General features: G+C 45.2%; 6 protein-coding genes and 1 long non-coding RNA gene across 8 annotated transcripts; 5 read left to right on the top strand and 2 right to left on the bottom strand.

Moving 5' to 3' along the window:
- The first annotated feature begins 5,218 nt into the window (after positions 1 to 5,218).
- On the top strand, positions 5,219 to 15,818 carry LOC113445891 (transcriptional regulator protein Pur-beta). Its single transcript, XM_087938833.1, is given in 3 exon segments — positions 5,219 to 5,463; positions 5,466 to 6,199; positions 6,201 to 15,818. Coding segments are annotated over 3 exon segments (1,101 nt in total). The 5' UTR covers positions 5,219 to 5,411; the 3' UTR covers positions 6,516 to 15,818.
- Positions 15,819 to 22,161: 6,343 nt separating this feature from the next.
- On the top strand, positions 22,162 to 27,983 carry LOC148125011 (uncharacterized). Its single transcript, XR_015744622.1, has 3 exons — positions 22,162 to 22,366; positions 26,821 to 26,895; positions 27,880 to 27,983. It is a non-coding gene; the product is annotated as an uncharacterized LOC148125011 (long non-coding RNA).
- A 15,088-nt stretch (positions 27,984 to 43,071) lies between these two features.
- Positions 43,072 to 56,422, top strand: LOC113445765 (histone H2A.V). The gene is made up of 5 exons (XM_026715102.2): positions 43,072 to 43,488; positions 50,562 to 50,639; positions 52,942 to 53,055; positions 54,301 to 54,430; positions 55,127 to 56,422. Exons 1-5 carry the CDS (start codon positions 43,486 to 43,488, stop codon positions 55,186 to 55,188), a joined length of 387 nt encoding a protein of 128 aa, XP_026570887.1. The 5' UTR covers positions 43,072 to 43,485; the 3' UTR covers positions 55,189 to 56,422.
- On the bottom strand, positions 55,201 to 58,934 carry LOC113445764 (heparan sulfate glucosamine 3-O-sulfotransferase 1-like). The gene has a single exon (XM_087938836.1). The coding sequence runs from the start codon at positions 58,932 to 58,934 to the stop codon at positions 57,996 to 57,998; it is 939 nt and encodes a 312-aa protein (XP_087794962.1). The 3' UTR covers positions 55,201 to 57,995.
- POLM (DNA polymerase mu) lies at positions 55,201 to 84,065 on the bottom strand. Of its 2 annotated transcripts, XM_026715099.2 has the most exons (13): positions 83,986 to 84,059; positions 82,477 to 82,711; positions 81,257 to 81,443; positions 80,163 to 80,261; positions 79,246 to 79,416; positions 78,174 to 78,245; positions 77,590 to 77,710; positions 75,924 to 76,056; positions 75,440 to 75,542; positions 74,697 to 74,984; positions 72,768 to 72,851; positions 70,313 to 70,415; positions 55,201 to 59,199 (listed from the first exon to the last, which is right to left on the bottom strand). In XM_026715099.2, the coding sequence occupies exons 2-12, from the start codon at positions 82,665 to 82,667 to the stop codon at positions 70,329 to 70,331; spliced, it is 1,536 nt and encodes a 511-aa protein (XP_026570884.2). In that variant the 5' UTR covers positions 82,668 to 82,711; positions 83,986 to 84,059; the 3' UTR covers positions 55,201 to 59,199; positions 70,313 to 70,328. The 2 variants fall into 2 exon arrangements, with proteins under 2 accessions (XP_026570884.2, XP_026570883.2); XM_026715098.2 differs by lacking the exon at positions 55,201 to 59,199 and having other exon boundaries at positions 70,296 to 70,415; positions 82,477 to 82,714; positions 83,986 to 84,065.
- A 369-nt stretch (positions 84,066 to 84,434) lies between these two features.
- LOC113445820 (N-acetylglucosamine-6-sulfatase) lies at positions 84,435 to 104,815 on the top strand. Its single transcript, XM_026715173.2, has 13 exons — positions 84,435 to 84,987; positions 89,432 to 89,491; positions 90,984 to 91,187; positions 91,283 to 91,348; positions 92,486 to 92,584; positions 92,906 to 93,070; positions 94,233 to 94,315; positions 95,793 to 95,911; positions 96,342 to 96,445; positions 97,704 to 97,805; positions 98,706 to 98,816; positions 102,404 to 102,511; positions 103,877 to 104,815. The coding sequence occupies exons 1-13, from the start codon at positions 84,814 to 84,816 to the stop codon at positions 104,018 to 104,020; spliced, it is 1,539 nt and encodes a 512-aa protein (XP_026570958.2). The 5' UTR covers positions 84,435 to 84,813; the 3' UTR covers positions 104,021 to 104,815.
- A 1,381-nt stretch (positions 104,816 to 106,196) lies between these two features.
- Positions 106,197 to 132,164, top strand: LOC148125010 (SH2 domain-containing protein 6-like). The gene is made up of 17 exons (XM_087938835.1): positions 106,197 to 106,265; positions 108,533 to 108,558; positions 109,427 to 109,461; positions 110,928 to 110,944; positions 111,693 to 111,819; positions 112,836 to 112,897; positions 116,159 to 116,228; positions 117,511 to 117,630; positions 118,927 to 118,955; positions 119,426 to 119,474; positions 121,005 to 121,074; positions 124,737 to 124,767; positions 125,232 to 125,265; positions 125,924 to 125,955; positions 127,139 to 127,222; positions 129,367 to 129,522; positions 131,774 to 132,164. Exons 1-17 carry the CDS (start codon positions 106,263 to 106,265, stop codon positions 131,888 to 131,890), a joined length of 1,062 nt encoding a protein of 353 aa, XP_087794961.1. The 5' UTR covers positions 106,197 to 106,262; the 3' UTR covers positions 131,891 to 132,164.
- Positions 132,165 to 141,143: the final 8,979 nt, after the last annotated feature.

Below are 141,143 nucleotides of genomic sequence, written 5' to 3'. Positions count from 1 at the left end.
TTGAAGTTAAAACAGCAAAGGGCCAGACAGTTCTCAATGTATTAAAAGCCCCTCCGTCCAACACTTCATCTTGTAAAATGATGATTAAAATTGTGTTAACAAAGGGACAGAATAAAAGATCACGTGAAGTTGTAGGGCTGCTTTACAAAGCCTTAGTAAGACCACGTGCTTGGAATATGGCATCCAGTTCTGGTCACAATATTAAAAAAAAAAAAGATATCGAGACCAGAAGTGGTAATTCAGCCGGTTCTGGAGAACCGCTAGCAGAAATGTTGAGTGGTTCGGAGAACCGGCCAATCCCACCTCTGACTGGCCCCGCCAACCCCATCTATTCCCTGCCTCCCATCAACTCCCAGCTGATCGGCTGGGTCTCCTTTGGTTGCCCTGCACAGGAGAACGGAGCTGGAAAGCAGGTTAGCGCGGTGGGGAGGGAATGAGGATTTTGCAGTATCCTTCCTCTGCCACGCCCACCAAGCCACGCCCGCAGAACCGGTAGTAAAAAAAGTTTTGAATCCCACCACTGATTGAGACTCTGTAAAGAGCGCAGAGAAGGGCAAAAAATATGATTATTAGAGGCCTGGAGGCTAAAACATACGAGGAACACGGTTGCAGGAATTGAGTATGTCTACTTTAGTTTAATTTCCTTTATTGTCATTGCACCTTGAACAATTAAACACCATCTTCAGTGTACATAATGGCTATGAAAATAAACACAAACACATGTCCTTCACATTCTATACAATTGGATTGAAAACCCTCAATATTGCATTCATATTGCACTATTATACAGTAGAATTCAACAGAGTTCCTGCCCTGGGATAGAAGCTATTTTTTTTTTCAGACTATTTGTCCTTGTTTTTATTATCCTGTACCGTCTGCCCGATGATAATAGTTTAAAAAAAAAAGGGTGCCTAGGATGAGATGGATCTTTAAGGATGTTTTGAATTTTCTTAAGGCAGCGGGTAATGAAAAGAAGGACTAAGGGAGATTTGAAGGCGGTGCTTCAATATTTAAGGGGCTCCTACCAAGATGAGGGAAAGGATCAAACTATTTTTCCAAAGCACCAGAAGGCAAGACAAGAAACAATGGTTGGAAACTAACCAACATAAGGAGGAATGTTCTAACAGTGAGAGCAAATAGCCAATGGAATAGCTTGTCTTCAGAAGTTGTGCGTCTTCCATCACCGGAGGCAACCATTTGTTTCCAATGGTATAGCGTCTTCTACTTGAGAAGATGACTTTGAGGTCCCTTCCAACTGTGTTATTCTATGTCCTAATGTCATGTAGATTATTAATACAGGAGGTGAGATGAAACCAGTTGAATGTAGTTGAACATTGCATCTCTCATCCAGTTCTGAACAAGTCAACCTCCAAGATCACCACGATCCCAGTCTATATCGTTGCCAGAAGTCTGATAGACATGAATCTACATCAGCCATACAGGTAGTCCTTGACTTAGGACCACAGTTGAATCTAAAATTTCCATCGCTTAGACAAGACAGTTGCTAAGTGAATTTTGCCCTGTTTTACAACCTTCCTTGCCAGAGTTGTTAAGTGAATCACTGCAGATATTAGTACGGTGCGTCCCTTACTATTCCCTGCTGAGCTACTCAGCCAGGCCCTGTCTTGGTTATCTTCCAAGCTCAAACCAAGTAGGCTAGATGTTGCTGCCATGAACTTAAATCTTCTTTTGGCATGGATTCTTCAAAGTTGCACAGGAAACAGCCTTTAAAAAAAAAAAAAAATCTGTTTTGGTGCCCACAATTTTCTTCACTTCGTATCTGTAGCTTCCAAATATCCTTTAACGTTCTGTTTTGGTATTTTTTTTTGCTCCCAGTATCTTATGGTCACCTTTATTCCTAGCTCTTTTACCCCACTTTTTAATTTAATAGGTCTGGTTCCTTAGCCAATCAACCTTCTAATTCACCCAACAACAGTAGGCATAAGCGCATCATTGTGCCTACCGCCCCTGTCCTATTGTCCTCAATTATCAGTAACAATTTCATGTATTTATGTTTATTCTTATTTCTATTATATTGTAAATGTTTGACAAATAAAATAAATAAAATAAGTGCTGAGAAATTCTCTGATCCTCTTTTTCTTCCGTTTTCAATCTTCTTCCCTATTATTGGTTTCCTTCTTTGGGTATTTCATTTTCTTTGGCTCAGCACTGTTCTTATTGTCCTTCTCTATTTTATCCCCTACGCTGTTGTTCTTTCCGGCTGATCATTAACCTGAGCTGTCAGTCCCAGCCACAAATCTTGCTTTCTTTCCATTTCTCTGGAAGCACAACCTGCATTGCATTCATTTTCTGGCCAGTTAAAATAGCTGCTGGATGATCCGTGCTAGGAACTTAAGATTAAAACCGGAAGAGGCGCCTCCTTAGTCTACTTCTGCTACGGGCCCAAGGCCAGATTCTTAGTTCTACCTGGAAAGTGAACTCAAAAGAAAACAAAATACAATCTCTACAATTCTCTAGCAGCTTTCCAGGGAAAGAACATTCCCCGCCACTGTCCCAAAGGTGTTTTTCCAGGAAGCAACTGGACTTTTTGTTTTTTTCTTTTGAAGATGTTTTGCTTCTCATCCAATAAGCTTCTTCAGCTCTGACTGGAAATGGAAGGCTTGATATTCAAGGAGTCATTTGCATCCTTTTAGAGGGTCATTGAGGCCACTTGGAAGTTTATCGGTTGAGGACACCTGAGTGATGCTCCTGGTTCTATAGCCTACAATTTTTTTTTCCTCTGGAAATTCCCACTCCGACACCATTCCAAGGGTATTGATCCCAAACTGTACGGCTAAAAGTTTGTACAGATTCTCCATCCTCCAAGCCTTGGTTGTTCCAAAGGTGCATTTTTTTTTCAGGAGACAGCTGGAGTTTCTGTTTTTTTTTTCTTTTCTTTTCTTTTGAAGATGTTTCGCCTCTCATCCAAGAAGCTTCTTCAGCTCTGACTGGAGGGTGAGGAATGAAAGGATTGATATTCTTTGCTAATGACCTCTAATTATATTTGTCCCCCAATGACCAGAGCTGTCTGCAAGGAGTATAAATCCTTCCCTTCCTCACCATCCAGTCAGAGCCGAAGAAGCTTCTTGGATGAGAAGCGAAATGTCTTCAAAAACAAAAAGAAAGAAGAAGCAAGTCCGGTTACCTCCTGAAAAAAGGCACCTTGGGGACAATCGTGACCTGGATGACTGAGAATCTCCACAGACTTTTAGCTATACAATTTGGGATGAGCACCCTTGGAATGGTATGGGAGGAGGAATGGATTTCCAGAGGGAAATTTGCAGACTACAGCAACATTTGCACTACTCAGGTGACCTTGAGGACACAGGTGCTTCAATGACCCTTTCAAAGGATGCAAATGACCAGAGCTGTCTGCAAGGAATATCAATCCTTCCATTCCTCTCCATCCAGTCAGAGCTGAAGAAGCTTCTTGGATGAGAAGCAAAACATCTTCAAAGAACAACCAGAAAGTCCAGTTGCCTCCTGAAAAAGCACCTTTGGGACAACCACGACCTGGAGGACTGACTTTTAGCTATACAATTTGGGATGAACGCCCTTGGAACAGTGTGGGAGAAGGAATGGATTCCCAGAGGAAAAAATTGCAGACTACAGGAACCATTTGCACTACTCAGGTGACCCCGAGGGCACAGAGAAACCTCCAAGCGGCCTCAACAACCCTCTAAAAGGATGCAAATGACCAGCTGTCTGCGAGGAATATAAACCTTTCCATTCCCCCACCGTCCAGTCAGAGCTGAAGAAGCTTCTTGGAGGAGAAGCGAAACGTCTTCAAAAGAAAAAAATAAGAAATGTCCAGTTGCCACCTGAAAAAAAAAGAAAGAAAAAGGAAAGCAACCATGGGGACAACCAGGACCTGGAGGACTGGAGAACCGCTACAGGCTTTTTAGCCATTCCCCACCGTCTCTTTGGGGCCCGTCTCTCTGCCCTTTTGCAAAAAGGGAAGGTCGGGGGCAGCAGCCCTTGGAGCAAGGCAAAGGCTGCAGACACAAGCACCGGTTCCTCGCTATGCCTTTTCAGGCTGGGGGAGGGCAGGGGGGCGCTTGAACTCGGCTCCAGAGGAGGCTGCACAGTTCGTGCCTCGGAGCAGGAACCACGTCCCGCCACGGCTGGAAGATTTCAAGGCGGGGAATTAAAGATCCGCGCACGCTCCTCTCCCTTTTGCAGCCCGGACCTCGCAACCGTTCCCACCCCGCGACCCACCCCGGCGGCCCTTTGGCTTCCAAGCGGCGCCCCCCACCCCACCCCACTCCGCTGCACCGCTTCCCCATCCCTACAGCCCGAGGAGGGGGGTGTGGGAAGCCTCTGCACCACGTCGGGAAGGCGTGCACACGTGTCCCGCTCCCAGGGGCGCGGGAAGAAGCCCGTGCAAGCAACGCTTCTCCCCGCTTTTTTGCAGAGGCAGACGCTCCCGGCTCCCAGTTTGCAAGGGCGGGGATGGGGTGGGGGTGGGGGGCAGGTTCGTCCCTTTATAGGAAAGGAGCGGTGTATGGGGGGGTGGAAACACGTCTCCCTTCGCCCCTCCAACCACCCTCCCAGCGGGGGTTGGGAACCATGGGAGATGTCGTCCTCCCAGACCCAGCGGAGGAAAGGAAGCGGCGCTCCAACGCCTCGGAAAGGGGACTGTGATGCGGGGGGGGAGAGACGCTGCGCGCGCACCGCGAGGGCCAGGCGGCGCGCGAGGATGCGCGCGCATGCGAGGGCGAGACGGCGCGCGCGCGACAGAAAAGAGAGAGAGAGAGAGAGAGAGTTAAAGTTGGGGTGGGGGAGAAGCGTCAGCGCGGCCTCGCCCTTGTCGCAGCGAAGCGGAAGAAGGGAGCGGGCGGAAGACGTCACCGCTACGGCGGGCGGCCTGTCTCTCTCTCTCTCTCTCTCTCTCTCTTTTCCTCTCTCCCCCGTCCTGCAAGGGAAGGGAAGAGAAGAGGGCGGAGCTTTTTAAGTTCTGTTGAGGGGTGGGTGGGACCTAGGCTTCCGGCGGCGGGTGGTCCTTAAGCGCGCGAGCGCGCGGCGAGGCCCGCGCGCAAGCCAGGTGACTGCCGGAAATCGGGCGGCCGCGGCTTGAGGCGGGGCAGAGCGCCAGGGCCAGGCCGGGGCGGCGCGCGCTCTCCCCTCCTTTCCCCCCCCTCCCGCTCCCTCTCCTCTCCCTCGGGGCGCGCGTGCGTGCCTTGGCGTGGACGCGTGCGCCTGAGCGACTGAGGGGGAGAGAGAGAGAGAGAGAGAGAGGGCAAGCGAGCGAGCGCGAGAGAGAGAGAGAGGCTGAGGAGGGAAGCGAGGCGGACGGGCGGACGGACGGGCGGAGGAGGAGGAGGAAGAGGAGGAGGAAGGCAGACCGGGCTGGGCCTGACGGCGGCAGAAGGAGCCGGAGGAGGACTCGAAGGAGGACTCGGGCGGAGAAGATGGCGGACGGGGACAGCGGAAGCGAGCGAGGCGGCAGCGGCAGCGGCAGCGGGGAGGCGGCGGCGGTGGCGGAGGAGGAGGCGGTGGCGGTGGCGGCGGCGGCTTCCAGGGCCACCGTGGAGGCGGCGGCGGCGGCGGCGGGCCCGGCCCCGGCCCGGAGCAGGAGACGCAGGAGCTGGCCTCGAAGCGCCTGGACATCCAGAACAAGCGCTTCTACCTGGACGTCAAGCAGAACGCCAAGGGCCGCTTCCTGAAGATCGCCGAGGTGGGCGCGGGGGGCTCCAAGAGCCGCCTCACCCTCTCCATGGCCGTGGCCGCCGAGTTCCGAGACTACCTGGGCGACTTCATCGAGCACTACGCGCAGCTGGGACCCAGCAGCCCCGAGCAGCTGGCCCAGGCCTCCCCGGGAGGCGAGGACGGCGGCGGCGGCGGGGTCGGCGGGCCCCGGCGGGCCCTCAAGAGCGAGTTCCTGGTGCGCGAGAACCGCAAATACTACCTGGACCTCAAGGAGAACCAGCGGGGCCGCTTCCTCCGCATCCGCCAGACCATCAACCGCGGGCCCGGCGGAGGAGGAGGCGGCGGCGGCGGCGGCGGGGCCGGCTTCCCCGGCGGGCCTCCGGGCCTCCAGAGCGGCCAGACCATCGCCCTGCCGGCCCAGGGCCTCATCGAGTTCCGCGACGCGCTGGCCAAGCTGATCGACGACTACGGCGCCGACGAGGACGAGCTGGGCGGCGGCGGCGGCGGCGGCGGAGGGCCCGGCGGAGGTCCCGGAGGCGGCGGCGGGGAGGCTTGTACGGGAGCTGCCCGAAGGCACCTCCATCACGGTGGACTCCAAGCGCTTCTTCTTCGACGTGGGCTGCAACAAGTACGGCGTCTTCCTGCGCGTCAGCGAGGTGAAGCCTTCCTACCGCAACGCCATCACGGTGCCCTACAAAGCCTGGGCCAAGTTCGGCGGCGCCTTCTGCCGCTACGCCGACGAGATGCGCGACATCCAGGAGCGGCAGCGGGACAAGCTCTACGACCGGCGCGCGGGGCCGGCCGGGCCGGGCAGCGGCAGCGGCGCAGGGGACGACTCCGACGGGGATGATGTGGACGACGACTGAGCCTCTCCTCCTTCCTCTCTTCCTCTTCCTCCTCCTCCTCCTCCTCTCTAAACGATAACAACACCCACCCACTCACCCACCCAATTTCCCTCCCCAGCAGCCGCCGAGGGGTGGGGGTGGTTTCCCATGGGGAGAAGGAGCGGATGGAAATGGGGCGCAACCCGATCCTACTCTTTCCTTCTCCCCGAGGGGGAGAGAGAGGGGGAAAGCCCTGCCTGCCCGGCCTCCACCCACCCACCCACCCACCGCTTTCTGGAGCAGCCCCCCTCCCGAATTGGCCTCCTTTTCCCAGGGCTCCCCCTCCCTCCAGGATGCAGCATCTGTCCCTGAGTTGCCCCGGCTTTAATCTCTCCCCCCCTCCCAACCCAGAGAGAGAGAGAGAGAGAGAGGGGTGGGGGGGAATCCCCACGACCTCAGTTAACCTCCCTCCTGGCCTGCAGAGTGGCGAAAAGGAGGTTCCTTTCCACCCCTGAAAACTGGGATCCGCTCCACCAAGGGATCTGCTCTGGCTTCCCAAGGCTTCTCATCTGCCCCAACAGCTGAAATGTGTGGCGTCGTCTTCTTTTTCCCCCCCACTTCCCTCCCCCTCACCCACCCATCCTTCCCCCTCCTTCCCTCCCTCCCTTCCTTTCATTTCTTTCTTTCTTAATTTATTGGAGGGGGTTGAAATGGGGAGAGAATTTCATCTGATCTCCTTCTCCCTTTCTCCTCGGGTGCCCTCCCCTCTCCTGCATTTTGAGATCTCGTGTTCCTCTTCCTCCTCCTCCTCCTCTTCCTCCTCCGCTCTCGAAACCAGCATTCTGGAGACTGCATGGCCACCGAGCACAGTTTGGAAAAAGGAAGACGATGAAGCTGGCACAGCTATCCAAATCCAGCAGCCTAACCGGGCAAGTTGTTTTTTTTAAAAACAAAACACAAAAAAAACCAAGGATGGTGATCGTAGCCCAAATGTGAAAGGGGAAAGTTGAAATGGGCCTGGGGGGAGGGGGAGAGGCAGGAAAGATGGGAGAAGCAACCCTGAGAATGATGGGTTGGAGAGAGGACGGAGCCTATATCTGGACCGACGTCCACTGTTCTTCTCCTTCTCCTACATTTTTATCCGTAAAGCTACAGGTGCCTGAACTGGAACGGATACGAAATTATTCTAAAGTTGGCAGGTTCTAAAGATCGTAATGAGGTTTTTTCCCCCCACCTACCCATCCTCAGGGGGTGGGTTTGGGGATATGCAAACAGGCAGGTTCAAAAGAGAAAGAAAGAAAGAAAAAAAAAAGGCATAAAGCACAAGGAATGCAGAGTGGACTAGTTGCTGGTCACTAAAGTTCTTCCCCTTCTCTCTAAATAAGGTGAAAGAGCAAAATGGCTTTAGGCTTTAGTAGGAAGTAAAAATTGGAGCTGCCTTTCTCTGGGCTTTAAAAGAAAAAAAAAAACAAGATGATCTAAGGTGGAGTCTGTTCGGCAACTCGCGGGGTTTGAAACACACACACACACACAAAAAAAGCATTAAAATCGTAATCTGGTAAAAGGAAAAAAAAAAACGTGAGGCTTCAAGTCTAAAACAAAAAAAAAAGAATAAATGAGAGGGACACTGAAAGCTGCTTTCGCCATGCAAATAAGCGGACATGCTCTTTGAAAATAGACACCAAGAACCTCAGGTCCAGAAGTCCAGCATCTGTTGTTGTTTTAACAAGATTTTTTTTAACAACCAGAAGAGAACACAATCCATTTCCTCAGTACCTCACGTTATGTTAACACCAATGGATTGTTCAGAGCACCATCTGCCCTATGGGAGGTTCTTCATCATCATCCATCACACACACACACACACACACACACACACACACACACAAAAGGAGCAGAATCAAGCCAAGTTCTGTGACTATGAACACGAGCAGCATTTTACCACCTTCAAATTTTACTATATAGACTGGCTACTGCCTATTTGTCCAGTTGTCTTTCCCAAGCAGAGTTGTGTCTCCCCACCCAAAGAATTGCTCATCTATATTTTAAATGGATTCTTACCTAAAATGATATTTTTTTAAACAAATGAAGTCAGTCCTATTCCCTCTAAAAAGTGTTTTTAGCTGCAACGTTATATACTAGCAACTTTGAATTGAATGGAAATTGCATACTGTTCATTACAAAGTTTCGGGTATTGTTTGTGTGACATCTTAAAAGAGTGCATGCCTGTCGTTTATTTGAGCTGCCTTTTTAATTTATTGCATACCCTTATTTACCTTATTTTGGTATTGCTCTTCTCTATACTGTCTTTGTTTTGTATTTATTAGAAAGCAAAGAGGCATATAAAAGTCATTTTCCTCACTCAGTTGTTGCTGTGGTAGGGAAATTGGCTGGAATTTTTCTAAAAAACAAAAAATTGGGTTTTGCTACAGTTATAAAGCTCAGCAAATGTCAGATTAGTTCATCATAAACATGATTGTTTATTTTAAAAGCTGTTTCTTTATTCCATGTGTTCATGGTAGATCTTATATCCTTGGGGGAAAAAGAAACACCCTTTCCATTTTTCTCCGTTGCAAAGAACTTGTTTCCTGAATTGTAATGGGAGCAATAGTATTTCTTGATGTTTTAATTACATCCATATACTTGTACTGTATTTTGTACTCTCCGAGGCAGCTGTTTTCAATAATGTCCTGCTGTATTTACCTATGTATTTTTGTTTTGTTTTGTTCTATTGTATTCAGTTCTTTGCTGCGGAGAACAATATTCACCCCCACCCTAAAATTGTCAGCGTACAAGGATCGCAGCCTGGCCAGGACTGCAGAGAACTCTGCTTTTAACTAATGAGACTTTAAAAGGCAGCAATGAAAATGGAGGCCGCGGATGCTTAATATCTATTGCTGTAACTCTTCATTCAATTTAAAACAGTGTATAATACTTGTATAGACCAACATTTTTGTTGCGTTAGTGGTAATCCGTTTCCCACCCTTCTTTTTTGGTTTGGTTTTGTTTCGTTGCTCAGCTGCCATGAGCCAGTTTTTGCAAAGATGCAGTACCTCTTCTTTTCAAGGAGAACCTTTGGGGGACATGGGGTGGGTGGGGGTGGGAGGGGGTTGGGCTGAATTGTTGTAGTAACTAGCCTTACCTTTCTACTACATGGTAGTGTAGTGGCAGGATTTTGACTGGTCCCTGGCCAGTGGCTATGGAAGCTATAATTAGCTGCCCAAAAAGTATGTGGAAGCAGACAGAAGCATATCAGTTGTTTCGCAAGGAGCATTGCCATTTATGGTGTTGCCTTTGGCAACCAGGGAGAGGCTTCTGTGGTCACTGCAGACCAGCTAAACCGATACTGAGTCTCTACCAAGGGATCCGTGACCCTTCAAGGTGTGGAGTTAGGGGTGACAGTGCAAGATGTCAGTAGGGACACTGAGGTGTTGGGCCTGCTTGTGCTCGTGTATAACTTACAGGCGTTTTTCACTATCCCCACAGATACTGAGGCTATCGTGCTATGTTAGGTTAATGCCCAAGATTCATTCTAGGGAGAAAATCAATTCTGGTGCCACAAGCCTTGCTTAGATGCAGCGTAGGGGAAGCCATTCCTTCTGCTTGTTGGAGAACAGGGAAAGAGTTGCCTGAAATCTATATATCTATATGTATATATATATATCTTACCTTTCCCCTTGTAGAGCTTAAAATGTCTGGGCTTAAACCCCAGTGGATGCTGCAGATACTTCTCAGATGAATTTGGGAGCATGACTTGTTCGTGCTGGAGAGGGCGCCTCCATTGCTTACAGCTAAGCGTTAATGAAATCTCTGCCTTCCCAGCCGCAACAGATCATATCTGAACGTATGCATCCCTGCTCTCTACGTCTGGTAGTTCGCCTCAGCGACCGGTTTCTTGCAGATTGCAGGCGGGCAGCTTGGCGTCCCGTTACGGATAAGCTTTACGGTTCACGCGAGGCTGTGTTCGACCACGTTGGGGGGGTGGGGAAACCCCCCATTACCCTGGAGAGTCAGTCCCAACGCGCGTGAACTTTTAGTATCCCTGTTATACTCCTGTGCTTCAATGTCCATTTGAGTAACGAAAAAGCTTCTCTTATTCTCGGTGCTGCTGCAGTTTTAACTCATAGCCTTGGTCTCTTTTCTGCAGCGATGTTTGTGGACTGTGTGATGGTGCATTTGACAAGCTTGCCACATCCCGCACAACCTCACGGTGGAAAAAACAAGCTCGGTCCCAGCGAACTTTGGGAAACGTGAGGTGTGTTGATATGAGGCGACTTGTGGGACTGCACTGTCATCTTTTTACGTGTAGATTTTGTAGAGGGGGTGGTGGAATTGGGTAGCCTCTGTATCTGGCATTTCTTAGGCGTTGCCCTTAGAGTGGTGCATCTGCTGTACAAACAAAATGTAAATCTTGTATAGCACCCCAAAAAAAAAAATTGTAAATAGGCGAGACATACAGGTATAAATGCCCGTAGCTTTAGCTCACATCTAGTTATGGGCCACGTCCTATTTCCCTAGCTATCTGCTTCAGAGTGATTACAGGCCCTAACGGAGGAGGCTGAGTCTTCTGTTCTCGTTCTGTTGTTTTTTTCCCTCAAAGAGAAAAGCAATTCCCGTTATTTACCCTGGAATCCTCTTTGCACAAAAATCACAGATTTATTTTTTTTAAGTAAAGATTTTAGCTTCTGCTTTAATGTCTCTAAAACTACGACGTTTAAACGATCCTGTCCTTGTACTTTTCAGGATAATGGGCGCAAGAGGCAGGTTTCAATAAACCCCTCATATTGAGTGGTCCCTTTGTTTGACGGCACACTTCAGGTATTGGAATAGCTGAAGGTGGTTTTTGATTTACTCCCGTCATTTAAAAAAATAAAATAAAAATAAAAGTGTAATATATTTGACTATACAAGACAACTGAAAAGTGACTTAACTCAGGCTACTTTTCTTGTGTAAGGGTGGCAGTTTTGTGATTTTGGTAGAAAATGGTTCATTGCATCAACGTGCTTGGACATCTCAAAAGTTTTAATAGAAAGATGATGGTACTTGATCTGATGCACAATTTAATCTCTCAGCAGATATTCGCTTTTTTTTTGTTTCTTTTTAAAACACAAAAACAAAATGTGGCCTTGATTCTTGAAAGGAGGAAAGAGAAACTTGCTTTCCATATATGTAAGTGGCACTTTTTTTAGGCTTCAAATTCTGCAAATTCTTTGTAGACATGATATTGATAGGCTTCTTCCTTTTATAAGCAAGTGAAATGGTCAATGTATGGAAATGGGTTTGCTATGAATTTACTTCTATAAAGGAACAGGAACGCCTGAGGCTAAATATCTAAAACCTAAAGGATCAATATGCTCTCTTTAAATAGCAGTAATCACAATTATTTCTGAAGAAAGGCAGTGTAGAATATTTTAGTTTCACCGAGCACAATCCTGCTGGCGTAGCAGCTACAATACAGACTCAATGGGTTTATGTCAGATGCCTTGTAATTTTTGTAGCATATCTGGAGATGATTTTGATAGGAATGCTTCCAGCTATCTCGTGCCCTTCTCAAAAATTAAAAAAAAACAACAACCAAAATGGTAGAAGGCAGAGCAATCAGGTTTGCTGTGCAGTGATAACCCTGCGCATGGATGTTCCCAAGTCAGTACAAAATGCCAAGCAGTGACAGGTATATTTCTGGATTCTTTGTTCACTCCAATGAACAACCCATGGTGTAAAAGCATCGTTTTCGTGCTCGCTTGTTCCCTTGGCCTGAAATATAATCTCTGGGAGTCTGACTCCAGGTGTGCGAGAGGTTTTCTGAAGTCTTGTCCTCCTTGTTCGGTATTGGTGCTTTTGTGATAGTTTAGTGTCAGCAAAAATTGCGGTAGTTAGATGTTGTGCTTGAGCATTCACTGAATCGTTTTTGATTGAGGAAATTTTTCTTCTTCAATTTGCATAGATTTAATAGATTATGACTATAAGGCGACAGAAAAGTCTGGTTGAAGTGAAATAATTCGCATTCCCCCCCCCCCTTTTGCAGATTCCAAGAAACCTCACAGCTTTTGCACTTTGTAGCTTTTATAGCCATTAGTGATTAAACACATACAAACACACACACACACACACACACACACACACACACACCAAGATTATGCTTTGTTTTGTTTTGGAGATAATATGACGTTCAGGAGAGGGACGTAGCAAAATCCAATAGCTGTCTCCTGCAGGATTAAAAGAAATCTTAATATCTGAAGCAAACATTCAAACATCAGGATGTAACCATGGATGGATTACTACCTCTTGTACCTGTGAAATCATGGTTCTCTGCAATGGTGCTAGACTAATTTCACCTTAAATATACTTACATTGCTTCTCTGTTGTAATGTGCAGCACGGTTATTGTTCTCGTTGTGAAACTCCCTGTTCTGGTCTAGACATTAAAACAACTATCATGTATGGTTGTGAAAAAGAGAACAGTAACCGAATGGAGATGCTTTTGATTAGCTTGAGCTGAACTGGGTTTTTCAGAGAGCAGCCTGTCCTCCCTATTTTCCTGACAAGCCACTTCTCAAAGGAGCAGGTTTTCAAAATCAAGTTTGTAGCACAGTTCTAGGTTGTCAAGAGAAAGAGCCTAAAATTATGCTCAGCATCTACAATTCCACTGAAACCAGTGAAAGATTTCTAGCCTCTGATTTTCAGCATAAATTCTATGATTGTGCAATTTAAACCCATCTCTGTTTATTCATTGGTGTCTAATTTGACACTAATGCAAATGAAATGATAGACACTCCATAGGAGTAGAATTCTGGCCAATGGGGTTGCTCCCAATGGCTTATCTTTCACACACAAAAATTATTGGAGGTTTTCTATTGAGAAGCATTAGTCTGCCAACATGTTTACTTAAATAAGGAATATTGACGAATTTACACAGGAGTGAAAGTATTCTTTTGCTACTCTCTTTTGCTGCAAACAAATTTAAAATTTGACCAGGAGATACAGTGCTCACAGTTCCAATATCTACTAACAAATGCCAACAAAATTTTATCTCTGAATTTTGGCGTAAGGAAGGTTTAGTGTGCTTTGTCAAAGCCATTTGTAATATGCTGCTATGTAGCCTTAATATTGTAATGTATTGTGTGTGTATATATATGTACATATACACTTAAATACAAAGTAAGTAACCTACAGCGTAGAAGCAGAAGGTTGTGGTTTGTTGAAGCTGGCCCCTGCTTTGCGTAGCCAAGATAGATTGTTTTTAAAACTTGCAGAAAGAAAATAATTTAAAACAGCAGTCACCGCTCATCGTTTTAACTTAGGCAAATGTCCAAGCCCCAAAATTTAATTTCTTGCCCTGGTTTTTTGTTGTTGTTGTTTTTGTGCTGAAAGGCCTTCTTCTGCTGAGAAAATTCTCACATTTGAATTTAAGTGGGATTTATAAGCAGTTAAGGTTTTTCATGATTTCATCCCCCCTCATGAAAATTATCGCCCATGATGTTTCAATTGAGGATGCTATGGTAGGTGTGTTCCTGAGTGAGCTGGCTTGTGCAGAATCCCTGGATAGTTGAACCTGGCCACTTTTTGTAGGAGAAGGGGTGGCAGAACTTCGGAAGACACCCACCTATTAATTAACTTTTTCCCCCTTCGGCACGTTGGCCTTGCGTATATATATCGAATAGCCCCTCTTCTTCTGGTACCTGGGTGGTGTGTTGTTGCTGAAAGTAGAGGCTCATTGCGGCTAGTTTCTGGAAAGGTTAGCAGAAGGATGATCTTTTAACGCTTCTGCAAAAAAAAAAGTCCCCACCCCCCCACCTGATCATCTATAGATCCAGGGCTTCTCGGAGTTGTAACAAGGGTGCCAGACAAAGCTAAGAGCTCATCACCTCTCCGTGACAAGGCTTTTGCGGTGCCACTGGTTCTCCCACTGATGCCCAAGCTAGGAGAAACCTACTTGGAATATAAGTTCTCCAAAGTTGGGACATGAACAGAACTCCAATGAGCTTTGAGCAAGCGGCTGTTCTTGTGGTAAGGAATTTATTCTTGCTAATGTTACGTTGCCAGGCCTTGAAGTGGCTGGCAGTCTTCCATGTTCTCCCAAAACCACTGGAACAAACGCTTTCGTTCCGATTTTGGAAACCCTGCTTCTTCTTTTTTTGCAACTAAGTTGAACAAACATTTGCACAATGGGAAGATTTGCACAAACATGTTCTGCGTTGGAACGATGCAAAGTCCCCCCGGAGGAAGAGACTAATAATCAACTCGGTCCCCCCGTAGTAGTTAAATCAATTGCTAAGTGTTCTGCCAGTGGGTTTCTCAAAAGCTAAAGGTCAGGATGATGAAGGAAAATAAAATAAAATAAAACAAATGGTCAAGTTATAGGGAACCAGTATAGACAGGCAGTGGAAATTTGCCGGGCTGAATGTATAATGTCAGAAAGTAAGCAAATAATTTGAGTTTGATGTGGCATTCACCCCAACTTGTGCAAGTGATAATTGATCATATAACAGATGTAATCAGCCAACCCATTTGTAAATATACACATGTTTGTACATTGTATACATAGAAACAGATGTCCGTGTACATGTGTATGTATTTATAAAATCGTTTCTCTGCTAGATGCAAAAGTAGCTCTAATTTTATATTATTATAATATATATATATATATATATATATACATATACACAAAAAGGCTCCCCTCTATAAATATATAAATGCTAGAAATTTGTAGTAACATAGGACTGATTTTCAGGAATATCTGCTGAGAGACCAAAAAGTTCACTTTTAAGTACCTTAATTAAAAAAAAAAAAGTTTATTCCTCTTGTTTATTTTTTTATTAAAATTAAAAATGCACTTTAACTGGCAACCTACATACGCAGATCTAGCTGCACGGTGCAGCTTCAGACTTTAGAAATGTGGTATAAAAAGTGCAGCACCCATTGAAAAGACCGAGGACGATTCCTTTCTCACCTGCCAAGCAGAGCGCTGGAAATGAGTTCAAATCCTCCCGCAGGATCAAGAGCTGCCTGTTGTCTTGCTGCCCATTGGCTGAAGCTTAGGTTCTGATTTCCGGGGCGGGGGGGTTGGGGGGGGCGCGGGGCGGGGGGGGCTAGCAGGACTGCTTTTTAAAGAGGCTGTTGTCTAAATAGGCAGGTCCTGGATGTACCACTAGCTAACGAGCAAAAGAAGAAGAAGAAGAAGAAGAAGCAAAAAGAAGAATTGTCCACGTGACCTGAATAAATTCCTCATGCTAGTTTGAGCACTCCTTAAAATAGCAGGTTTTTGCAAATGGAGTTTTACAGTCTATATTTAAAAATTGTATGTTTGTAACAAATAAAAAGTATGCGGAAAAGTGAATGAACCATCCTTCATTGTCTGCTTGCCTGGTTTTTGTTTTGTAACGCAGTGGGGTGAAGATTTATTTTATTTTTTTCAGGCTGGAGAGGTTGCGCACTTTATAACAGGGGTCTCCAATTTTGGCAACTTTAAGCCTGGGTCCACCAAGCTTAAAAGTTGCCAAGGTTGGAGACCCCTGCTTTATAACGTACAAGGGAATTTCTGTGTGTGTGTGTGTGAGAGAGAGAGAGAGAGAGAGGAGGGGTGGGCTCTGTTGGGACTTGTGCAAGTGGAATTATTGCAAGGTGAAACACGACAGGTTTTTTCGGGGGAGGGAATAGCCCATGTAGGTGAGAAAATCAAAAAGGGTGGTGCAAGGTGACGAAAAGAAGGAGCATGTGGCGTTACTGCCAGTCACTCCTGAGTTACAACTTTTATGGGTGTGAGGGTGAGTTCTATTAAAGTTTCATTTGAGGAACAGAGACGCTTGTGCTTCTGGGTGGCCGTGCCGCCATTTTCTTGTAAATAGTTCAAGAATTGCCACCCCAGCAGGCCAGCTACAACTGTTCTTACTCATTTTTGACCAGTGAAGTAATAGTTGCACAACCGATTGGCTTTGCATGTGCTTAAGCGATGATTTGTTGACTCCAGCCAAATTCTAGTTGCACAAAATGGTTCACCGTAAGCCAGACCTACGAGCCTTAGTGATTGGGCGTATACGATATCCTAAGCCCCAATCCAGTCTCATTAGGGCCTTAAGACAATAAGAGTCATGTACCTCAACCTTGGCAGTTTGAAGATGTGTGGACTTCAGCTCCCAGAATTCCGTGCTGGCTGGGGAATTCTGGGAGTTGGAAGTCCACACATCTTCAAGCTGCCACGGTTGAGAAACACTGCAACAGAACGTCTGGACTCCAGTCTTAGGAATAAGCACTAATTGTAGCATAGAAGGAAACTGAGGCTGAGAAAGAAGCTAGTTTGTGGTCCCTCCAAGGACTGTTTGAAAGCAAATTTAGAAATAATTGGTCTGCCGGAGCACATCACGTCTTGCTTTAAATCTCATCCTCCAGATTTAACTCTGTTCCTGTTCAACACAGAGATACGGTTTGCCACTGTCCTCTTCCAAATAGTTTATTGTGGCTTCCAGGTTTTTGGACTTCAAAGCACCAAAGCCAAACTAGGGCTGGCTTTATCCATGGAGCTGCACGTGCTGGTACCAGGAGAGCAATCTCCCGGATCGCTGTTCCTGGTCATTTCCATCCCAAATTTTGCAACTGCCAATATTGCAGGCCAGAGTAATGGCTTAGGGTTCGGTTTGGGTTTTTTGTACAAAAAACACCCAACTGTTCACATTATAGGAGGTCCGTTGGATATGTTCGCTGCCTTGAGTTATTTGTATAAATAATAAAGGCAAGATGCAAGTAAATATTAAAATAAAAAAAATGGAGCAGGTAGAACGTTCCAAATTTTACAGAATTGAGCTTGGCGATTTGGAGAATGATTAACCCATGGAATTATCCGTAATTTGAAAACATGCTGAATAAAAGAAACATGCCCAAGAAATAGGTGCAACGCAAGGGTACAAAAATAAATATACTCTGCAATATTGGACACAGAATTCACCTGGTGATTGTTGTTGTTTTAAAAAGCAAAGACAAATTTTTAGTCCACATGATGGCTAATATTTATTTATGAAATAACCAATCTTTTATTCAAAGTTAGCAGAGCCTACCGAGTATTCCTTTTGTCTGAGCCTCAAAATAAGAGTGAGCTTAACAGGGAGTGCCTTGAAATCGGATGCTTGTTCTTCAAGGTAGGTTAAAAGTTAAAAAAAAAAATTCTACTTACAGAAGGCAGGCCTGTTTTCAGAAGTCACGGGGCCCTACTTTACAATTTTTGCAAATGAGAGAAGAAATCTGAGCGACTTTCACCCAGCCTCCCTCTCTCTCTCTCTCAACCCAACCTGTTTTTACGGAGGTACAACTGAGAGACACTCCTGTGTAAGCTGCCTTGAGCTCATGGAAGAAATGCGTGAACTATATAAAAGTAAGAGATAACACTGCAGGACAAAGGGCATAGAATGCTATGTGCAAAAAATGCACTCTTAAATCTGCATATCATGGGATTCTCCCTATAGATACTTTGGCCTTACCATGGGATAGTTCAACCCCGTTTTCGTTCCTCTGGGCAGCACTGCACCAATCCTTGTCGATCCAACGTTGCATGTGGAATATTGGGGCCAAAGATACACTCTGCAAAAGGTTTCCGCGTACTACCGTTGCAGCTTATTCAGCTCAGGTTACAGCACTTGATACCTGTTGATTTACCTGCTAGACACCTAGCTGGCAGACTGCTGGTTAAGTGTAAAGGCAAAACTTCTACGAGTAGGGGAATTTGGGGTACATACTACAAGGGAAACGAATTGGATTGAATCCTTTGTCAGTCCAAAAGAGGCTACAAAGCACTAGTAAAGCCCAAGTAGCACACTGAGGCTCTAATGATAAAGAGTGATTTAAGACAGTTTTTTTTTAATCTCGGGGGGTAATTTTTATTTTATTTTTTTGCTGCTGCTTTGCGTTCCACCTTCTAAGTATTCTGCTTTCTGATGCCGTTCTCAGCCCAAAGAGACCACACTACAAACCAGAGTAAGCAATTTTATTTCGAAAGGAAATGGGGAAATTTACAGGAACTGATGGAATTAAAAAATAATAATAATCTTTTCTTGGCTATCGTTTTTGCATTTTCTCCTTTCTGCATCAGGCTCTGACCATATATATTCCACTCAATTCTCCATTCGGGACCAAAACATCCTTGCTCCTAGGGAAATGTCCGAAGTTATTTTAAAAAAGGCGAATTACATTAAGCACGGAATGAAAAAGGAAGCTATCAGGAGAACACAACTTGGAGCACTGTGTTCAATTCTGGCCACCACCACACCTTGAAAAGGATATTTTAGAAATCTGACCGAAGGAAGAAGCTGCGAAATCAAGCAAGGAAAATCATAAAATCGGGCAAAAATAACCTATTTAACAACTGTCCTGCTTAGCAAGAGAAATTTAGGGCTCGATTTGTGATCATAAATCAAGAATGACCTGTATTTAACTCACAGGGTTGCTGTGGGGAAAATAGGAGGAAGGATTATTAGATATGTTCCCTGCCTTGAGTTATTTGTAAACACAATTAAGGCGGGATATAAATAAATAACAGCGAGTTATTTAAAGTTGCTGCTGCCTTTTTTTTCTTGTATTTGCTCTCAGATATTCTCTTCATTATAAACCTGAAAATATAGAAATGAAGGCTTAGCAGGTTAATTACCTATAAAACCATTCCTAAGCTACATATAATATAGTCTGCTACGTATTTTTAAAACGACAGGACCTAAAGAGCCATATGAAATCCCAGAAGCCAAAAATTTCTGGAAGAAAAAATTGGGGTGGGGTGGCCTCAGATTATGAGGCCCCAAACTGTATAAATAGCTTCTTTGGCTTATACCTAAATCAGACAATTCACTGGCCTAAAAATCCCTTTCAAAAGAATAAACGCTAGTAGGAGAAAATGTACCATTATATTCATTTTTAGTAATAATTCTAATTTGTTCCATCAAGAATCTCGTGTGAAGCCGGCAAAGGGGCAGAGCACAACTTATTGTAAGAAATCAGTTTAATATCAACATTGCCGGTGAAATTTCCCCTCCCAGCGTTCACTGCTGTGTGAACCCAGGCAATTAGCCTACGGTTAAATTAAACATGGATCGCGCAAACCCAAGTCTGCATTAGATAGACAGACAGACAGGAAATCGCGGCTTGGAGTTGCTTGGGCGGGGGGGGTTGGACTAGATGACCTACAAGGTCCCTTCCAACTCTGATTATCTGTTTATCTGTGAACAAGCTATGATTTAGTAAAAAAAACAAGAAAATAAAATAAAACGCGAACGAGCTTCCTGCGGCTGTTTACAGGCTCATCCCCAAACGGTATTTAACAAACCACAATAGCGGGCGATCAACAGAACGTAAAGCAAGTGCCCATTATGGTTTCTGCATCCGGGCCTGCAAGACACCCAAAACAAAAAAAAAAAACAGTTTTTAAGATGCAGTTTTAAGGCCAGGGTTCTGGTTTCGAGCCATTGGTGGCTTTAAGTTCAGTTACGGTTGCGGGTTTTACAGAGGGACGCAAACAAACACAACCCTGCAGCACCAACAACCCCCCTCCGGGTGGGGGGGGGGTCTCTGCCTGGAAGCCAAACCAGCTCCAGAGGGACAGCCCCTCCTCGGCCCCACCCAGCAAGGCGGAAAAGGCGAGGAGGGGGGTCCCTACTAAAACACGGAGGAGTTGTGGGGGCTGAAAAGCCATAGCTGGCTGGATTCCCAGGATACATTCGTCCAACGGGGTGGGGTGGGCGCTGCATCGCAGAGCGATGGGCAGGTGGGAGCCTGTGTTTTTTGGGGGGATGGAGGAAGAAGGGGGCTGCAAGCCCAGCAGGCTGGAATTATGGGGTGGGGGGGGAGGACAACGGAGGAAGAAGGGGGCTGCAATCCTGGCAGGCTGGAAATATGGGTGGGGGCAATGGAGGACATGGGAGGGGGCAATGGAGGAAGGGGGCTGCAAGCCCAGCAGGCTGTGAATTATTGGGGTGGGGGTGAGGACAAGGGGGGCAATGGAGGAAGAGGGGGCTGCAATCCTGGCAGGCTGGAAATATGGGTGGGGGGCAATGGAGGACATGGGAGGGGGGCAATGGAGGAAGGGGGGGCTGCAAGCCTGGCAGGCTGGAAATATGGGCGGGGGGTTACGTGAGGACAAGGGAAGGGGCAATGGAGGAAGAGGGGGGCTGCAATCCTGGCAGGCTGGAAATCTGGGGTGGGGGTCGGCAGGGGCGACGGTTCCCGGGAGGACGGGGACGGAGGGGACGGAGGGGAGAGGCGACGGGGCTGCACCTTCCCTCTTCCCAGCCGCCCTCGGGGCCGCGCATCGGCCGCGGCGCGGGAACCTCTTCTACGCACTGCGGCCGGCGCTTCCCTCCCTGCCCAGCCCGGCCCGGCCCCGCGCAGGGAGGGCGGCGCTGCTCGGGCCGCGGGAACGCGGTGGGCTGGCCCCCTCCCGCCTTACCTCGGATGAACCCTCGGCGGGTGCTCGTGCTCGGCCCCGGAGCGGTCCGCCGGGCATGCGCGCTGTACGTGTGTGTGTGTTTGTGCGCAGCGTTGGGCAAGGCGCGCGGCCGCCCCCGCCGCCCCGTTCCCACGACCCGTTTGCTCCCTTCTCGGTTTCCCGCGTCCAATGCGGCGTGTCGGGCTTTGGCGGGTTTTGCCAGCGAGGAAAAGCTGAGCCAAACCCGGCTAAGGCTAAGATGGGGAAGGTGAAATCGTGGCTTAGAGGCCGGGCTGGCCCGGGCTAAATCCTGCGCTGACCCGGGAGAAGAGGAGGCGGCCTTGGGTCCGAGCAACGGGCGGCGCCAACCTGGGCTGCTTCCCCCTGCGCCCCAATCGGGGCTAGCCTGATGTGACCGCCTTCCCACGACGCGTTGGCCCGATTCGCAGAGTTCAAGACCCGCATCCCCGCAGCCAAGGGGGCTCCCCGCATGCCTGGTTAGAGGCGGGGGAGCGACGTCCACGGGCTGCTTAAGGAGGGGAGCAAAGTGGCCGGGAGTTTCGGGGTCTTCCGAGGATCAGGGCTGGGGGACGAGGAGGGGGGAGGGCGAGAGAAAGAGCTTGGAATTATGGGGGGGCGGGGGGGCTCCCTCCCTCCATTCCTTCTCTCCCTCTTCCTCCCTCTTTCTCTCCCTTTCTCCCTCCCCTTTTCTCCCTTCCTCCTCTCTCTCCCTACCACTCCTCTCTCTGTCACTCCTTCTCCCTCTCCCTCCATCCTCTCTTTCTCTCCCTCCCTCCTCTCTCTCTACCAGACCTTCTCTCTACCACACCTTCTTTCTCCCTCTCTCCTACCCCTCCTTCTCTCCCTCCCTTTCCCCTCTCTCCCTACCCCTCCTTCTCTCCCTCCCTTTCTCCCTCTCTCCCTATCACACCCCTCTCTATCACTCCTTCTCCCTCTCCCTCCCTCTTTCTCTACCTTCCTCCTCTTCCTACCTTCTCCCTCTATCACTCCTTCTCCCTCTCCCTCCCTTCCCCCTTTCTCTCCCTCCCTCTTTCTCTCCCTCCCTCTCTCCCTACCACACCTTCTCTCTATCTCCTTCTCCCTCCCCTCCTCTTTCTCTCCCTTCCTCCTCTCTCCCTACCACTCCTCCCTCTATCACTCCTTCTCCTCTCTCTCCTCCCTCCTCTCTTTCTCTCCCTCTTTCTCTCCCTCCCTCTTCCCTTACCACACCTTCTCTCTATCTCCTTCTCCCTCCCTCCTCTTTCTCTCCCCCTCCCTTTCTCCCTCCCCTTTTCTCCCTTCCTCCTCTCTCTCTCTCTCTATCACTCCTCCCTCTCTCCCCTCCTCCCCTGCCCCCCCGTTGCCAGCCGGCAGTTGCGGACGTGCAGGATCGCGGCGCGGTGACAAAAGAGCGGGCCGGTCCCTGCCGCCGCCGAGGAGCCGAGCGCACGATGCAGCCGCCGCCGCCGCCGCCGCCCGGGACACTCGGCGCGCACGTAAGACCCGGGCTGCGAGCTGCCGGGCTGCGAGCTGCCTGCCCGCAAAGCCGGGAGGGGCCGCTGTCCTCGCCGCCGCCGCCCCGACGGCCCTGCCTTGCAAAAGAGGGGTAGAGGGGCTGCAGCAGCGACGCCCCCCTCCAAGCCGCCGGTCTCCTCCGGGACTCCCCTTCTGGCAAAGGTGGAGGGAAAAACAAGGGAGCGCCTCGGCTTGCGAAATGGAGCTTCCACCCCCTCGGGGCAGTCTATCTGGGAAGCTGGGAGAAGCCAGAGATATGCGGGGGGGGGAGAATGGTGGGGAAACACCTTAGTGCTAGTCTAGGCTTGCTCGAATGAGGGTTTCCTTCATGGGGCCTCAAGCAAATTGCAGCTGGAGGCTGACTTTCCCTGCCTCCAAGACAGGCCTTTGGAAAAGGAGACCACAAGGAACCTCTGGTCTGTAGGCTGGGCTGGGGAATGGGGAAAACGCCCCCCCCTCCCCAGAAGGTGAAGGCTGCTTCTGAACGGCTGCACGGACAGCGACATGGACATTCCCCCGTGAAATCGCCAGGCGTTGAGGCTTCTCTGCCTAATGATAGACACCCCAAAATTTTTGGTTCTTCCGAGGACCATCAATCATCAGTTGGACGTGTCAGTTAGATCCCCAAAGGGCCTTTTTTTTTTTTTTAAAGAGGCAAGTGGACTTTCTGGGTTGGTTTGTGTTTTTTTTTTTTCTTTGAAGACATTTCGCTTCTCATCCCAGAAGCTTCTTCAGTTCTGACTGGAGGGTGGAGAAGGGAAGGATTGATACTTCTTGCAGGCCGCTGAATAAAAATCCTTCCCTTCCCCACCCTCCAGTCAGAGCTGAAGAAGCTTCTGGGGTGAGAAGTGAAAGGTCTTCAAAGAAAAACCAGAAAGTCCATTTGCCTCTGGAAAAAAACACCTTTTTCTTTTGAACACTTTTCACTTCTCATCCCAGAAGCTTCTTGGAGAATCAGCCGTTAACAAACACACAGCCTTGTCAAACCCCAACACTCTCCAAATATGGTGGCCTTGGTCTCCTAAGTTCCCCAACCCCTCTAGGGTAAGCTTATGAACATTTACGCAAAGCCTACCTTACAGGGTTGTGGTGAAGGCACATAGGACGAGAGAGAATGTGTTCTTCACCCAAACTTCCGGAAAACAAGGCAGAAGAATAATCCGACCAAGGTGATTTTTTTTCTTCAAGAGGCAGCTGGACTTTCTGGTTTTTTTTTTCTTTTGAAGACATTTCGCTTCTCATCCAAGAAGCTTCTTCTGTTCTTCAGTCCAGTCAGAACTGAGGAAGCTTCTTGGATGAGAAGGAAACGTCTTCAAGAAACCAGAAAGTCAGCTAGAAAAAAAAAAACACCTTTGGGACAACCTGGATGACTAAGAATCTCCCGAGACATATCAGTTAGATGTGTAGTCAGGTGCAGGATAAGGACCCAGCAGATTGGGAGCAGCCTAGCCTACCTCACAGGATTGTTAGAGGAAGGAGGGGTGTTCTGCACCCTTGCCCTGAGTGGTGTAAAGAAAGAAAGGATAGAAATCTGAATACATCAATAGTGCAAATAGTGCGCCTCGACCTAACCGCAATAATTCTAGAATCGAATCGAATCGAATAACAGAATTGGAAGGGACCTTGGAGGTCTTCTAGTCCAACCCCCTGCCCAGGCAGGAAGCCTTACGCCACAAGTGAGCCCAACATTTCTGGGGTTAAAGTGAAACGTTTGTCAAGCGAGTTTGCCCCATTTTACGATTTTTTCCCCCCTGCCGCGGTTCTTAAACGAATCACTGCAGTTAGTAATGCCGTTCTTAAGTGAATCGGGCTTCCTGGCTGATCTTGCTGGTTGGCAAAACGTGATCGCGGTTGACTTGGGGACACAGTAACGGTCATAAGTAACAGATAACAGATAATCAGAGTAGGAAGGGACCTTGTACGTCATCTAGTCCAACCCCCCCACCCCCCTGCCCAAGCGGGGGACCCTACATCAGAGGTGGCTAACCTTTTTGGGCTCCTGTGCCAAAAATTGCGCGTGCGCTTGTGTGCCAGCACCCAGAAGGCAATGCGCGCACGCCCCCAGCCCCTACACATGCACGCGCAATCCCCACCACACACCCCGCCGCCCCCTTACCTGCACTGCGCCTCACAGCTGATTTTCAGTCTTTCAAAGGCTTAAGGAAGGCTTCTGCAGGCTTCTGCAAGCTTTGCAGGCCGAAAACTAGGCCTGTTTTGTCACTTCCTGTTTTTCCAAAAATATCGGAAGTGATGAAACGAGGGCTAGTTTTCGGCCTGCAAAGCCTGCAGAAGCCTTCCTCAAGCCTTTGGGAGGCCGAAAAGGGCCTCAAACCAGCCGAAAATCAGCTGTGAGGTGCACGCATGCGCAGTGAGGTAAGTTTGCAGTTCACGTTCCGGCACGAATGGCTCTGTGTGCCACCTGTCGCACGCCTGCCATAGGTTCGCCATCACAGCCCTAGACCATTTCAGACAAATGGCAGTCCAATTAAGTGTAAGTATGAACCGGTTACCAAGCATTCAAATTTTGATCGCGCGAGCGAGGGGCTGCTACAACCGTCCTAAAACGGTCATCAGTCACTTTTTTTTTCAGTGCCGTTGTAACTTTAAACAGTAAACGAACTGTTGCAAGTCGAGGACGTACCTGTAATTGGAATGACACATTATGTTTCCGGGGTACGGGTGAGGGAAATATGGTGGTCTGGTTAATGGCCGAGGGCGCCAGGCTGGCAAACCAGCCACAGGAAACCAACCACCCCCCCGATGAAGGAAAACTGGCCACCATCTCAACCTGGCACGTCTTTAATCAAATCTTTATCCAAACTCAAGACAAGCACCATCTGGATTTCTGGAAATGGGAACGCAAAACCACACTTCAGAGTCAATTAGTGTAATAGTAACTAACCACACAACCGGGTCTGCTTGTGTAAGAAGGTAGCTGGGACCAAGCATAAGCCTTGAGATTTGATTACATGCCATCAAGCTGGTGTTGACTCCCAGTGGCCCCATAAATACATTTTTCCCCCATAACAGACTGCCTTAACCTGGTCCTTCAGCTCTTCCTAGGGTGCATTCATTGCCACTGTAAGTAGAATGGAATAGAGTCCTTTCTTTCTTTCTTTCTTTCTTTCTTTCTTTCTTTCTTTCTTTCTTTCTTTCTCTCTCTCTCTCTCTCTCTCTCTCTCTCTCTCTCTCTCTCTCTCTCTCTCTCTCTCCCTCCCTCCCTCCCTCCCTCCCTTCCTTCCTTCCTTCCTTTTTCTTCCTTTCTTCCTCCCTTCCCTGCCTCCCCTCTCTTCTTCCCTCCTTCAAGAAATGCAGGCCTGGCTGCCTTAATTGAAAATCTGAGTCGTTCCCCCGACCCACCCGACTCAATTTGTCTGGGAATCTGGGGATACGAATAAAAGGGGACATTAAGACAGGGACGGTAGCAGAGGTAGGTATTCAGCAGGTTCTGACCAGTTCTGGAGAACTGGGCGTGGAAATTTTGAGTAGTCCAGAGAACCAGCAAATCCCACCTCTGACTGGAGATTTTACAGTATCCTTCCCCTGCCATGCACATCAGTCCACGCCCACAGAACTGGTAGTAAAAAAATTTGAACCTCACCACTGGATGGTAGGCACGTTGGTGCTCTTATGCACCTCCCTTATGGACCTCTTGGGAATGGGGTGAGGTCAACAGTAGACAGTCTAAGGCTGTGATGGTGAACCTATAGAAGCGTGCCACAGGTGGCGCGCAAAGCCCTTTGTGCGGGCAAACGAGCCCCAGGCAAAGTGACCTGCACTGCACATGTGCGCACACCTCCCAGCTGATTTTCGGCTCGTTTGAGGCCGTTTTCGCCCTCCCTGAGGCTTAAGAGAAGCCTCTGCAGCCTCAGGGGGCTGAAAAACTGGAAATACCAGAAGTGCCCAAACGGGCCTGTTTTTCGGCCTCCCAAGGCTGCAGAGGCTTCCCTCGAGCCTCCGGGAGGGCAAACGAGCCGAAAATCGGCTGGGAAGCACACTATGCATGCACAGTGCAGGTGAGGGGTGGAGTGGGGGTGTTGCATGTGCATGCGCAGTGAGGAATGCAGGATGAGTTGCGTTGTGGGTGCCAGCATGCACACCCTTTTGGTACAACCACAACAAAAAGGTTCGCCATCACTGGTCTAAGGTTAAAGTTTGGGGGGGGGGTTGGCGAAGAGCCCCACAGAGTCAGGCTGTGCATTCTAGGCAGTGCATTTTTGAGAACTGAAGTCCTAACGTCTTCAAAGTTGCTAAGTTGGAAGAAGCCCTGGCGCAGCACGTCCTACAGATCCAGAGTGTGATCATCAAGTCCACGGTTCTTGGTCATGTAGATTCCGAAAATCAAGTTTGCAGAGCAAACCATGTTTATTGCAACAGTTGAATCGGTATGTTGTGTCAATATAGCCCATTATATGATGTGTTTTGCTTCCCACAGCTCCGAAACGTCCTTGAAAGCAACAGAGATCAAATCACCTAGCAAGCTTTTTAAAGCAGAAATAGAAGACAAACGGTACACAGAAAGTTGGAGCTGGAAAAATGTACCCTGGGCCCCCCCGGTTTCCCCTTCAACTCCCATTTATTGCAGTTACTCATTTCTCAACCTAATCGTGCAATGGAATCTAATCCGTGGCATCATGTGATTTTAATACATTCATTAATCTTTAAAGGGCCACTTTCCTGCAGGAGTCCTGTGAAGATAAAATAAGAGTAAGGACAGTTCCTGTAGAGGAGGGAACATGCAACCTGCTAGCAATATTATTTTAAGCCAGGATGGGAATTAGGTTGGAGAAAAGAATTCTAAACATTGGCTTGCTTCCGTTTAGGTAGCCACTCTATTACTATTATTATTATTATTATTGGTTAATCATTAGTGAGATTCACGGCCTTTGGGGATGGTTGGTAGCTCAACAGCTTGAGTCCTAACCAAGAACCTAGGAACTGTTCAGGTAGCGTCGGAGGATATAAGCTGTTCCAAGTACGGTGGGTTTTTTGTAGAATCAGGGTATTCAAGTCTGATAAATTCAGGATTTCCAAATAGCGAGGCAGCCCTTTAGGTATTGCTCCAAGGGCTCCAATCACAATTGGGATAACACAAGATTTCTTTTTCCAAAGTAGCTCAACTTCCATTTGTAAGTCCCGATACTTTGTGATTTTTTCTTTCTTTCTTGCTGTGTGTCTTCAATTCATGCATCACCGGGTATTGCCATGTCAATGAACCAAATCTTTTTCTTTTTGAACTATTATTATGCCAGGTGTGTTGTGGGCCTATCCGTTTGAATTTTGAAGTCCCACAAGATCTTGGCTTTTTCATTCTCCAGAACCTTCTCAACTTGATGTTCCCAGTAGTTGCTACTATACTCAAATCCAGACTTTTGGCACAGTTTCCAGTGAATGATTTTTAGCAACTCGGTTATGTCGTTCTAGGTAGTCAGTTCGTGAAATTTTGCTGCACCCACTGATTAAATGTTGAACCGTTTCACCTTTCTCATTACAGAGGCGGCATTTGCTGTTGGTGGTGACATGCTAAATCTTTGCCTTCATGCAATTTGTGGCTAAGGCTTGTTCTTGAGCAGCCAAAATAAAGCCTTCAGTTTCTTTTTTCAGTATTCCTGATTTTAACCAATTCCAAGTAAGCTTTTGGTCAGCTTTGCCTTCAATACTTTTCAGGTATTGGCCATGCATAGCTTTGCTTTTCCAATTTTCAATTCACTTCTCAATAACTTCTTTTTTGTATTCAGCTTTTGACTTGGTTCTTCTTCTTCTTCTTCTTCTTCTTCTTCTTCTTCTTCTTTCTTCTTCTTCTTCTTCTTCTTCTTCTTCTTCTTCTTCTTCTTCTTCTTCTTCTTCTTCTTCTTCTTCTTCTTCTTCTTCTTCTTCTCTTCTTCTCTTCTCTTCTCTTCTTCTTCTTCTTCTTCTTCCTCCTCCTCCTCCTCCTCCTCCTCCTCCTCTTCTTCTTCTTCTTCTTCTTCTTCTTCTTCTTCTTCTTCTTATTCTTATTATTATTATTATTATTATTATTATTTTCTCCACTGCTTTCCCCTTCTCTCCCTCTCTCTCTCTCTTTCTCTTTTAATTTTTTTTTTACATTTTAAGACCATTATTGACAATGGCGCCTTGCCTTATCTTCTCTGGAAATCGTTCAAGGAGGAATGCGTCACTGCACGCTTCCCTTCTGCAAAACCTCTTGTTCAACCGTCAAGGAGGACCCCCCACCATAAAAAAAGGCCCATCCTAACCTGCCAGGGGTCAAGAGGACCAATTAGATGCATCCATGCTTTTCAAAACAAGGGGGGAAAAAATATAAATAAATCTCTTTTGTCCCTCCCTGCTTTGCAGAGTAAACACGAAGCGGCTTCATTGGAGAAAGGCAGAGGGACACCCAGCTGTCACCCAGCCACCCCAAATAAAATCTCCACTGTGACCCCCATCTAAGGGTGTGGGAAGGGCAGGGGAAGGGCATGGCTTTGTGCATTGTTCAAGGCAATGTTGGCTGGGTTGTGGGCACATCCCTCTCCTTCTCCTCCTCCTCCAAACAAGCTGTTCCCCAGCTCTGCTGCGCTTATTGGCGCAATCTGTTTTGCTAGCTGGGGGAATAGAACTGCTCCTGTGCATCGCCTTGTCCTTCAGCTGCAGCCAGGGAGCATGCTCAGTAGAGGCTGTGTGTGTGTCTGTGTGTGTGTCTGTGTGTGTGTGGAGGGGGGGAGAGCTCTGCTTCTCAGAGAGAGAGCCCAAGCAGCTGCCCCTCCCAGCCGCTGTCCTCAGATGCCCTCTGATGCGCTTCTATCTGTTCTCGGCTTTTCCCATGAATGAGCGCGCCAAAAAGATAAAGATTAATGGACACACAATCGATGCAGGGCCTGAACGCTGGCTGGGTCACCGCATTGTAAGAGAGACCCCTGCAGGCAGCCAGGAATAAAAATAAAAAATAAAAATAGTAAGAGCCTCAGCGTTGGCACCACATCGACAAAGAAGCCCTGTTTTATGTGCCTCTCGTCGGACGCGACGTTGCCCCCGTTTGAAATTTGGAACACTTCCTTCCAGAATCCGTTACGAGTCACCCTCGACTTAACAGCCGTTCATAAAGTGAGCGTTGGATGTGGCCCTGAAAGACAAAAAAGCAACTTGCAAACAGTCCTCGCCTTTGCAACCGTTTGCAACATCCCTACATCGGTGCTCTGGCCACCTTCTCCCCACAGCCCCCAAAGGGTGGTCTTTCCAGGGCAGCTGAGAAAGTCAGTAAATTCTCTCCCTCTCACAATTTTGCAGGCAAATATTGTTCAGGCCGCATGGCATGCTAGAGTGCAATCCAATCCAATAATTATAATACAAGGTAGCAAATATATATATATATATATATATACACGGCAGCAAAACACAAACCGAAACCCAATCAGAGAAACAGAACAAGCACTTAGAAAGTTGCTCAGCGGAGCAAGCCTTCAGAACCACAAAGTACACGGTGGTGAAACGTGCAAGGAATCTCTGGACATCTGAAGAGGAAGCTGAACATCGTCTCTTGTGGCAAAATGGAAATGGATAGCAACCATCGGCCTCTCTGTAGATTCGGCAGGTGATTTAATTTGCTGGGAACTGCTCGGGGCCGAAATGGCGTATAATTTGTGTCATTTGCACTGAAACCGTCGTGTGTGTGTGTGAGATCACGGTGGTTTGCCCTGGGATCTTTTTAAGAGCACTCGTGAGACTTTGCAGAAGAGTAGGTTAAATATTCCTTAGATTGAGATCAGGGGTATCCAACGTTGGCAACTTACGACTTGTGGACTTCCACAGCGTTCCTCAGCCAGCATTTGAAGACTTGTGGACTTCAACTCCCAGAATGCATTCAAATGAAATGTCATTGCATATAGCTCTCAAAGGATCTCCAATACATCTGTATATACTGTATAAAACCGAAATACCCCTCACGCATCATCACAAAATCTCCAGAACCGTCAAGCCTACAAACTTGAAATTGGAACCGTATGTTCCTCTTGGCTTCTAGGGGCTCACTAAGAAAGGATTTTTCAAAATGACCATCAGAGCATTTAGAGTATTTCTATTATTATTATTATTATTATTATTATTATTATTATTATTATTATTATTAACACGCTCTGATGCTAAGGAGTTCGACTCCCCCTCCCCACCTGGAAAGAAATCTGTCCCAAATGCAAAACACAACCAGAGGAGAGGAGTTTCAGTTTCACAGCAGCACCAAACAGCTTTAGTACAGAACAGTTGAGCTAAGCCACGCCCAGGCTCCTTGCTGTCTCCTTGCTCACACAGCAAATACTGTTTCAGTTTCCAAACAGCCCTCAGCTATCTCACACACTGAGAGGACACTAGCAAGACGAATACCGATGGATGCTGGTAGGCAGAGGCAGCGTTTCCCTTCTCCTTTATTTTCTTCCCCCAAAACTAAGCCCAATCACATAGTTTTGTAGTGAAGCACGGGTATCCTGCTAGTACTAAATGTGACTAAATAAGTAAATAAATACCCATGTGGCATATGCAGCTATCATTCCTCCATTTTACCCTCATGGGAACAACCTGTAAACTTTACATTTTCTAAAGTTAGTTGGCCAAAAGACAGCAATTGCCCCAAAGCCCTTCACAGCGCACTGCAGCAGAATGTTAAAAATGAGTGTTATTAGCCTTAAAACTAATCAAACAGGTTGCGTTGGCTCAAGAGAGGAAGCCATCAGAAGAGCTGTCCTTGTGCAACTCGATAGAGGTTGGGTGGCTGTAATTAAGGGCGGGAAAAGGTGTGTGCAGAGGCCGCAACTGTCACACCTTCCAGCTCAAAAAACTAGCAGGACTGGAAAAAGAGCAGTCTCTCTTTTTTTTTTTCTCATCTCCAAGGAGCTTTTTCAGAGCTCTACCCGAGTTGCAACTTGAAAGGGTAAAATCTTAGGAGAAATGTTACTGATGAATTCTTAGGTCTGTAGTAAGTGGCTTTTCCACCCTCCTGACCCATTTATGAATTCTGGTGTGCGTATTTTTTATTTATTGGGCCGTGTATTAAAAATGCAGGAGTGGTGTGGTGGCCTACAGGTGAAGCTCTTGCCTCAACAATCAGGAGGCTGTGAATTCAATCCTAGGGAGAGGCTGATATTTCTCTCTCTCTGGGCACGATGAGAATCTATCTGCTGAATATTAACTCCGCACTGGTGACAGGGAGGGAATCCGGCCAGTAAACCCCGGAAGGGATGATGGGGTCATTAAAAGATGATGATGTATTAAAAATGCTACTGTTTTTCAGCAAGTAATCAGACAGGCGTTCCCAAATGGTATTCCATTTGCCTTTACGCTCTCAAACCTTAAACCTCCTGATATGGAAATTGGTGTATTCCTGATAATTTAATGTCTTCTATTTGGGCAGGTACTGCAGATATTAAATTTCTTAGGAGATTCCTTGGGTTTTGCAGATGCTTGTATTCTTCTGAGTTATATATATGGTACTTATGGCTGGGAAATGAAGACAATGGAAATGGATTACGCACACATTTCTGACTGCCCAAAAGTTACAAAATTGGACATAATATTCTCTGTCAGTTATTCCACCATCTTAAATATTGGCCTCTCTTTCTCTTATTTTACTGCTCCAAGTCCTGCAGCAATGGCAGAACTCTTTGGCATGCATCTTTATATATTAGTTTCTATATTTCGATTCTGCTTTCCTTATTGCAATGTAATTTATTTACACTTACTTAATTGTTGTAATGTAACAAGTAGCTTTGATTAGCATTTTAGTTCCATCTTTTGGTGTCCAGACCACCACAAATTCTGTCAACTCCTATCTACTGCCAACGCTCTTTGAGGGTTAGTAGTTCGGATCCTGCCTGCCTGCCTGCCTGCTTATCTATCTATCTATCTATCTATCTATCTATCTATCTATCTATCTATCATCTATCTATCTATTATCTATCTCTATCTCTATCTCTATCTCTATCTCTATCTATCTATCTATCTATCTATCTATCTATCTATCTATCTATCTATCTATCTATCTATCTATCTATCCATCTATCTATCTATCTCTCATCTATCATCTGTCTGTCTGTCTGTCTGTCTGTCTGTCTATCTATCTATCTATCTATCTATCTATCTATCTATCTATCTATCTATCTATCATCATCTATCATCTATCTATTATTCTATCTCTATCTCTACCTCTATCTATCTATCTATCTATCTATCTATCTATCTATCTATCATCTATCATCTATCTATTATTCTATCTCTATCACTACCTCTATCTATCTATCTATCATCTATCTATCTATCTATCTATCTATCTATCTATCTATCTATCTATCTATCTATCTATCTATCTATCTATCCATTTGAACTGCCTGGACTTTGGATTCCCTGTGCTTGACATCATACCTAGTTCCCTTAATCCCTCGTTCCCCTAAGCATTCATTGCATGGTTTGCTTCCACACTTTTTAATATCTTTGTTGCTTTGCGCTTTTTCTAAGCTCGCTCTTGTCCATTCAGCCCTATGAAATCTCTGGTATCACAGAGCCAGATTTCTCCATATCCCACCTCCTCTGGGCTCTAAGGTAAACTGTATCCAGGGAAATTTCTGCCCTTTTGGTTTGAAATATTTCCTGGAAACTTATCCAAACTGGCTTCTCTGGAGTGCTGGTCCTTGTTTGTTTGTGGACGAAGTCTGCCATCTGGTGCTGAATCCAAGGGGCTGTTGCAGAGTGCGTTTTAAGCCGGGGGGGGGGGTCCCCCAAACTTGGCAACTTTTAAGACTTGTGGACTTCAACTTCCAGAATTCCCCAGCCAGCATTCCCACGTATCAACATCTGGGGACACATCCTGCTTCTTTTGGGTGGAATAACCACTGTACATCTATTCATGCTCGTCTTTCCAGAGGATTATTTTAAAAAGAACAACTCAACATTTTAAAAGTTGTAAAGCTGCCGTGGACTGCTGCCTTGTTGTGTATCAGAGGAAGTAGTTAAGAATTATGAGCACTGGCCAACTGGCACCTTCTCCTCTGGGTTTCTTCCCCTTCCTGTTTCAAAGGATAGAACCAGCCCTTAGCACAACATCCGTAAAGCAAATAAAAAGAGCATTTATACTTAACACGACTTGCTTTGAAATGTATGTCTGTTGCCCCTCTAGTGCAACACTAAAGGGCATATCTTGGCTGCTTGAATGCTACAGGCTTAACCAGGTTAGCTAAAGAGCTACTGAGTGGATTTGCATGGCATGCTCATCTTAGAGAGTTTAGCCTCCCTGGTGTGTGTTTGTGTGTCAGAGAGAGAGAGAGACAGAGAGGGAGATTTAGCATGTCTGAACCTTTGAAATGAATTCGTTAAAAAAGCCTGTTGTGCAAACATAATCACTTTAATTTTATTTCCACTTTAAGCCAATAAAAATTATCACCGAAGAAGGAAGAGAATCAAAGGTGGTGGGATGAATAACATTATCCCCAGAGGTCTTTTTCTTATTATTATTTCTGTTTCTTAATCGTAATAAATCTCATTTTCTGCTCCTTGGAATCCAGGCACATCCATGGGATGGGCACAAATGATGCCAAGTCTCTCGTAAATGAAAATGGAACTTATTTGTGCTGGTGGGGCGGTCATGTGATGTATATCTTTTTGCGCTGTAGACACGATGGTGGAATTTTTTTTTCAGTTTCTTCCTATTAGTAACATGCGAGGGATTTGATCTCTTTGTAAACAGCACCCTGGAGCAAATGAGCGAGTATTTCCATTCCCTCCTTCTTTGACTTTGCCCTAAATTTCCCATTATGTTAGAACAAAACTTTCTTAATAACCCCCAGATCGTGCCATGCATGCCAGCTGCGCCAACAACACGTGGGAGGGAACGGAAGGGCTTAAAGTGATCGAAATATCTCTCCTGCCAGGTAAGTGGCAAACTGGCTTTAATATTTGATGGTTGCATTCTTGCGCCCGGAGCCAGTTCCCTTTCTTCTCTATCCAATTTGAGAACAGAAGACAGACTTCCAGAACTTATTTCCAAGGAGGAGGGGGAAAATAGCACTTTTCGAACAGGTGGGGAATTGTGGTGTTGTTTTTTAATCACAAGGCGACTGAGAAACACATGCGAATATTCTTTATCAGCCATCTTTGCGGCTTCTCACACTTCCTTCAAACTGGAGGGAAGACTCCTCTTGGGAGAGAAAATGTTCTACATCGGTAGCGCGACTGTCATTCCTAGCGCTGAGTTTTCCCTTATGAGCCAGTATCCGAGATTCTGCCCATTCCTTGTAAATCAGGGGTGAAAGGGGCTGTTGGAAGAAATGTTGTTCTGGGTTCAGTTCCAAGTTGGGGCGGAAAAAGACATTGGATTCATGGAAGGCGCTTGGAAAGGCGGCTTAATGGTGGACAGGATCACATGCCATGGAGATCTTGGGCAAAGAAAAGGGCAGGGGTGCTTTAAGAGTCCCCGGGTTGTATGTCCTCTCTAGGCTTTGAACTTCCTGGGAGGCACAGGAAGAGTATCCTGATTGGTTGCTGTCAGAGGTCATGGCTAGCTCTGTAGGTTGCCTGCCTGCTAAGTTTGGTTGAAACTTGGTGGGTGGTGCAATGGAGGGCAATCGAACGGCTCTGCCTGGAGGAGGTAGATCTTTGTTATGTAGAATAGACTGGCCCAGGCCTTAATGGCCCATGGACAAAGGGGTGGTGGGGAGTTTTTGCCTCTCTGAGTTTCTACTTCTCTTTTAGGGGATATATTCTGCCTTTTTAGTATATCCTAAAACATTTCATTTTTTTTCTGGGATTTTAACGTCCAGCTGGGCTTTCTTTCTTTTTTTTCATGTTGACATAATCACATTTTGAAAAGCTACTTGTATCCACGTCCAGGACTTGATTGAGGCCCACAGCAGGAATCGAATTCTGAGGCATTGTGCAGAGGTTTTGGATCTGGGACAAAAAGAAGCTGACTCGGGCGTCTCACCCAGGGCAGCTGTCTTCCCACTTGTCTTCTCCACAATGTGGGGTTTCTCCCGACTCGCTGCTTTGGTTATACCTTTACTCTCTCCCCCCCACCCCCCCCCGCCCGTCCTTTACAGCCTTCAGATGCCAAAACAGAGAATAATGTGCAACAGGTGCCAGGATGCCTGCTGGGTAATGGGTGCTACTCCTGCCAGGGATGAGCCCCGCCTTTGCCGTGACCTCTGATGATGGTGATGATGGTGACGGATGCTGGCTCTTCTCCCAGAAGGGCAGGTGGACGATGATCCCACCAAACACAGCCTATTGTGTGAGTCTCTGGGGGGAGGTCTGGCAGGTGGGGGACACACACACACACACACGGAACAAATACCAGCTTATGTGGGCGAGTTTCAACCCCGTTGGAAGAAATATCCTGGGTTCAGTTCCAAGTGGGGAGAAAAAACACTGGTAAAGAGGAAGGATCTTTGGAAAGGCGGCTTAATGGTGGACAGGATCACATGCCATGGAGATCTTGGGCAAAGAAAAGGGCAGGGGTGCTTTAAGAGTCCCCGGGTTGTATGTCCTCTCTGGGCTTTGAACTTCCTGGGGGCACAGGAAGAGTATCCTGATTGGTTGATGTCCGAGGTCATGGCTAGCTCTGTAGGTTGCCTGCCTGCTAAGTTTGGTTGAAACTTGGTGGGTGGTGCAATGGAGGGCAATGGAATGGCTCTGCCTGGAGGAGGTAGATCTTTGTTATGTAGAATAGACTGACCTTAATGGCCCATGTACAAAGGTGGGGGAGGGCTGAGTTTCCGCCTCTCTGAGTGTCTACTTCTCTTTTAGGGGAAATATTCTGCCTTTTTAGTATATCCTAAAATTTAGTTTAGTTTACTTTATTCTCGTTGCACCTCGTACAACGAAATCAAACACCATCTTCAGTGCAGATCATGGCTATGACCATGAAAATAAACCCACACATCCTTCGCCCTCCACACATTGAACCCAAAAACCCCAATACCACATCAGTACTGCACTATACAGCAGAATTCAATAGAGCTACTGCCCTGGAATAGAAGCTGTTTTTCAGCCTGTTTGTCCTTGTTTTTATTATTCTGTACCGTCTGCCAGATTATAATAGTTCAAAAAAAGGTTTTATTTTTCTAGGAGACGGGTGGGTTTTAACATTCAACAACCCAGTGGGCCCATGCCAGCTGCAAGGAAACAGTTTTGAGACAGACTGGAATAGACTGGGAAAGTTCAGCTTCACCCACACGTTCCCCGCCTTACTAAGTCAGCTGTTCTGGCACTGAAGCAATATATGCAATCAAGCTAATGATATTGTGATTTCTGGAGCATCGGGGCAATATTTTCTTTTGTTCTACACAAACTCAGGCCTGAGACTCCTGGAAAAGGAATCTCAGGCAAGGGAAATCAGTTTGTATCCAAGCTATAAAACGGATGAGGCTTGGATTACTTGGGCTGCAGATATTTGGATCACCACTGGAGGGCAGTAAATGGGCATCAAAGGTTCTTTGGTTCCATCTGCTGGCCATTCAAATAACTGCGGCCAGTTATGGTAGCTGTCCTGAGAGTCAACTTACTGTAGTCAATAGACATATTGTGCTACATCCCAGACTTCTTAACTAGCAAGCTCAAAGAGGGAAAAAAATTGAGATCTCTTCTGTTCCAGCACACCTGGGTATATGTAGAGAAGTAGAGAGTCCTTGACTTACAACCATTCATTTAGCGACTGTCCGAAGTTACAAAGTGACCCCATGTTCACATGATCAACAGGGGCTTGTCAACTGGCCTGTGATCGTTGTGATGTCATGGGATCACCATTTGCAACCTTCCCAGCCAGCTTCTGCCAAGGAAAGTTAATGGAAAAAGCCAGATTTGTTTAACAACCACAATTCATTTGGTTAACAGTGGCAAAAAGGTCATAAAACGGGGTGGGAGTCATTTTAACAAGTCCCTTGCTTAATGACAGAAATGTTGAGTTCAATTGTGGTCATAAGTTGAAGACTTTATTGTAAGTCAAAGACTTAACAATAGTTCACTTAGCGGCCATTCAAAGTTACAGTGGCACTGAGAAATGTGACTTATGACTGTTTTTCAGTTACGACCTTTGCAGCATCCCCATGGTCACATGATCAAAATTCAGTCGCTTGGCAACTGATTCATATTTATGACCGTCGCTGTTTTCCAAGGTCATGCAATCCCCTTTTACAACCTTAACAAATGGGTTACTAACTTATTGACTGCAGCAACTCACTTTTAACAACTGTGGCAAGACCAAGGTTGTAAAATGGGGCACAATGGGGCTGCACTCAGACTGCTACACCCAAATATATTTAATTGGAAATGTCCCAGTTCTCCATCCATCCATATCCAGAGTCTACCTAAAGACAAGTAGTACAAGTTCATTTAGTGACCAAAGTTACAACGGCATTGAAAAAGTGACTTATGATCATGTTTTTCACCTACAACCGTCGCATCTTTTCAGATGGTATCTAGTTCATTCATTCATTCATTCACTCACACACACTTTGCTTCATTGAACATCTCAGGGGCTTACAAACCTGTTAAACTTAACTAATACAATATTACCAGTAGCCACATTCAATATTTGCAGTGGTCTGGTGTGCCCTCTGATGGCCAGTGAATTTTATTGCATCTGATGGAAATTATAGAACAAATCTGTAGATGATGCAGAGAATAAAATTCAATCACCATAACAAAATACACTAAATGGTATTATGAAAATTGAATTCAGCTAAAAATATATATATAAAGTTTTACATTTAGACTCAATGAATAAACTTACAAAGGACTGTTTATTCTGAATTGAATTTAAGGACTCCTTGGCCCGTCAAAAATATAAAAGGCAACAAAACTGTGGTTGACCACAAGCTGAATACAAGACTTCAGGGTAAGGTAGTTTCAAAAAAATGTAGATGTGGCTGTATTACTGGAATTATAGTTCATGTGATGACCCGTAGTCTCTCAAAATAACCCCAAACCCAAAACATACATTAAAGTCCGGTAATGCCTTCAACTTAGACTTCACTATTTTATTAGGCAGTTTAAAGTCACAAAAGCAAATAATGAGGCAAACAGAAAACCAAAACCAACCGCATTGATGAGAGTTTTGAAGCAAGCCGAGATAACTAATTATAAACTCCAGGAAAATAACTGAGAAAAGTCCATGGGAAGAATGCCAACAAAGATAAGCCTCTTTCAAGGTGAACACTAATTGACTTCAGCAATTCTAACTGCGTAGTTGCAAACCATAGCTCCCACCTACAAGCCACGAGGAGGATCATGGTAATCTCCTCCTGAGTAGACCTCGCTTTTCCCTGAACCTCTCCTCCCTGCGTGACCTAGGACGGATAGGGGATGGGCCTGGGTCCTCCTCTGACTGCCCAGCCGGCCTCTGCCCTTCCCCAGCCTCCTCCACCACCTCTGGAGCCCCACTCCCACTCCCTGCAGGCTGTTCCTCCTCTTCCTCAGAGTCCGACTCCACCAGGGGCATGACAGTTCATAAGAAGTAATCATTTTACTGAAATAACTACGGTATCCATTTTGGAGTGCTGCACTTGTAGATATAAGCAAATTGAAAATGATTTAAAAGTTAGCACCAATATATTCGGGGTATTTAGTTTTTTTTCTAGTTTTGGACACCTTTTTTCTGTTGTTAGTGTTGGGTGTTTTTAGTCTATTTTATTTCTTTCTCTTTGTTTTGTATTTTATTATTGGTGGTAAAAGAATAAATTTTAAACAAAATTAGCATCAAAAGAACAGAAAACAAAAGACTTTATATCCCAACAAGAAAAATGGAGTTTTATTTTTTGCTGCAACAAGGACTAAATTTACAGTAAAGGGCTTTAGTGACACATTTTTTTTACTTTAATGTTAAATATGATTTGATTATATATAGAATTTCTTACACAATCAAAATAGCTTTTCTTCCCCAATATTTTTGTGTGTGGTCTGATGGCTTTCAATGTTTGACTATATTAACTGCTTAAGGTTCACATATCACACTATGTCATGGTTAAATTTAACTAGGCTTTAATGAATATACTGCATTGATTGAATTCTAAGCCAAAACCTGTGGCTTAGCATTGTGAATCAAACATTGTGGTGTATTCAATAAATCATAGTTAACAAAACAATAGCTTAATATAGTGAGTCATAACATTGTAACTTCCAGATATGTGGAGGTTTCTTTAAAATAGGCACATAAAATTAGACATGTAGGATTCACACACTGATGCAAAACTTTGCATACTTCCTTAAAGTATGAAGACCAAAAGGCTGGGTTCCTATCGCATACTAACATAAGAACATTGTTTAAGAACATTTCATTCAACCCATATGCCAAATTAAATGAAATGCACGAGTATGTGCAGTCCATTTTTTTTCAATTACTGTATACAGTTTAAACACAATAACCTCTTCCTCCTCCCCTAAATAGGCTAAAATATGTGGGATTTTGACACTTTATCTTTGGTATTTTGGAGCAAGCATTAAAATAGTGCTTGATCAGTAGCACGGGCATACTTTATAGCCCAGTGCATAAGACTTTTTCTATCCAAAGCCCTATTTGGCTCCAGTCCTTTTAAGCTGACTTCTTTCAGGACTGAAACCTCTCATTCATTGTTGAAATAAAACTAATATACTCAGTATTTAAACTATGTTCCCCATCTGCTCCATTAACCGAGCAGGCTGGGATTTTAGGCCTCCCTTAGATGACTTGGGACCAAACCCTCTTGCTCAGCCGAACCCATCTCATAGGATTGTCTGGGGAAAAAAGAGGATTAATTGACCAAACACAGGTAGTCCTTTGACTTAAAACAGTTTGTTAGCATTGTAGGATTTGAAAGTGGTATGCAATGAAATTACATTTTAATGTATGCCGATTGATGTAATATTATTCTATATTCTACAGGTGAAACTCAAAAAATTAGAATATCGTGCAAAAGTTCACTTATTTCAGTAATGCAACTTAAAAGGTGAACCTAATATATGAGATAGACTCATTACATGCAAAGCAAGATAGTTCAAGCTGTGATGTGGCATAATTGAGATGATTATGGCTTGCAGCTCATGAGAACTCCAGATCCACAACCCCAGAAAATCAGAACATTGTGAACAGGTTCAATATTCTAGGCTCAAAGTCTCCCACTCTAATCAGCTAATGAAGCCATAACACCTGCAAAGGGTTCCTGAGCCTTTAAATGGTCTCTCAGTCTGGTTCAGTAGGAATCACAATCATGGGAAAGACTGCTGACCTGACAGTTGTGCAGAAAACCACCAATGACACCCTCCATAAGGAAGGAAAGCCTCAAAAGGTAATTGCAAAAGAAGTTGGATGTTCCCAAAGTGCTGTATGAAAGCACATGAATAAAAAGTTATGTGGAAGGGAAAAGTGTGGAAGAAAAAGGTGCACAATCAGCAAGGATGACCACAGCCTGGAGAGGATTGTCAGGAAAAGGCCATTCAAAAGTGTTGGGGACTTTCACAAGGGGTGGACTGAGGCTGGAGTCAGCGCATCAAGAGCCACCACACACAGACAGATCCTGGACATGGGCTTCAAATGTCGTATTCCTCTTGTCAAGCCGCTCCTGAACAACAAACAATGTCAGAAGCGTCTTACCTGGGCGAAAGAAAAACAGAACTGGTCTGTTGCTCAGTGGTCCAAAGTCCTCTTTTCTGATGAGAGCAACTTTTGCATCTCATTTGGAAACCAAGGACCCAGAGTCTGGAGGAAGAATGGAGAGGCACACACTGCTAGATGCTTGAAGTCCAGCGTGAAGTTTCCACAGTCTGTGTTGATTTGGGGAGCCATGTCATCTGCTGGTGTTGGTCCACTGTGCTTCATTAAGTCCAGGGTCAACGCAGCTGTCTACCAGATGATTTTGGAGCACTTCATGCTTCCTTCCACAGACGAGCTGTATGGGGATGCTGACTTCATTTTGCAGCAGGACTTGGTACCTGCCCACACTGCCAAAAGCACCAAATTCTGGTTCAATGACTGTGGTTGATTGGCCAGCAAAGTCGCTTGACCTGAACCCCATAGAGAATCTATGGGGCATTGCCAAGAGAAAGATGAGAGACATGAGACTGAACAATGCAGAAGAGCTGAAGGCTGCTATTGAAGCATCCTGGTCTTCCATAACACCTCAGCAGTGCCAGAGGCTGATAGCTTCCATGCCACGCCACATTGAGGCAGTCATCGCTGCAAACGGGGCCCAAACCAAGTACTGAGTACATATGCATGCTTATACTTTTCAGAGGTCCGATATTGTTCTATGTACAATCCTTGTTTTATTGATTGCATGTAATATTCTAATCTTCTGAGACTGTGCACTTGGGGTTTTCATGAGCTGTAAACCATAATCATCACAATTATGATAAATCACGGCTTGAACTATCTTGCTTTCATGTAATGAGTCTATCTCATATATTAGTTTTACCTTTTAAGTTGCATTACTGAAATAAATGAACTTTTGCACGATATTCTAATTTTTCGAGTTTCACCCTATTCTCTATTATGTTCTGCTGTTCTGTTCTATTTTTATCCTATTTCTCTATTCTATTCTATATTTTGTAGTCTATTCTATATTCTCTATTCTGTTCTATTTTTATCCTATTTCTCTATTCTATTCTATATTTTGTAGTCTATTCTATATTCTCTATTCTGTTCTATTTTTATCCTATTTCTTTATTCTATTCTATTCTTCATTCCATTATTCTATTCTATCCCATCCCATCCCATCAGTCACGTGATCAAAATTCAGATGCTTGGCAACCAACTCACATTTATCATGGTTATATCAGTCAATGTTAACAACGGTGTTCCTAAATAAACACATGCAACGTTTCACTTAACAATCATGGCAAGAAAGATGGCAACAACGAGGCAAAACTCTCTTTAACAAACGTTTCCCTTAGCAACAGAAATTTTGGGCTCCATTGTGGTCGTAATTCGAGGACTACCTGTACAACTAAAACCAAAAGTCGTCCCATCCCTTACTATCACAGAACACAGAATCGCAGGGCTGGAAAGGGATCTCGGAAGGTCGTCTAGTCGGACCCCACCTCAAAGAAGAGACCCGAGGCCATTCCGGACCCCCGACCGACACCGCTGGTCGTGCGAGGTCCCGGGACACCTCGACGTCGCGCCTCGCCTCTTTCTCTCCTTCGAGGGAGCGAGTGAGGATATGCCACCCAGGCACTTCCAAGGCATCGGGGGTCGGGAAGGCGCTGGGGATGATGGGAATTGAAGTTCAACCCCCCCACCGGAGGGTATCGGGAACCCCCGTGACCCCCTTTCAATTTTTAGGCGCGTCTTCCCTCCGAAGACCTCCTTCTCTTCCCCCGGTGGACTCGGTGGGGCTCCCTTCCGCGAAAAGGCGGCGAGAGGAGGGATCCCGCGGGGCCTCCCCCCTCACAACGTCAGATGTTTTCGCCTCAGGTTGATATGGAGGAGGCCGTTTTTGGCGGGGAAAAAGAAATGGAAGCTCTGCCTCCCGAAGAGATTCCTGTCAGCGACGGGACTGCTATCCCCACACGTAGGGATCAGGTTATGGAGCACCCCGGCTGGAGCGCACCGTCCTCCCTGTGTGAAGAATATAACTGTCAACGGGCTCCAGGATCCATTTTTAACCCTCTCCGCGCAAACAAACAAGGGGGGAGAGTTAGGGAAAGTCACAATATGGGCGGGAAACTCGGCTTGCTGCCGATTGGTTCTTGGCGCTGCCCTTCAATCGGTGCCGCCCTCGAAAAAACGGCTTCTCCTCACGTTTACTGGAGCTCAAACCTGTCACTCGGACCTTTCCCTTCGGCGGCGGGGCAACCTCTGGTTCCGCCTCTCCCTTTCGCTCTCGCTCTGACGTGCCGTGTGCAAAGAGGGGGGGGGAAAGGTTGGTGTTTGGTGGAAAAAAAACAGCCGTTAAACGGGCCGCGGGGCGGGGCCTCCGCGAGGAAGTAAGAAGCCTTAATTGGATTGGTCAAGGCGGGAGGTTCAAACTAGCACGGGCAGCCGTGATTGGCTCGAGGTGGCCGCGGCAGGCCAGGCTCCCTCCTCGCGCCCAGGCGGGTTATTGTCTCTCGACTTTCGCAGGCGGGTCGCGCGCGGAATCGGGACCGGACTTCGCCCAGGAGCGACGCAAACATGGTAAGGAAGGCCGAAAAAGCCGCGCGACGAGCGGGCCACAGCGAAGTGTGTGAGGGTGAGGGGGGGAAAAAAGCCTCGTTCCCGTTCGGCGGGAAGCTCGTGAGGGGATTCCCTCACACGCCGGCCGTGTGAGGGACGGCTCCCGGGTGGGGTTGCGTGGGGGAGCTTCGAGCCGGCGCCGCTCCGTTTGGAGTCGTTCCGGTTAAGCGAACGTCGGGCCGAGCCGTCTTTTCCCGCGGGCGCGCTGCTCTTTGGGGCGGCCGGAAAGCGAAGCGGCGCCGCTGGCGGCGGTTCCTCCTTCCGTTTGGCGAGCGCCGCCTCTCGGTTAACCGCGCCGCGCGGGGGGGTTTCTGCCTGCCTTTCCCTTTGGCCCCGGGAGCGCCTCATCTCGGCCGGCCCGCCGGGGCGGAGAACGAGAAAGATTCCGCGGTTCTCCTCAAGACTGCCGAACCCACCCCCTTCGCCCTCCCCTCTCCCGGCCTGGAGTGTCAGTCAGCGCCCCGCCAAAAGAGCCTTGCAACCACCGCCACCACCACCCCCCTCACGGTCCGAGCCACACGCCGCTAACCGGCGCTCCTCGGTTTCCCGCGCGCGGCGCCTCCGCCCTCAAAACGCGGCGCCGGCCGGGACGTCCAAAGCGGCCGGGCGGGTGTTCGCCTTTTTTTTCCCCGCGCGGGGCTGAGAGCCCGGCTGACGGGGTCCTGCCGAAGGCGGCGGTGACAGCCTGGCACGCTGCAGCCCCTATCTGCCGCGGAGGGAAGTGGCGCGGCGGCGGCGGCGGCGGCGGCGGCGGCTCCTACCTTCCTTCTCCCTCTCGCCCCCCGCGCCCCTTATTTTTGACTCAAGGGAGGACGGCGGCCGGGAGGGGGGGGTTCTTCCTCTGCCCCCCCCACCCCCATCATCCCGGGTACTTCATATTCGTCCGCTTTGGCTGAGCTGCGAAGCCCTCGGTTCCCCGATGACATCATGGGGTTGCTTGGGAAAGTTTGTTTTTGGGGTGTATGTGGGGGTGTGGGGGTGCCCTGCTTTCTCTTCCCAATAGGCTCATAAATACCGCAGCTGCAGGTTTTTTTTTTACTTTTTTTCCAGCTTGAGGTTTCTGTTTGTTTGTTTATTGATTTATTTATTGGAATAAAAGAATAAAAATACAATGACAGGGACCCATACGCAACTTTAGTGCACTTATGCACGCCCCCTCTACGGACCCCCCCCCCCCTTACGCAAGAAGTAAGGTCCCTTTGTAGCTGAGGCAACTGGATCAGGTAGGGCATTCCAGACTTTGACAACTCTTATTGCAGAAATCCTTTTTTTTTTTTACAGTCAAGTTTAGAACTCAATTTACATTGAGTTTAAAGCGGTTTGTTCGTGCGCCTATTGCAATTAAAACAGAAAAAAATCATTTACACATTAGGTATAATTTTGTATGCAATATGATTTCTGTAAAGTGCATTTTTGCTGTTCAGAGAGAGGTTGCTTTTGGCTAGAAGGCTCAAGATGGTCGCTTTTTTTCTTTCTTTCTCTGGTTAATAACTTGCAGCAAGTAGAACATCTGGCATCAAGGGTGTCCAGCTTTGACAACTTTAAGACTTGTGGACCATCTCCCAGAATTCCCCAGCTTGGGAGCTGAAGTGCGCAAGTTGCCAAAGTTGGACAGCCCTGGTGTAGATAATATGTACAATAATGGTATTCTGTGTTACTTGCAAAGTGCAGAAGGGGAGTGAGAAATAGATTGTTTTGATGATAGATGAATAATGTGAGAAAAGAAAATTTATATGGTCATGAACTACATTCTCATAACTTTCTCTAGTCTAAGCCATCCTTGCTTCTACCACCATTTCATACATGCTCTTTGTTTCTTTAGCTTGTCTCACATCTTCCTCATGTGGGTTTCATCAACTCCATCCAACCAACCAACAACTTTTTCAATTGTATCCATTCAGTCACTCTTATACGTTTGCTTTGGGATTTGATCTTCATACATTTGGTCTGTGACCATGCCACCTTAATGTTTATATTGGCAGATCATCATTCTAATTCATTCAGCATCAGTACATTCTCTTCACATTTTACTTTATACCCTGCTTTAGACTTTGGGGGGGGGGGGGTCAGTGTTCCTACAGACTCAGTTCTCATCTTGATAGTAATATGACCACAGGCTGGTTTTGGTTTTTGATACATATTCATTACAACAAGTCATATATTACTATCCATTTATTTCTGCCAATATGTGCACATCTTCAAACTCTCTGAATTCAAGTTTACATTTTTGTCTTTGATATGTAATTTTGAGATAACATTACTTGTTACATCACGCAGTCTTTCTGTCAATTGTTGAGAATACTTTCTATTCTCAGCTAATAGCATGCCATCATCCGCAGAGAAAAGTGCGTGCATGTTTGTGTATGTAGTTAAAGCATCTCTGCTAGTACCATAAGTGTATCATACATTTATGCATAAATATGTTCACCACAGAAATATCACATGTTTTCATCTTATACTTAATCTTCTGTAAAACATTCCATCTGTTTTCACACACGCTTCACTTCTGTAATGTATTGTTTTAGATACAGTCTTCACATGTTAAAAAAAGTTGCATGGCCATTCCATAAATAAACCACTGCCACATTTTAAGATTTTCCCAATTATGCCATCAACAGCTGCAGTCTTATCATTTTTCAACATCCAGTGTTTGGGAATTTCTTCTCAACGATTTTTTTCTTTGACAGTAACAGTTACAGCTTTTGGTTCAACTTCACACTTCGACATAACAATAACACTCCCATATACACCATTCCTTTTACTTTTCTCATTGCCACTTTAAATGTATATACTTTTAAGTTTTTTATTACTGTGTATTTTGGCCTTCGATATGAGAAAATAATTCCTTTCTCTAACTATATTATTTGCAGCAATATGTTTTGTCATTATATGCTTTACACAATATCTTTCATCTTCATTTTTCACAACAATTCTTTTTTTTTTTTTTTTGCACTTTTTCTTGCCTATAGCAAACATTTTTCACATTTCTCATTTGTATAACTTCAGGTGCTTATGTAGCAATTTATAATATTTCTACTCTTGTTACAAGTTGCTTCCACATCCTCTTTCCTTAAATTTACTTTCTATACATTCATTGGGGAAATTAATCTGTTTTCTTACATACAGAACCCATGCTTTCTTTTCATATGGCCATTCTACTTTCTTTCAGGTCCTCTTTTTCTTTCATATCCATTTTTTCAAAAATCCAGTCTTAACACAATGTCTCCTATTCAAAAGTTCTCGTCAACATTGTAGCTTTCATTGCTTTTTTAGTCTTTCATTATGAATAATCAAAAATACTTCTAGGTTTATATTCATTCCTTCTGTGTGTACTTATGAATGCAGTTCTTAAACTGTGTATTTAAAACAAACATCTTTTTTTAATCAAATACCAAAACAGTAATTTCATTCATAGATTTCCAGATAGTCCAATCTCTACTGTCTTGAACTCGTTTCCAACTCTCCATTTTATGTCATCAAAATCATGGGTTTTTTCTTTCACCATGAGTGCATTTATTCAGAATGTTGTGTACTTTTTCCAAAATTCATATTTGGTTCTTTCGTTATCACTGGTCATTAGAATGCTGCATGCAACTGTGTTTTCCCCAATAAGAATTCCTGTTTCATATGCATCCACAGTTTAGATGCCACTTACTCATACTTATTGATATATTTTTAGCACTTTCATTCATAACAAAACCTATATTTCTTTTAGTTTCACAAGTACACAAGGTATCTATTTTGCTTTCATTCTTTTCATTTGCTAATTCATGCTGTTTACCATTTAGTTCATTTACTTTCCAAGTCTCAGTTTTCCATGTTATGCAGATACTATATAGGCCCATAGTTTAGTGTACATGGTCCTATATAGTAACCACCAGAACATATGAAAAATTGAGACTTGGTGTTGGTTAATCAAGATTTTTTCTTTATATTTTTAGGAATTTAAAGAATTAGATTAAGTTACCCACCTACATTATATCTGCACTGCATGGAGCATTCTCTGTATATGATAAGGATAGTATTGCTGACTTGTTGGGTATTTTAGCCAGTATGATGGATGAAATAAATTCCTGTTTTATTCCAAGAACATTTACACTATTATTTTTGGAAGCTAGGACCTTGAATCTAGAGCCTATCTTGCAAAAACAATATACTATTGCCTGCATCCCACCACATGTGCTTGGGTAGTAGCTAATTTATCCAATAATTTTAGAATAGGATGCACCTAATAGTAGAATGGCCATTAGAAAACTGTTTTCATTGTATTTTTACAAAAAAACTTTCAATCATAACTATCACTGTGAGATAGTACTAAAATGGGACCTTTATACAGCCCCCCTTAATTTGATATATATTCAGTATTGTTTGAAAATAAATATATTTAAATCTTGTTTTACAAGTCAGTTTATGCCTTGTCATCTGTCTTGTATCTATGCTTAAAATTATAAAATTAGAGTAGGTTCAATAATAGTGTTACAAAAATAAACAATTTGGCAATTGCCTGTTTATATTTAGAATTAACATTGCATATTAGAGTAAATTGGGTTTAGGAGTGTATTTAGGGAGTCTGGTCTGGGATTGTATTTTAGAGGATAGAATGCAGCACCAATCTATTTGACTATTTCACTATTCCAGATTAATAAACTAATTGTAATAATTGCTGTATTGATACTAATGGCTGGCAGCAATTAAGGATATTGTAGCCCAAAATCTAACTTGGGACACATTTTTATCTGCACATGAATTAAATATCTTTTACCATTAAAGCTTATCTTGAAGAATGGATGCAAGGAAGGCTAATTAGGGGAAAGTAAAACTGACCATCTGCTTGAGTTTTGAACAGGAGTTTTGACATTCCTTATTTGATGTAAAGAAAGATCTAGTCTGGGGCTTAAAGAACTGATGTCTTGATAATTCACTGTCACTTGTATTTATTAATAAACTCCCCTCATATGATGAAAAAATTGCATAACCAGAAAAAGGATTTCTTATAGCATTTTGCGCAAGTGAGTAATATTTGCACATGTAACAACTGTGGGAAGTGTAAAGAGGCAAGATATGAAAAAGTTGGGTGATACAAGAATAATTTTAGAGAAAGTTATACAAGGTTGCAGTTCCAAGTGTACAAAGTAGGAAATGAGCTCCCCCACTTTGTATGTGCATTTTGGTGTTTCATGAATAAAAAGTGGAATTTATACATGAATGTGTCATTTTGACAATATTGCTGAAGCCTCTGGTGCTGAATACTCTTCAGGCGATTCTAGTAGCCTGGGAAAAGTTGATGTCTGATATAGGACCTCCTTTTTAGACATAGCTGCTGTTAACTGATAAGCTTCTGCATAGCTAGACTTCTGGAAACGGTTGATAGGGTTAGAATCAGCCAGGTAGAAATTGTAATTAAAAAAGAAAAATCTCCTAAACTAAATTCTGATGTACTTGGTTCTAAACAAATCTCCTGGGTGAAAGGACTCTTTGGAAAGTAAGTAGTCATAGTTCTTAAAAATTCCCTTTTTGTGACCACCTGCCTAATATTCTGGTTGGGACTAATTCCAGTGTATTCTTACACACACATGCGCGCGCATGCGCGCGCAACAAATGTTAAGTGTAAGAAGATTGGTAAATGTGTTTTAATTTTCCCCAAATTCAAGGCAAAGAGACTATTAAATGTTCTATTGTGATGCAACAATAAGAGGATTTGGGGTTGTAAGAGTCACTTGTTGAATTGAGTGGCTACAGAAATCAAGTAAATGAATAATGCAGTACTATACATGTAAATAAAAAGTCAATATGGGCCATTTCACATATATTGGAATAAATAGGTTAATGTGTTCATAACTGTTCCCATTAATTTATCTCTCTGTACAGCCAACAGCTATTGAGAACAGCTGCAAGTTGTATCTATGCTTGTAAGTCACACTAAATAAGCAACACTAAGTAACCAACAGCTTTGGAGAATGAATTGCTTTTAAATGAATTGTTTTTTTGAAAGTCATAATATCTTCTTTGGGCACAAAGGATGAAAATGGAAAAAAAGGTTCACTGTGTGTTGGCTTCAAGTCTTGTCCTACATGCATTTCATAACAACCATATACAGTTAGAAAAAAAAGTTTAGTAAAAGAATCCACTTAGATTAATTTGGGGGGCAGGAGTAAAAATAATAAAATTAAAACATAGTTTTAGGGCTTGGATATTGGATACTATGATATTTTGACATGTATAAGATTTTGTTTAAAAATAGCTGGTTTTGTCCTGCAACTTCCTGAGATTTTGGCCCATCTCAGAAAGTGATACGGAGTCAGACCTGGCTAATGCTTAGATTATAAGACCATGAAGGAATTCCTGGGCTGTAGGTTAGACCAGGATGAAAAACCCTCTCCACTCAAATAATAGAACAATATAATGGTTTTGAATTTGGTAAGAGCTCAAGTCCATTTTTACTCCACAACAATAATTGTGTCATGTTGTGGTTTATGTGATTTGAAGAGAAACCAGAGCTAATATTATAGGCTTTCTTTTCTTACATATATAAGTTATGTATACAGTATATGTATAAATGGTTAGTTTTGCATGTACAAATGATGTGATATATTTTCAAGTTCTGTGACTTGATCTTGGACAAAACCAAACCAACCTGCAAAGTTGGTTGTCTGAGAGAATCAGCCATTGTTTGTAAGTGTAAACATAAGCTAATGTTGCTGTCCTAAAACTCTTTCTTGAATTAATGTCCCCAAATATACATGCTTACATATGTTTACAGTATTAAATTGGATATATGCCTAGATTAACTTGTGGCCAATGTTTGATCCTGTTTTTTTTCTCTTCAAAATACTTTTGTTTGCATGTTTGCATTGTGACAGGAAAAGTCTGAAGAATGTACTTCCTTTTGAAAAATTCCATCAAGATTTAAATATGAGTTGGAGAAAGGTCATTACTAAATTTGAACATGTGACATGCATTTCAAAAGTAGTAACACAATGGGCATTATGGAAGTCTCGCTAGGATTGACTGATCTCCTGTTACGCTTTTTGTAGGCTGGAGGCAAGGCTGGCAAAGACAGTGGAAAGGCCAAGGCAAAGGCAGTATCTCGCTCACAAAGAGCTGGACTTCAGGTAAGTTTTCAGGCAGCCTTTCACAGACACGTTTATTTGTATTTTCTCACGGTCCTAATTAAATTTGGGGAGCGTGGCATTCTCTGTTTGGGGCATAGAAGCATTCATTATATATTATTTAATTCAGGGGTGCCCAACCATGGTAATTTCAAGACCTTTGAACTTCAGCTCCCAGAATTCCTCAGCCAACCATGCTGATTTAACTTCTTTAATTTTGTAATATATTGTTTTAATTGCTTTTTCAGTCAGAGAGAATTCTTAAGCATCTCTAAAAGTCTGTTTACCTGGGTGAAGGAAGGCTAGAACTGCCTCCTTCTCTTTTCCAAGGTTGATTGACATATAAAATTAAGCCCCATTGTGGTTTGGCTTATATTGTCCTAGCCACTTAAAAAAACACTCTGGTTGGTTTTATGTCTGTAGTAAACCAAGTCTTAGTAGATATTTTTTCCAGGCGATTGGAGTGCAACTTGGCTTTCTTTTTAACTAGTTCTTGCAGTTTCTTTTTAATCGGTTTTCCTTATGCTATATTCTGTCAACAGAAAGTTGCCTTTTGTTAGCTATCAAATCTGGGCTGCAAAAGTTCAGTTGGCACTAGATGGCAGCATCTGGTGGTTGCCCAGAATTTTGAGAGCCTGAAACTAGTCTGTGTGGCTTTTCAGTTGGTCATTAATTAGAGGGAAGATGTGCAAAGATGTTTTCATACTGGTGGTAATGGTGGACAACTTTAGGCCATAGGGTTTAGGTCTAACCTGTGGAAGCTCCCCCCAAACAGGTTATATTTTTTAATGCAACAGAAATGAAAAAAATTATGCATGACTGGATTCTTCCTCGTGCCATTCAAAGGCTCAGTCTGATTTTCAGCTGTGTAAAGATGATCTGCCTTTAGACACTTGAGAGATGCTGAATAAAGTGAGCAGTGCTTTTTCTCTCCACCAAATGAACTTAAGCTGTTTTATATATCGGAACGCTTGTACCTAAAACAGTGACCCAGTCATCCGAGGCAAGTGATTTTCTTTAGAGAGGGGATTCCACATTTCTTTATCCATGCACTAGGATAAAGGACCCAGGAGAATGAAAAATATTCTCCAAAGTCTCCTCTAGAAGACACTCCAGGTCAGATGTCAGAGGAGCAAGCCCACATCAGAATGCTTGCAACAAGAACTTAAAAGCAGTCAGGACCGTACTTTGTGCCTAAAAGCACCTGAGGAAGAAATACGCTTCACTGAACTGGGTATTTAGAAGAATTTCTCAGGAAGATATTTGTTCTCCAGCAGTTGCAGCCATGCATAAGAAGCAGCTCATCCTCCTTGCTGATTCCTTGGCCTTCCATCAGAGTTTTGCTTCTGCAGATCTTTGAAGTTCAGGAGGCTGTTTTGGACCTGTCTACAATGTAACTGTTTCACTGGCTTCCACCTACATCTTTTAAGAAAGAGAAAAGACTTCTCCTTAGTCTTTACTAAAACAGTCCTCATTCCGGAGCTCTGGGTTCCTAAATTAAGTTTACCTATCCAAAATGTTACATTAGTTTCTAGGAGGAAGCTCCTTAATGCCATATTTTAGTCTTATTTCAGAAGCTAAGGCCCAAAGAATGTTTCCCTTCTCTTGCACCAGCTGTTTGCTGTTTATAGTTAAAGCCCCAAATATATGGACTTTGTACAGGTTTTTGTTCTTTTATTGACTCATAACAAAGTAGCATTAAGGAGGAACCTCTTCTTGCCATAAACACGGACTGGCATCTTAATTCTTGATGGGAATTTGGAAATTGGAATATGTTAGTAAAAAAAATTGTTTGCCAAATCATGTTCTTTCCTACAGTAAAAGCATTCTGGTGGTATTATAGTGTTTATACCTCATATTACTTTGATGTGGGATTTAATCCTGTGATCTTGCAAGATCTGTTGCATAGCCTTAGGTTTGCAGAACACTAATATTTTTAAAGTTAAAAAAACTATATCCATTTATGAATGAATTAACCTTATACAATAAGTCAATGCTAGTTAGCCAACATTATCAATAAATCTTATACCAGACAACTCCAGTTTTTTATGTCTACACCTTGAACCCTGCCAAATAAATTGTGTCATTTTCTTAGTTGCAATTCCAGTAACAGTGTACTTGTGTACTTTGGCATTTGGTTGTCTGGTGTAAAAACAAACAGCCACTTACATCCTGACTATACATTACTATAGGGTATGCCTGGATCAAGTGCCTTCTACCTCTCTGGAAACAGGTCACAGATACGGACAGTCAGTCAAAGCCTCTTGAAAGGGCATCTATGCTAAACAAGTCCTTTTGCTTCTAGTTCCCAGTGGGCCGTATCCACAGACACTTGAAGACTCGCACCACAAGCCATGGAAGAGTTGGCGCTACAGCTGCAGTGTACAGTGCTGCAATTCTTGAATACCTCACTGCTGAGGTAGGTTGCTGGAATATTGGTATTCCTCTAATGTTTGGGTATTGAATGCTTCAGTTCTTTATACCTACCAGTTCTTCATTTTCCCAAATATTTATTTCATTTGATCTAATAGTTGTTTGCAAGCTTACCAATTTTTTTTGCAAAAGCTATTTTATTGTACACCGTTCTGTTTATATTTATAAACATCATAAACACACCAGAAAATATTGAAATAGCAAACCCTGATGTATACTTGTTCTAATTAGAAGAGGTTGCGTAAGTTCCCATTAGTTCTCCCTTATGTTTTTAAAACATTTAAACTTGTAAATTGTTACAAATATTTCTGAGGAAAAGAACGTATGTAATAATGAAGTTATTGCTCATCAGTGTATGCATTGTTCTGAACTGAACTTCAGGAGGCATGTTTTTCATCAAAGAAAATATTTTCACTAGTAAAAAGGGATGAGCTGGATAGATATATTTTATCTATCTATCTATCTATCTATCTATCTATCTATCTATCTATCTATCTATCTTCATTTTGCTACAATTATTCAAAAGTATCAATTACATACTTATATCCAACTATGTATTTGCTTTCAAATTCCATAAACAGCTACCAACAGTTTTAATCTCCAGTTTAATTCTTGTAGCCTTTATTCTTTTTTGTTACATGATAAACTTTAGAAAAATCACTCTTATCACTCTCTTAGCTTTTCTGTAATGATCTTAGCTGCAGTTAACTATTTCTCCCCTTAAATCCGTTGTTCCGTTTGCCAATTTTGTGCAACACTTTAGTACTATTGTGGATCTTATTGATAAGTATAACTGTAATATTCATATCAACATTCTAGATCAGAATTATAAGAAAGGGTTTATCAAGTTTGCAACAGTCATATATGTAACACAAACTGATGTTCTTGTAAGAAATATTAACCCTTTGTATCATTACTCTGAAAGTGTCAAGCACGAAAGGCCAGCTCCACATGTGAAAGTGCAATTAAACCGATTCATTGCTAAAAATCTATGCACAGGGCTCTTCTCAGCTAATGGTCAGCACCTGCTTAGAGTTAGATAAGGCTCAGCTGAATCCCAAGGCTACATGGGGATTCTAGGCTGATCCCTCTTAACTCTGCCACTCCTCCTCCTCCTCCAGAATTATAAAATGTTTACCACTATTTGCAAAAATGAAAATACCGTAAGTTAAGCTTGTTTTTTTTAAAAAACCTAGGAAACTAAAATATGCCGCTATATTTATTCCAACAGGTGTTGGAGTTGGCAGGCAACGCTTCGAAGGATCTCAAGGTAAAACGTATCACTCCACGTCATTTGCAGCTTGCCATTCGTGGTGATGAGGAGTTGGATTCCCTTATTAAAGCAACCATTGCTGGTGGAGGTGTGTATCATCATAGCTTCTGAATTCTGTATTATTATAAAAGGTTCCAGCTCATATTTTTGTACAGGGTATTACTTTATATATACATCAGTTCTATACTTTCATCCTTATGATTTGTCTTTAATTAAATTAAGACTATTTATTTAGCAGTGCTGTGTTCCCAGTGTTAATTTTAATAGAAGCGCAGAACAAACTTTGTGTAGTCTTTCCTGAAGAACACTCCGTCTTCTATTCCTCTTCCGTATCCTGATCAATTTTTAAACTGCCAGAACGAAGCCACATTCTTGACTTTGTCGTTGGCCAAAAATAAGTCATTCTTGGTACATGTTTCTGGTAGTAGCTGACATTCCAGCAGATGGTCCTGGCTCTGTGTCTCTCTACATTCACACAGTGTGTTGTTATCCGCAAACAGCCTCCACTTGAGCGTATTCGTTTCACATTTAGGCATTCCGACTCTTAACCTGTTCAGGGTCCTCCAAGCAGTAGAAGGACATTTTCCTCTTCCATGAAAACCCTTTTAGATTGAAATATTGGTTGAAGTGTGCAATTAAAAGAATAACAGTTGCTTGAAAACGTGAAGTTGGGATAGGGGAGGGAAGAAGAGGAGACGTTGACGGGGCTGTATAAGTATCGACCGGTGTCTTAAATCTTGATGTGACCGTGGCTCTGTCTCCTCATCCTTTGCTCTCTTTGCAGGCGTAATTCCTCACATCCACAAGTCTTTGATTGGAAAGAAGGGACAGCAGAAGACTGCGTAAAGAGGCGCTTCCGGCAGCCCGCTTCCTCCCTGTCATTGTACTGTAATTGGGACAGAAGAAATATGGGGATATGTGGAATTTTTTTAAAAGAATAGTTAAATGGAAGAGCATAGACAATTGACTGTAGACTTAAAACATTTGTATGTTCTAGATTTAAAGTTTGACAACAACAAAAAAGTACCCTGTTATGTGGCAGCAATTTGTGTGTTGATTGGCTAGGTTTCTCCCATGTGTTTTATACAAAAATGGAACTGATAAAACCATTTTTTACAAAACCTATTCTTGTGTGTCATTCTGGTATACAAGGGATAAATCCAGTAAAATTAAATTGAAATGTTTAGAACAGTCACACATTCTAAAATTGGATATAGCCACAATCATGATTAACTTTGTTTACTCTTGCTTATTAACATAGAAATCAAAGTCCAGATTTTGATGTCACTTAAAATAACTTTTATGAATTTTAACAATACTTTAAAAAAAAAAAATCTTTTTGCCTAAAATCTTTTCTCTAAATTCCTATGTTGCACAAACATGGAAAGTGTTGCCCTGTCACCTTAGCAAAGATGTCCATCCTGAATTTTGCTGCTCACGGCTGATAATCTCACTGAAGGTGGTGGCTTGGCAGGGAATACTGCTGTCTTATTGCACCAGCCCAGTTGCTTTTGTTTCATTATTATTTTGTTTTGTTCTGAAAAACTCTTCCTCTGTAACAAAATGCTAAAGGAGCAATGCTGCCTTGATTACAACTGGAAAGGTTACCATTTTGGTACCCCTCTAAACAAGAACCAGTGTTTCTTTCCACTATTAATTTTCAGAACTGCTTTACGCAATAGAATTGTAGCCGTGTTGCTGATTAAACATCATGGCAGAATGATCTCAAATCTCCAAATTCTTGGCTTAACTATAGTTGTTCTCAAATTAATTTGAATAAAATGTTATCTCAGTTATAATTCCAGGTTTGCTCTGATTAGTGATTAGTAATTTTAGATAAGTTTAGTTACAGTTTTAGATATCTAAAACTATAAGGATTTACAGTCTTTAAAAGAGATTATTGTTAAGAAATTTGGATTGAAGGAGGTCAAATAGGATTTCGGTGGTTTCTCCATTCCTATCAGTGTGGATGGCTATTTGTATTTTTTAAGTACTATTCACTATATTCCTGTGCATTGTAAGTAATTATAAACATTGTCCTTATTAAAATAGTTTTCAAAAAATGCTACATATGGTAAAAGTGAGTGAGGTGAAATTATTTAGGGAAGTTAGATGCAATGGCCAGTTTGGATGCGGATTTGGGGACTTTGCGTTACATTTGCCGATTCCATGGTAACTGGTAATCTAATAAAATGCTGTCCTAACAAAGGCGATAATTTATATAACAAAGTTAGATCTTTGAATTTGGCATAGGATTTCCCCCCCAGAGGCCCCTTCAGTAACAGTGTGGTAGCCGATGAGCACTGCTGTAGTAGGAGGAGGGTGTTTCTTTTCTTAGGAACGTTAATCAATACCTCTCCGGTGTAACTGATAACCTGGACTGACAGCTACAGAACAGACGAGGCTTCTGTTACTGAAGGCTCACCAGAGGTTTTTAAAAAGGGACTGGACAGCCACTTGTCCGAAATACTTGAACAGGGGGCTGGACTAGAAGACCTCCAAGGTCCCTTCTGGCTCGATTCTGATTCTGGAACTTCCATACTTAAAATGCTTATTTTTTGCTGATGGATTAACAATGTCAACAATGCTTTGCTAATGAAAGAGGCTGTTTTCTAACATAAATAAAAGAGAAAGGATTGATTGGAGTGAAAGGTTATTTTTGTCAGGAGTTGAAAACAACTAATTTGCAGGCTGTTTAATGCATTAATCACAGTGCAGAAATTAATACACTTGTTGCTAAGATCTACAGGTTATTGTTGGCCACATTTTTAGGCAGATAGCTGAAATGGATGTGAGTGCAATGGAATACCTGTAGGTTCCAGGATTAATTTAAGTTACTCATTATTTCTTAGGTGTTGATTGAAAGAAGTACTAAAGGCCCACAATCAAAGTGCCACTGTCTCTTGGACAGAAAGGCCACTGAGGAAAAAAGCCTGATTTTAAACTCTAAATTATTTCTCATGCCAAAAAGTCTTACCTGACACTCTGGGGGTCCCTGCCAGTAAGAACTGCATGAGCTAAATGGGCATGCAAATAAGTTAGTTTACAGCAGGGGTCCCCAAACTTGGCCACTTTAAGACTTGTGACCCTCAACTCCCAGAATCCCAAACTTGGCCACTTTTAAGACTTGTGGACTTCAACTCCCAGAATTCTCCAGCCAGCATAACTGTCTTTAAAGTGGCCAAGTTTGGAGACCTTTGGATTACAGAGTTGAATCAATCCAGTATTGGCTAGAAAAGAGACGCTGGATTCCATTCTTGCAAGCTGTTTGTGGGAATATGGGGGCATAGGTCAGCAACAGAGCTTCCCCGTGGCTCATTCAATACAAGATTTTCAGGGGGAACAGTGGATCTACATCCTATAGCTTTAGCTAAAGGGGGGGGGTTGCGGGGGGGGGAGGAACATAACCATAAAGAGCATAACTTCACCTGCTGGGATTGCTAGAAAAGTTAAAACCACTTTTATCAAAAAAATGATAGTGTCTCAAGTGGTTCCCCAAGGATCTTCAAACCTCCAGCTTCAGGCTTGGCTGTTTGACTCTACAAACCGGTTTACCATACAGCGGTAGAGTTGAGTTTCCATTTTGAAAGAAAAATGGGAAAGTTTTTGGTGGAAATATCCACGGAACGCCCAGCTTGGCCTCCACGCCAGACTCAGCACCAGTTGAAAGTCCGCCCCACCATGGCAAAAAAGTCTTCATTGTGCTGACTGAAGTAGGTGCAGAGCCTCTCCAGCAGTAATTCATCCACGGTGGGGTGAGGCCGGCCTTTGGACGGGTCAAGGCAGTGCCGTTCTCCTGCGGCCTGGAGGCAAAAGAAGCCTTTGGTTTCGTTGAAATAGAAGTTGTTGGGCCCCAGGTAAGGCTCCAGCCCCAGAAACTCTTCCACGTGACGCATCTCTGAGAGCGGCTGCCGAATGAGGCCGCCTCCGTCCACCACGTGGATCTGTGTGGTCGGGAAGAACTCCAGCCACCGAGCCAAGTGCAGGGCGTAGAGGCTGCGTTGCATGGCCTTGTAGCTGGTGTTCAGCTCTTGACCCCTTTCCAGGATTTCTTCCAGGGACTGGTACGGTTTCCGCCGGGCTTTGCGATTGTAGAGGATCTGGGTGTAATCGGACACCAGCCTTTCCACGGGATCCCGCACGATCAAGAGGAGCTTCACGGATCTGTCCATGGTGTAAATCCGTTCGGGCGCCTCTAGGGAAGCGAAGTAGCCGGGCGTTTTCTCCACGGTGATCTGACTGCTGTAGGAATTGGGCATCTGTTGGCAGTACCAATCCAATCCCTTCCGGTAATTCTCTTCCAGGTTGAAGAAGTGGATCTCGGAGTGAGCAGCGGCCACCTGGGGGTGCAGGCTCAGCATCTCCAGCAAGGCCCTGGTGCCCCCTTTCCTCACTCCAATGATGATGCCTTTGGGGAGCCGCTGCTTCCAATCCTCATCCAGGGCCTCGGAGTCGTTCCTTTTCCACTGCTCCAGCAGGTCGCTCATGACATCGGAGTCGTTCCTTTGCCAGCTGGCCTCCCAGCGTCCTTCTTGTGAATAAATCCCACACATCTGGAGACATAGCAGCAGCAGCAGGCAAACGCTGCCCATCTCTGAGCCTCCTCCAAGATGAGAAGCGGCCGGGATAACCGATGCAGTAGAGGACAAACTCTGCGATTCTCAATCCTCTGAGCTTGCTGACAGTTTGATCCCCCCACCACCGCCGTCCAGCTAGGAAGCGATCCTTCTATAGAAAACTATGTTCCACGTTCACAAGGTCCACTGCTGGTAGTTCACATTCCAGTGCCCAGACTCACAGCAATTGCAAATGGAACCCTTCAGCAGAAAGACGTTTGCTTGAAGAACTTCTTGCCACCTGAAAAAAGATAGAAATGTGATCACAAAAGCTCAAGGACCTTCCAACTCTTTATTATTCTGTTCCCGAAAGGCCAATGATGCGCAGCAAATCTAAACACGCAGATGTAGGTTTGGGTTTCACCGCTTAGTCTAAACCAGCCAACCTTTTGGACCTCAGGGACCACCAAACTCATAATTTTAAATCCTGCGGACCAGAGACACCCTGGGAAAATCCCCTCCAAAACGGCTGCAAGAAAATTCCCCGCCCCGTTTTCCTACTGATCGACCGTTCTTTATTTGGGATTACAGGATACCGTCTCCAGCTCCGTTCTCGGGCGGGAGGGGGAGGAGAGACTTTTGACTTCATGCAAGGAAAGCAGCAAAAGTCTTTCTCTCCCCCAAACTCCGCCAGAATGGCGCAGCCTCTTGGAGCAGGGATGCCTTGCAGGGTCCCAAAGACTCATTTTTGGCAGAGTTTGGGGGAGAGAAAGAAAGACTTCCGCTGCTTTCCTTGCGTGCAGCCAAAAGCAGAAGAAGAAAGAAGTGGAAAGAAGCAGGCCGGTGACCGGGCGACGCGCGTGGGGAGAATGGGGCAAGTTTACCCCCTCCGCCCTTTCCCTCCTCCCCTCACTACCTCGTGTTGTTCGCAATGCAAGCGACGCAAGCCTTGTGTTTCCGCGGGCCATGTGGGTGGCACAGCCTTGTGTTCCTGCGAAGCCTGGATTAATTGCTTTGGGGGTGACATTTCTCTGCGGACCACCAAAATTTTCTCGCGAACCACCAGGGGTTCCCAGCCATCACATACTTGGCTTAGCATGTTGTGTTAGTGAGTAGTGCGGTGGCCTAGAGGTGGAGCTCTTGCCTCACAATCGGGAGGCTGCGAATTCAATCCTAGAGGCACAATGAGAATATATATCTGCTGAACCAAACTCTGCACTGGCAACAGGAAGGGCATCCGGCCAGTAAACACTCTGCTAGCTCCATTCAGACTCCACCCCGCAAGGGATTATGGGGTCGTTAAAAGGAGATGATATTGTGTTAGCCCAGTTTGGTAGTTTGCAAACCATAATTTGCTGTGTGTTTTTTATAGTTTATCTTTGCAAAACGCCCAGAGTTGCTTTATGGGTGACGTGGGCAGCATATAAATTTAATAAATAAATATAAAAACATAATAAAATATGGATGCTAGTAAGCTTTAGTTAAACTTAATGAGCCAGGGGAACCTCGGGAAGGATCGCTCTATCAAGATTTTTAAGACTCAGGTTAAGCGTTTTGCAAATTTGTCAACACTGAGATGTGAGGACTTCAAACTGCCAGAATTTTGTAAGCTGGCTGGGAAATTCTGGAAATGGAAGTCCACACATTTTAACTCTCCCAAAAACCGATCTAGATTGTTGCAAGTTAATGTTTTTCTGTCTTTTAAAAAGATTTGGGGTTATCTAGAGTTTTGCAGTTTCCCCCCCACCCACCCCAATTGGCCTACTTTGTAAAAATATGGATTAAGTTGGTTGGAGTAAAAGCCGGATGCACACATCTCCCAAAACTTTTGCTCCTCTTGCAGTTTGCTATCAATATAATATACTTGGACTTCAGTAAGGCATTTGACAAAGTAGACCGCAGGCTGCTTCTTGGTAAGATAGAAGAATGTGTGATAGGCAGCACCACCACCAGATGGAGTCACAGTTGCCGGACCAACCACTTTCAGGGAATAGTCTACGTGGAGGTGGATTCACAGATTCACACCAAGCTGAGGAGAATAGCCAACACTTTAAAACAGGCCGTGGTAGACTTCAACTCCCAGAATTCCTCCTCCTCCGGTCATGTTAGCTCAGGAATTCTGGGAGTTGAAGCCCACAAATCTTAAACTTGCCAAGTTTGAAGACCTCTATCATCTATCTATCTATCTATCTATCTATCTATCTATCTATCTATCTATCTATCTATCATCTATCTATCTATCTATCTATCCATCTCTCCATCCATCCATCCATCCATCCTATCTATCCTACCTATTCTATCTCTTTCTCTCTATTTTACCTATCTATTCTATCTTATCTATTCTATCTTTCTCTCCCCCCCCCCTCTATCTATCTATTCTATCTCTTTTTCTATCTATTCTACCCCTCTTTCTCTACCTCTTCCAGGGGTCTTAAAACTTGTCAAGTTTAAGACTTGTGGACTTCAACTCCCAGAATTCCTCCTCCTCCAGTCATGTTAGCTCAGGAATTCTGGGAGTGGAAGTCCACAAAGTCTTCAAGGTGCCAAGTTTGAAGACCCCTGGAATAGGTAGCATAGCTGGTTGGAGAATTATGCAAGTTGAAGTCAACAAGTCTTAGAAGTTGCCACGTTTCGGGACCCCTGGTTAAGAGAATTCTGAAGGTAAGAGCAGCGCTACCTGTACTTTTCTTCCTCAGGTGGCACTTTGCTCCCGGCTGCCTGGTAAACCATCCTACCCCCTCCCTCTCTCTCTCTCTCTCTCCCTCCCTCCCTCCCCCCCCACCCCTTGTGGCTTTCAAGCTGTAATGTTTTCTCTTCTACGCTCCAAAGCCTCGTTAGCTTAGTTGGCTGTACTTTTTGTCCTTCACACAAATACAAAGCAGCCGCCACTTGGGAGGCTGCTAACAGCTTGCCAGATTCAGCGCCCAGGCGAATCCTTCGGTCCGCGTGAATGGAGCAGAATTGCACAACTTCTCAAGGCCTCGCGTGACTTAAGCAAAACATCAGGAAAAAGCTGAATTTTAAGTGGACCCTAGAAGAGACTCGCCTCCCAGCTCTCAAGTTTCTCTCCATACAGAGAGTCCTCAACTTAACGGCCACAAACGTGAGCCCCAAATTTACGCGGCGTTTTGTGAAGTGAACTTCTATGACCTTTCTTGCCAACGCTGTTAAGTGAACCGCTGCAGTTAAGCTAGTAACGTGGTTGTTAATGAATCCGGCTTCCCCCTTGAAAAGTGTGCGTGGAGGGGTTGTCACGTCATCCCTGGGACACTGTGACCACCATAAATATAAACTAGTTGCCAAGGGTCCAAACTTTGATCCCATGACCCTCGGGGATGCTGCAAATGTCCTAAATCACTTATCAGTGCCATTGTAACTTTGAACGGCCACTAAATAAACTGTGGTAAGTTGAGGGCTGTACAATAAAAAAGTAATAATTCTCTGCGATCCTCAAGTGTTTCCCCTCCATTAATTAAACCCAGGTTTATTTTCACTGCATCCTTGTAAATCAGCCGGAAGCTCAGTTTTGTTTTTGGGTCAGCATTTATTTAAGTTATACTGGGAATTATATTCTGTTCTTATTTATTATTATTGGTTATTATTGTTTATGTAAACATACTGGGAATTATATTCTGATTGTTCTTATTTATTATTATTGTTTATGCAAACTTATGCTGGGAATTATATCCTTGGCTTATTTATTATTGTTTATGCAAACTTATACTGGGAATTATATCCTTGTTCTTATTTATTATTATTAGTTATGCAAATTTATACTGGGAATTATATTCTGATTGTTCTTGTTTATTATTATTGGTTATTATTGTTTATGCAAACTTATACTGGGAATTATATTCTTGTTCTTATTATTGCTTATTATTGGTTATGCAAATTTATACTGGGAATTATATTCTTGTTCTTATTTATTATTATTGTTTATGCAAACTTATACTGGGAATTATATCCTTGTTCTAATTATTGGTTATTATTGGTTATGCAAATTTATACTGGGAATTATATTCTGATTGTTCTTATTTATTATTATTGGTTATTATTGTTTATGCAAACTAATACTGGGAATTATATTCTTATTGTTCTTATTTATACATTATTATTATTGGTTATTATTGTATTATTGGTTATTATTACTATATCATTATTATTGTTTATGCAAACTTATCCCGGGGCACGGTGACTCAGTGGTTAAGATGCTGAGCTTGTCTATCAGAAAGGTTGGCAGTTTGGCGGTTCGAATCCCTAGCACCGTGTCACGGAGTGAGCTCCCGTTCCTTGTCCCAGCTTCTGCCAACTGAGCAGTTCGAAAGCATGTAAAAAAAATGCAAGTAAGAAAACAGGGACCCCTTTGACGGGAAGGGAACGGCGTTCCGTGAGCCTTCGAAGGCGTTTAGTTCTGCCTTTCTCTTCTCTTCTCCGCCCCCCCTCCAAGATTCATGGAAGCCTCACCTCCTTTTCCTGTTAAATGACCCCCCCCAGGTGGGGGGGCAGCCAAGCCTCCTCACTTGCGTAGATCTGCCTGCTGCAATTCCTCCCCAGAGCTCAGCCTGGCGTCACTCAGGGCCTTTGGATGCTTTGAACGGCCTGATGAACTTGGCTGGGAGACCCGCGAGGCCCGTCCAGTGTCACAAAAGTTGCAGCTGCTGAATTCTAAACAATTTCACAGCTGCTAGAAAGCTGATGGAAGGGGGGGGGGCTTGGGTTAAGTCCAGTATAAGGTCTCCTGCTTGATCAGGGGGCTGGACTAGAAGACCTCCAAGGTCCCTTCCCTTCATTTCTATTTCTATTCCTCTTTGTTGCTCTTGTCTGCACTCTTGTCCAGAATCCCAACATCTCTTTTTATATTGTGATGGATCAGAACTGGGTGTAAAATTCCAAATATGCTCTCACCAGTGCAGTATAAAACAGTATGAACCAGAGGGGGGGATTCAGCTGGGGTCTGACCGGTTCTGGAGATCCAGTTGCAGAAATTTTGAATAGTTCAGAGATCCGGCCAATCCCACCTCTGACTGGCCCCGCCAACCCCATCTCTTCTCTGCCTCCCATCGAGTCCCACCTGATCGGCTGGGTCTCCTTTGGTTGCTCTGTACAGGAGAGCGGAGCTGGAAAGCAGGTTAGTGGTGTGGAGGAGGGAAGGGGGATTTTGCAGTATCCTTCCCCCGCCATGCCCACCAAGTCACACCCACCAAGCCTGCCTTCCTTCCTTCCTTCCTTCCTTCCTTCCTTCCTTCCTTCCTTCCTTCCCTCCTTCCTCCTTCCTTCCCTCCCTCCCTCCCTCCTTCCTTCCTTCCTTCCTTTCCTTCCTTCCCTCCCTCCCTCCCTCCTCCTCCTTCCTTCCTTCCTCCTTCCTTCCTTCCTTCCTTCCTTCCTTCCTTCCTTCCTTCCTTCCTTCCTCTTTCTCTCTTCTCTCCCACTACAATCCTTTCCTGCCTCCTTCTCTCCTCTTCAGAGGTGGTATTCAGCCGGTTCGGATCAGTTCTGGAAAAACAGTAGTGGAAATTTTGAGTCATTCTAAGAACCGGCCAATCCCACCTCTGACTGGCCCCGCCAACCCCATCGATTCTCTGCCTCCCATTGAGTCCCAGCTGATCGGCTGCCTCTTCTTTGGTTGCCCTGCACAGGAGAAAGGAACTGGAAAGCAGGTTAGTGGGGTGGGGAGGAAAGGGATTTTGCAGTATCCTCCCTGCCACGCCCACCAAGCCACACCCTGAGAGCACCACACCCACCAAGCCACGCCCACTGCTGATCGGCTGGTTCTTCTTTGGTTGCCCTGGACAGGAGAACGGAGCTGGAAAGCAGGTTAGTGGGGTGGGGAGGGAAGGGGATTTGCGTATCCTCCCCTGCCACACCCACCAAGCCACACCCACAGAACCAGCAGTAAAACATTTTGAATCCCGCCACTAGATCATGAATACTTGACTTTTCCAGGGTTTTTGCTATTATTGCTGTAGGGATAGGATAGCGACGAGAGAGGAACAGATTTTAGAGGGGGAAACCGTGACTTGGCTTCCTAAATTACAGAAATTGTTATTGCAGAAGGCGATTAAATAGGAAGGACGCCGGCCTGCCCTAGAATTGACTGTCCACCCATCTGGCTTTTCCAGCCCTGTCTTAAGGATGCAAGGATGGAATCGGGGCCTGGCTGCATGTTGGCACCCAGGACGAAACCCTGAACTGCCCAAAGGATGGAAAGCGACAGCAAGGGACAGAGGTTGGGTTGCAGAGGCCACCTCAGAAGTTGTTTTCACGCTCGCTTTGCATCTTAATGAGAAAGATCCCCCCGCGGGAGAAGTTTTCCACTTCCTAACGCTGGCTAATGACAGGGTATGACATGTTGGGGGTCCCAAGGGCAGAGCGTGGAGGTGTATAGATTGTCACCGGGGCAACCGGAGCAGAGATATTGCAAACGCAGCACGAGAGATGTTTCCTGCGTTTTCTAGGAGGGCAGGAGAAGCCTTGGAGCACTTCGAAAATGGCTTAAGTGGGGCTCTCAAATTTGGGCTGCGGGAAATCAGACGACCAATAAAATGGAGGATGGGCACGGGGGGCGGAGGGGGACACGACTACGGCCCCTTTTACGACCTGTGGACTTCAACTCCCAGAATCCCTGAGCCAGCATGTTAATTTACAATTAGCTGTCCCAAAGGTGCTTTTTTTTTTCCAAGAGCAACAACTGGAGTTTCTTAATTTTTTTTTTCTTTGAAGACGTTTCACTTCTCATCCCAGAAGCTTCTTCAGCTCTGATTGGATGGTGGGGAAGGGAAGGATTGATACTTTATGGAAGGGGAGGATTTATAGGATTTAATCCTTCCATTTCCCCACCATCCAGTCAGAAGCTGAAGAAGCTTTTTGGATAAGAAGCAAAACGTCTTCAAAGAAAATCTAGAAAGTCCAACAGAGATGGAAAACTATATCTATCTATCTATCTATCTATCCATCCATCCATTCATCCATCCATCCACTTATCATCTATCATCTATCACTCTCTCATCTATCTATCTATCATCTATCATTCTCTCTCATCTACCTAGCTACCTACCTACCCTCCCTCTATCTATCTATCTATCTATCTATCTATCTATCTATCTATCTATCTATCTATCTATCTATCTATCTATCATCTATCCATACATACATACATACATACCTTTATTTATCATCTATCATCTATCATTCTCTCTCTCATCTATCTATCATCTATCATTCGTCAACCGGGAGTCTGAAAGGTTTTTCAAAGGTGTTTTTTTTCCCCCAAAGAATAACAAAATAAAATAAGGAAAAGAATAAAAGAAAAGAATAAGAGAAAATAAAAGAATAAAAAATAATGAATAAATTAAAAGAAAAGAATAAAAAGAAAAGAAAAAAGAAAAGAATAAAAATAGAAGAATAAAAGAATAAAAGAAAATAATATAAAATAAAATAAATCAAATACAGGCTAGTACACGATTTGTAACAGTTCGTTTAATGACAGATTGAAATTATAACGGCACTGAAAAAAATTTTTTTTTCACACTTACGACTGTTGGCTGACTGTTAGCTGAAGGCATAAATGGGTCCAGTATCTGGTTTTTTTTTAAAATACCGGTGGTCCTGGACTTATGACAATTCATTTAGTGACTGTTCAAAGTTGCAGCAGCACTGAAAAAAGTGACTTACGGCTGTTTTTCACACTTGCAACCCCAGGCTCACTTCACAACGGTGACAATATGGGTTGAAAAATGGGCTCAAATTCACTTAACGTATGTTTCGCTTAGCGAGGGAAATTTTGGGCCCAACTGCGGCCGTAAATTGAGGACTACCTGTCTAAACGATGCTGCGCTTTCAATGGCTAGATAACCTAGATGTTGATCTTTGAACCCAGATCTTTTTAACGCTTGTATTTTAGTGGGTCCTGCTAACCCAGTTGAAATGTTACTATATCATGGCTAGTCCATGTATGAGACGCCAAGCGCTAAATAAATAATCACACTCCCCGTAACAGACGGTACATTTTTGCAATAAATCAATTCGAAGCAATTCCAAATAAAAATCTGTTCCCAATTTCCCCCCCCGCCCCCCCGAGAGGACATTGCGCTCAAGCTGTCATGACCCTCATGGCATGAGGGGCGATGGGAATTGTAGTCCCAACGGCATCTCTAAGGTCCCAAACACTCCTTTTCCCTAATTCATGGGGAGACAAGTTCTTCGTATAATATTATCCTCAATCCGCCACATTCATTCAGAACGCAAACCAAGTGAAAAACTCAAGATTAGTAGCCTCACTTTTTAAATAAAGAAGTGAAAATTGCCTTTCTCTACAAACTCTTAATTCTTTTTTGAGGGCTATCTACCCTGTTCTACTATCCAGCCTGGCTTGGAACTGGCAGGTTTGGGTTTTTTTTGCAAAGCAGTTCAAAAAGAGAGAGAAGCAAACAGTTTGCATGAACGGTACTGAATATTTTTAGTATTTTTATAGGGCGTTAAAGGACAGGGAGTTAATCTGCCCTTAATCTGCTAGCAACGAGCAAAGCAATTGAAAACTCCCAGCGACCCCCTTCCTTCCATAGGACTTCCAAAGACTTCCCAATTCCCTGTCTTACACCCTGGTTTATCCCAAAGTCTTACCTGTTGCAACTGAACCACAGCTACAGGGGCTCACTTTGCTTCTGTCCAGGTGCGCGGTGCCTTTGTACTAATTCTAAAGCCCGCCCACAACGCCAGGCAATCTCCTGGCACTAATCCCATCCTGCTCTCCCCTTCCTTGGGGGGAAGAGAGAAATGACGGCAGTCTTCAGGGGACGAGGCAATTGAGAACAACAAACCAAAGCTTGGTTTGAAACAGCCAAGCAACAGCCAAGCAAGGCAGGAGCAGAGCTACTGAGATTCGGAGAAAGAAAGAAAGAAAGAAAGAAAGAAAGAAAGAAAGAAAGAAAGAAAGAAAGAAAGAAAGAAAGAAAGAAAGAAAGAAAGAAAGAAAGAAAGAAAGAAAGAAAGAAAGAAAGAAAGAAAGAAAGAAAGAAAGAAAGAAAGAAAGAAAGAAAGAAAGAAAGAAGTTGTGGAAGCTTCATCACTGGAGGCTTTCAAGAAGAGACTGAACTGCCATCTGTCAGAAATGGTGTAGGATCTCCTGCTTGGGCAGGGGGTTGGACTAGATGACCTACAAAGGTCCCTTCCAACTCTGATTATCTGTTAGATTAACGGGTCTGGAGACAAAAATGAACGGTTGAGAGAACTACGTCTAGCCTGTTGAAAAGAAGGACCAGGGGAGACAGGAGAGCATCTTCCAGTATTTGAGGGGCTGCCCCAGAGAGGAGGAGGAGGGTCAAGCTATTATCCAAAGCACCTTTGAAGGCCAGACAAGGAATAATGGGTGGAAATTGATCAAGGAGAGATTCAAGCTGGAAATAAAGAGGAATTTCCTGACAGGGAGAGCAATCAACCCATTTCAGAGGGTTTTTTGTGTTTCAGGGGGCTGGGTCAGAACCCACCTGCGTTTGTAAATGCTGCTCTGACTTGCTCCCCAGGGCAAAACTTTCACAGCCGAACGAAGAAGCGATGTATTTTTGGGCTGAGGTTTACCTAAGTGTATCTCCTGCCTCACTGAACGAAGCGTCAGGAAGTGAATTCATGCCAAGAGTGGATTGCAGATGAAGTTTACCATCCTGGGTTAGGTTGCAAAATGTCCTTCAGTGGCCCAAACCAAATAAGGTTGCTTAGTAAGTTCAGGAATGTATCCCTGGACATGCTGGCTGTCAATTATAATAATAATAATAATTCTTCTTCTTCTTCTTCTTCTTCTTCTTCTTCTTCTTCTTCTTCTTCTTCTTCTTCTTCTTCTTCTTCTTCTTCTTATTATTATTATTATTATTATTATTATTATTATTATTTGGCGGGGTGGGAGGAAAATGTTGAACTTCCTTAAATTGAGCTTAAATTGAGCTTGGTTCAGGGCAGCAAAATGGAAGTGACTTATTTGTTTTCTTGCAGGAGGCTTCTATTGATTGATATCTCAATGCTTTCTAGCCCCCTCTAAGCGGTTTAGAGAGTCACCATCTTGCCCCCAACAATCTGGGTCCTCATTTGACCCACCTTGGAAGCTTGATCAGCCTTTCACCTTCCCAAGATCAGTAAAACGAGGACCCAGATTGTTGGGGGCAAGAGGCTGACTCTCTAAACCACTTAGAGAGGGCTGGAAAAGCACTGTGAAGTGGTATATAAGCCTAAGTGCTATTGCTGTTGCTACCTTCCCTTTTTTTTTAACCTTTCCTTCCTCCCTCCCTCCCTCCCTTACATCCATCCTTCCCCTCCCTCCCTCCCTGTGGTTAGAATGCAGTATTGCAGGCTAATTCCGCCCACTACCAGAAGTTCGATTCTCAAGGTTGACTCAGCCTTCTGTCCTTCAGAGGTCGATAAAATGAGGACCCAGATTGTTGGGAGCAATTTGCTAATTCTGTAAAAACTGCTTAGAAAGGGCTGTAAAAGCACTGTGAAGAAGGACATGAGTGCTACATGCTAGTGCTATTCCTTCCTTCCCTTCGTTCCTTCGTTCCTTCCTTCCTTTCCTTCGTTCGTTCGTTCGTTCGTTCGTTCCTTTCCTTCCTTCGTTCCTTCCTTCCCTTCCTTCCTTTCCTCCTTCCTTCCTTCCTTCCTTCCTTCCTTCCTTCCTCCTTCCTTCCTTCCTTCCTTCCTTTCCTTCCTTCCTTCCTTCCTTCCTTCCTTCCTTTCCTTCCTTCCTTCCTTCCTTTCCTTTCCTTTCCTTTCCTTTCCTTTCCTTTCCTTTCCTTTCCTTTCCTTTCCTTCCTTCCTTCCTTTCCTTCTTTCCTTCCTTTTCCTTCCTTCATTCCTTCCTTCCCTTCCTTCCTTCTAAAGGTTGACTCAGCCTTCCGTCCTTCTGAGGTGGGTAAAACGAGGACCCAGATTGTTTGGGGGCAAGAGGCTGACTCTGTAAACCGCTTAGAGGGGCCTGTGAAGCGCTGTGAAGCCCTGTGAAGCGGTAGATAAGTCTATTGCTGCTTGTGACTTTCCAAGCTAGCTTCTAACAATCAAAGTCAACGGGGCAAGCTGGATTCGCTTAAGAATTGCAGCGATTCCTTAACAAACATAGCGAAAAGGCCACAAAAGTGGTTGCAATTCACTTAGCAACCACGTGGCGTGGCAACAGAAATTCTGGTTCCAATTCTGATTGTAAGTCAAGGACCACTTTTGCCATCTTAAGTGGGGGGAAGGGAATCAAAACCGAAACCAACAGAGTATGAAAAAAAGTGATATATTTCCTAAAGTCCCATTGACACAACCCAGAAATGCATTATGTATTAGATCACACACACACACACACACACACATACGAGTGAAAGGTATATGAAATGTAACCTGGCTGATTCTCATTCATTTGTGAATTCCGTAGGGTGAAAAACACGCACTTTGCACAACAACGGCTCAAGCATTTCTCTCTTCAGGCAAGATATACTCCAGTCCTAAATGCTGGAAAATCTCTTCCTCGGAGGCAGCGGGCAGTAAAGTTTTCTGAAGGATGGGCAAAATAAATAAATAAATAAATAAATACATATACCTTAATCGATCAGTGAAAACCGTTTTTCCCCCCTTCTGGCATCCTGTCCAATGCTTGGCAAATTCCCCCATAGCTAAATCGCCAAGATCACCGCCCATACATGTATGCTTGTGCACAATCAAGGACTTCATTCATAGCTTGTGCTAAACCAGGTTTTAATTGTATTGTTTGGAGAACTCATGATTGGCAAACTGAAATGGCTGGATTTCAGAGTAAGGCCAGTCCTAACTAACTAACTAACTAACTAACTAACTAACTGACTGACTGACTAACTTCCTTCCTTCCTTCCTTCCTTATGTACTTATTTACTTATTTGCTTGCTTGCTTGCTTGCTTGCTTGCTTGCTTGCTTACTTACTTACTTACTTACTTACTTACTTACTTATGCAGCATGGGGGCCTAGCAGTGAACCTAATCGCTTCCCACTCAGAAGGTTGAGAGTTCAATCCTAGCTAACGGCAGATATTTCTCTCCCCGGGAACAAAGAAAAAAAAAAGTCTGCTGTGAATTCTGCATAGGCATCAGGAAGGGCATCTGGCAAGCAAACGCTCAGCTCCATCCAATTGCTCCTGACTCTACCCCGAATTAAGGGATTATAAGGTTGTAAAAGGGAGTTTTATTTATTTATAAAATTTATTGGTGCCTATCTTATCTCTGGGCGGTTTATAATCTATATCATCTCTATGTCATGCCCCTGTTGGAGTCTGACTCTGAGGGAGAGATGGAACAGCTGACAGGGAGTGGGAGTGTGGCTGCAGAGGTTGTGGAGGAAACTGGGGAAGGGCACAGGCCAGATGGGCATTCAGAGGAAGACCCCATCCCATCCCCTCTTCATCCTAGGGCACGCAGGGAGGAGCGGATAAGGGAGAAATGTGAATGGCGTGATCTACGGGGGAGGAAGGGGCCCTGATCCCCTTCATGGGCTGCAGCTGGGTGGACTGGTTAAAAGGACAAACTGTATATGGCAAAGATGCTGGAAGCAAAGCGTGCATTCCTGTCGGAGCTTATCTGTGTTTTGGCTTCCTCCCCACTGTGGTTGCTGCGTTATCTGGTAAAAGTCTGCAATTAATCATCCCTGCCTGTTGTAGTAATTCCTTCAGTGAGCTGTGTTGGGTTTTTTTTATTTCAAATTGATTTTATTTTGGGTGCGGATTGCATTTACTCCCTCTGTAAACTGTTTTAAGAGTTTGATATCCAGTCAAGGATAATTGGACATTGGGGCCAAGTTGGAGACATTGAAGGGACTTTCTTCTATTTTTGTGACTTGGTTAATTTTGTGTCACGCCCTTGGTCATCACACTCTATCTCTGTCTCTATCATTAACTCTGTCTCTATAATCTTTCTGTGTGTGTGAATTCACACAACCTATCTATTCATCTACCTACCTACCTATCGTCGTCTGTCTGTCTATTTCTACACACAAACACACACACACACACATTAATATCAACTGCTAAAATTTACTATAATCCAATTACAAATGGGGATGGTGGGGGCAGGACAGGGGGAATTGTGGGATTGGTTGTTACTCGATCAACTCCCTCCATTGTGATGCTCCCCAATTTGGGGGTCCCAAGCCAGAACTGGCCAAGCCAGGTCTTTAGACCCCTGGAAAAGGTCAGGGAAGGTTAGGGGAGGTGGAAGAGAAGTAAGATGTTCCAGATGGACTCCCTTTCTGGGTGATTTAGTAGCATCACAGGGCCCAGAGCTCATCTTGATTCCTTTCGAGTACACAAACATGCCACAACCGCACATCCTCACTTAACAGAGAGGAATTGGAAGTTCAGAGTTTAACAAAGGAGAATCAAACAGTCCCGTGGTGGAAGACCGGAGGGCTTATGGAGGCCGATCAGGAGAAGAACCAGGACATCTCAGTGCAAGATGTCTATGCATCTATAGAGATTCTCAGTCCTCCAGGTTGTCCCAAAGGTGCTTTTTCAGGAGGCAACTGGACTTTCTGGTTTTTTTTTCTTTGAAGACATTTCGCTTCTCATCCAAGAAGCTTCTTCAGCTCTGAAGAGTTTCTTCAAGAACTGAAGAAGCTTCTTGGATGAGAAGCAACATCTTCAAAGAAAAAACCAGAAAAGTCCAAGTCCTCTTGAAAAAAAATAAAAAAAACACCTTTGGGACATTTAAGGGCAAGATTTCCTTGGTATTCTTACACCAGAATTTGTATCCAGGTCTCACTACCTCTTCTAATGACACCACCTGCCCTGAACCTTTGCAGAAAAAAAAAAAAAGTTTTCTCCAAAGGTGCCAAATCCAAAATCATTCCTTCTTGAGATTCGTGCTCCCGCGACCCCTTACCTGCTCCAGGTGATAGAGGCCATGGCTGTTGAGAGTCATCTTTTTCTCCTTCTTAGAGAAACGCCGGAGGTCTCGTTCAAAATTCTGGGCAGGGAAAAGGAAGGAAATGAAAGGACTTAATCCCAAGTGAAGTGCCAAGGGGGGGTCCATTTATTAATTTACCATTTTTAGGAATGCCATACTACTGAACATCCCAAATTAGATACCCATTTTGATTGCTGGGGAGCAGGAATAAAGCCGCAAACAGGTACTTCAAATAGCCAGGTAAGACAGCTTTGAAAGCTCATAATATGATAACCAGATAACCCAAGAATTAGAAGAACTCTTTTGCTTCCCTCTGATTGCAATCTATTATTCCATGCACTCTGGAACAAATAAGAATAGGCCTTCGGTTTTGTTTTGTTTCTTACAGAAATCTGAATTAAATTTCTTTTTTTCCCCCTCACCTTAGCTCTTTAACATATCTGTTCTGAATTTGATTTCAGTCTTCTGCAGGATTACAGAAGGAAAATGCCTAAGATTTCTTCTTCCATGGGAGATTGGGTTGAATTTGAGAAAAGACAGAAAACATCTCGAAACGCAAACAAGCCAAGGATGGGAGATTCTATGAGAGGCTTATGAAATAGAAATGAGTCTTAATCCTTTGTACAAACGTTCCAGGAAGAAGAAAGTCGAGAGTTTCAAAGAGATCCTGGCCAAGAATTCAATAACAACGGAGGCCCAGACGGTTCCTATTTCAGCCCCAACAGTTTGTACTCTAAGCTCGGATCCTCGGCACTGAAACTCTGCGTAAATCTCTCTTCCACTCTGCAGTGAAGGGACTTGACCTTCTCTCACGAGGCTTGCAGGAGGATTGGAGGGTAAAGGTTAAAATGAACCCTTTGTGTGCAGGAGTACCTACCATCTCCAGGTAAACTAAAAAAAACCAACAACACCTGTTGGAAATTCTGGATGGAACGCAAGAAAAGGAAGAGAAAGAAAAAGAGAAGAGAGACAGAGACAGAGAGCGAGAGACAGAGCCTGCCTCAAAATATGGAGTCCGAGTTAATTTGACATCCCAAATACCTACATGGTTTAACTACATGATTGGATGGAGGGAGAGAGATAGAAAGAGATAGATAGATAGATAGATAGATAGATAGATAGATAGATAGATAGATAGATAGATAGATAGATAGATAGACAGACAGATAGATAGAATAGTTGATTAGAGATATAGACATACAAATATAAATAGATGATAGAGAGAGGATAGTTGATTAGAGATATACACACAGATATAAATAGACACACAGAGATTAGATAGATGATAGATAGATAGATAGATAGATAGATAGATAGATAGATAGATAGATAGATAGAATAGTTGATTAGAGATATAGACACAGATATAAATAGACACACAGATAGAGATAGAGAGAGAGAGATAGAGAGAGAGAGAGAGAGAATAGTTGATTAGAGATATAGATACACAGATATAAATAGACACACAGATAGAGATAGAGAGAGAGAGAGAGAGGGAGAGAGAGAGAGAGAATAGTTGATTAGAGATATAGATACACAGATAGAAATAGATTATAGGGATAGAATAGTTAATTAGATATACAAACACAGAGATAGAGATAGATGATAGATGATAGAGATAGAGAGGTAATAGTTGATTAGAAATATAGACACACAGATATAAATAGATGAGAGAGAGAGAGAATAGTTGATTAGAGATATAGACAGACAGACAGACAGATATAAACAGATAAACAGGCCCTGCTCCCCAGTTCAGACTCCTCCTTAACTTGACATCCCCAATACCTGCATGGAAAGCTCCGTAGGAACCCTCGGACACCAACCCTTCCCCTAAGACCACGCCCAAATGAATACAAAACCACCCCAAGTCCACACACCGGAGCCAAGAACCTCCCTGGGACTCACCCGCGAGCCGGTCCAGCCAAGCAAAGCAAATGGAAACTGGTTGTACGGAGTCACAACCAAGTCCACCCGCACAGCTTTCCGGGGACAGGAGGTGCCAGGCCCCACCGAGGTGCCGAGCGTCCGAACCCCAGCGCCCCCTGGAAGGCTCCCAGAAGGGTCGCCGAGGCGGAAGATGGAAAGGCAGCGTTCGAAGTGGTCCATGGTGCTCGAACCGCCGCTAACCCACAGCTCTTCGTCTTCCAGGGAGAGCAAGCTACTTCGGTGGAAACTGTGATACAGCAAGAAGCCCTGAGGGGAGAGAATCCCAATCACGCCTACAGATTTCAGGTAGTCCTTGACTTACAACCGTTCGTTTAGTGACCATTTGAAGTTATAACGGCAATGAAAAAAAAGCGACTCGTGGCCAGTTTTCACACACTCACAACTGCTGTAAAATCCCCGGGGTGGGATTCTAACGGTTCAAACCGGTTCACACGAACCGGATGTTAAAGTTACAGCTGGTTCCGTGAACCGGTATTTCAACACTGGCCCTGCCCCTCCCAGGAGCCTCCACGCGGCCTATTTTCAATGGACTAGATGACCTACAAGGTCCCTTCCAATTCTGTTAATCTGTATCTGTTTGGCAAGTCCTACCCTGCAGATCTGGGACCTCGGGGCAACTTTTAAAACCGACGCACGTTTACACTGCTTCCACTCGCGTTAAGATTACTCTTCTACCACTTTGCATTCAAATCTTCGCCTACCTGCCTATCCAGGTTACTGATGATTTTGGGCAGGAGTCCCATTTCTTCACCTTCGGAAGGATGGGTGATGAGCAGGTCCACATCATGGCCACACGGCTTCCCTCTGTTGGGGACAGACAGACTGTCGCAACAAATTTCTGGCCAAGTTTGTTTTTATTGGCATTTAACATGATTAACAGTGCTAACTGTTGCTGCGTCGACCCCCATCGGCTGGATTCAGACAGAAGTATTAAATTATTACTTATTATTGTGAGTACTAAGCCAATGAGGAAAAGGAGGGAGGTAAATTTGCAATGGCAATAGGGAATATATTAAAAAACAACAACCCCATATTCATGATTTAAGGTGTGTCCACTGTAGCGTGGTTTGCAACTACTCTTTGCAAAGCAGTAAATAAAATTACCACCATTTTCTCTTGGGAGTTTTGGCGGGTGGTGATCATTTATTTCAAAACTGGACAATGAATCCCACAAAATCTACTCACCTCCTAAATCCTCCGGTCAGAGTGACTGTCGCCCCAGGCAAAATCTGCTCAATCACCTGGAGCACCACCTGGCTGATGGCCTTGGCTTCCAAGAGCTCCACGGGGGTATTGAGGTCTTCATAATAAAGAAGTCCTGCAGAGAAGGGAAGAGACAGAGGAGTGGAGAGGAGGAGAAGAACAGAAGGAGAAGAGAAGAGGAGGAGGAAGAGGAGAAAAAGAGAAGAGGAAGAGGAGAGGAAGAGAAGAGGAGGAAGAAGAAGAAGAGAGGGAGGGAGGAGAAAGAGACGAAGGAGGAGGAGGAAGAGGAGGAGGAAGAGGAGAAAAAGAGGAGAGGAAGAGGAGAGGAAGAGAAGAGGAGGAAGAAGAAGAAGAGAGGGAGGGAGGAGAAAGAGACGAAGGAGGAGGAGGAAGAGGAGGAGGAAGAGGAGAAAAGAGGAGAGGAAGAGGAGAGGAAGAGAAGAGGAGGAAGAAGAAGAAGAGAGTGAGGGAGGAGAAAGAGACGAAGGAGGAGGAGGAAGAGGAGGAGGAAGAGGAGAAAAGAGAGGAAGAGAGAGAGAGGAAGAAAGAGGAGGAAAGGAAGAAGAGAGGGAGGAAGGAGAAAGAGACGAAGGAGTAGGGAAGGGAGGAGGAGGAGAGGAGGAGGAAGAGGAGAAAAGAGAAGAGGAAGAGGAGAGGAAGAGAAGAGGAGGAAGAAGAGAGGGAGGGAGGAGAAAGAGACGAAGGAGTAGGGAAGAGGAGGAGGAGGAGGAGGAGGAGGAGGAGGAGATGGACAGAAATGTAATTTAAGGACCGGGTTCGTATTTTGACATTTCCAAAAAGCCTTATAGAATATTGTATAATCTCCATATATATGTAAGTTAATAGATCTCATAATTCCCAACTGGCAAGTTGTTATATCGATATTAATATCGGTAATATTATTAGTACTAATATTGATATTAATATTGGTAATAATACTGAATTTCCTTTCCTTCAAGGAACCAAAAAAAATCAAATAGGGTCCATTCTTTTCTCTGGACAATAAATTATATGAAAATTTTATGTGAAGCCTTTCAGAGTTATTTATTACAAAAACCTACCAGCCCTAATCAAGCAAGATTTTAGAAGTGGACATTTGACTGGCAGGTCTGTGTGTGTAAGACAGAGATAGAGAGGTATCCTAATGAACGTTATAGATTACTAAGACATTAAATTTATTAGAGCTATATAAAATACTACTTTGATCAGCTAGTTTGATGCTTATACTTTTCAGGAAAAAAAAAGAGAGGTTGTTCTGTATATCATGATGTTTAAACATAACATCGTTAAACTCGGTTAACCTTCCTGCCCTCTCCTATTATAAAACCCAAGACTCAATCCCCATATATTTATGGAAAATCAAAATGGAAAAAAAGCAATTTTATACCAAGTAATAAAAACCATAGAATGACTTCTAAAGGCAGTTGCGCCAGAGCAGCAAAAAGTCTCGTAGCTTAATGAAATACTGAATAGTTTACCGCTCACCCCAAAAAACCCTTTGCAGTCAAGATATTGTCTATCCCAAGTTGAAGCAGAATCATAATCACCACTCCAGCTTCTATTCTACTATGCCGTTGCTGTAATGGGTGCCGCCAATATTCAAATAAACTAAATTAAAGTTACTTCTCTTTTCCAATGAATCTCTCACCTGCCTGTTGTTCTTTGTTCAGTTTTATTTGGTGCAGCTGTAAGTCAGCCAGGGTCCTCAGCCCTTCCTGGTACCACTGGCTGGCTATCTTTACCCCAACTCCAAAGATCTTCGTGAAAAGCTATGGAAAAAAAGAGCATTTGCACCAAAGATACCAATTCCTTGTGTGTCCAATCACACTTGGCCAATAAAGTGTTCTGTTCTGTTCTGTGCTGTGCTGTGCTGTGCTGTGCTGTGCTATTCTATTCTATTCTATTCTATTCTATTCTATTCTATTCTATTCTATTCTATGTAGAAGCAGGTCTCTGGAACTATCAATCTAAATATAAAATATTCAGTGGGAATCATTTTTTAAAACTTGGGGATTGAAATTTCAGCACATACTTTGACCCTAGAGTACACTGGGGCCTCGAAACTTGCATTAGCACTCCAAAACTTAAGGAGGTTAAACTTCTCCCGAAATCGGAAAGGCACCCAGGATTCAGGCAGTGAATCTCTGGCAATAGGGACACAATGAAAAGCCACATTCCAAATTCCTGGCCATGTTCTTCTCCCCCAGTTCTAGCAGTGGCCACCGGCTGCACCTTCATCGTCTGGTATCTCTCCGACTGTCTGACTTTCTCCACTTCTGAAGACATCCCGTCTTCCAGCATTTCCTGTTGGGAAGACACAAACAATGCAGGGTAGTCCTTGGCTTATGACCACCAATGAGTCCGACGTTTCCATTGCTAAATAAGACGGTTGTAAAGTGAGTTTGGTCCCATTTTACGACTTTCTTGCTACAGCTGCTAAGTGATTCACTGCAGTTGTTAAGTTAGTAACATGGTTGTTAAGTGAATCTGGCTTCCAGGAGGAGGAAGAGGAGGAGGAGAGGTAGAGGAGGAAGCTAAATAGAGGAGGAAGCAAAAGTAGTAGTAGTAGGAGTAGTAGGAGGATAAGTAGAGCAGGAAGCAAGAGGAGGAGGAGGAGGAGGAGGAGGAGGAGGAAGCTAAGTAGAGGAGGAAGCAAAAGTAGTAGTAATAGTAATAGGAGGAGGATAAGTAGAGCAGGAAGCAAAAGGAGGAGGAGGAGGAGAAGGAGGAGGAGGAGGAGGAAGCTAAGAGAAGAGGAAGCAAAGTAGTAGTAGTAGTAGGAGGAGGAGGAGGAGGAGGAGGAGGATAAGTAGAGCAGGAAGCAAAAGGAGGAGGAGGAGGAGGAGGAGAAGGAGAAGGAGGAGGAAGCTAAGTAGAGGAGGAAGCAAAAGTAGTAGTAGTAGTAGTAGTAGGAGGAGGAGGAGGAGGAGGAGGAGGAGGAGGATAAGTAGAGCAGGAAGCAAAAGGAGGAGGAGGAGGAGGGAGGAGGAGGAGGAGGAGGAGGAGAGCTAAGTAGAGCAGGAAGCAAAGAGGAGGAGGAGGAGGAGGAGGAGGAGGAGAGAGGAGGAAGCAAAGTAGTAGTAGTAGGAGGAGGAGGAGGAGGAGGGAAGGAGAAGGAGGAGAAGGAGGAAGCTAAGTAGAGGAGGAAGCAAAAGTAGGAGGAGGAGGAGGAGAAGTGGGGAGGAGGAATGAAGGAAGGAACAAACAAACAAACATTTTAAAGGTGAAATACAAAGCAAGGACCCAAACCAGGGTCACCGCAATGCAAAACGAATAGGACGGGACGACCCGCGTCTTCCTTTACCTGGACAATTCTCCGCGAATGCTCTCCAATGCAGGGCACCGTGTGGAGCTGCTGGATTCTGCGGACCTTCCCGGGGAGGGCCTTAAGCACCGAAGCCGCCCTGGAAAAGGCCAAGCTGCGGACCTCGCTCCCGGCGAATTTGGCCTCTTCCGCCATGGTTTCTAGGGCCTCCTAGCAAAAGGCAGTCAGGTAACAAGGACACCTGGGGAGACACCCTTGGCCCAGACCAAGCCCTCCAAAGGGGTTCGGACTCTTAGACCTCTTCCAGCTGTTTCCTGCCCCTCCTCCCCACTAAAAATGACACCAGAATAGGGAAATAGGATATAATACAACATAAATACAGTGATAAAGACAATGTAATATGTTATAACAAATTATAACGGAACGAATATTATGAACTGAGATATCTTAAAAACTGAAATTTTCTCAAAAAGGATGATATAGTTTACAAGTAAAGTCCCATAAGCCGTTCATAACAATATAATATGCATATTTATGTAAAATCAATTTTAATAATGTACTGCGGTTGGAAGGGAAGGACTGTGGATATTGTGCACAAGAAGGTTTGGACCGACCGGCACGCTGTACAATGGAAAGAAGGTTTTATGTTTTTCTGTTTGTTGTTAAAAAATTATATATACATATATATATATATATATATATATATATATATATATATATATATATATATATATATATATATATATGACACCTGAAAACACACCAATAAGGCAACCCCTTAAAAGACGGACATGGAAAGGAAAACCCAGGTATTCCTCAACTTACGACCACAACTGAGCCTAAAATTTCTGTTGCTAAGCCAGACATTTCCTAACTGAATTTTGCCCCGTTTTATGACTGAAGTCCACACCTCCCTAAGCGGCAGAGGTTGACTGGTCTTCCTTAAGTCCCATTACCGTGAGCGCGGAGTTGGGGTGCAGCAGCGGAGTCCGTCTCTGGCAGATGTAGGGAGGTACCTGGACCTTCTCCTCTGGCGGCTCTGCAGGAGTGGCCACCTGGACAAAAGGGAACAGGTGAGATGCTTTGGAAGTATCCAAGTCATCCTCCAACGGAAAGCCATCATTAAACGGCAAGCTTTTGCTCTGATTCACATTCCAGCAAAGTCTCAGAAACCGTGGGAAGGGAGGGAGGGAGGGAGGGAGGGAGAGAGGAAGGAAGGAAGGAAGGAAGGAAGGAAGGAAGGAAGGAAGGAAGGAAGGAAGGAAGGAAGGAAGAAAAAGAGGGAGGGAGGGAGGGAAGAAGGAAAGGAAGGAAAGGAAAGGAAGAAGGAAAGGAAAGGGAAGGAAGAAGGAAAGGAAGGAAGAAGGGAAGGGAAAGGGAAGGGGAAGGAAAGGAAAGGAAAGGAAGAAGGGAAAGGGAAGGGAAGGGGAAGGGAAGGGAAGGAAGGGAAGGGAAGGAAGAAGGAAAGGGAAGGGAAGGAAGAAGGAAAGGAAGGGAAGGGGAAGGGAAGGGAAGGAAAGGAAGAAGGAAGGGAAGGAAGAAGGGAAGGGAAGGAAAGGGAAGGGAAGGAAGAAGGGAAGGGAAAGGAAGGAAAGGAAAGGAAAGGAGAATGGGAAAGGGAAGGGAAGGAAGAAGGGAAAGGGAAGGGAAGGAAGAAGGGAAAGGGAAGGGGGAAGGGAAAAGAAAGGAAAAAGGGAAGGGAAGGGAAGGGAAAGGAAAATTGATGGAAGGTGGGAAAGAGGGAGTGAAGGTGGGAGGAATGCTTAAGACCAACCAACAATGGCTGGTTTAAACACTACCAGTTATGCTGCTTAAGCCATAGTATTAGTACTCACACTACGCACTAACTCCTACTTTACCAATCACAATGGCTGTTTCCCGCAGAATACTAGGTCAAAGGAAATAAATCCTCAGCAAGGAGGACAAATAAGTTGTTCTCCCCGTCTTCTCCTCTACTGAGGGATTTCGTCTAGCATTCAGGGATGGTTTCCTTTGGGGCTAAATGCAAAAGAAGGTCTGGCCCATCCCCGGAGGACTCCGGCTTCCGTACCTTCAGGCGGTGCCTGGGTTCAATCTCAACGGGCCGCCCGGCGCTCATGCTCTCCGTGAACCAGCTGAAGTCCAGCAGAGCCGGCCCATCCCCTCCCGCGTTGGCAGGCGGCCTCCCATTCTTCTTCAGCCACTCAACCACTTCCTCTCCAGAATTGCCTTCGGACACAACGTGAGTCACTTTCTCACTAGGACGAAAGCAAACAGATTTAGGGCGCTTGGGGTCCATCCCAGGTTGAGGCTTAGATGAGATGCGCTCCCTTGGCTTCAAGATGGAGAAGTCAGGAGCCTCGTCTAGTTGTGGCTACTATTCTGCCGTTGTTAAAGGTGTAACAAACCCATCACTTCTGAGTGTCTGGGGGGGCAGGGTCCCCAAACTTGGCAACTTTAAGACTTGTGGACTTTCAACTTGTTCAGAGTAAATTCAGCGCCAGAAAAATCAACTCAGGTGACTGAGGCTTCATTGAACTTCTTTATAAACATATAAAGTAAATTTTACAATACCAGTTGTAGATTTCTCCAACGTTTCTCCAAACTCAAACAGAAGCAGACAGGTTACAGGTTCAAAGCACAACAGAAACTCAGGAGCTCAGAAAACAGACCTCAGTTTCACTTTAGTTGAAGCAAGCAAGCAAGATACACAGCAGAGGAAAGAAGCACTTTCATCTTCAACAGACAGACTCAGAGCTCAACAGAGCTTCAGAGCTTAATATAGAGCCACGCCTAGGCTACTTCTAGTTTCAGTTTCCAAACAGTCCTCATTGGCTGACTTAAGTTTCTATGCCTATTCATCGGCTGACCTGGTTACAAACAATGCTCTATTCCAGATCAGGAATATACTCCGACGCAACTCCCAGAATTCCCTGACACTTTTTGACGTGTCTCCCCATTGCGACCTGCTTACTCTCTTGTAATCCCTTTCTCCACAATCTCTCTGCTCTATAAAGTGGGAGGAAAAGAAATAGGTACAGCTGGCTGGGGAATTCTGGGAGTTGAAGTCCGCGAGTTTTCAAGCGGCCAAGGGTGGAGAATCCCTGACCTCTACCTCCTCTTGGAAGAATCCAGGGATCCGTGATTCGGCGCAAGCGAGCATTCGAACCGTTGTTCGGCTTCCAAGATTCCTCGATAAAAGAAAAAACCCCTCCCCTAATTCCCACTTCAAAGGGGGATTCCTCTTGTCTTACACCTGGCCCTTCATCCCACTCCCACGGGGACACCTACCAGCAAGGATCATCTACCCAGAAGCCTCTGCTGCGAGCCAAGGAGGTGAGGAACGTTTTCCGGCTGGAGCCCATCCGCTTCTCAACCAGGCCAAGCACCACTTCAGGGAAACGCACCGGGTGCTCGGAGTTAGCTGGCTGACCCGGCTCGGCCCGAGGGGGGCGCCGTTTCTTCACCGGCAGTTGGGCCATGATCCGCCCACCGATGGGACACCCTCGTCCGTCTCCCAAGAAGCCTACTTGGAGAAACAAATCATTTTTGTTTTAATTTGTTGGTGGCACAGTTTAATTCTGTGTCATTTGTCGGTGGCGTGGTGGTACTGCAGGCTCCTTCTGCTGCCTGCCGGCTGCCTGCAATTTGGCAGTTCGAATCCCACCAGGCTCAGGGTTGACTCAGCCCTCCCTCCTTCCGAGGTGGGTAAAATGAGGACCCAGATGGTTTGGGGCAAGAGGCGGACTCTGTAAACTGCTTAGAGGGGGCTGTAAAAGCACTGGGAAGCGGTATGTAAGTCTAAGTGCTACTGCTGCTGCTATTTACTACTACTACTACTACTACTACTACTACTACTACTACTATTATTATTATTATTATCATACATTGATATATCACAGCAACCAGGAGACCCCAATGCTATTGCAGACTAGTAGTTTGGCTAGCCAAGGTATCAGCCCTGTTATGGGACATGGTTGTGCGCTGCCTAAGGTGTGTCATAGGAGGGCGTGGCTTGGTGGGCGTGGCAGGGGAAGGATATACTGCAAAATCCCCCTTCCCTCCCCGCCCCGCTAACCTGCTTTCCAGCTCCCTTCTCCTGTACAGGGCAACCAAAGACCCAGCCGATCAGCTGTGGGTGTGGCTTGGTGGGCGTGGTGTTCTGTGGGCGTGGCTTGGTGGGCGTGGCAGGGGAAGGATACTGCAAAATCCCCCTTCCCTCCCCGCCCCACTAACCTGCTTTCCAGCTCCCTTCTCCTGGTCAGGGCAACCAAAGGAGCAGGCCAGCCAGTTCTCCAAATTACTCAAAATTTCCCGCTACTGGTTCTCCAGAACTGGTCAGAACCGGCTGAATCCCACCTCTGTGTGGGCCCCACCAGCATAGGGGGCCCCATACTAAGCTGTGCCTGTTAACCCTTCAATGCCCCCATAAATACAGCAACATGTTTATGACATTTCACTGCTTTTTTTTTTTTTTTACAATTAATACAAACATGCAAAATAGATGTTTCATGTTATCAACCCCTTTACATTGTTACTACTCCTGGGAGTAGCTGTCATAAGGGCCCCAGGACGTTGCTTGGCCCCGGGGCCCATAACGCTATTAAGACGGCCCCGCTCGTGGGTGGGGGGAGGGGTAAGAATAGGTTGCTTCCCAGGCCTTCTTGGTCAGCTTGGCGGGGGGGGGGTAGGGGAAGAAGGGTGATGGGGGAGGGGAGGGGGAGACGCAAAACTGCAAAACTTAAACCTCCCTCCCCCACCCTCCCCCACTTCAGAAGAAAGTGGTTTGTTTGTTTTTACCCGCAAAGCTTCCGCGCCTCTTTTACTCCCGCAACCCACCGAACTTGCGGCCGGAAAAGTGCCAGGCGGGGGAGGGGAGGACTCTCCACCAGGTGCAGCATCTGGCTGCGGGGAGAGCCCACCCCCTGTCCGGAGGGAGGCATCTGCTCCACCAGGAGCCTCCCCCCCCCCCACCAGGTGCAGCGTCTCCTCAGGGCAGCGCTCCAGCTGCGGTCCGAAGGAAGCCCCACCCCCACTTTCCACGCCCACTCTTGCAAATCTCAGGGGGGGAGGGAAAGGCTCCCCCTCCTCCATCAGGGGCAGCATCTGCTCCAGCTGCGGTCCGAAGGAAGCCCTCCCCACCCCACCCACCCCACTGTCCCGCCCCTCTGCAAACTCGGGGGGAAAGGTCCCCTCCCCAGCATCTGCTCCAGCTGCGGTCGAAGGAAGCCCCCTGGCCCACTCTTGCCAATAAGCTCGGGGGAGAGGGAAGGGTTCCCCCTGCCCCCCACCAGGGGCAGCATCTGCTCCAGCTGCGGTCCGAAGGAAGCCCCACCCCCCACCCCCACTGTCCCCGCCCACTCTTGCCGAGCGGGGCGGGGCGGGGGGAGGAGGAGAAGAGAGGGGGAGAGCCGGGCTTAAAAGAGCGCCGCGCCGCCCCGCCCGGACTCCCACTTTCTCCAAAGCGAAAGTGAAAGCGCTTCGCTCTCTCTCCCGCTCCAGCCTCCGCCCCCCCCGGGAGTCACAAGACGCGGAGCCGGAGGGGCGTCCTCGTCGTCGTCGGCGCTTCCTTGAAAGTCAGCTGGGAAGGGGGACGAAAAGGGGGGACCGAGTTTCCACGGAGCGAGGATGCGACCCACGCGAGGTTTGCGGGGACGGGAGGGGCTCGCGGGGGGCCTTTGGCTGCTGCTGCTGCTGCTGCTGCTGCTCCTGAATGCGGGGCGCGGAGAAGTCGGCGGAGCCCAGAGAGCCAACATCGTTCTCATCCTCGCCGACGACCAGGACCTGGTCCTGGGGGGAATGGTAAGCCTCGGACCCGCGTGGCGGGCTTGCTCCACCCGGACGCCGTCTGCAAGCGCCTGGCACTCCCCCCCAGGGAGGGCCAGGGGGGCACCGGGAGCACTAAGCACTCAGACCACGGGTCCCCCCCCCACCAAACGTGGCAAGGTTTGAAGACTTACGGACTTGAAACTTGGCAAGTTTGAGACTTGGGGACTTCAACTCCCAGAATTCCTCAGCTAACATGACTGGAGGAGGAATTCTGGGAGTTGAAGTCCCCGAGTCTGAAAGTGGTTAACTTGGGAGACCCCTGATTAAGGCTTATAAGCTGCTTTAGGAGACTTTTACAGCCCTCTCTAAAGCGGTTTGCAGAGTTGGCCTCTTGCCCCTGCCGCCCCCCCCCCCCCAACAATCTGGGTCAGGGGGTCTTCAAACTGGACAGCTTGAAGACTTGTGGACTTCAACTCCCAGAATTCCAACCTCTTGTCATGTTGCCTCGGGAATTGTGGGAGTTGAAGTCCACAAGCCTCAAACTTGCCAAGTTTGAAGTCCCTTGATCTGGGTCCTCATTTTACTGACCTCGGAAGGACGGAGAGCCGAGCTGCTCAGGATTAAACTGCTAGCAGTGGGCAGAGTCAGCCTGCAATTCTGCACTCTAACCCCAGGAAGGGAGGAAGGAAGGAAGGAAGGAAGGAAGGAAAATAGCACTTAGACTTATATACCGCTTTATAGTGCTTTCCAGCCCCCTCTAAGCTGTTTATAGAGAGCCTCTTTCCCCTCAACAATCTGGGTCCTCATTTTACCCACCTCGGAAGGACAGAAGGTTGAGTCAACCTTCAGCTTGGTGGAATTTGAACTGCCAAATTGCACTCAGTCAGCAGAAAGGAGCCTGAGTGAATAGCTGCTGAGGAAGGTGTGGCGACTGAGTTGCTACCGGGTGTAAATTCCTCTGGCATCAAGGATTCAGAGATAAGCCTTCATCCTGGAAAGGGAGGAAGGGGTGAGAAAGTGAACTCGCGACGGCCCTGTCTTGATTCTCTTGGGCAAAAGTTTCCAACCTTGGCCACTTTTAAGACTTGTGGACTTCCCACTTCCACAATTCTCCACCAAGACGTGGAAGCTGAAGCGTAAAAAGTCTTGAAAGTTGCAAAGTTGGAGACCTTTGCTCTTGGATTGTAACAGGCGTGGAGACCAAATCCATCTTCTTTTGGAAATTTGGGTCTTGCACCAAGCAGAGATAAGATTCTAGCATTTCTAGTTCTTGTCAAGTGTTTGCTGACTTGGCCTAACCTTGCATTGTTTAGAGTTGGAAGCAGAACAGACCTTAAAACGTGCCCCGCCCACCCTCACACCATGGAAACAGTCTAGAAATAGTCTAATAGCAGCGCCAAGGAATAATAATAATCTGCAACTTGCTTGTCAGTGTTAGTTAAAGTAATAAATTGTTAACATTAATTATCTTGAATTAGTGTTCTATAATATCTAATGGTGAGGGGCAATTTAAGGAAAACTTGCTCACCGCTCAGCATGTTGAGGAGAGGCTCCCAAACGTATACATATAATTATTACTTATTAGTGTGATTGTTAATAAATATAGGAAGGACAATGTAAAGATTGGGAAGTGATGCAGTTTGACTTGGAAAGAGGAAATAATGAATAAATTCTGCAAATTAACCATTTTTTTTTTTGGTCACAGAATGCTGACCAATTGCTTCTTGGAAAGCAGCCACTGCACTCTGTTAGCAAACCTATTTTAATTTATATATATATAATTTATGATGTTGTTCCCTTTATTTCTCTGGCACACCTTTGTTTCTTTACGAACATCAAATCTCAAATTTGATTCCTGGTAACTAAAAGGACAAACATGATGTTGTTTCCTGTGAGTGCTTTTGGGCAGAGTTCAGTTCAGACACGGCGTTTGTTTTATTGCTTATATTAAAAAAAAAAATATTTGTGGCTCAGGGTTGAACCCCGGGGTCAGTAGTGCTCTCTGAGTTTGCTTGTTCTCTCGCAGGCGTTTCATTACTCAAACTAGGTTACAGTGCACTGATGATGATGCAACCTAGTTTGGTAATAATAAAACGTTTGCAAGAAAGCAAGCAAACTCAGAGAGCACCAAGGACCCTGAAGTTTTATTAGCTTCTTCCACAATGTTTTTTAAACACTCATCCTTATCTGAAGTTCTGGTGATCTCTCATCTATATATTTACCAGTTTTGACCTGCTTCGCTTTGTAAAGATCAAACAAACTTAGTTTGCTACCAGCTTTGAAGACCAATCTATTCTTTTAACACTGTTTGTGTTGAAACCCACTTTTTATGTATATAAATTTTTTATTTTTAAATATATCTAAGTATTGAATACATGAACAGTGTGGCCTCGGTATCGTTAATTCTGATACTAAATAATAGTGATAATAGTGACAATTTTGATAATCTTAATTACGTTAATCATACTCACATCATTATAAATATTACAATTAAAGTTAATATTTTAGTATTTGCTCCACCATGCATATAATCCATCATTTAATTATTCAGTATTTTAATGCGCAATACTAATAACCATAATAATGTTGTTTAAGTGTACATAATGTAATCATCTTTCAACTTCTGATCCTTTCAACATACTGATTTTAAAATATTACATAGGAATATGTACCATAATATTTCTCCCTTTCTAATTTCTACCTCTATTCTAAATCTTCATAGCACAAATCTTATGTTAGTAGGTGTTCTATTTCTATCCATCATCTCTTGTTCGTTTTAGTATTTCAATTCTTGTTGCTATTTTTGGGCATGTTTTCCATACTTCTTCCTTGGTATTTTGTACTTCCATGCATCATTCATAGTTGATCTACATATTTTCTCTACCTCTCACTGCCAAACCTTCACGATGCCTATCAGGGTCTCTAACCTCTTGTTAAAACCCACTTTTGTGCATCCTGCTGCGGAAAAGGAGGAAATTATACCACTTCTTTTCAACAGTAATTGCATGGGTGCTTAAACCCACGCCAAGAGAAAGGTCCTCTGATCACTGCTGCTTATGGATTTTGGAAGGCGATGCTTTGAAAGTCCCAGCAAATGAAGGGAGGAAATGTTTAGTGCGGATCATGTGGCTTAGAAGGAACCACAAACAAGTTGCTGCGTAGGAAGTTTCCGTTCTGGTTTTCTCCAGTCATGAAGGATGTTTCATCTCCATGTGAAAGCATAGATCAGTTGGGTTCCTCTTTTGATTCTTGGCCTGGCCAAAAATAAACAGCTGGAAGGGACCTTGGAGGTCTTCTAGTCCAACGCCCTGCTCAAACAGGAGACCATAGATCAACGATCTTCAAACTTAACAGCTTGAAGACTGTGGACTTCAACTCCCAGAATTCCTCCTCCGGTCATGTTAGCTCAGGAATTCTGGGAGTTGAAGCCCATAAGTCTTAAACTTGATAAGTTTGGAGACCCTTGATCTATTTTATCTATCTTATCTCTCTCTATCCTACCTCTCTCTATCTATTCTATCTTTCTCTGTCTCCCTCTATCTATTCTATCTATCTCTTTTTTTCTACCTATTTATTCTACCTCTCCTTATCTATCTATTCCAGGGGTCTTCAAACTTGACAGCTTTAAGACTTGTAGACTTCAATTCCCAGAATTCCTTCTCCAGTCATGTTAGCTCAGGAATTCTGGGAGTTGAAGCCAATAAGTCTTAAACTTGCCAAGTTTGAAGACCCTTGATCTATTTTATCTGTCCTATCTCTCTCTTTCTCTCTATCCTACCTCTCTTTATTCTATTCTATTCAATTCTATTCAATTCTATTCTATTCTATTCTATCTATCTATCTATCTATCTATCTATCTATCTATCTATCTATCTATCTATCTATCTATCTATCTATCTATTCTATCTCTTTCTCTCTCCCTCTATCTATTCTATCTATCTCTTTCTATCTATCTATCTATCTATCTACCTCTGTCTATTTATTCCAGGGTTCTTCAAACTTGACAGCTTTAAGACTTGTGGACTTCAGCTCTCAGAATTCCTCTTCCGATCATGTTAGCTCAGGAATTCTGGGAGTTGAAGTCCACAAGTCTTGAACCTGCCAAGTTTGAAGACCCTTGCCGTAGACAAATAAATTTCAAACAAATGGCTGTCCAATCTCTTCTTAGAAACCTCCAGCATTGGAGCATTCACAACTTCTGGAGGCAACCCGTTCCATTGATTAATTTACTAAAAATAAAAGAAGACGACAATAAAGGAACCCATATGGATTAATACAAAAAGAGGAAATATACAGGAATTTCTTTTCAATAAAAAGATCTCAAGTGCTCTGTATTGTCACTCCTGTGCTAGATACCATGGTGGCTCTTTCAAACACGTGTCACAAGGATATAAGAGTGGAGTTTCTCCAATGGGAGGGGCTATTTAGTAGTCTTGTTTTGAAGGCTTCATTCTGATTCTTCATTTTGAATTTTCAGGGCCCGATGAAGAAGACCCAAGTTCTGATGGGTCAATTTGGGGCTACCTTTGCTAATGCAGTAAGTATCCCCAAAATGGGGTTTCAGAATTGCTTTTATAGGTTCACCTATAGGAGGAGAGACCCTACCCATCCCCTCCTGTCTGTCTTGACCCAGGCTTCCCAAAACCATGAAGCCGACTCACCATCCCGATAAAATCCCTTTAAATGAATTTAAAATCTCCAGCAAAGTCCCAGCAAACAGTCTTTCAAGAGATTGCACAACTACAGACATTTTATCAGGCTGGGAGAGTTGCCAGGCCAATACCTTCCAAATGCCGTGCTGTAGCAGACAATACTTGGTAAGAAGCCAGGAACATTGGAGTATTGGAATCAAATAGGATAGGATAGAATAGGATAGAATATTGGAATTAAGAAATAGAAGAATAGGATAGGACTGGACAGAACAGATTAGAATATTGGAATTAAGAAATGGGCTACACTAGGCTAGGTGCTGGAAGGGACCTTGGAGGTCTTCTAGTCTAGCCCCCTGCTCCAGCTCCTATACCATCTCAGACAAGGAACTTTCCAGTCTCTTCCTAAAAACCTGAAGTGATGGAGCCTGGTTAATTTCCCTCACTGTTAGGAAGTTGGCTGGAGGCATTTGAAGGGCTGTCCGTTCACCAAGTTAATAGCTTCTGTCATCTCTTGGTAATAACTCGGTTAACTTTTGGAGCATTTCCAGCCTCCTCCAAGGCAGCTAGCCTGCATCTAGGAACAGAAACTTGGAAAACCTCTGGAGTTGTGCTACTTTGGAGTAGACCAGAGCAGGGGTGGGATTCAACTTTCTGAACCACCGGTTCTGTGGATGTGGCCTAATTTGTGGGTGTGGCTTGGTGGTCACGTGACTGGCTGGGCATGGCTTGTATGTAAATATTGTAAACACTTAATATTTTTTATTAAAAAAAAAAAAGAGCAACTTTTACCCCAAATCAGGCAAAACAGGCAGGCAGATTGAGTTGCTCGCAGAATCACAGATTCACTCAGAGATCTACCTCTCTGCAATCTGCTACCTGAGTCTGCACTGAAAAAATAGAAGCTTCAGCCCTAAGGAAGGTTCAGCTCTGCTTTTAGATTAGCTAAAAAGCAAGAAATCCAATGATTTCCTGCTTTCTAGCTAATCTAAATCTCCCGGCACAGCAGAACAGCTGATGGTCAGAGGGAGAAAAAAGGAAAAATAGCAACTTAGCAGGCAAGTTTGATGGCGCGCATGCCAGGTAAGGAGTGAATGGGCAGGGAGGGGAGGGGCCAACCAGTGGCGCAATTTGCCGGTTCTCCAAATTGGGCTGAATCATAACAACCAGTTCTATAGAACCGGTCTGAACTGGCAGAATCCCGCCCCTGACCAGACGTCTCCAAACTTGGCCACTTTAAGACTTGTAGACTTCAACTTCTCAGCATAGCTGGCTGAGGGATTCTGGGAGTTGAAGTCCCTCAAGTCTTAAAGGGGCCAAGTTCGGAGTAGACGGTGAACAGAAGGAACCCATTCTCCCAACCGATTTGTCTGTGTTTAGTTTTCAGTGACTCCGCTCTGTTGTCCCAGCCGCAGCAGCATCCTGACAGGTTTGTATCCCCACAACCACTTGGTGCGGAACAACACCTTGGAAGGGAATTGCAGCAACGCCGCCTGGCAGAAATTCCAGGAGCCCTTCAGCTTCCCGGTTTACCTGCAGAAGCAAGGTTACCAAACTTTCTACGCTGGCAAATACCTCAACCAGGTAGGGCTGCGTGTTTCCCGCCAAACACTTTTCCTTTTGTGCAAGGGGTGTGCCGGCTGTGCTTTTTTCACCAACATTTCTCCTTTTCTTATCAGTACGGGCACCCGCAAGCGGGCGGCGTTCAGCACGTTCCCATGGGATGGACACATTGGCTAGGTCTGGTGAGTAGGACGGCACCTGGTTTCCTCCGAGCCGGGAGGATTCAACCTTGGCAAGCTTTAAGATTTTGTGGACTTCAGACTCTCGGAACAGACTCTCCAGCACAGACCCACTGGGGTGAACAGCTGCATCCTATGAGGGTCATTGGGCTCTCGACTCCCATCAGCCTCAGCAGGACAATTGACCAGTGAAACAGCTTGCCTTCAGGAATCGTGGGAGCTCCATCACTGGAGGTCCTTAAGAAGAGACTAGAGTAGACAGTCAATTGTCTGAAGCAGTATAGGTTCTCCTCCTTGAGCAGGGGGCTGGACTAGAAGACCTCCAAGGTCCCTTCTAGCTCTGTTCCTATTCCATTCTATTCCATTCTTTTCCTACATTCTATTCTGTTCCTATTCTATTCTTCATTCCAATACCCTATCCTAATTTCTACATTCTATTCCATTCCATTCTATTTTTATCCTATTTCTTTATTCTATATTCTATTCTATTCGATTCGATTCAATTCTCTTTTCTCTTCTCTACTCTACTCCATTCTTATTCCTGCATTCTATTCTATTCTATTCTATTCTATTCTATTCTGTTCTGTTCTGTTCTGTTCTGTTCTGTTCTGTTCTGTTCTATTTTTATCCTATTTCTTCTATTCCATTCTATTCTACTCTTACTTCTACATTCTATTCCATTTTATTCCATTCCATTCCATTCTATTTTTATCCTATTTCTTTATTCTATATTCTATTCTATTCTATTCTATTCTATTCTATTCTATTCTATTCTATTCTATTCTTATTTCTACATTCTATTCCATTTTATTCTATTCCATTCCATTCTATTTTTATCCTATTCTATTCTATTCTATTCTATTCTATTCTATTCTATTCTATTCTATTCTATATTCTATTCTATTCTGTTCTATTTTTATCCTGTTTCTTTATTCTATTCAGTTATTTCATGTTTTAACACAGGCTTTATATCAATTTCTTTCAACTGCCATTTCAGCATTTTGAGTGTAATATAAACTGCTGCGAGGTTTTTTGTTTTTGTTTTAAAGACCAAGCCATTTAAAAACATTTTAAATAAATAAATAAACATCCTTGTGCCTTAAGAGGTCCTCTGCGTTCCCCCCCTCCCCCCCCCCACAGGTGGGCAATTCTAAGTACTACAACTACACCCTTTCGTTGAACGGGCATGAGGAGAAACACGGAGACCACTACGAAGAGGACTACCTCACGGACCTTCTGGTGAGTCCACTCCGCTTCCTCCTGGCCTTCCCTTCCACTCTGGGGTGGATGCAAGGGAGGCTTAAGAAAAGCCAAGATGGCGGACGCATGGCTCACCATCAGAACAAGTGGAGGTTTGACTGGAGCGTGGCGGCTGCCATCTTGGCTCTTTCTTCACCAGTCCCTGCAAATTCTTCCTTGGGGAGTGGGGGGTGAACGGCGGTGAGGGAAGGCGTGTGAGTGCCTGAAAACAGCCCCTGCCTTTCATCCCAGTGAAACTTGAATAGCTGCTCTCTCCACTCCTGTTCTCTTCCGTCCTTCCCAATCCTTTCTGTGTTGCAGACTAATCGGAGCCTGGAGTTCCTACGGAAGCTTTCGCGCCCTCCCTTCCTCATGGTGTTAGCCCCGCCTGCTGCGCACTCGCCCTGGACGGTGGCTCCTCACTACAAGTCCACCTACGGTAGCCTCAAGGCCCCTCGCAATGGCAGTTTCAATGTGCACGGGAAGGTGAGTTTCGCCAGCGCATGCCAAGCGGTGTGGTCTTCAAGCAGGCTAAAGCAGGCGTGATGACCTAGGGCGTGGCACAAAGGCAACTCAGCCAGAGAATAAATATGGGTCCGTTTATTAGCTCCAACTTTGTCCCCAGTGTCCCGATTACTTTCCAGTCTGGAGAAGAAAACTCTCCCAGGAACCTACAACAGCCTTTGGCTGAAAATATTCCGATCCAAACATTGTAAACAGAAAACTTTAAATTATAAATCCAACAAGGCAAAATAAGATAATAAATCCAGCAGGGCGAGATAAGGAGTTCCAGAAGTGAAGTAGCACAGCAGTAAACCAAACCAGTTGGGAGGGTGCCAGGAACTAAGATAACAGCAGCCAGCACTAGATAAATTCAACGTTTGTTCCTGACAATCACCAGGACTGTCTTTTGGACTCAGACATTGGTCCTACATCCGATGCAGAGATGGGGCCAGGACCACCTGGGAGTGGGGTGCTGACTCTGGAGACACCGGACTCTGGCAGCAGTGAGGCAGAGGAACAAGGGGAGCTTGTTTCCACTGCGCATATGCGCAGAGCTGCCAGAAGGCAAGAACAATTAAGACAAAAGGGGTGACTCAGGGGTAAGGCTGGGAGGTGATTGCCCCTCCCATAGGTATAAAGGAGGTGCAAAGGTAGAGAAACCCTTGCAGGAAGCAAAGTCGTTCGTTCGATTCAGACTCCTTCTTGAAGCTCTTTGTACTTCAGTTGTTGTTGTTTTTCTAGTTCATTTGACACTTTTGTTATTGGCAGCACTTCACAGGAAAGAAAGGTGGGTGCTTATCTCGAGGGACGATTTGGGACTCATTACAGGCTGGGAATGAACATAATTCCCAGCGTTGAAATAAAACAGGAGTTGTTTTAACTAAGCATGTGCTTAATTATGGTCTCCAGAAGCCTTGGTCAGAACGAACTTAAAAAGTCATAAAGTAGGGCAACTAGTGAGACACTCAACAAGTGTCTCACTTAGCAACAGAAATTTTGGGCTCAGTTGTCATAAGTCGAGGACTACCTGAATATGGTGGTGGTGGTGGGGTTTCCTTTTATAGATCCTCCCTGTCTAATACCCCACCCTTGAACCATTGGATATCTCTGGAAGTTGCCTGATGGATATTTTCCCCTTTTGTAGGACAAGCACTGGCTGATAAAACAAGCGAAGACGCCAATGTCCAACAGCTCCATTCAGTTCTTAGACCGTGTTTATAGAGCCCGGTAAGAAAGTGTGACTTCACTATTACCAAAAATGGTGAAAGGGGAAAAAAAAACCAAATAACCTGAAACCAATTCTCTTGATGACTTGGTGATGAGAGAAGCACCATCAACTCAATTCTGCACGCCAAAATGGGCTTGAAGTGACTACAATCGGTGGGGGTTCACACATTGTAATAAGTCATCAACGATGGCTTATCATTTTAAACTGTCCTGATAAGCAAGGGGCCTCCAAACTTGGCAACTTGTGGCTGGAGAATTCTGGGAGTTTTGAAGTCCACCAGTCTTAAAAGTTGCCAAGTTTGGAGACCTCTGGACTAAGCCATAAAGTGCAGTTTGCAAAGCGACAGTCACTGGATTCCCATAAGATACGAAACCACCCAAAGGAAAAAAAAAAAAAACCCAAGATGGTTTAGTGTGACATGTAATGCCCAATCATCCCAAAAGCGCTTCATCCATTCAACCAGGTCATGGTTGTCCCCAAAGGTGCTTTTTCCAAAAGACAATTGGACTTTCTTCTTTGGAAAATGTTTCGCTCCTCAGAAGAACTGAAGATGCTTCTTGGATGAGAAGCAAAATGTTTGCAAAGAAGAAGAAGAAAAAACCCAAGAAAGTCCAGTTGCCTTTTGGAAAAAGCACCTTTGGGGCAGCCGTGACCTGGATGATTTGAGAATTTCTCCGGACCTCAATCATTAAGCAGAACATAGTTACAATTCATCTGTTGTGTTTCTTTGAACTGACTATCGTGAACTGACTATCAGTAAAACCAGTAAGGCACATTGCCACAAAAATAATGCAGGGCATTTTTATTAATAGATTGATCAATAAATCAGAATAGAGCTAGAAGGGACCTTGGAGGTCTTCTAGTCTAACCCCCTGCTCTAATACCATTTCAGACAAGTGGCTGTCCAGTCTCTTCTTTAAATGCCTCCAGTGATGGAGGATCCCACAACCTCTCAAGACAAGCTGTTTCACAGGTTGATTGTTCTAACTCTCAAGAAATTTCTCCTTAGTTCTAGGTTGCTTCTCTCCTGGATTAGTTTCCACCTATTGCTTCTTGTCCTGCCCTCGGGGGCTTTGGAGAATAGCTTGACCCCTTCCTCCTCTCTGTGGCAGCCCCTCAAATATTGGAAGACTGCTATCATGTCACCCCTAGGCCTTCTTTTCTCTAGACTAGCCATACCCAATTCCTTCAACATTTCTTCATGTATCTTCATGTTTTAGCCTGCAGGCCTTTAATCATCTTAGTTGCCCTTCCTTGCACTTTTCCCAAAGTCTCAACATCTTTTTTTCATAATGTGGTGACCAAACCTGGATGCAGAATTCCAGGTGTGGTCTTACTAAGGCATTAAAAAGGTATTAATACTTTACGGTGATTTTGATTCTATGCCTCCATTTATACAATCAAGGGTTGGTTCCACGTGGTTAAATTTAAAAGAAAAAAATAGCATTAACCCCGTGGTTTCTCTTTTCTCTATAGGTGGCAAACTTTGTTGTCAGTAGACGATATGGTACAGAAAGTGTTGGATCAGTTGAAGTCCCTTAAATTGCTGGACAGCACATATGTGTTCTACACCTCAGATCATGGTTACCACACAGGTGAGTAGAAGATATTTTTAAGAAAACTTGTGAAGGCACAAATGGAAATAGTGAAATATTTCAAGATGTCCTCAGACAGTATTTCACCAGACATCAGTCTTCTGAATCGAGGCAGCGACATTCAAAACTAGCTTTAATAATAAACCGTTAACTACAACAGTTAATTACTGGTAATTGAAGCAGAAAAGCAGCAAAAAAATATGATTCCACAAGAAGCCCTACCATCAAATAAAATGTCCAAATCTTTTCATAATGTGAGTTGTCTGGACCAATTTGGCTTTTTGTTGTCTCAGCCTGATCTGGAAATTCACTTTGGGGATTGAACTGCCTTTGAATCTGATCTCCAAACTGAATATTTGCACTTGCTGAAGAACGATTCTTTTTCCTGTTTATCAACCATCCCTATTGACTTTTCTCCTCCCTCCTGCAGGGCAATTCTCGTTGCCTATCGACAAACGGCAACTTTACGAGTTTGATATCCGGGTGCCGTTGCTGGTCCGAGGCCCAGGTGTTAAAGGAAATAAAACATACCTGGTAGGTTTTCTGGTTCCAAAAGAAAGGTCTGAGCTGAAGTTCTAGCACAGGTTTTGTGGAGGCCACCTTCAGTTAAAACGGGAGCGTGGTGACTTATGGGTTAGACGAGCATATATTCTCCCTATTGAGTTGGGCAAAGGTAGGGCTATTGATGGCCTCCAAGATACCTGAAGATGGCCTCCAAGATACCTGAAGATGGCCTCCAAGATACCTGCTTGTCCAGACCACAGTTAAGGTTTCTTCCTCCTCCAACCCCACCCCAATCAAAATTGCTGCTTGCAGATCTCCCATTCATTCTCCCATTGAACTGCCGTGGTGGTGCAGCGGTTGGAGTGCAGTACTGCAGGCTACTTCTGCTGACTTCCGGCTGCCGGCAATTTGGCAGTTCAGGTCTCACCAGGCTCAAGGTTGATTCAGCCTTCCATCCTTCCGAGATGGGTAAAATAAATACCCAGTTTGTTGGGGGCAAGAGGCTGACTCTGTAAACTGCTTAGAGAGGGCTGTGAAGCACTGTGAGGTGGTATATAAGTCTTAAGTGCTATTGCTAATGATCACCATTAGTAAACCCAGCAGTTTTGTCCACATCATCCAGCTGATAGGTCAACTGGGGGGTGGGGAAAAGAGGAGGACCCTCTTCATTTGGGGTCTCCTGCCCCTGCCCCCCATGGTTTATAAACAACAGAGTCTGCAGTCCTGTTGCAGAATACCTGAAGCCACATAGCATAGTGCAAGGGTCTCCAAACTTGGCAACTTCGAGACTTGTGGACTTCAACTCCCAGAATTCTTTTGCTGGCTGAGGAATTCTGGGAGTTGAAGTCCACAAGTCTCAAAAGTTGCCAAGTTGGGAGATCCCTGGCATAGAGTCCTGTGGGGCAGTTTGCAGACAGTAGCGTCCTGTCATCTTTTCCTTTATTGCGTCATGCAGTTGTAGGCCTCGTCTGGAGGTTGGGTGGCCAAAACTGCTTGGATACATTTCCTGTCATAAATATGAATCAACTGCCAAGGACCCGAATTTTGATCTTAATGACCATGGGGGGATGCAATGGTCATAAGTAGGAAAAACTGGCCATTGGTCCCTTTTTTTCCCAGTCCTGTTGTCACTTCGAATGATCACTAGTCAAACTCTTGTAAGTTGAGACTATCTGTGTTAGCTTCCTACTACGGATTGTAAAGCCATGAAGATGAGACTTGTGGGTTAGGGAACCATCGTCCAGGGTTCATTGCTTTGAGAATGTCTTCTCTCTTCTCTGCCTCTCAGGAACCCATTCTGAATATCGACTTGGCACCCACTTTCTTGGACATTGCAGGAGTCAACGCTTCTCAGACCAACATGGATGGGGTCTCTTTCTTGCCCCTCTTGGTAATACCGTTGCCTTGAATTTTGGAATATGGTCCAGTGGAAGAGTCTAGTTAGAAAGCTTTTCTGAGGAATGGAGGAGGGTTTTATTTTTTTAAAAAAAAACACACACACTTTTGCGGTGTTTACAAAGGAGGGCTTCGCTCACAAGCTGCATGTGGGACTTTTATGCATTGCAGAATCATACCGCAGAATGTGAAGATTTATGGGGTTTAAGCAGATCTCTAATAAATTCATGAAGAAATCTTGAGGGTCCGGCATGGATAGAGGCCACTGTCTGAGAGAGAGAGAGAGAGACAGACAGACACAGAGAGACAGAGACAGAGGAGGAAGGGTGGGAGAGGGAGGGGGAGAGAGAGAAAGGGAGGGAGAGAAAGAGGAGAGGGAGGGAGAGAAGGAGTAGGAAGGAGAGGGAGGGAGGGAAAAGAAGAGGGAGGGGGAGAGAGGGAGAGGAGTGGGAGGGAGAAAGGGAGAGAGGAAGGGAGGATAGAGACCACCGTCAGAGGGAGAGAGAGAGAGGAGAGGGGGAGAGGGAGGGAGAGAGATAAAGGGAGTGGGAGGGAGGGAAAGAAAGAGAAAAGTGAAGGAGGGAGGGAGAAAGAGTGGGAGGAAGAGAAGGAGTGGTAGGAAGAAAGGGAGGGAGGGAGAAAGAAGAGGAAGAGAGAGAGAAAGGGAGGAAGAGAAGGAGTGATAGGGGGAGAGAGAGAGAAGAGGACAGGGGGGAGAGAGAGAATTTGTTAAAGTATCTTTTAATCTTTCTTCCTCTTAGGTTAGGTGGGCAATGAAGCCTGACGGGGCACAAAGGAAGTGTCTAAAATACATTTAGAAATCATAACAGAAAAAGAGAGAGAGAGAGTTTTTCTATTTACATCTGTTTCTTGAAATGAGTCTCCTTTCATGCAGGTAAACAAGGTACAGAAATCTGCATGGCGGTCAGATTTCCTGGTGCAATATACTGGAGAAGGCTACACAACCAGGGACCCCGAGTGTCCGTCCTTGGGACCAGGAGTGTCAGTAAGTGTCCCAGCTGGCTTAATTGTCACGCGCGACACCGTATTTCCTTACAAAACGTTGATTCTGCCATTTGCATCCAGGACGCGCGGCCAGAAAAATGGCTCCCTCCTTTGCAAATATTGATTTTCAGTTCTAAAAGCCGCTCTCTGGGGGGTTATTTGAGCTGGCTAAATTTCCATTTGTTTTGCATGTAAAGAAAACATTTCTGGGAACCCAGGAGGCCGGGGCATAGCTCTGGTTTAATAAGTAGCTGCAGAAGAAGACCCCCAACGAAGATGGTAGGCAGTTCTGCCAGAACAACTAAACGTTCCCCTACCCATCCAGCCAGGATGGCCAGTGGCAAGGGATTATGGGAGTTGTGGTGCAAAACCTCTGGATAGTGGAATGTAGTCATTAAAAAAAAAAAAACCCACTCCCTCTTTGTGAGAGAGAACGATGGGTCTTAGAAAAATCCTGTTGTGTTTGATTGCACCCCTGTCTCTATTGGTACTCTGTTCCTATAATGGCCAACCATAACTTAGGGGCTTAGCAGAGCAAACCCAGGGAGGAAGGATGGGATAAACTTCTAATAGCCATAGCTGCAGCCCATGAAGGGGATCAGGGCCCCTTCCTCTCCCATAGACCACGCCATTCATGTTTCTCCCTTATCTGCTCCTCCCTGCGTGCCCTAGGATGAAGAGGGGATGGGCCTGGGTCTTCCTCTGACTGCCCAGCCGGCCTGTGCCCTTCCCCAGTTTCCTCCACAACCTCCGGAGCCACACTCCTGCTCCCTGTTGGTTGTTCCTCCTCTCCCTTGGAATCAGACTCCAACAGGGGCATGACACCCTCCTTCTTCCAGTTGGATGACCTCAGAGTGGCTCCTCCAGTGGTTTCTACTTTTGTTTTCCCCCAAGCATCCCCCCCTCCCTTCATTCCCCCCTCCTCACAGTGCACCACAGACCGTCACTGCATAACAGCAAGGTACAAAATGAGCATAAAGCGGCAGCTGACACTTGCCTTAACTAGCATCTTATATACCGCTTCACGGTGCTTTCCAGCCCTCTCTCTAAGAGTCAGCCTCTTCCCCCCAACAATCTGGGTCCTCATTTTACCCACCTTGGAAGGATGGAAGGATGAGTCAACCTTGAGCTGGTCAGGATTGAATTCCTGGCAGTTGGCTGAATCGGAAGGAAGGAAGGAAGGAAGGAAGGAAGGAAGGAAGGAAGGAAGGAAGGAAGGAAGGAAGGAATAGCAATAGCACTTAGACTTATATACCGCTTCACAGTGCTTTACAGACCTCTCTAAGTGTTTACAAAGTCAGCATATTGCCCCCCCCTCAACAATCTGGGTCCTCATAATAAATGAACATTGTCTCATTTGACTTCCGAGGAAACAGGCTCTCACACCCTCCCTAAAGCAGTTCCCATCAGGAGTGGCATTTCTGTGCCACACGAGGCTGGCACATTTGCCTATGCAAAGCAGGCCTTCTCTTGCCCCCCCCCCATCATTTTCCTAAGTCCAATTCAGACCTGTCACAGCTTGAATCTCTCTGTAAGAACGGTCCTTGGCTCCATTTGTGGAGAAAGATATAGTTTAATAGTAGGTCGAGCGTAGGGCAGTAGTGCGAAGCCAGAACTGAGATTCGCGGGCCCAAATCTCAAAAGTTTTACACTGCCAATCAAGTTCCTGCTAGATGGTCAGTCTGAGCCCAGTTTGGTATGTAGCTCCCTCTGTGATGACCCAGGGCAGGATACAAAAGCAACGAAGTCACAAAGTCCATTTAATTCCTTCAACTTGGCTTCAAGGCTCCAATTATCATTGACTGGAGAAAAAAACTCCCCCACAAACAGTTGCAAAAAGTCAGAAATGCCGTACAAACTCAAAATACATATAAATTATAAATAGAAAAACAAACAACACAAACCACACTGAAGCAATGAATGAGACTAGGCAGGATAAGGGCTTGAAGATGTCCACAGATATCGAAATACACACACTGGGAAGGACTCCCGAACTCAGATCAGAATCGAAAGACTAGAATTATTTCACGCTTTGCTTCCAGCACTGGGCCAGGCGCAGTTTGTCCTTTTAAACAGTCCTCACAGCTGCAGCCCATGAAGGGGATCAGGGCCACTTCCTCTCTCATAGACCACGCCATTCATGTTTCTCCCTTATCTGCTCCTCCCTGCGTGCCCTAGGATGAAGAGGGGATGGGCTTAGGTCTTCCTCTGACTGCCCAGCCGGCCTCTGCCCTTCCCCAGTTTCCTCCCCAACCTCCGGAGCCACACTTCTGCTCCCTGTTGGTTGTTCCTCCTCTCCCTTGCAATCAGACTCCAACAGGGGCATGACACCCTCCTTCTTCCAGCTGGATGACCTCAGAGTGGCTCCTCCAGTGGTTTCTACTTTTGTTTTCCCCCAAGCATCCCCACCCTCCCTTCATTCCCCCCTCCTCACAGTGCACCACAGACCGTCACTGCATAACAGCAAAGTACTTAACTAGCATCCTAAAATGCTATCGAGAGAGAGAGAGAGAGAGAGAGAGAAGGGGGCTTTCTTGCATTCTCACATACCTGCATTGACATGGTCTCCCACCCCTGGACACCCAGTTCATCATGTAACTGCAGGTGTTACTGTGACACAGGACAATGAAATGGATGGTCTATAAAGGGATGGAAAGAGGAATGGATTTTTGTCTGTCCACCTTATTTATGGGAGCTTGGAGATGAATAGAGCCCATGAGATGGTTGATAATTGATGTTGTTCTTGGTTGCCATTATGCATATAATTTAACTATATTTGTATCTTTAATTCTATATAAGCCAGTAAGGGTTACTGTTGAAAAATGAGCAGCTAGATCAATTGATTAGATCAATAAACAGGTGAAGGACTCCATGCCGGTTTTACTCTGCTAGTCTTTGCCACGTATAGAGGGTTGTGCTCATTCTTGTTTCAAGGCCATTGAGCCAGCGCTATCCTAAGACATAGCTAGATAAATAGCTAGATAAATAGGTACCACTTTGGTAGGAAGATAACAGTGCTCCGTGACACCGTGCTGGCTGTTCCTGTAGCCAGCAGTGTCCCAGAGCACTATTATCTTCCTACCAATGTGGTACCTATTTATCTACTTGCACTTGTGTGCTTTCAAACTGCCAGGTTGGCAGGAGCTGGAGGGGAGGACGGGAGCTCACACCGTCACACGGTGCTTGGGTCTCAAACCCGGGCTGCTGGCTTTCCAGCTGACTCTGCCAGTATCTTAACTGCCAAGCCGCCTCCCTGATCCTTACATCGATAAATAAGACTAAATCTGCTCAAGCTAGCCAGCTAGCTGTGCCCTTTGACCAAGGAAGAAGCTCAGCCTGCCCGTGAGGTTGTCTGACATCTAACTGCTCTTCTGAGAGTCTCTGTCCCCCCGAGAGAGGCCTTGCAATTTTGCAAAACTCAGACAAAACAGGCTTGTAGTGTCCTGATCGCCCTCAATTTTGGCCACTCTGGTCTGATGCGAATCGGTCGGCCCTCACTAGCCCGTGTTTTGTACTCGGGAAGAAGAACGCAAATTGCTCGACAGCTCTTCGGCTCATGACCGGTTTCCCACACTCTGTTTTGCACAGCAATGCTTCCCCGACTGCGTGTGTGAAGATGCCTACAACAACACATATGCCTGCGTGCGCACGCTGAGTGCTGCGAACGTGCAATACTGTGAATTTGCTGATAAAGAGGTAAGCAGGCGGGGTTTGGGTCTTGCCCTCTGTAGCGTCAGGAGCAGTGGTAGGATTTAAACAAATTTTTCCTACCGGTTCTGTGGTCATGGCTTGCTGGGCGTGGCCCCATGACTGGGTGGGCGTGGCTTTTTTTCTTTTTTGCAGCCCCCACCCATTTTGGGGAGCTTCTTAGCCTCGGGGGGGGGGCGTTTTTGCTCCCCCAAGGCTCCTCTGAGGCTCAGGAAGAAAAGGAACAGCGCAAGGAAGGGAATAGCACCCCTCCAAGCTGCGTTTTGGGGCCTTCCTGGCCTCAGAAGAGCCTCTGGGGGGGTATTTTTGCTCTCCTAAGACGGCTCTGGGGCTCTGGGAGGCAAAAAATGGAGGGGAGGGGGCGAACTTCCTCCATTTTTTGCCTTCCTGGGCTTCAGCAAGGGAAATCCCGGCACAGCTGATCTTATCTACAGCTGATTGTCAGGAGAGGAAAAAAAGAAAGAGATAACTTATGAGAACGTCAGGTGGGCGGGGTGAGTGAGCATTGGGTGGTAGGACGACCGGGTTGGGGGCATGGCCAGCCAGAACTTACTACTGGTTCGGTGACCCACATCCGATCCTTGCTACCGGTTCGCGCGATCCGGTGCGAACCGGCTGAATACCACTACTGCTCAGGCGGCTCTGTGTTTAGGGCTCTGAAAGTCGGGTCTTGCGGCCTCCAAGAATGATCAGAGCTTCTGGCATCAGAAAAATGTCTTTCCACGTTGATTGTGATGGCTACTAAAGCCTTCCGGAGAAGCCCTCTGGGGCATATAGGTTGTCCTTGATGTATGACCACAATAGTCAGGAAATGTGTGATTTAGCAGTACGGTTGGTAAGCGAGACGTTGTGCGATTGTGACTTCCATAATGCTTTCCCTATTTACAGGAAGTCATCTACTTAATGTCATTGTTTAATGATCATTCAAAGTCAACAACAGCACTGAAAAAAAGTGATTTATGAACAGTTTTTCACTCTTATGACCATTGTAGCATCTCCGTGGTCCCGCAATCAAAAATCCAGAGGCTTGGCAACTGACTCATGTTTATGATGGTCAGGACCAGGTCAAGGGTGAAATGAATGGTGCGTCAGAGTCGGCTGCAACCTGGAAAATGCCAACGTTTAAACTCCTAATAAATCAATCTAGTTTACTCTTGAGAGATGTGGCTAGATACTTGTGATTTGAAGGAGGGTGCATGTCGGAGTCCGGGCAGAAGGTGGACAGGTGTGAGGGACCTTGAAAGAGATGAGTCTTGCTTTAATGGTGATAAGTGATTATGGTGACTTATGTTCTGGCGGGCCACAACAGCTGTCTCCTGACCATCACCGCACGGTCTCCTTTTTTTCTTGCAGAATTTTGTGGAAGTCTACAACCTGACTGCAGATCCCCACCAGCTGACTAACATAGCCAAGAGTGTCGACCCTTCGCTGCTCGTGCAGATGAACCAGAAGCTGATCAAATTGCAAGCTTGTTCCGGCGTCAGCTGCCGTACCTGAGGGTTGGAACGCTTTGGCTAGGACCAAGAACCCAAGAATCCCTTCTCTCGTGGTTTCCTGGCCTGGCGCTCCTCCCGTCTCCAAACCGAAGCGAACGTGGTGCTGCCTATTAATTTAGGATGGCTCGATCTTTTAATCCCAAGTTTGGAGTTTGCTGTGCCGGAATAGGGTTTGGGGTAGATCAGAAAGGGAAAATGTGGGTGAGGAATGAAGGCTCTCACCCACTCCAAGGGCACCCAACCTTAGCGACTTTTGAGACTTGTGGACTTCAACTCCCAGAATTCTGGGGGATTCTGGGAGTTGAGGTCCACAAGTCCAAAAGGTTGCCCACCCCTGCAGACACCCTATGAAATTCTAGTGCCTACCTCGCTTCGTTGCTCATCTTGTCTTCTTTTGGCCAGGCAGTGGGCAATGAGGTCTCACTTCAGAGTGAAGAATATGTCTCAGTCTGGAACTTTCCAGATGTTATTGGACTACAGCATCCTACAGCAACTGTCATCCTTGGGACTACACATCCCACCTTGCACTGCTCCAGTTAGAGGAGAGATGGGGAGGGTTCTTTCCGTTCGGTCATTGATTAGCGCAGAATGAAATAACCTGGGATGGTCAATCTCCATGGTCATCTTCCTTCCTTCCTTGGGCTGACTGAGATCTTGGAGGCTCTGCGTATCCCTGCAGGGACCATTGTGCCTCGTCTGACTTTCTTGCCAGGTCCATGGTGATTATTGCAGTTGCTATCTTCATACTGTGAAAAAAAAAAAATGGAATAAAGCATTTTTTTAAAAATTAAGAAAAGCCAGTCTTGCATTTTTGTGTGTCGTCCCTGCTATGGAGAACCGGACTCCTGACTATTGGTGTCGGATAACAGATAAAATCAGAGTTGGAAGGGACCTTGTAGGTCATCTAGTCCAACCCCCTGCCCAAGCAGGAGACCTTACATCATTTCTGACAAATGGCAGTCCAGTCTCTTCTTGAAAGCCTGCAGGGATGGCGCTCCCACAACTTCCAAGGGCAACTTCAGTTCCATTGGGTTGATTGTTCTCAATGTCAGAAAATTCCCCCTTATTTCCAGGTTGAATCTCTCCTTGTTCAGTTTCCATCCAATATTCCTTGTTTGGTCTTTGGATGCTTTGGAAGATAGCTTGACCCCTTCCTCCTCCTCTCTGGGGCAGCCCCTCAAATACTGGAAGATGCTCTCCTGTCTCTCCTGGTCCTTCTCTTCCCTAGACTAGCCAGGCCCAGTTCCTGCAACTGTTCATTGTATATTTTAGTCTCCGGTCCCCTAATCCTGGTTGGTCTTCTCTGCGCTCTTTCTAGAGTCTAATGTCAGCATTTCAACTAACACCTCTTCTCTTCTCTTCTCTTCTCTTCTCTTCCCTCTCTCTCTCTCTTCTCTTCTCTTCTCTTCTCTTCTCTTCTCTTCTCTTCTCTTCTCTTCCCTTCCCTTCCCTTCCCTTCCCTTCCCTTCCCTTCCCTTCCCTTCTTATTTCTATTTCTCTTCTCTCCTATCCTATTATTCTAATCTAATCCCTTACTTCCTCGAAGAGAAGTCAGTTCCTTTGTAATCATTTGACTCCAACCTACACCCATGTCTGAAGTCCATTTGCAACATAGTTTACAACTGACAAACCTGTGGATGGGGAAGTGCCTGGAGGGGTAGGTTGACGAGAGAACCGGAAAGGAAAATGGGGATAAACACTAAAAAAAACTGGGTGCAGCATTCAGGCCAATCGAAACCATCTCCGGCAGCCTCCCTTTTTAAAGTTATACAGGTCGCTCTTGCCATGCAACCAGAATTGAGCCCAAAATTTCCGCCATTGAGTGAGACACTTAAGTGAGCTTCATCGTCTTGGGCAGGAGGCCGGGTGGGGGAGGTTTAATCCAGTCAGGATGGAGGGGAGGGAGAATCCATCCTGTCAGAAACTAAGCCTTCCGCCTCCCGTACCATTCTGCCAGAAGCGAGGAAGCTTCTTGGATGAGAAGCAAAACCTCTTCAAGGGACGACAGAAAGTCCAGTTGCCTTTGGAAAAAGAAAAAAACAACACACCTTTGAGACAACCCAGCCCTGCTACCTGCCCTACCGTTAGCTAAAACCATATCCCTTCCCCACCTTCCCTCTCGATACCTGCCAGCACACCTATGCAAATGACAAACACAGTCCCTCTCCTCTCTCTCTCTCTCTCTCACACTCTCTGTAGTGCTGGAGATTCAACGGGGCACGGAGGACCTGCCTGGCTTCATCATGGTAAGAGATGCTGGGTGTTTTTTCTTCTGGCGGAAGGGTTGAAGCGGATGGATGGGGAATAACTCCTACGGCAGGGGTGTCAAACTCGACTTCATTCGGGGCCACATCAGGGTTGTGCTTGACTTTGGGGGGCTGTGGGGAGGGGGCATGGCCAGGGTGGAGGAAGGGGGGGCATGGGGAAGGAAGGAAGGAAGGAAGGAAGGAAGGAGAGTTGCAGGGAGGGAGGGAAGAAAGGAAAGGAGGGAGAGAGGAGAGAAAGAGTAAGGAAAGAAGGAAGAAAGGAAGGGAGGGAGGGAGGGAGGAAGGGAAGGAGAAGGAAGGAAGGAAAGAGGAGGGAGGGAGGGAAGGAAGGAAGGAAGGAAGGAAGGAAGGAAGGAAGAAGGAAGGAAGGAAGGAAGGGAAGGAAGGCTTGGCGGGCATGGCTTGGTGGTTGTGGCCAGCTCGACATCACTTGTGTCATGGGCGCCTGTGCTGGCCTGAAGTGCCCTGCCAGAGAAAACAAGCTGCCAAACTCCGTTTTCAGCTGCAATGGCCTCCTGTAACCTTCTGCTCGTGAAAACTGAGCGTGGGAGGGCTGCTCGCGGTCCTCCAAAGCTCCGTTTTTGCTGGCAGAGGCACCACAGTCTGGTCCTTCGCTGTATCCAGGGCAGACCCACCGGAGGTGGTATTCAGATGGTTCTGACCGGTTCTGGAGAACCAATAGCGGAAATTTTGAATAGTTTGGAGAACCGGCAAGTGCCACCTCTGACTGGCCCCGCCAACCCCATCTATTTTCTGCCTCCCATTGAGTCCCAGCTGATTGGCTGGGTCTCCTTTAGTTGCCCTGCACAGGAGAACGGAGCTGGAAAGCAGGTTAATGGGATTGGGAGGAAATGGGGATTTTGCAGTATCCTTACCCAGCTACAACCACCAAGCCTGCCTGCCTGCCTTCCTTCCTTCCTTCCTTCCTTCCTTCCTTCCTTCCTTCCCTCCTCCCTCCCTCTACAATCCTTTCCTGCCTCCTTCCCTCCTCTCCAGAGGTGGGTATTCAGCCGGTTCTGACCAGTTCTGGAGAACCGGTAGTGGAAATTTTGAGTAGTTTGAAGACCTGGCAAATGCCACCTCTGACTGGCCCTGCCCCCCATCTGTTCTCTGCCTCCTGAGTCCCAGCTGATAGGCTGGGTCTCCTTTGGTTGCTCTGCAAAAGGAGAACGGAGCTGGAAAGCAGGTTAGTGGGGTGGGGAGGGAAGGGGGATTTTGCAGTATATCGTTCCCCTGCCACGCCCACCAAGCCACACCATGTCCATCAAGCCATGCCCACAGAGCTGGTCATAAAAAACAAAGATCAAATCCTACCCCTAGGCCCCGTGGCCAGATCTAAGCACCCCGCAGGCGAGATCCAGCCCCTGGGTGTTGAGTTCGACACCCCTGCCTTAAGGGAAAAGAGGAAACATTTGTGGAATAGGGCCAGGACTTTCTTGTGAGGAAGATCCCTCTGATTAAGCTCACTAACTGCCTGATGTGAGGATGGATCTTGATCCATGTTGTGATGGAGTTACACCACATAATATGGAAAGTTAGAAACAGCCCCCAAAAGTCACATTCTTCAATAGAAGTAAATCCGTGTTGCCTGGTGTCATCAATCGCCACCTCCAGGCCTCAGCAGGGCCAGATTTTGTTCCCACGGGAAGGAGAGCCACCTGGCCTAGACAACTCTCCTTATCTCCATTCCTCCCACCTTAGGAATGTGGGAGCACCATGACCAGCAAAGAGATACAAAGGAAAAGGAATATATATATAATAAGGCTAAATAAAATGGCTCTACACATATGTCCATTTTCGGGCTTGATAGCCGCGTGAATGATGATGGGCTGGCGGGCACACACAGCCCCGCTCACAGGAACTGTGGGCTGCGGTGCTTGCAGCCTTACTCATGCGAATGGCAGGCACACAAGCCTGCGGCTCACACAAATGAAGCTGGACGCATATGTACACCTTCCCCTCACACAAAACCGTTGCTTTTCCCCCCCTCTCCCCTCCCTGTGCCGGATCGCCAATATTGGGGAACATTGCTTTGCACACTATCATGTGCTTCTGCGTATTTGGAAGCATCTAAGGGTACAAAAGAGCATTGGGGGACTTTTGAATTATCTCCACTTACCCCCAGGCTGTCAATGCTATCAAAGTTCGATATATGGCCCCTTTAGTGATTGAGAGAGCTGGAAAGCTCAAAAAATCGAGGAAGTTGTTGATGACCTTTTCATTCTGATTTCTCTTTCTCTCTACAGAATATATTTGGGAAGAGTAAGGCTCCGTGAGTAACAATCTCTATGGAATTTTACAGCACAAAGTCAGACCAGGAAATATACTGGAATAAGCGGGGGACATTTAAGGGTGGGATCTTATCTCTTAAGAAGAGATCTTATCTCTTAAAAGAGATAAGACGAAAGAGCAAGGTATCGCAGAAGGTCTTGTACAAAATAGCAACAGCACTTAGACTTATATACCGCTTCACAGTGCTTTTACAGCCCTCTCTAAGCGGTTTACAGAGTCGGCCTCTTGCCCCCCAACAATCTGGCTCCTCGTTTGACCAACTTTGGAAAGGATGAAAGTCTGAGTCAACCTTGAGCCTGGTGAGATTCGAACTGCAGAACTCCGGGCAGTCAGCAGTCGGTAGAATTAGACTGCAATGCTGCATTCTAACCACTGTGCCACCACCGCTTTTATCAGCTACAAGACCCTAATTAATTCACTGATTTTTTTTTTTTGCCTCCTGAGGCAGGACGTGCCTTAATCCCAAATTGGGATTCTGTTAGAAGAAGGCTTTCATAACCGCACAATCTTTCTGCGTGAAAGAATAAGATGTCGGTTGCCAACTAGGCGTTCTCTGTATTCTGTCTATGTGTAGGTTTCCAGAAATGTTCTAAAAACCTGGTAGAAGCCAAGTTGAGCATGGCTTCAGTTTGGAGACCGAAAAACGCAAGCGGGGAAGAGGTGCTGTGACTTCCCTCTTGAGCTCTTGCGGATATACATTGACCCCATAAAATATAACCCAAGTTAATGGTCAGGTTTTCTTTGGTCTGGCAAGAGAATGAGGTTGCAAGCTGTTTTTAGCAATGAGTGGAGGAAATAGGAACCTATCAAGCAAGGCTCTGAATTCACCATCTTTGTGGTCCTTAAAGGTCTGAACTTCCACCGGAACCTCCAAAGAGACCGGGTAAGTGGTAGATTCCTTCACCTTGGAATGACCTCAGAAAAACGGCAGTATTTCTCTAAGTGATACCACCGGATGAGGAGGATCTTATGGAGGCCAAAAACAAGACCTGGTGGCTCAGGGTGTCAGCCTCCAAGATCTTTTCGACTGCTTTGCATCTTTCGGCTGCCATGAGTAACGGGGGGAGGGGATGGGTCTGGGAAGAGAGCTGGAGGTGTTACATTCTTGTGTTGGAGAAAATGAGGAGTGCAGGGGGCGGGGGGAGTATTAATTCCTGCTCTTAACTTTCTATTTCCTTGCTTAGCTTTCTTTCCTTTTGCACAACTGCGAATCTTTATCAAAATATGTCGAGGTCCAATATGTCAGCTAAGACGCTGAGCTTGTCGATCAGAAAAAGGTCGGCAGTTCAGTGGTTTGAATCCCCAGCGCTGCGTCATGGAGTGAGTTCCCGTTCCTTGTCCCAGCTTCTGCCAATCAAGCAGTTCGAAAGCATGTAAAAAAAAGTGCGAAGTAGAAAAATAGGCACCCCTTTGGCGGGAAGGGAACAGCATTCTGTGCACTTTCGACGTTTAGTCCTGCCGGCCACATGACCACGGAGATGCCTTCGGACAGCGCTGGCTCTTCTGCTTTGTAACTGCCCCCCAGAGCTGGAAACGACTAGCATAGAGGCACGAGGGGAATCTTTACCTTTACCTTATGGAGAAAAAAAACCTTTGTAGCCTAAGATTTGGGGGAATGATAGTCAGAAATGTTTGTTGATTCCATCATGCCCACCCAGCAAAATTATTTCTCAAATGATGCCTAATTGTAGTAGTAGGCGTGGCAGAACCCGAGGACAGAGTTAAAAGAGGCTCCGGCCTAGAATCCCTACATAGTCACCAACAAAACAAGTCCAACCTCCCTTGAATTCCACATCTCCTTCTCTAACTCCAAGCAGGTGCTGGAAAATCAGTTTAATTGGACCTTCAACATGTAGACCTGGCCTTTCGTGCCTGGCTTTAGAGAGATCCATTTGTGTTCTGTCTTTCTCTTCCGCTGCTTTGCTGGGCCTGAAAACTGGAATACGCAAAGGCTGCACCGTTTGGGATTTTCCAAGCCGATTACTTGTTTTAAGTCGTTCTGGAAAGATCCGTGCTTGCTGACAGAGAGACAATGCAAATCGTTGGCTTTGTTCACGTCTTTCTCTTTCCCTGTTTTCGCCTGAGATTTGTTCTGTTTCCAAGCTAGTTTTGTTCCCCTGCTTGCTAATGTTTAACACATAAAAGGCCCAGGTATATTTTTCCAAGCGGATCAGAGTGGCCCGCGTGCTTGTTCAGATCTGGGTGTATCACGTCAAGCATTGTGATAGACACAAACCAACATAACAAGGGAGGGGAGGAGTACAATCATTGTAAGTATGAAGACTCATTGTGTTGCTCAAGTTAAGGCAATGCATGCAGTTGACCTAAAACTCTTGTTGTGTGTTTCAGACATCCAGGGAGAGGCGGTAAGTACACGGATTTCCCCAGAACCCGTTTCCTCAAGACCTGTGACCGTTTTTCACACTTAATAACTGTTACAGCATCTCCATGTTCACGGGATCAAAATTTGGGCGCTTGGTAACTGGCGGGCATTTGTGAGGGTTGCAATATCCCGGGGTCGTGGGATTGCCATGTGTCACCTTCCTAGCTGTCTTCTGACAAGCAAAGTCAGTGGGGCAAGCCAGATTCACTTAACAGCTGTAGTGATTTGCTTAACAACTGTGGCCAAAAGGTTGTAAAATGGGGTGAAACTTACTCAAGAATGCCCTTGCTCAATCATGGGAATTTTAGACTCAGTGGTGGTTGTGGACTAGCTGTACTTCATACCTTCTCCAACATCTCTTCTTCTTCTTCCTCTTCCTCTTCCTCTTCTTCCTCTTCTTCCTCTTCCTCCTCCTCTTCTTCTTCTTCTTCCTCTTCTTCTTCCTCCTCCTCCTCCTCCTCCTCCTCCTTCTTCTTCTTCTTCCTCTTCCTGCTCTTCTCCTCCTCCTCCTCCTCCTCCTCCTCCTCCTCCTCTCTTCTTCTTCTTCTTCTTCTTCTCTTCTTCTTCTTCTTCTTCTCTTCTCCTCCTCCTCCTCCTCCTCCTCCTTCTTCCTCCTCCTCCTCCTCCTCCTCCTCCTCCTCCTCCTCCTCCTCCTCCTCCTCCTCCTCCTCCTCCTCCTCCTCCTCCTCTTCTTTGGGACCTCATGCAATTTTCTTGGGATGTTCCTTTAGGTTCAGCCAAGCACTGCTGAAGGGGAGGAGGAAGCTCAGTATACTTATGAAGCCCCCCCACGAGAAGAACCGACGAAGAAAGTGTCTGTAGTCCAACCACAAGAGTCTGAACAGGGCATATACCTTGGTAAGGTGTGCAAAGAGGAGAGAAGCATGCAAGGATTATCATAATAATGGGGTTTAACCTTAATTGCTGGATTATGGCAGACCAAATTGTGATCCTATCCAAGCAATACTTTGGGACATGGTAGATTTGGGAAACCAGTCAGTCTCTCTCTCTTTCTCCTTCCTTCCTTCCTTCCTTCCTTCCTTCCTTCCTTCCTTCCTTCCTTCCTTCCTTCCTTCCTTCCTTCCTTCTTCCTTCCTTCTTTCTTTCTTCTTTCCTTCCTTCTTTCTTCTTCCTTTCTTTCTTTCTTTCTTTCTTTCTTTCTTTCTTTCTTTCTTTCTTTCTTTCTTTCTTTCTTTCTTTCTTCTTACTACCTCTTTCTTTCTCTTTCCTTCTTCTTCCTACCCCTTTCTTTCTTTTTCTTTCTTTCTTCCTCCTACCTCTTTCTTTCCTCCCTTTCTTTCTTTTTATTTCTTTCTTTCATTCATTCATTCATTTTCTGGGGTTAACGGTTACAGGTGTCAGGGCAAAAACTCAGTCACATGCCTGCAAGAGATGGACTATAAATCTATTTTTTTGCACATTTGGGGAAAGTTCTTTTCTTAAAAAAAAGATCAATATGTTAAGTAGAACAACTCTTTTCCTGGTGTTCTCACTGACACCTGATGGAAAATCTTATCACTGGTATTTGACAGGGCAACCTGGGTGCTTCGAAGTCTGTCAAAAAGCGGGGAATTGGGAAACCAGTTGGCTTGTTGTTGGCTGCAGCTATTGGGCGGCCCAGATCTGAAGTCAAAGATGCCTTCAGAAAAAGGGTAACACCTCTCATTTAAGACCCATAAATTGCTATGTAGCAACTATGTAGTTGGACTGAATAATCCATTGAGGACTTCTACGGACCAGAGAAAGAGGTTTCATGGATGAAGGAGGTGGGATAGGAGGAGGAGGAGGAGGAGGAGAAGCCGCGGCAACAAAACTGAGAAAGCGAGGGAAAGCAAAATGTCCAATGTTGTCTCCGATTATTTCTTTGTCCATAGATTGTCCAAATGTGAGGCGCTTCTCTGTGCCGCTGGACAGTTTGAAAGCCAAACCCTGCATGGTAAGACTTGTCAGAGTTTCAGAATCAGAATAGAGCGGGAAGGGACCTTGGAGGTCTTCTAGTCCAGCCCCTATACCATTTCAGACAAGTGACTGTCCAGTCTCTTCTTAAAAAGCCTCCAGTGATGGAGCAGCCACAACTTCTGTTCCACTGATTAGTTGTCCTATTAGGAAGTTTCTCCTTAATTCCAGCTTGCTTCTCCGCTTGGTTAGTTTCCACCCATTGTTCCTTGTCTTGCCTTCTGGTGCTTTGGAGAATAATTTGGCCGCCTTAGGGGCGGGATTCAAATTTCTTAACAATGGATTCTGTGGGCGTGGCCTAATTTGTGGGTATGGCTTGGTGGTCCTGTGACTGGCTGGGCGTGGCTTGCTGACTGGGTGTGGCTTGGTGGTGACATGACTGGCTGGCTGCGGCTTGTATGTAAATATTGGACATATTTAATTATTTTATTTTTAAAAAAGAGCAACTTTTACCCCCAAATCAGGCAAAGCAGGCAGGCAGATTGAGTTGCTCACAGAATCACAGATTCACTCAGAGATCTATCTATCTGCAATCTGCTCCCTGAGTCTGCACTGAAAAATAGAAGCTTCAGTCCTAAGGAAGGTTCAGCTCTGCTTTTAGATTAGCTAGAAAGCAAGAAATCCAATGATTTCCAGCTTTTTAGCTAATCTAAACTCCTAGCAGAGCAGAACAGCTGATGGTCAGAGGGGAAAAAAAGGAAAAATAGCAATGTAGCAGGCAAATTTGATTGCGCGCATGCCAGGTAAGGAGTGAGTGGATGGGTCGGGGAAGGGTGGGGCCAGCCAGTGGCACAATTTGCCGGTTCTCTGAACTGGGCAGAATCATAACAATCGGTTCTATAGAAATGGTCTGAACAGGTAGAATCCAACCCCTGGACCCCCTCCTCTTTGTGGCAGCCCCTCAAGTATTGGAATACTGCTATCATTTCACCCCTAGTTGTTCTTTTCTCTAGATTGGCCAAGCCCACATCGTGCAACCGTTCTTCACATGTTGGTCTCCAGGCCTTTGATCCTCTTAGTTGCTCTTCTCTGAACCTTTTCCAAAGTCTCGACACCCTTTTTTTTGTAATGTGTTGACCAAAACTGGATGCAGTATATTCCAGCTGTGGCCTTACTAAGGCTTTATAAAGTAGCACTAATACTTCAAGTATTGTTATTATCCTTCACTCAACTACCATGTTTTTCAAGCGTGAAACCACTGCACTGAATAATTTTGTTGGGTCCCCAAAAAATCTGCTTTTCATCTTTGCATTATACCAGTCAAGGATTCCACTTTCTCCTATGACTGAAACCGTGAACTTCTTCATATAATTAGGGATAGTCCTTGGCTTATGACCAGAACCGAGCTCAAAATTTCCACTGGTATGCAAAACACTTGCTTTGCCCCCATTTTACGCTCTTTCTTGCCACCGTCGTTGAGTGGATCACTGCTGTTGTTAAGTGAATCCAGCTTCCCCGTTGACTTTGCTTGTCCAAAGGTCGCAAAAGGGGATCGCGTGAGCCCGAGACGTTGCAACTGTCCTACGTACGAGTCAGTTGCCAAGCGTCTGAATTTTGGTCATGTGACCAGGGGGATGCTATAACGGTCGTAAGGCCGAAAAATGGTGGCAAGTCATTTTTCAGTGCCCTGGTAACTCTGAACTGCCGCTAAACAAGTGGTTATAACTAGAGGACTGTCTGTATATGCCAGTTGTCAAGTACCTGCACTTTGATCTCATGACCCTGAGGATACTGCAATGGTCGTAAGTGTGAAAAATGGTCATAAGATTTTTTTTCATGCCATTGTAACTTCAAATGGTCACTAAATGAATGGTCATAAGTTGAGGACAACCGGTAAGTTCCCTTCGCATCCCAGATTTCAAGCTTCACAAAGGTAACAACCGAGGGAAGGTTATAACCACGGTTACATAGGGACGTGGTGGCTCCGTGGCTAAGGGTGCTGAGCTTGTCGATCAGAAAGGTCAGCAGGTCGGTGGTTCGAATCTCCAGCACCGTGTAAGAGAGTGTGTGATGACCCAGAGTATATCAGAAATATAACAAAATCCAAAACGTAACTAAAAGTCCTTTAATGTCTTCAACTTGGCTTCACTGCTTTAATTGTTCACAGCGCAGGAGTAAACTATTTTCAAAATAACATTTCAAAGGAAAGAAACGCAGTTCAAATTCAAAGAGCCAATAACAAACCAAAAACCAAAAACAAATCTCACTGAATAAAGTTCCACGACAGACCAGGATAGATAATTGCCAGCTTCAGGAAGATAATCATGGACAGTCCGTTGGAAGAACGACAACCAAAATAAACCTTCTTTAGGAATAAAACACTAATTTGTCTCCAGCCTCTGTTAGCACGCAGGTCCACACTCTTATGCACATCTCCCACCTGCAACCCATGAAGAGGATCATGGCCCTCTCCTCCCAAGTAGACCACTCCCTGTTGGCTGTTCCTCCTCCTCCTCCTCCTCCGAGTCAGTCTCCACCAGGGGCATGACAGAGTAAGTTCCCATTCCTTGTCCCAGCTTCTGCCAACCGAGCAGTTCGAAAGGACGTAAAAAATGCAAGTAGAACAATAGGGACCACTTGTTCAGAGTATTGCAGCATAAATTCAGCACCAGAAAAGTAAACACAGATGGCTGAGGCTTCATTTAACTTCTTTATAAACACAAGTGAACTTTACAATACCAGTTGTAGATTTCTTCAACACGGAGCAAGCTCAGATAGAAGCAGACAGGCTCAGAGCTTAACAGCAACTCAACTTCAGCGGACAAGCAATTTAGTTTCGCTTTCACTTTAGAGCTGAGCACAGAAAAGAGATAGTATTTAGTATTTAGTACTTATTTGATTTGTCAGTCGCTTACAAGATCCAGGTATAAGAATAATCATAGTTTTGAATACATGAGATAGATATTTATAAGAAAAATAAAAAGAAACAATAGGACGGGGACGGTAGCCATACCTACTTCCTGTATTCATACTCATTCATACTCTATGATCTTGTAAGTGATGGACAGATCAAATAAATAAATAAATAAATAAATTGGCAAAATGCAAACCACCGCAGACAGCTTTTGCTTCTATTCACATCATTTAAAAAAACCAAGATTGTCCAACCTTGGCAACTTTAAGACCCGTGGGGCTCCAAGCTCCCATCATGGCTGACTGGGGAACTCTGGGAGTTGAAGTCCACAGGTCTTGAAGAGTTCTTTAGCTTGTCTTACCAAACTTCTCCTCTTATGCCTTACAGTTGCTCCCAAAGCCTGGGGCGGAAGATAGTGATGTGGAAGAAACGATCAACGTCCAAGCCATTGAGGAAGGTCAGGCGAAGGAACCGGGTGGGGGAGGCTGTTGGAGGGAGGGGCTTGTGGGGGAGGCAACACTGTGATGGAAGGACTGGCATCTTTTAAGGTGGCCTAAACTGGATTTCTAACTGTTGCTTCTCTTTTGGCCAGGGAAAGACACAATGGGGTGGGCAGAAAGTTTGTTGGGCATTACTTGAGTTATGTAAGCATGTTGGAACTTCTGAGTATCATATTGACCCAGGGGTCTCCAGACTTGGCAACTTTAAGACTTGTTGGACTTCAACTCCCAGAATTCTCCAGCCGTCAGTATCAAAACAGAGAAGCAAAACTCCAGACGGCAGGGTAAAATTTAGCTTTTTGATAAGAGTGTGAAATTTGGAGGGAGAGCCAGCGTGGTGGCCGAGAGGTGAAGACGCTTGCCCTCCACTCGAAAGGTTGAGAGTTCAGTCCTAGATGGTGACAGATATTTCTCTCTCTGTGGCGCAGAGAGAAAATATCTGCTGTGAACTCTGCATAGGTGTCAGGAAGAGCATCCGGCCGGCAAAGGCACAGCTCCGATCGGTCTCACCGACTCCACCTCAAATCAAAGGGATGACAGCGTCTTAAAGAAGGGCGGGGAAAGTAACTTCTGGGGGAAAGGAAATGGCAGGGATCATTGTGAGAGAAGGACAAGATAGCGCACTACATATATTTCTATATATATATATGCGAAATGCCCCTGACGCATCATCACAAAATCTCCAGAACCAGAAAGCCTACAAACTTGAAATTTGGCACGTATGTTCCTCTTGGCTTTTAGGGGCTCACTAAAAAAGGATTTTTTCAAAATGACCATCAGAGCATTAGTATTTTGCATATTATTATTAACACACTAAGGAGTTCGACTCCCCCTCCCCACCTGGAAAGAAATCTGTCCCAAATTCAAAACACAAGCAGAGGGGAGGAGTTTCAGTTTCAGAGCATGAAGCAGCTTTAGTCCAGAACAGTTGAGCTAAGCCACGCCCAGGCTCCTTGCTGTCTCCTTGCTCACACAGCAAATACTGTTTCAGTTTCCAAACAGCCCTCAACTCTCTCACACACTGACAGGACACTAGCCAGATGAATACTGGCGGATGCTGATACGCAGAGGCACAATTTTTTTCCCCCTTTATTTTCCTCCCTAAAAATTAAGCCCGGCCATACAATTTCATAGCAAAGCACGGGTAATCCAGCTAGTATGTTATAAATTCCACTTTCTTTTACTTCTGTTGAGTCCCTAACACTGTGAAAATTGGATAATTATTATTTTTCTTTACAGCACTGAAAAAGGGATTGATGAAGGCTCCTCAGCCCCCTTCTCTCCCACCCACAGCTCGCCGGGTGTCCTTGCCTGCTTCGGGCTTCTCTGGCCATCAAGCAAAAGTGGTCATAAACAGCGGTAGGTAGAATTGTAGCAAGGCACACAGGGGTGGGATTCGAAATTTTTAACAACCGGTTCTGTGGGCGTGGCTTAGTTGGTGGGTGTGGCTTGGTGGTCATGTGACTGAGTGGACATGGCTTGGTGGTCATGTTATTGGCTGGGCGTGGCCAACTCAATATCACTCACATCGAGGCACGCATCTCCTCGCCTGGCCTCTCGTGACTGTGGGGATGCTTCAACAGTCGTAAGTGGGAAAAATGGTCATAAGTCACTTCTTTCAGTGCCATTGTAACTTTGAATGGTCACTCCACACAAGCAAAGGACCAGCAAAGGAGGGGGGAAAAAACTCCAGAGAGGTTCCTGAGACAGGAAGTCTAGTCCTGCCAAGAATGTAATAAGGTTTAACGGAGAGGCAGTTTCTGTAAGCAACACCAGAATGTTTCCTTCCTGCCTTCCTTACAGGATTAGCCCAGTAATTTCTTCTAACAACCGGTTCTCCGAACTGCTTAGAATGTTAACAACCGGTTCTAGCGAATAGGTGCGAACTGGCATATTACCTGATGATTGGTAATATGAAGACATATTATCTGATGATTGGCACCTTTGGAAATTTCCAGGACTTGGGACATATTGTATTTTTTTTTAATGAACTAAGCCAACCAGTTGCATCAACAATTGAAGAGTTTTACTGCAATAAATGCCGACAACTTACCAGAAATTTGGAAGAGAAAATTGGTGTCTGCTATTTTAACAACTTTTTAAAATGTTATGAATCTTTTTAAATGTTATGTATCTTTCTTGTAATTTAAAGGTGAGGTTAATTCACCAAAATTTTTATTTGGGGTCTGTTGGAACCCTTGATGGACATTCCTATGTTGAAGGTGCAAGAGATTAGAAGGTATTTTAGCATCCCTGGTTCTATTAGGCCAGGCCTGTCCAATCTTGGCAGCTTCAAGAGCTGTGGACGTCAACTCTCTGAAAGTTCTTCTTTTGGTCCCAAACGTGCTTTTTTTTTTTTTTTTTCCAAGAGGCAACCAGACTTTCTGGTTTTTCTTTGAAGACATTTCGCTTCTCATCCAAGAAGCTTCTTCCGCTCTGACTGGATGGTGGGGAATGAAAGAGCATCCAGTCAGAGCTGAAGAAGCTTCTTGGACGAGAAGCGAGATGTCTTCGAAGAAAAACCAGAAAGTCCGGTTGCCTCTTGGGAAAATATAAAGGCACCTTTGGGACCACCATGATCTGAGTGACCAAGAATCTCCATAGACATTCTTCTTTTTGGCGTTGTTCATTCTTATTCTTTGAACTTTCTTGCAGATCTTTTCCTGGCTTCAAAAGATGACAAGGTAACTAACATGCCAATTGTTGTTCTGTACTCCTATTCTAACACAATACCCTGCTCCAGTTTGTCAGAATGAATAGGCGTAGCAACTAAGTCGGCCAATGAGGACAGTTTGGAAACTGAAACTAGAAGTAACCTAGGCTGGAAAGTGAAACTAAAAGTCACCTACACGTGGCTTTATATTAAGCTCTGCGTGGCTTTATATTAAGCTCTGCGTTCATGTGGTGCCCTGAGTCTGTCTGTTGAAAATGAAACTAACTTGCTTACTTGCCAGCTGAAGTTACTTGCAACAGGTTTCAGTTTGATCCAGGTTGGAGAAATCTACAACTGGTTTGTAAAATCTACTTATTATGTTTATAAAGACATTAAATGAAGCATCAGCCATCTGTGTTTATTTTTCTAGTGCTGAATTATCACGGCAAAAACTCCGAACCCAGTTTCTCCTAGGCTCAAAATTCTCTCTCCCTCTTGCAGGAAGAACCTGAAGACCAGCCTATCTATGTGGAATGTGATGCCAGCCCAGGTGAAATTCTTTCTTTTGGTCTCCTACCTGCTCCAAGGTAGCATTTCTGGGGAGTTCAGTAGAGCCTCATAATACTTTGGCTAAGTTGCAGACTACTCCGTGGAATATTGAATTAATGAGGTGACCCAGTTGGGTAACAAAATGTCTGCAAGAAACCCACCGAACTCAAAGAGCACTTAGCACCCCTCATTTCAACCCTGATCTACAAATCTCCTCCTTTTATTGGTAAAACATAACCTGTGAGGTTGTGATCCAATTCACTAACAACAGAGTAATTTTGCTGGTTCCATAACACCTCTACGGATCCCCATATAAATTTCCTGACGGTAAAAGTAATTATTCATTGCAACAGCTTGACCTCCTGGAGTTGTGGGTGGAAGTTTTCAAGAAAAAGAAAATGGACATCAATTTGTCCGGATTGATGTAAAAGTCTCCTGCCATGGAGAGTAAGTTGGATTAAAGAACCTCAAGGTCCTTCCGCTCTTATGATTCTAAGTCTTCAGGCCCTTTTGGGAGGCCAATTTTACTTGAGGGAGATAGCACTTAGCAATAGCCCTTAGACTTATATACCGCTGCACAGGGCTTTTACAGCCCTAAGTGGTTTACAGAGTCAGCCTCTTGCCCCCAATAATCTGGGTCCACCTTTTATCCACCTTGGAAAGATGGAAGGCTGTCAATCTTGAGATAGTAAGGATCAAACTGCTGGCAATAGGCAGAGTTTGCCTGAAATATTGCATTCCTACCGCTGCGCCACCATGGAAGGAAGGAAGGAAGGAAGGAAGGAAGGAAGGAAGGAAGGAAGGAAGGAAAGCCAATAGCATTTCGACTTATATACCACTTCACAGTGCTTTCCAGCCCTCTCTAAGTGGTTTAAAGAGTCAGCCTATTGCCCCCCCAACAATCCAGGTCTTCATTTGACCCACCTTGGAAGGATGGGAGGCTGAGTCAACCTTCAGCTGGTCAGGATCGAACTCCTGGCAATCGGTAGAGTTAGCCTGCAATGCTGCACTCTAACCATTGTGCCAACACAGCTTCCTTCCTTCCAATGGTGGGATTCAAAAAAAAATGTTACTACCAGTTCTGTGGGCATGGCTTGGTGGGCATGGCAGGGGAATGATCCTGTAAAATCTCCATTCCCTCCCCACCCCCACTAACCTGCTCAGGACCCTCGTCAGGATTCTCCCCAGATTCCTGGACTGGTCCCCTTTCTTCCCCACTGTCCGATACCGCTGCCATCTGCACCAGCGAACCACAACATCACCCTCCAGTCTGCAGAAAACTCTCCCTCCTCGGTCCCTGGGGCCCAAAGGTTTTGGGGGCCGCTGCTTTGGTGGGCAGGACCTGTCATGTGCTTCTTCCATGAGATCTGCTGGGCCAGGCAAATGTAATCAGGAAGAGGTATTTTCTTAAATAACCTGGCCCTTTTCCAATTGAACTAGAGAAAAATGGCTCCAAACTTAACATTGTGATCCTCAGCTTCTGGCAAACCACTTTTCTTCTAGACCTGACTTGTTTTTCGTTTCTTGCCAGACTTGGCGCCTTCTAAAGGGTCTACTTCTTCAGCTCTGGAACCTCTGACCTGCCTCTTGAAACAAGCCAAGTGAGTAGGATACGTCCCTCGAAGGAGGGCAGGAAAGATGTTTACCCATCAACATTCCAGATTTGGTGGCCTGGAATTAAAGGCCCCGGGGTTTCAAACTAGTCTATCTCTTCGATGCTCTCTAGGGCAGGGGTCTCCAACCCTGGCAACTTTGAGACTTGTGGACTTTCCACTCCCAGAGTTCCTCAGACAGCAAAGTTCTTCCTTCCTTTCCTCCTTCTTTCCTTTCCTTCCTTCCTTCCTTCCTTCCTTCCTTCCTTCCTTCCTAGCTTCCTTCTCCCTTCCTTCCTTCCCTCCTTCCTTCCTTCCCCTTCCTTCCTTTCCTCCTCCTCTCCTTCCTTCCTAGATTCCTTTCCTCCTTCCTTCCTTCCCTTCCCTTCCTTTCATCTTTCTTTCCTTCCTTCCTAGCTTCCTTCCCCCTTCCTTCCTTCCTTCCTTCCTTCCTTCCTTCCTTCCTTCCTTCCTTCCGCCTTCCTTCCTTCCCCTTCCTTCCTTTCCTCCTCCTTTCCTTCCTTCCTAGCTTCCTTCCCCTTCCTTCCTTTCCTCCTCCTCTCCTTCCTTCCTAGCTTCCTTTCCTCCTTCCTTCCTTCCCTTCCCTTCCTTTCATCTTTCTTTCCTTCCTTCCTAGCTTCCTTCCCCCTTCCTTCCTTCCTTCCTTCCCTTCCTTTCCTCTTTCTTTCCTTTCTTCCTAGCTTCCTTCCCCCTTCCTTCCTTCGTTCTTTCCTTCCTTCCCTTCCTTTCCTCTTTCTTTCCTTCCTAGCTTCCTTCCCCTTCCTTCCTTTGTTCCTTCCTTCCTTCCCTTCCTTTCCTCTTTCTTTCCTTCCTAGCTTCCTTCCCCTTCCTTCCTTCCTTCCTTTCCTCCTTCCTTCCTTCCCTTCCTTTCCTCCTTCTTTCCTTCCTTCCTAGCTTCCTTCCCCCTTCCTTCCTTTCTTCCTTCCTTCCTTTCCTTCCTTTCCTCTTCCTTCCCTTCCTTTCATCTTTCTTTCCTTCCTTCCTAGCTTCCTTCCCCCTTCCTTCCTTCCTTCCTTCCTTCCTTTCCTCCTTCCTTCCCTTCCTTTCCTCTTTCTTTCCTTCCTAGCTTCCTTCCCCCTTCCTTCCTTCGTTCCTTCCTTCCCTTCCCTTCCTTTCCTTTCTTTCCTTCCTAGCTTCCTTCCCCCTTCCTTCCTTCCTTCCTTCCTTTCCTCCTTCCTTCCCTTCCTTTCCTCCTTCTTTCCTTCCTTCCGAGCTTCCTTCCCCCTTCCTTCCTTTCTTCCTTCCTTCCTTTCCTTCCTTTCCTCCTCCTTTCCTTCCCTTTCCTTCCTTTCCTCTTTCTTTCCTTCCTTCCTAGCTTCCTTTCCCACTTCCTTCCTTCCTTCCTTCCTTCCTTTCCTCCTTCTTTCCTTCCTTCCTAGTTTCCTTCCCCCTTCCTTCCTTTCCTCCTTCCTTCCCCTTCCTTTCCTCCTTTCCTTCCTTCCTTCCTTCCTTCCTTCCTTTCCTCCTTCCTTCCTTCCCTTCCTTTCCTCCTTCCTTCCTTCCCTTCCTTTCCTCCTTCTTTCCTTCCTTCCTAGCTTCCTTCCTTCCTTCCCCTTCCTTCCTTTCCTCCTTCCCTTTCCTTCCTTTCCTCCTTCTTTTCTTCCTTCCTAGTTTCCTTCCCCTTCCTTCCTTTCCTCCTTCCTTCTTTCCTTGCTTCATTCCCCCCTTCCTTCCTTCCTTCCTTCCTTCCTTCCTTCCTTCCTTCCTTCCTTCCTTCCTTCCTTCCTTCCCCTTCCTTCCTTTCCTCCTTTCCTCTCTCGCTTTCCTCCTCCCTCCCTCCCTCCCTTTGATTTTTAGAGCAAAGCTGGCTGAGGGATTCTAGGAGTTGAAGTCCACAAGTCTTAAAGTGGCCAAGGTTGGAGACCCCTGCTCTAGGGCACACAACAGCTGAAAGACTGATTCATTCTGATGCAGACGGTTGAGAATTATCCTAATCTTCCATGCAGAAGCTTGGAAGCAACAGCTACTGTGTGAGGGGTGTGTGTGTGGGGCGGTCATTTCTACTCAGGTGTAATTCCAGTCCAGAAATTCAGGAGCCTGTCATGTGGACGGTGATTTGGCAAGAATACAGGTAGTCCTGGACTTATGAGCACAATGGAGTCCAAAATTTACGTGGCTAAGCAAGGCAGTTGTTAAGTGAGTTTTGACCCATTTTATGCCACAGTCGTTAAGTCAGTCGCTCTGGTTCTTCAGTTAGTAACACGGCTGTGAAGTGAAAATTGGCTTCCCCTTTGTCAGAGAATTGTGAAAGGGGATGACCCTGGACATTGCAAATGTCCTAAGTCAAGCATCCAAATTTTGATCATGTGACCATGGAGATACTGCAAGGGTCATAGGAGTGAAAAGCGGCCATGCGCCATTTTTTCCAGGGCCACTGTAACTTCGAACAGTCACTAAATGAAGGATTGCAAGTTGAAAACCACCTGCATTAAGGGCAATCATACAGGTGGGGCAAGAGAGTGGTGCCGTGGCCTACAGGTGGAGCTCTCACCTCACGTTCAGGAGGCTGTGAGTTCGATTCCAGCTAGCGGCAGATATTTCTCTCTTTCTGGACACAGTGTGAATATACCTGCTGAACAAAACTTTGCATTGTCGACAGGAAGGCCATCCGGCCAGTAAACGCTCAGCTCCGTGCAGTTGCCCGACTCCACCCTGATGTAAGGGATTATAGGGTCACTAAAAGACAAAAAAATAATAATAATATAAGTGAGGCAAGAGTTGAGGCAGGGAATCAGGACCACAGAGAGCTCCAATTGACACTGTGGTGTCAGATTGGATCCCAACATCTAATGGCATCAAAGATTTTTCTCCAGGAAAGGCCTTTTATTGGGTTTAAACCAGAGTTTTTCAAACTTGGTAAGTTTAACAAGTAGGACCTCAACTCCCAGCATTCCCCAGCCACTATGGTCCATTGTTTTTTTTTCTTTATTTTGTATTTATGATGTATTTATTTTGTCATGTTTGAATGCTGCGGTGTCCTAGAGGTGGAGTTCTCACCCCACAATCAGGAGGCTGAGAATTCAATCCTTGGTAGAGGCAGACATTTCTCTCTGGGCACCATGCGAATATATCTGCTGAAGAAAACTCCACGTTGGTGACAGGAAGGGCATCCGGCCAGTAACCACGCTGCTAGCTCCATTCAATTGCCCAGACTTCACCCCGCAAGGGATTATGGGGGTCATTAAAAGAAGATGATTTATTTTCTCATGTTTATGTAGCGTATATTGGAGGGGGTGCCCCTTTAAGAGCCGCATGCAACGAAATTTCATTTTAATGTATGCCAATTAGTGTACAATTCAAAGTGACAATAAAGTTATTCTAAGTTCTGTGTAAAGGGGTCTGATACACACATAGTTATCTTGCACGGCCACTATTTAAACACGCTAGCGCGTTTTCAAAATTCCAAATGTGTCAACGATCTTTGATGTCTCCCGATGTAATGCATCATGTAAGATCTATTTCATACCCATAATAGCAATGATTCTCAGCCTTAATTTAACCTTAATTTAACTTTAAGCCAGCACAGCATGCTGGCTGTGGAATTCTGGAAGCTGAAGTCCACGTACCTTTAAAGTTGCTATGGTTGATAAATACTTCCTTATGGTGTGGATCCCATGTAACACAATCCTCTCTCGTTTTCTTTCTATTAGGTACAAAATTTCTGCTTTGGGATCTCAGCAGGTGAGTGGATCAGTGGTGGGATTCAAATTTTTTTTACTACCGGTTCTGTGGGCGTGGGTTACTGCAAAATCCCCATTCCCTTCCCAGCCCATTAACCTGGTTTCCAGCTCCGTTCTCCTGTGCAGGGCAACCAAAGAAGATCCAGCCGATCAGCTGGGACTCGGGAGGCGGGGAATAGATGGGGGTGGAGCCAGTCAGAGGCGGTATTTGCTGGTTCTCTGGACTACTCCAAATTTCCGCTACTGGTTCTCCAGAACTGGTCAGAACCGGCTGAATATACCACCTCTGCTCTGGACCTTCAGCCAGCTGATCTGGAGAACATCATAAGCCACAGAGCCTCAGGTAGAAGAATGTTTGGACTCATCCTTTCAAGGAATCCAGCTTTGTGTAAAGGAACTGATGACGAGATGTACCTGGTCCAGATTAGGAAAATAACCCTTTCCTCCGTCCTTTTCTCCTCCCAGGGCTGCCCAGAAGACAACACTGAAAGTAACAAGGGTACGGTTTTCCTTGGATGGATGTGGGCATGGCTAGTGGAGGAGTAAGATCAAAGTAAAAAAAAATGCTCGTTATTATTACAAGGGCCGCTTCGTTTGAGGAGCCTATTCCTTCCCTTTGGCAGATTTGCAGAAATATCACTGCCCCAGATTGTCTTCGAAATGAACTTTATTCCTAATTTATTCCTCGTTGGTTCTGCAAACCTGTGACCTCCGGTCTGCTTGTAATAGTATGGGGCAGGGGTCTCCAACCTTGGCCACTTTAAGACTTGTGGACTTCAACTCCCAGAATTCTGAGAGTTGAAGCCCACAAGTCTTAAAAATTGCCAAGGTTGGAGACCCCTGGTATGGGGAAATGACCTGGGAAGAGGGGAGGACAAGCAGGTTGGGACCAGTCAAGACAAGAGATGGCTGGGCCCACAGAAGAAAATGGGGGCATGGCCAATGGCCGAGAAGGAGCCCTCCCTCATTTCTGAGTGGGGAGGGGAGATGCACTTTCATATTTTTTCTGGGTTCTGTTTAGGAAATCTTAGAATAGAGGTGGTACATCGGAATATGCTTCTTCTCTGGACTAAGCCTGGCACACTAGCATTGGGGGGGACAACAGATTTTGACCTCTACAGAATCCGTGAAATGCTCTGGGTTCTTTTGTTTTTCAGGTAGATGCCTCAAAACTGATAACCTTCCAGAGGTGAGCATAAAAATGTTCAGCTGGATTACTGTTCCTTTGATTGTGGGGTGGGGTAAGAAGGAAGGAAGAAAGAAAGGAAGAAGGGAGGAAGGAAGAAAGGAAAGAAGGAAAGAAGGAAGGAAAGAAAGAAAAAGAAAGGAAGAAAGGAGGAAGGGAGGAAGGAAGGAAAGAGGGAAGGAAAGAAAGAAAGAAAAAGAAAGGAAGAAGGGAGGAAGGAAGGAAGGAAGGAAAGAAGGAAGGAAAGAAAGAAAAAGAAAGGAAGAAGGGAGGAAGGAAGGAAGGAAAGAAGGAAGGAAGGAAAGAAAGAAAAAGAAAGGAAGAAAGGAGGAAGGAAGGAAAGAAAGAAAGAAAAAGAAAGGAAGGAAGGAAGGAAGGAAGAAGGGAGGAAGGAAGGAAGGAAAGAAGGAAGGAAAGAAAGAAAGAAAAGGAAAGGAAGAAAGGAAGAAGGAAGGAAGGAAAGAAGGAAGGAAAGAAAGAAAGAAAAAGAAAGGAAGGAAGAAAGGAAGGAGGAAGGAAAGAAGGAAGGAAAGAAAGAAAAGGAAAGGAAGAAAGGAAGAAGGAAGGAAAGAAGGAAAGAAAGAAGGAAGTGCATGATTGGATTGTGTTATTTTTATTTTTATTTATTAATTAGATTTCTAAAAGAGCATTTCTACATTTACAAGGAGCAAACGTGGTCTCCCTCCTGCATTTTCACCCATAAACAGTCCTGTCAGATGGGGAAGAGGGAGAGGGAGAGAGAGAGAGAGAGAGCAAAAGGAAGGAAGGAAGGAAGGAAGGAAGGAAGGAAGGAAGGAAGGAAGGAAGGAAGGAAGGAAGGAAAGCTATCGTGAGAGCTTCTGTTGATCTTATTATACTGTTGTCAGTCTTGACAAAGCTGAGGTCAGAACCACCCAAATCTCTAGTGGTCCATTCAAAGTGGTCTCTTGCCTTGAGCTGTTAAAGAAGCAAAAGATTCTGTGTCCTCTAACAGATGGTAGACTTATATACCGCTTCATGGTGCTTTACCGCCCTCTCTAAGCGGTTTATAGACTCAGTATATTGACCCCAACAATCTGAGTCCTCCTTTTTCCCACCTTGCAAAGAGCACGGTCACCGAACCGTTTGTTACCCTGGGAGGCGTCCCTCGATCCCTTGGCCATAACCTGCATTGATCAGTTTCACTGCCTCCATTCTATTTCTGCAGGATCCGGATATGAAAAATGCTCCGTGGTATGCAGGCAGTTGTGACCGTCGTACAGCGGAAGCAGCTCTCCTCCAATTTAACAAGGTAGCCTGGCCCTGTGTTGTGATTTTTTTAAAAAATAAATAAATAAATTTCAGTCCCTGGTTTGCACAGTCTGAGCCCCGAGGTCGTGTTTTGTCCAACCTGGCTGGGAAATCGCAACACAATGCAACCCCATCACATAGCAGGTCTGTCTGTAGCAATAGTAATAGCACTTAGATGTATATACTGCTCGCTTCACAGTGCTTTACAGCCCTCTCTAAGTGGTTTACAAATATCAGCCTTTTGCCCTCAAAAAACCTGGGCCCTCATTTTACCCATCTCGGAAGGATGGAAGGCTGAGTCAACCTTGAGCTGGTCAGGATCAAACTACTGCAGTTGGCAGAGTTAGCCTGCAATACTGCATTCTAACAACTGAGAAGGAGGGAGGGAGGAAGGAAAATAGCAATAGCCCTTAGACTTATATACTACTTCACAGTACTTTACAGATCTAAGTGGTTTACAAATATCAGCCTCTTGCCCCCAACGATTTGAGTCCTCGTTATACCAACCCCAGAAGGGATGGAAGGCTGGGTCAACCTTGAGCTGTGGCAGTTGGCATAGTTAGCCTGCAATACTGCATTTGAACCACTGAGATGGAGGGAAGGAGGGAGGGAGGGAGGGAGGGAGGAAGGAAGGAAGGAAGGAAGGAAGGACAATGAGACAGAAGGAATGCACAGGAAAAGGAAAGGGAAGGAAGGAGGAAGGAAGGAAGGAAGGAAAGGAAAGAAGGAAGGAAGGAAGGAAGGAAGGAAGGAAGGAAGGAAGGAAGGAAGGAAGGACAATGAGACAGAAGGAATGCACAGGAAAAGGAAAGGGAAGGAAGGAAGGAGGGAGGGAATGGAAGGAAGGAAGGAAGGAAAGAAGGAAGGAAGGAAGGAAGGAAGGACAATGAGACAGAAGGAATGTACAGGAAAAGGAAAGGGAGGGAGGGAGGGAGGGAGGGAGGAAGGAAGGAAGGAAAGAAAGGAAGGAAGGAAGGAAGGAAGGAAGGAAGGAAAATAGCAATAGCCCTTAGACTTATATAGCAATAGCATTTAGACTTATATAGTGCTTTATAGTGCTGTACAGTCCTCTCTAAGCAGTTTACAGTGTCAGAACACTGCCCCAAACAATCTGGGAAGGATGTTGAGTCAACCTTACTATCAACTCAAAAATATTTTTCTGGTCTTCTAGAGTTGCCAGCAGAAAGGGGTGGGGGGAGTCATACATTCCTTAAATGCTTTCATAGATAATTTCTAGGCAACCGAAGCTTCTGACGCGCAAGATTATTACTGGAGAGCGTGATTGATGACTCTTGGCTAGGGATGTGTCCCATTGGCGAATATACATCCAGGGGGGTGGGGGAAGACCAGGGTCAAGGGGGAAATGAACGATGTGTCTCAGAGCTGGCTACACCCAGGTAGAACCGGCATCTTCACTCCTAATAAATCTTCTTTAAACTCCGAGAGATGCGGCTAAAGACTCATGATTTGAATTGGGGTGGATGTCAGAGCCCTGACACTTAAGCTGGTCAGAATCGAACTGCTGGCAACAGGCAGTTTGCCTGCAATACGGCATTCAAACCACTGTGCCGCCACCCTCCATAATCTCAACCTCTTCTCCACCTTGGAGAAGCCCCGCTCTACACAAAGAAAGATCTCAAAGGGTTGGCCTGGGAGGTTCTCCGTAGGGCGCTCACGCTAGAGATGGCTCCTGCGTTCTTTAAAGTCCAGAAGAGAGAGAGGAAAATTCATTTGGATTTAAAACGATAGTGTTTCAATCGATGATTGTGGTGGGGGGCTGGAAGCTAAAAGGTGAAGAACAGTCGCAGGAACTGGGCAGGTCTAGTTTTAAGAAAGAGATGGATTTAGGGGTGGCATGTTCAGGATTTGAGGGGTTGGCACAATGAAGAGGGGGTCAAATTATTCTCCAAAGCACCGGAGGAGGGCAGGACAAGAAACAACTCTTTGCAAACTAATCAACGAGAGGAAGCAACCCAGTGGAATAGCTGACCTTCAGACTTTGTAGGGGATTATCACTGGAGGTTTTAAAGAAGAGACCGGACAGTCGCTTGTCTGAAATGGTCTAGGATCTCGTGTTCGTGCAGAGGCCGGAGTAGAAAGTCCCTTCCAACTCTGTGACTCTTGTTCTCTTCTGCTCTCTCGCAGAACAGCGCCTTCATGGTACGGCAGAGTTCCCACCACTCGGCCAGCCAGCCCTTTACCTTGGTGGTTTTTTACAAGAATCGTGTCTACAATGTCCCTATCCACTACCAGGAGAGCAGCTGCAAGTTTGCGCTTGGCAAGGACCCCAAGAACCATGAGGTGAGCTGAAAGGAAGGTTGGATCTCCACTATGCAGGTAGTTCACGGCTTACAATCTATCCATTTAGTGACCGGAAGTTACACCAGCGCTGAAAAAAGTGACCTGGGACTATTGTTCACACAGTTACTATCGCTATTAGCCTCCGTTTAGAAGCTACTTGGCATAGACAACCATGGGAGAGGAGGGGTCAAAGGGCCACGAGTGATGTCATGTGTGTAAGTTGCTCCCAGTTTTGCTCAGGGACATCACAATGCCTGTGACATCATCTCGGCGTGGCGGGCAACCTGGTAAAATCATGTCGATGGCGGATAATTTGGGTAATGAAGGAAATGGGTGGATTTAACATTTTTTTTTAAGTGATAGATGGGGGGCTGGATCGCTCATGGCAGTAAGCCATGTTTTATTTCACTAGGATTGGTTGAATAAGCCACAATTGACAGGCTCCACACAACATGCTAAACCATAAACCATTCTGACAGCCCAAATGGCTCAGCCAACCCTCCATCCTAGAGGTGGGATTCAATTTTTTGTACTACCGGTTCTGTGGGCGTGGCTTGGTGGGCATGGCAGGGGAAGGTTATTGCAAAATCCCGTTCCCTCCCCACCCCACTAGCCTGCTTTCCAGCTCTGTTCTCCTGGGCAGGGTAACAAAAGAAGATCCAACCGATTAGCTGGGACTCAATGGGAGGCGGAGAAGAGATGGGGGTGGGGCCAGTCAGAGGTGGGATTGGCCGGTTCTCCAAACTACCCAAAATTTCAACTATAGGTTCTCCAGAATTGGTCAGAACCTACAGAATATCACCTCTGCTCCACTCCTCACCCCCAACTATGTGTAGTCATTTGGGCCTGGGACTTGCCCTGGGGAAAGAACGCAGGAGGGAAGGTGGTCTTGGATCCCGACAGCCACATCCTCTCAGTCCAGCCAAGCCCCTAGTATCTTTGGGGTGAGACTAAGTTAGAGGAAGAGGTGCGGTGTCCATCAGGAGTGTCCAACCTTTTAACTTGAAGACTCGTGGACTTCAACTCCCAGAATTCCCCAGCCTGCCGTGTCTTATGAATTCTGGGAGTTGAAGTCCACAAGTCTGAAAGTTGCAAGGCAGGACAGCATTGGGGTACACCTTGAAGGGAAGACAACTTATAGCAACCACAAAAGCAACAACAATGAAGTCATCTTCTTAGTGACGCTACAAATGGCATTGGATGAGGGAAAGATATCCATACACAGCGGGGCAGGTATCCTGCATTTGAAGTACAATGGTTGGGAACTAATCCAGGAGAGAGAAGCAACCTGGAATTCAGGAGAAACTTTCTAACAGTGAGGACAATTAACCAGTGGAACTGCTTGCCACCAGAAGTTGCAGGTGCTCCAGTACTGGAGGTTTTTAAGAAGAGACTGGACAGTCACTTATCTGAAAGTATAGCTTCTCCTGCTTGAGCATGGGGCTGGACTAGAAGACCTCCAAGGTCCCATTCACATTCTATTCTATTCTATTCTATTCTATTCTATTCTATTCTATTCTATTCTTCATCCAATATCTATTCTATTCTATTCTATTCTATTCTATCCTATCCTACCCTACCCTACCCTACCCTATTCTATTCTTCATCCAATATCTATTCTATTCTATTCTATTCTATTCTATTCTATTCTATTCTATTCTATTCTATTCTATCCTATCCTACCCTATCCTATCCTTCATCCAATATCTATTCTATTCTATTCTATTCTATTCTATTCTATTCTATCCTATCCTATCCTATCCTACCCTATCCTATCCTATTCTATTCTTCATCCAATATCTATTCTATTCTATTCTATTCTATTCTATTCTATTCTATTCTATTCTATTCTATTCTATTCTATTCTATTCTATTCTATTCTATTCTATTCTATCTTATTCCATTCCATTCCATTCTATTCTATATTTTATTTTATTCTATTCCATTCCATTCCATTCCATTCCATTCCATTCCATTCCATTCCATTCTATATCCTATCCTATCCTATCCCATTCCATTCTATTCTATTCTTCATCCAATATCTATTCTATTCTATTCTATTCTATTCTATCCTAATTCTACTCAAATTAACATTAATTGAAAGGGATAATTATGAAGTGCCTGGCCCCAAAGTCAGCCCCCCACCCACCTTTGCCCCACGGCTTCCCCTAATTTACAGGCACCCAGCTCCAAAAGTAGGGAAAGGGGTGAATTGGGGACACCAGACGTCCATCTGTCTTTCCCTCCCCAGCTGTTTGACAGTGTCTCCAGCATCATCCAGAAGTACTCAGAGCGCCCCCTGGTGCTGATCGACGGCAGCACTTCTGCCAAGGAGCAAACTCGTCTCTCGTTCCCGGTGACGCCATGAAGATCGGCGCCTGCCATGCAGAGTGAAACCCCACTTTCAGCGAGGCGCCCCGAGCGTGGGTTTGGCGGCCCTTCTGGTGCAAGGACAAAATATTCAGAATTCAGCGTGGCATCATCTCATTTATAGCCTGCTTTTCCACACCTTTCCAGAGGCAGAAGAAAATTGGTTTGCAAAATTCTGGACACGATCTAATGATGACAACGACGCTGATGATAATAAAGAACTTTAGCAGTGGAATTAGACTGGCCTTTAAAAGGGATCCTTGCATCAACCTGCTGCATATAAAAAACCTGCTGCATATAAAAGTTATAAAAAAAACAACAGAGAATTGTGATTGTTTATAACTTTTAACAGTTATAAACAATCACAATTCTCTGTTGTTTTTTTTATAATTTTGCCATGAATAACATACAGGGAGTCTTTGCAGTGGTGGGATTCCAACATTTTTACTACCGGTTCTGTGGGTGTGGCATGACTGGGTGGGTGTGGCAGGGGAAGGATGGCCCAGCCAATCAGCTGGGACTCGGGAGGCAGAGAATAGATGTGGGCAGGGCCAGTCAGAGGTGTGCTGGCTGGGGAATTCTGGGAGTAGAAATCCACCCAGCCGAAATTTCCCAGCTCAAGAAGGCTTACATACAGCTTTTATTTATTTTTAATTTAGATTTCAGCTCTGCCCGTCTCCTCTTATTTAAAAAACAACAACACACATTTCGTACAATTTGCGAGTTGGAAAAGGTGCCTTCGAGCTCCTTGAGAGAAATTTTTAAAGTGGCTGATTTGGGGTTTTGTTTTGTTTTGTTTGTTTAAGTAGTCCATTGTTCTGAAAGGAATATCAAAGCCTGGATTTAGGAAACGTTTGGCTAGCACCATAAAAGAGAGAAAGAGAAAGAACGCCAATGGTCAGCCTGACATTTTTTTTTCTCTGCTTCTTGCCAAATCAAATATAACAACCAATTACAGCTTGGATGAACAGATCCACTCAGCCCAAATCATCCCGTTGGCAGCTGTAAGAGAGAGGGATAAAAAAAGGAGATAAGACCTTGGAAAACAGGAGGATATCTGATTGTGAAGAGGCAGATTAAATTTTAACAGAGATGTCTTCCTCCTTCCAGCAGGGTTCTTCAGTCCCTTATTTTTTTTTTTCCCCCAGGTTTGCAAAATGTTACGAGGGTCCAGCGTTTGAGTGCCATTTTGAATTTGGCAAGTCAAGAACGCTGTCACAAAATGGCCGCCGGGCAAAAGAGAGCTTTTGTTGAACCTGGTAGCAAGAGGGCCTTGCACCCAGCTGATCGGGCTGATTGTCCAGAACTGGGCTTGCTGGCATTAAAGATGCATCCGTAAAGAAGGCAGGAATTGGCTTTGCAGAATTTGGGATATAGAACAAGAGTTGGAAGGGTCCTTGGAGGTCTTCTAGTCCAACCCTGTTCCAATCCATCCAGGGAGAGTCTCAGTCATCCAGGTCATTGATTGTCTCAAAAGTGCTTTTTTCAAGAGGCAAATGGACTTTCTGGTTGATCCTTTGAAGATGTTTGAGATGTTTAGATAAGTGGCTGTCCAGTCTCTCCTAAAAAACCTCCAGTGATGGAACGTCCACGATTTCTAGTGGCAAGCTGTTCCACTGGTTAGTTGTCCTCACTGTTAGGAAATTTCTCCTTAATTCCAGGTTTGCTTCTCTCCTTGTTTAGTTTCCATCCACTGTTTCTTGTCCTGCCTTCTGGGGCTTTGGAAAATAGTCTGTCCCCCTCGTCTTTGTAGGAGCCCCTCAAATATTGGAACAACTGCTATCACGTCGCCCCTAGTCCTTCTTTTCACGAGTCCCCTGCAACTGTTCTTCCTACGTTTTAGCCTCCAGACCCCTTAATCATCTCTCTTTGGAGAACATCTGGGAGTTAAAGTCCACATATTTTATTATTTCGTAAGTCCGTATATTTTATAGTTGCTGAGGTTTATAAAATACTGACCCGGCCCAAGGAAGGTCATCTGTGAGGACAACCACTTCGTGTACCTGATGTTGTGGAATGTGATTTCTTGGAGCTGCAGTTGGACTCCAACATATGGAAGCAACACAGTGGCATTAAGATATATCACCACATATTGTAAAGGGTAAAAAAAACCCATCATTTTGTGGGACGAAAAAGAAAAAAAATACTTTAAAAAGAAAAGAAGACAAGCTTATTAGAAGGCAAATAAAAGGATGGGATACTTGTGCAGTTTAATTCCACGTAGACAGAAAAATCCTGATGGAACAAGGAGAAAATGACATTCCTCCCTTCCTTCCTCTCCCTCCCTCCCTCCTCTCTCCCTTCCTTCTCCCTTCTGTCCTCTCGCTTTCCTCCTCCTTTCCTTCCTTTCCTTCCTTCCTCCCTTTCCTCCTTCCCTCTTGCTTTCCTTCCTTCCTTCCTTCTCCCTTCCTTCCTTCTCCCTTCCGTCCTCTCGCTTTCCTCCTCCTTTCCTTCCTTTCCTTCCTTCCTCCCTTTCCTCCTTCCCTCTTGCTTTCCTCCTTCCTTCCTTCTCCCTTCCTTCCTTCTCCCTTCCGTCCTCTTCCTTTCCTCCCTCCTTCCCTTTCCCCCTTCCCCCTTTTGCTTCCTCCCTCCTTTCCTCCCTCCCTTAATTTTTAGAGCAAATTATCTGCTTCAACCAATCTGATGGGGTTTTTTTTTTCCTTCTTCTCAATCACTTTCCTGATAGAATTGCTTTCCTTTGAAGTAATCACAGCTTACGTATGTTGCTGGTGAAAACAGCGATCGTCACGCCACGGCTTTATACTGCTTAGCACGTTAACCTACATTCTCAGGAGCCAGAAAATATCCTGCCCCGTAACATCATCCAAAGTTCTGGATCTTTGCAACAGGCCAAGCGGAAGGGGGAAGACGTGACATTTTAAACAAAAGAAATTGAATGGATTGTGCAAACGCTGCGGCCACCTGTTTTGCATTTGAGCATACTCAGCGAAATCTCAAAGCCCACAGTCTAATTTTATAAAACTAACAGTGCGGGGGGGCGGGGGGGCGGGGGGGCAGGGGGGACCACAAATATGGCACAACTGGATTTTTTTTTCATTTAATAGAAGGGTGAGAAATTGTTCTGGGTTACCTAGAAATCAAACATGAGATGTCAAGAGTCAATGCATTCTCATTCTACTTTAACGCAGAGGTCTCCAAACTTGGCAACTTTAAGACTTGTGGACTTCAACTCCCAGAGTTCCTCAGCCAGCTAAGCTACCTGTTTTGCATTTGAGGAACTCTGAGGAACTCTGGGAGTTGAAGTCCACAAGTCTTAAAGTTGCCAAGGTTAGAGACCCCTGCTTCCACAGACCTCCAATCCAAGTGGGGAAACTTTCTTCTCCATCCTGTGAGTGTCTAGATTCTAGAACATAGAATACCAGGATTGGAAGGGACTTTGGAGGTCTTCTAGTCGAATCTTCTGCTTCAGCAGGAGTCTTGAAAAAAAAATAATAATCCCAATGAGCTCTAATAGACTTTTTCCAAGCAAGTGAACTTGGAAAGAAGCGAAAAAGATTCTCCCGTTTCTATACATTCCAACCTGCAACCGGATCGTTTGGAAGCCGTGAAGACTAACGGCCCCGACAAAGGTTCTTCTTAACTTCTGCACCGATTGTCACCCAGAGGTCTTCAAAAGGAGTGAACAAGAGAGCCAACTGCCTTCCTCATCCAGAGGACCTTAACAGGGAAGTTATGTCCAGGGGCCAGATTCTTCCTTGAAATAAGAAGACTATGATTTACCCTCCTGCCCTCTTTCCTCAATAAAACCTCCATCTGCTCAACAACCATGACTCGGTGTAAATACGGCAGGTCAGAGTAAGATGGGAGGGACCAGAGATGGAGAAAACTGTACAAATTATGACTCAGTGCTGAAGGGCAGATGTGTTAATCACAAGTTAGGCTTCCAACCCATTTCTCTTCACCGCAGAAAAGCCAACATTTCTTGCCTTTTTACTTTTTGCAATTCTTAGGTTTAAAATTCCTCCTCCACCCTTCTATGTCTGGTTCTTCTGAAGGCAACTTCTGTTCCATGGGTTGGTTGCTCTCGCTGTCAGAAAATTCCTCCTTATTTCCAGGTTTGAATCTCTCCTGGATCAGTTTCCGTCCATTATTCCTTGCCCGTCCTTTTTTGGTGGCGTGGAAAATAGATCAGTTGTATGATGAACGGTTGAGAAAATTAGCTTATGAAGAGAAGGACATGAGAACTATCTTGAGAAGCTGTCACAGAAAAGAGAGAGGATTGATTTACGCTCCAAAGCATCATAATCAGGGGTGGGATTCTACCAGTTTGCACCTGCTCGCTAGAACCGGTTGTTAACATTCTAAGCAGTTCAGAGAACTGGTTGTTGGAAGAAATTACAGGGCTAATCCTGTAAGGAAGGCAGGAAGGAAACATTCTGGTGTTGCTTACAGAAACTGCCTCTCCGTTAACCCTTATTACATTCTTGGCAGGACTAGACTTCCTGTCTCTGGAACTTTTCTGGAGTTTTTTCCCCCCTCCTTTGCTGGTACTTTGCTTGTGTGGAGTGAGCATTCAAAGTTACAATGGCACTGAAAGAAGTGATTTATGACCATTTTTCCCACTTACGACTGTTGCAGCATTCCCACAGACTTGAAGGCCAGGCGAGGAGGTGCGCGCCTCGATGTAAGTGATATTGAGTTGGCCACACCCAGCCAATAACATGACCACCAAGCCACGCCCACCAACTAAGCCACGCCCACTTTAACCAGTTGTTAAAAAAATTTGAATCCCACCCCTGATCAGAGGGCAGAACAAGAAGCAATAAGTGAAAGCTCATTAAAGGGAGATCCAACCTAGAACTAAAGAGAAACAACCTATTGCGGAAAACAGTTTTATTAGCTTACCTCCCTGAATTGTGCAGGTGCTCCATTGCTGGAGGTTTTCAGGCCTAGATTGGACAACCATCTGACTGGGCTCCTGCCATAAAACAGGGGCTTGGAGGAGGAGAAACCCGAAGTCCCTTCCAGCTCTGATTTGATGTTCTATGGAGGCCTCACACGCCCTCCTCCAAATTCTTTCTCTCTCTTCAATGCAACCCTAGATCATCCTCCTCTCTCTCTATACTCCCCAGTCGCCGCCTTCCTATTTTGAGATGGAGGTCCGAATGGGAAGCCCCATCCCGCCTGGCACAGCTGCAGAGTTCAGCCGTGGGGCCTGAGTTGTCAAAGCAAAGCGCTCCCCTTTATGGCGAACCTGAATTGGGAGGGTTTCCCTATCACGTTATGCTGATCAGGCAAACGGGGTGGTTTCCGCAGCCCCGGCGTTGATGGTGAGCGGAAAGGCATTCCTGGAATGGAAAGAGTCTCACGTCTTCTTCACAAGGGACGGGAGCAAAGGTTTAAGCCATGCAGCTGGTACCCGGCAGCCGATCGATTTAGCCCAGGTTTAAGTAGCGCTTGTTGTTCTGGGGCGATGCTGTCCCCACTGGTTAACTGTCCTCGCTGTCAGGAAATTTCTCCTGAGTTCTAAGTTGCTTCTCTCCTTCATAAGTTTCCATCTGTTGCTTCTTGTCCGGCCTTCAGATGCTCTGGAGCAGTGGTCCCCAACCACTGGGCTCCGGACCGATACCGGTCTGTGGATCATTTTGTACCGGGTTGCAAAGAATGAAAGTTTGGGCGCCACCATCTTGTTTTGGCAGCGCTTGAGAAAGTGCTTCCGGGTGAGCTTGTCGGTCGTCGGTTGGAAAGCGGCGTTTGGGTGCTGAAGGAATCCTCGCGCCTTAGTTTCGTCGAAGGGGGGGGCGGCTTCGAACGAAGAGCCGTCCTGATGGCGGTGGAGTCTCGCGTTACTCAGGAGGAGATTAAGAAAGAGCCCGAAAAGCCCATCGACCGCGAGAAGGTACAAAGGAGGAGTTGAAGGTGGCGGGGAGAAGCGGGGGACGGCTGGCTGGCCGGTCACTCGGCTCGCCTTGCCTTGGTCATGCGTGATGATGCCGGTACCAGTCCGTGGATCATTTTATACCGGGCCGTAAAGAATGAATAATCGTGAAACTGGTCCCTGGTAGAACAGGTTGATTCTGTCTTCTTTGTGGCAGCCTCCTCCTAGAACTTTTAATCTAGACTAAATTTCTTCTTGCTGATCATTCTCTGAAAAAGCAACATGAAAGTCTTAATAAGCAAGCTCAGTGGGGTTTTTTTTAACAATAGCTTGGAGGGTAAGTCAAAGCTTGTCAGAAGACTAGTTAATAAAGTTAGTCATTAGAGTAATTCTGGTCCCTCTACTCCATGGCCTTCAGATAAGGCAAACTTCCCTATCAGTTCAAGACTGGATTAACACAAGAAGCAGCATAATATTTTCAATAATGGAGAGAACCCATTTCAATCTTTTGTGAAGGTTCAGAGGGAGAGAAATTACTCCGAGCCTTAGGAAATGCCGAGCGGAATCCTGTCACTGTCTTTGCAGGATTTTGTGATACTCAAATCGCTCTGGAGATCTCTTGTTTTCTCAGCCGTTAGATCCTAGACAGAATAAAACTCTTGTCTGGTTTTGAAGTGGGGGATACGCTCCTTCATCGAGCAGAAGTAGAGTTCTGCAGACAAGAATGCTGGAACGCATCGATCTGGCCTCAAGGGCAGAAAGTAAATAGCGTTTGGCCGTCATCACTTTTACACAACTACCAGGTTACAAAAATCAGTCAGTCAATAAAACACATTGTTAGCTGTTTTTATGGTTGCAAAGAGACTCCATTTGACAATGTGACCTGCTCTAATGAGGGGAGGAAGAATCCTATGTTTTAATTATGTGGGAATGAACTAGATCTGGTTTTGCCCTTATTGGTGCCGAAAGGATCTACTCAATAAAGTCTTGCATTCAGAGATTGGAGTGTCTTAGTCTGCTTGCTTTGGTTGGGTTTGTCAGTCGGAACCTTGACAAGTATCTTATTGGGATTTATTTTAGTATCTCTGTCCTTAATTATGTTTAGATTCTCCTCTACTTACTGTTTTTCTGTTACGGTGTACAGATATATGTAAAGATGTGGTGCCACTTTTATCAGATATTATGTTTGCATCTGGGCTTAGGGGCTGCAATAAATTTGATTGACTCTTTCAGTCCTTGTTTTGTTGTTGTTATTATTGTTCTCTTGATCCTCATTCCCTTCCATCTTGTCTGGGTCTTTCTTAAAAAGTGGTCTCAGAATTAAAAACTGCTGATACTACCTAAGGTTGGCACTGATGTTACCTAGTTCGGTAAGGAAACGTCTGCAAGAAAACCACCAAGCTCAGAGAACACCAAGGATTCCTCATGTCAACCCTCGGCTACAAATATTCTTTTCTACTGGATTTAGAAAGAGTGCTTGAAGTGAAATCTGACCACTGTAGAACAGAACAAAACTACAGGTAGACAACTATTTGTTTAATAACTGCTCGAGGTAACAAAGGCATTGAAACATACAAAAGTTTACTTCAAAACATTCATATACCATAATAAATACATGCCAGTTGCCAAGCATCTAAATTTTGATCATGTGACTACGGGGATCCTGCAATGGTCATTAAGTGTAAAACAGGGTCATAAGTCACTTTAGTACTGTTGTCACTTCAATTCGTCACTAAAGAAATGGTTGTAAGTCAAGGATTAGCCGTATTTTTGTCGGCGTATTTCTGAAGCCACATCACACTGCTGTGATGTGGTTTCGGAAATGTGATTGACTAAAACTCTAAAAATTCTCCATTGAACACCTGTGCGTTTGATTTCCTGTTGCAGCTTCGCCTTGGTTACTGCTTCATTTCATTCTGTTATTTTTATCCCTTGTGTATGAATGATCCTAATTATTTTGAAAGCTATTTCGGTCTCGGAGGATATTAGCTGTCCTAGCCAGCTGGCGTTTCCAATGGGCCCTTCCAAGAAGCATTTCCTGCAATGTATTGCTGAAATCGCGAGTGGATGTTGTCCTTTTAAATTAGTTAAGTAAAAAAACCATTTCTAGAAAGGCCACAACTTAGTGGAAAGATATTATGGCATGTCTTGCCTCTGCGCAAACCTTGGTGACTTTTATCCCAAAGGGGCTTTTTTCAGGAGGCAACTGGACTTTCGTGTTTTTTCTTTGAAGACATTTTGCTTCCCATCCAAGAAGCTTCTTCAGCTCTGACTGGATGGTGGGGAAGGGAAGGATTTATATTCCTTGTAGACAGCTCTGGTCATTTGCATCCTTTTAGAGGGTCCTTGAGGCCACCTGGAGGTTTATCTATGTCCTCAGGGCCACCTGAGTGGCACGAATGGTTCCTGTAGTCTGCCATTTTTTTTCCTCTGGAAATCCTTTCCTACTCCCACGCCATTCCAAGGCTCTTCATCCCAAATTGTATAGCTAAAAGTCTGTAGAGATTCTCAGTCATCCAGTTCATTGGATGACTACAGGAACCATTTGCACTATTCAGGTGACCCTGAGGACACAGATAAACCTCCAGGCGGCCTCAACGACCCTCTGAAAGGATGCAAATGACCAGCTGTCTGCAAGGAGTACAGATCCTTCCATTCCCCACCATCCGGTCAGAACTGAAGAAGCTTCTTGGATGAGAAGCGAAACATCTTCAAAAAAAAAAACAAACCACAATAAAATCCAGTTGCCTCCTGAAAAAGCACCTTTGGGACAACCGTGACCTGGATAAATGAAAATCTCTACAGACTTGGCAACTTTAAGACATCAACTCCCAGCATGGATGGATGGGGAATTCTGGGACTTGAAGTCCACAAGTCTTCAAAAGTCTTCAAGGTCAGACACCCCTGGATGTAAACGAAGCCCTACAATCACGTTTTAAAAAGCACATGGTTGCTTCAGAATTTTGTCCTCCTCCTCCTCTTTTTTTCTTCTTCTTCTTCTTTCTTCTTCTCATCCTCCTCCTCCTCCTTCCCCTGTTGTACAGCTGTCACTGCCACAGGAAAAAATGAAAATGTGAAGAAGCGAAGCGGAAAAAAAGACTTAAGAGGCTTCTTACGTCGTGGGAGGCTTAGGTCTGTCTAGGTTACCAAGAAAATCCAACAGCAAGCGAGGCTTTTCCTCATCTTCCTAATGTCATTTCTTTTGCAATTTCTAATAGGATTAAGTCCAGGCCATCTGCAGGAGATTTTAAAATGACCCCCAACGGCCTCCCCTCCATAGTGCAACCCTGGAACAGGAAGGGACTGAGGGCCTGGCCTCTTCTCTAAGCATCTTTCAAGAGGGTGGCTTAAATCACCCGTCACCACGGCAACCTATTCAGCCATGCTGGACTTTTGTGGTCTGAAGCCGCAA

The sequence above is a fragment of the Pseudonaja textilis genome, chromosome 9 (assembly GCF_049901715.1).
Source record: "Pseudonaja textilis isolate UNSWEBS1 chromosome 9, rPseTex1.2, whole genome shotgun sequence".
Classification (NCBI taxonomy): Eukaryota; Metazoa; Chordata; class Lepidosauria; order Squamata; family Elapidae; genus Pseudonaja; species Pseudonaja textilis.
This window is presented reverse-complemented; position numbering and strand designations above follow the sequence as displayed.

Coding starts and splice junctions, on each gene's coding strand:
- POLM (XM_026715098.2), bottom strand. CDS start 82,667: ATGGCCCAACTGCCGGTGAAGAAACGGCGCCCCCCTCGGGCCGAGCCG. Junction 81,444..82,476: donor TGGGTAGATGATCCTTGCTG/GTAGGTGTCCCC, acceptor CTTTCGTCCTAG/TGAGAAAGTGACTCACGTTG. Junction 74,985..75,439: donor TCAGTAACCTGGATAGGCAG/GTAGGCGAAGAT, acceptor CTCTCCCCTCAG/GGCTTCTTGCTGTATCACAG.
- LOC113445765 (XM_026715102.2), top strand. Junction 53,056..54,300: donor TTGAATACCTCACTGCTGAG/GTAGGTTGCTGG, acceptor TTATTCCAACAG/GTGTTGGAGTTGGCAGGCAA. Junction 54,431..55,126: donor AGCAACCATTGCTGGTGGAG/GTGTGTATCATC, acceptor CTCTCTTTGCAG/GCGTAATTCCTCACATCCAC.
- LOC148125010 (XM_087938835.1), top strand. Junction 121,075..124,736: donor TGCCTCTTGAAACAAGCCAA/GTGAGTAGGATA, acceptor TCTTTCTATTAG/GTACAAAATTTCTGCTTTGG. Junction 125,956..127,138: donor AAACTGATAACCTTCCAGAG/GTGAGCATAAAA, acceptor CTATTTCTGCAG/GATCCGGATATGAAAAATGC.
- LOC113445820 (XM_026715173.2), top strand. CDS start 84,814: ATGCGACCCACGCGAGGTTTGCGGGGACGGGAGGGGCTCGCGGGGGGC. Junction 92,585..92,905: donor ACTACCTCACGGACCTTCTG/GTGAGTCCACTC, acceptor TCTGTGTTGCAG/ACTAATCGGAGCCTGGAGTT. Junction 98,817..102,403: donor CCTTGGGACCAGGAGTGTCA/GTAAGTGTCCCA, acceptor TGTTTTGCACAG/CAATGCTTCCCCGACTGCGT.
- LOC113445764 (XM_087938836.1), bottom strand. CDS start 58,934: ATGGGCAGCGTTTGCCTGCTGCTGCTGCTATGTCTCCAGATGTGTGGG.